Genomic DNA, 129273 nt, shown 5'->3' with positions numbered 1-129273 from the left:
GACACTCTCATGTAGCCAATTGCTAGACGACTAATCTCTCGTCTCAATGGTCAGTGCACTAAGAGGTAGAGGACTGACCAAATGATTTGATCCACTCACCATATATAGTTATGCGACACCTAATAATCATTTATAGTTTCCATAATGAACCTAGATAGATTATTTGCGCCATTATACTCTTAGTTTGATAGTACATTTTTAGTTTGACCATTTTGTACCAAATTGAAAAATGTTTTGAAGCAAAATGATTGAATTGATGGCGCAGCCTACTTTTCACGAGAGCATGCATTATTATGACGACCCACCCTTTGCTAAGCCATAATTATTTTCATTCAAATTTATTTTATTTTTTTCACAATTTCCCTTCTACTTTTTGTTGAAGCTGCTTTTTCATGTGTTCAACAATCTAGTAAAGAAAAAAGTTCGACAGACATATATATTGTTGGACCATAAATCCTTTTCACTTTTCCTTTTCCCCAATTGTCGTTTCACTATTACATTGTCGATCAAGTACTTAAGCATGAATTTTTTTGTTAATTATTATTGGTGCAACTACAATATATAATTTGGCAAAAATAAATTTCAATGTGAAATTATTTGAAGGGTGGAACTCGAAATTATTCGAATCCCAACCATAAAGCTCAAATACTTTTTTTATGTGAAAATGTGCAATTTGAGTTCTTGTTATTTCACGGAACTTGGTAAAAACCTTGAAATTTGGTGTTTTGTATAGTTTGATCATTGAGGGAATCCATTTTTAAAATTGCAACTTTCATGAGATCTTTCCTAGAAAACTAAAAAAGTTTATAAATTTTTTTGATTATTTTTATTTGTGAAATCATGAAAAGAAGTCATCGAAAAGCCAAAAGTTTGGGCCAAACATATTTTTATTATTAGCCCAATTGCTTTTTATTTGTTATGAATTAACTCGAATTGTTCCTCAAAAAATCAAAATAGTAACTTGTAAAAATATTATACTATAGTATTATAAATTCTACTACTATATTAGAAAAAATATTTGAACAAAGTTCAATTTAAAAATTAGACAGTGTTACTGTGTTACCCATCGGCCCAAAAACTAGACCGTAATTTAACTTGGGCATTAATATTTGTGAGCATATGGGCTGGGCTGTACGTCTCCTTACAAACCCATTTGATATAGCTACAACGTATAGTTCCCTTTTAGTCAATAGTGTTAATAATTTATCATAAATTTTTCATTTTTAGATCAGATTATTTTTTGTGAACACTCTAAAATAAAAAGGTAATCTATTTTTGGTGGATGGATGTAGTATACTTCCTCCGTTCCCCATTAATTGTCTACTTTGTCATTTTCTCCACCTCTCGTTAATTGTTCACTTTGTCATTTTCGTCCGTCTCCCATTAATTCTTCACTTTCACTTTTTACTAGAAATGAAAGTAGGATTCACATTCTATTAACTCATTTATATTCAATTAACTTTTTTCAACTCACTTTTTTAATAGTATTTCTTAAAACCTGTGTTGGAACTTGGAACCAAAATGAACAATTATTAGAGAACCGAAATAATTTCATTTTAATGTCAACACTTTCAAACGGCGCCGTCGTGACGGGATTCCACGGCCGCTGTGGCAAATATGTTGACTGAATCGGGCTTTACGTCAAGCCCGTTTCCGCGCTTAGCCGCAAGCCTTGTGGTGACGGCGTTTCCTCCGCCATTAAGATTTCGTTGAAGGCAAGAATCATGGCGAAAATCGATGATGAAGGATTATGGAAAATCATATAGGAAAACCTCAATTTCTAGATAATTTCTTATTTTGTTTTAAAATTTTCCTTAACAACTAACTAAGCTTCGAAAAAAGTATATACCTGCATTTTATTTTGTTATAACGGTGGATGGAATGTATTTTTGTTGAAGGGATTTTTACATTCGACTTCCAATCAATAATCAAAATCACTCAATGTATGGTCAATTGTGGTTTCGAATCAACAAGTGAAACATCTATTGAAAAAAAGATCTAATTAAGGGGTTTAGTGTTACGTGTAGAATATGTTTCGTTTTAAAAAAATATTCAAACTTTTATCTTATTAGGTTTTTATTTTATGCCAACTTATAAATGACTAAAGACTTATTTCATTCGTGCAAGTGACATTTCTATGCATCTCTAGTCTGCTTTTTTTTTTTCACACTAACTTCCCTTTTTCTATCTTTATAAGCTGCTTTTTAAAGTCTTTAACAAGTATAGCATAAAATTTTCTAGTTTCCATATCATTAATTATTTTTATCTCATTATTCACCTCTTTCGCATCTTTTTAATGTCGAAGCTTTTGGCAACACCGACATTTTAAAAAATATCTTAGTGTTGGACCCCCCAATGTTAAAATCCTGCGTCCGCCACTGCAAACAAGTGAACCATTTCTTTCTCGGCCCGAGATTTGAAGTGAGACTCTTACTCCACTTTTTGTGGTGAATCCAGAGTATAATTTTGAGGAATCCATTATGTGGAAATGGTTTGCAACTTGGATCAGAGAAGTCAAGGAGGAAGAAGGGTTATTATTAAAATTATAATTTAACAAAGTAAATTTTTAAAAAATACAAATGACGTCATTTGACATCTTGTTCAAAACAAATCTCCATGTTAGCAGTAATATTGGCATTTTCAACTGATTCTAAGGAAAAATTAGGCTCTTCTAGCGATTTGTGAGCTAGTCACCGCTCATAAATTCTCATGGCTCATATCATAATACTACTACCAACCATCTTATTAACATTTATGAAAATTTTTATTGATTAATATAGAGAAAAAATTGAAGTAAATAAAATTGAAGAATAAATTATGCATGCATGGTGAAGGTGGAGGTGAGTGGGGACTGGGGAGCAAATGCAGTGCATGGAACATAAACCCCACTAAAAATAGTTTACTATTTATGGTATAGTCTAAGGGAGAGAACTTACCACCTCTCCTAATTATATCACTTCATCTTCAAATCCACTTTTTTTTGTTCACATCCCATAGCAAACCAGCAACACACAAAATTGTGTAATTAAATTAAATATTTTTTTCCACCCAATTAATAAATGTCGAAAGTAGTATAGGACAGAGATAGGTTTATTATTACCTGGAGACATAGTTCCCCACATGTTATTTCCAAACTACCCATGACATATTATTATTAGTATTTCAATATACTTCTGTTTCTCATTTTCAAAATATTCGGACAAAAAAATAATAAGCAGCATAATAGAAGTTTAGAAACCTATAGAAAACAACTAATGCTTTATTGAAAATTAACACAGAAGAAAAGCTTCTTCTTTCAGTGCCTTGTTATTTAAAACTTGTATATGTAATTATATGTATAAAATACAAAAAGCTCAAGCCAAGAATGGCAAGCCACGAGACAACATGTAATCACAAATTCAAACAAAATTTGCCCCTGAAACAAGAAAAAAGATACACAACATATGGCTAGACAACTGCCACCGACAATAGACAACAAATAGAAGACAACATCTCGTCATAAAGGCAAGGAACCAAAAACCAAACAAAGATAGAACTAGAGGCAAACGATAACAAAATAACAACAACAATACATTCAAAGCACCTCAAGCCAATGCCGCAGTGAAAGCAAAACAACTACCCACACACAAACTAACCAACTCAATCTCTAATCTCTTACTCCACATGGATTCCAACTTCCATTCTAGCTTCCAAGATAACAATCAACACGTTGCTAGAGTATGTATTCTACACCAAATGACATTTTTAACGATAGACAACATGCCATCATTGGGCCACCGATGTGGTCAGAATTGCACCTAACTTGTGCGATTATGACTACATATATGATTCAATGACATTGAACAACTTGTTCGAAATCGCTTAAGTTTATAAGTAATTACATTAGAATCCGATTTCATTGCAACTAGTCGTCGTTTTACATGTAATTTTAGCAGAGTACACCTAAAAACTGAAACTCTAAACTAAAATTTGTTAAAAGTTCAGACCATAAACTGTAATTAACCTTATTTAAGGTGATTCATTGATCCCATTCCATTTTGTTTGTTTTCACCTTATTTGGCCTCCAGGCTATTCATCATGACTTTGACTAAAGAAAATGAGTAATAGTAGAAAAATCACTATGCCTCTTTTGGTATGATATTTAGGAAATATGCACAAGTGGAAAGATTCTCTACAACTTGTGTGTAGTGGGTATTGGTGGATATCACCATTTGTCACTAATTTGCTAAATTTCTACCTCTATTGATTAACCCTTTTCATCCTCATTTACTCGTATGAATTCTCCCTTTAATTATAGAGTGAAAAACTTAAAAACATGGGAAATATCGTTTGGCAATGCTCACTCAAAAAAAAAAACACAATCTCATCGAGCAAGGCAGCTGATTAAAGATTTACGTCACATTATACGTAATAACAATAACAATAACAATAATAATAACAACCAAAACATTGGGTGCGAAGCAATTTTCAGCCAAAAAATTGAAAGGAATGTTGAAAATGTTGGTGGCCACTAATAACATTTTCATAAGGGTCAATTATAACATCACAATTCGTTTTGATAAATCAATGTTTGATTTCTTTTAGCAATTCCTTTTCATAAATATATTAAATGTTTGCCCAAGAATAGACCGACTTCTCTTGTCAAAAGTATTTGAGGTTCTTTTCTCCCACTATTATCTTTTTACACATAATTCGATTCTTGAAAATCAAATTATTCGATCAACACACGTCGCCAAGTCGGCATCAAGCATTTTTTTACCGCATTTATGAATTACTAATTACTTACATTTGATTTAACTTAATATACTATATATATATATATATATATATATATATATATATGTGTGTGTGTGTGTGTGTGTGTGTGAATTATCACTTTATACTCTATCTGTCCAAAAAAAATAAGGACATTTAGGATGACACGAGAACTAATGTATAATTGGTAAAATAAGATAGATGATTGGAAGGAGAGTTAAAATAGCATTAGTGGATAGTGGAATTATATTATTATTAGTGTTTAATAATAGGTCATAGTGATATAAGTTGTAAATATATTGATGTACATGAATAATGAGCTTGATTGAACTTTTTTCAAATGAAAATGAGATTTTTTATGGGATGAACGAAAAGGGAAATGATTGACTTTAATTTTATGAGATTTTTATAGGAAGTATGAAATTCGTATATTTTGTACAAATATGTAAACACTTGGCAATGGTTAAGCCACGAGGCCAGGCAAAAAGGCTAGAATACAAAGATTCACTGTGAAATATCTATATATGGGCCATGTTTATTTCCCCTCTCTCTAAAAAGAACATTTATATGAAAGTGAGTTTTTTGGTGAAACTCAAGAATTATGCCAACTTCTGTTGCTAGCAAAATTTTATCATGTTCATGCAACCTAACACTCCTCTAATTTTCAATATAGTTATTTTACTAAATCAATTTATTGGACGTCTTAATGAAACAAAATTGACATGTTGCTATACTTGGATAATAATGAAGTTGGATTATATGGTGGGAGAAACATTGCTAGCGAGATTTTAATAAAGCCATGCTATTGCTATCATCTCTAATTTAGTTTACATTTATTTATGTTTTAGTTTATGATTTAATGTTTAACTATAATATGTTGTTTATCTATGTGGGTTTTCTGTTTCTTGCTTTTATTGTTATCCGATTTTCTGTGTACTTTCGTTGCTCTTTTATGTCTTTTCCGTTTGTAGTATTTTCTTTCACGTAATTTGATTGGTTGGTGGGCGCTTTGTTGTGTGTTTTGTGATTGTTGTTTGGAACTTTTCCTTCGACTTAAAGCTGTCGTGAGACCATTTTTTCTAGGTGGATGAGATTGGCGGATAGCGCGATGATATATCTTGATTCTTTATTTCTGTATTTTGTGTTTGCCCGCCATCCTCATCCATTAGAGGAATATGATAATAACAACTTAATTATATCCTTAAGTTTTGTCATAGATCGTTTTTTAGAATTTAAAGGTGTAATCCGTATATCGTTTTTTAGAATTTAAATGTGTAATAGGTTACGCTGATCGAAAAAATCCTTGCACTACAATAGAATCTTTTCTAGGATTTGAATGGGCAAAAGTGAGATTTGGTTCCTTTCTGCATCGTTATTGGCTTAGCTCAATCAAACTTCAACTTTATTCAAGGACAAATGAAAAGGAAAAAGCATCCTAATGCAATCTAAGGCCTTCTAACAAATCCAACTATTTATTTCCTTTCTAGAAATATATGTATTACCTAACACATTAATTGATCGAACTTCTTAGCAGAAAAAATGGACAACTTTTGCCCATCAATTATTTTTTTTACCGCAATTAAAATAGTAGTAATCTGATTTAACAGATACCAAAAGAAGTGGAATTTAGGACATTTACGAGTGGGGGAAATAGTTTGTCAATCACATCAGTCACACACTAGGCCAAATTGAAATCACTATTAATGTGCCTAATTCACAATTATCATCTTAAATTAAACATTGGGTTAAACAAGATTTTGACGTGTACTAATATTTTTTCTCACTTTGACCATTGCTAATGATATGATGATGTCTAATCATGATACTATAAGAGATGGAGCTGCAAGGGATTGACACTGGGAATTAGCATGTTCAACGGTATCTAACTTTTTTGAATTTTTTAAAAATAAAATTGAAGTATTTTTAGGATGAATTACACATACTGTATTGAAATAACCCCAAAAAATTCTTCTTTATTGCAATTTGAAAGAGCATCCAATTTTTTTATGTAAAAAATATTCATAACAAAAGCAAGCAACTAAATAGTATAGTACGAAAACAATTCACAACATAATCAGCAACAAAAGAATAATAAAATCAACGTATAGAATAAGAGCACAATCCAACTCTACTAAGTGTAAAATAACAATTATGAACTTACATAAGAAAAAGAAAAAAAAAGTTGTTGCTCGCGATGATCACAAATAAAAAAAACTTAAAAACTCACAAATAGCAATAAACAGAAAACATAAAGACTCTCTAATCTTGAATGACTATAATTTTAAAATAAATGGCGAAATCTTCCGTGCAAGTTGTAAAATTTTGAATTAATTACAATCAGAAAATCAACAAGACAATCATCTTTATTTATTAAAACCTAAATTATAATTATAAAATGGAAATTAGCTTCACACCCATTCATATTGACCCACTATAAAATTTTATATATAAATTATGCCTTAAATGAACTTAATTACAAGACCCAATTCCCAATCACAACAATTCAATGGAGAATATAGGAAACCCAATAAAGATATGGTGACAAAACACTTGGAAGATAAAAATAAATCATAGAAAATGAAAAAAAGTCAAATCCCATCAAACTTTATGTGAAAAGCTTGAATATAATTGAGTAGTGGTGGGATGAGTTTTCAAGAGCAAAAGTTGAAAGCATTGTTGAATATATTCTAGTGGAATGGCAATACATATCATAAACAGCAGGTCAGAAATATATTATTTTGGTCCCCCAACAAGCACTCCAAAATTATTTGGTTTATCAAAAATCTAATGTTCTTTATATGGCTAGCAACACTTTGCCACTCCCCATTTGCCATGATTACCTTACTATTTCTGCACCATAAAGCACCCACAATCCACACCAGCTTATATACTATAAAAACACAATTTAATTGGTAAGATAATTGTATTTCAATCAATAAATTGAGAGTTCTAGTTATTATAATTAGAGTAAATGAGAAATTGCACCATGTTTCGGTTTTTAACTAAACAAACTTCTTATTATTTGCTTAATTTTATCGAGTTGAAATAAACTGTTACTTCAAATTAAAAGTGAAAAGGAAATTCAAAATATAAAATGCTATGGCAACATATAATTCATAAAAAAAAGGTTTATGCATAGTATTTTTGAATAAAAGATGCTACCGTATATAAGTATATTGACTTTGGTTCTAAAAAGATATCTCAACCTTACATATTATCTTTTGAAAAATAGCTAAATTATTCCTACTTTCCAACTTTTGCCGTATCGAATATTTTTTTTTCCATACAAAATAAAAAATCTTATGATGATTCCATAAAGAAACTATTAGTTGGCTTAAAGGGAAAACGATTTATCGTAGCACTACTATGATGAAAATAAGATGAGTCACGATTTAAATGAATGCTCGGCAACATATTCATGATGTAAAATGATTTTTTAAGGAACTAAAAATTGAATTGTCAATTCTTGTTTTTTAGGGCATCCTCAACGCAACCGTTATTGCAGCGTGCGACGAGGTACATATGTTCGTGTGGGTGCGGCGGCCTAACATTTGGCCGCTCCTGCGGTGAATATTGATGGAGCAAAGACTAAGCCATTTTACTTTCTTTTTGCCTTTTATATTGAAATTTACATAATAAAAAGTATACAATGATATAATTTATTAAGATCGAATATTTATTTTTAAAAATTTTAATTATGTATTTTTTATTTTAATGAAAGCCATCTTTTTTATTATTTATAAATGAGTTAATTAATTTTCTTTCAATTATTAATTATTTACAAAATAAAGTTGTAGGAGTATCTGGATTGTTGGTGTTTGTGGCTGAATATGAGAGGATGATATCACGTGTTAATACTTCATTTGTTTCTGAAAATAGATATTATTTTCTTTTTATTCCGTTTGAAATTCTTCATTTTAGGAAATGAACTCCACAATCCACTGATATAATTCAGCTAATTTTTATCTTCCGCTCTCTTACTTATCCATTTTTTTTCTATTTCTCTCTAGTTTACCTTGTTGCATTAAGACTCATGTCATTTCTAAAGTTTCTATTTTTAGAAAATGGAAGAAGTAGTATAATCCTGAGGGAAAATTTGGTATAAAGTTGTGGATGACTGTATATAGGTTTTACTGTCTCTTGTTAATAGGTTTATTAATCATATTTATTCATGCACTTAGTTATATAACAATTTTTTCTAAAATTATAGCTCAAACTGATCTTTGAATTGATTTTTTATTAGAGTTCACGAGTATAATAAATATATTACTATCTCTCTCCTTAAAAAAATAGAAATTAATTTTAATGCATAATTGATAAAGTAAGATAAAAGAATTGGTAAAAGTAAGAGGGATGAAGGGAATATGGGTAACGCAAGAGAGAAGGAAAAAAATAGCGTAAGTAATATTAGTGGATTGTGGGATCTATTTTATAAAATAAAAAGTTTAAAAACTTCTATTTTTAAGGGACGAATGGAAATAGAAATTGTTTCTGTTTTTAAGGGACAGAGGTAAGTAAGAACTAAGTTTCGTTATTCATATACTAATATCCCAAATATAAATCGTTGACAACATATAACGAATACATGCCATAAACTAATTTAGCATGGAATAAAGAATGTTAGTAAAGCCAATGTATCTATTGAAAACAATGATAGTGTTATAAAATCAGCTTCCAACACTACAATCGATTTCAGTTGGCTAAAAAAATTGACTCAAGCCAATATATTTCTAATATTTAATTATAAATAACAAAAATCACATCAGATTGAGTTTCATACTACAATAATTTAACAATACCCAATAAATATAAGCATTAGTTAATTATCATAAAACCATTTATAAACTTAAGAACTTAATTCCTACTTCTTTTCATAGTAATAGGGTCACTTTTTTTCGACACGAAAATTAAGAAATAGATATTAAATATATTAAGTGAAGAGATAATAAAGTAGGAAATAGAGAAAAACAGAGAGAACAAAGTAAGAGAGATAATACGGTAAGCGAGGAAAAGGTGTTACTTCTTACTAAATAGAGAAATGACTATACTATGATGGAATGTCCCGAAATGGAAAAATAACTCCACTATTATGCAACGGAGAGAGTATAAGACAAACTCTACATTTTGAGCTAACTTTCACAATATTTTCACTTTTAGTAAAAAACATGTGAAAATTTTAAAGAGTGTTACATAGCAGTACAAGTGAATGTTTTTAAAGTCTTGTAGGGTTTGAACTACTATAGGTATTATTGGTGATTACAAAGTAAAGTTAGAGCATCATCCACAATGGCGCCTAGTGCACCGCCTAGTCGAGCCCCGGCGCTAGGCGGTGCGCTCGGCGAACCATTGCAACCGCCTAACAGTTTTCCCAAAAAAAAAATTGCCAAGCGCTAGGCGATATACGGGCGCTCGGCGATCCGCTCGGCGCCATTGCAGGGTCCGGATCGCCGAGCGCATCGCCCAGGGAATTTTTTTTAAAATCCAGTCGGCATCCCCCCTTGGCCAGTCCACAGAGGATCTCAAATTCTTCGCGCGTCAACAAACGCGCGCTCAGATGGTCAAGACGTTAGTCGAATGGCGGGCGGCGACGGACCCCGAGGAAAAGAGTTTTCTTCACGCATTGCTCGTGAGCATGCGTGACGATTTGGGTGGAGGCGGAGGCGACGGTGGCGGCGATGACGCCGTCGACGGCGACTACGGAGGCGACGAAGACGAGAAGTGAATTTTTTAAATTAATGTACTTTTTTTAATTAATGTACTTTTTGATTTTATTGTACTTTTTAATTAATGTACTTTTTAAATTTTTAATAGTATTATTAAATTTTCTCGCATCTGTGTCGTAAATTTAATTCTGTATGTTGTGTGATTGTTAATTATTTGTTTTATATAATTTTGAGTGATGTGGATAGGCTATGGCTGGGCTATTTGCTTGCCTTGATGATGTGGCAGGAGGATTTTTAGGGCTGATGATGTGGCATGAGGAGTTTGTGATTAAACTATGGCTGAGCTATTGCTGGGCTATTACTATTGTGTATGCTATTATTGGAAATTGTTTGACAGTATGCCCCCCCACCCAACAATATATGAATCAACAGGCTAGGAGATCCTACACCAGATCCTAGAAACAGTAACTTCACTTTCTAAAATTAAATGCTTTACAATTTCCACCTGTAATGCTAAGTGGGCTATCTACACCTAATAATTCACACACATAATATATACACGTATATAATTGATTGTTCATGATTGACAAAAGATTAAATTGGTCCCTAATTAATTGAGATTAATTTTGTTAAGGAGGAAGGTCTAACACTCGTAAGATAAAATTGATTCTACTATTTTTAGATTAATTTAGGTCTTATCTATCCGATCAAACAATATTTGTAAATTAAATCTTCTTTAATTTGTTAAATTGAACATCACCGTATATACAAACTTTTGTATGCAGTAGGGTCAATCCGGCTTAGTTTGGCTCGATTCTTTCGATCAACTATATTTTATTTAAGTAAATATCTACATTAATGAGACTTTTCAAAGTAAATGAGATTATGCATATAAAGCATAAGGTGTACTATTAATTACATAGATGAGATTTTATATAAAAGTTAATATGCTTTAAAAGCAAAAGAGTTTATATTAAAACAGAAACAAACTTTAAATATTATAAACAAAATTATGCATATAAAGCATAAATTATACTACTAATATTACATGGAGACTTTTTAAGGATGCGTTTTAGTACCATGAATTTGGAGGCTCAGTTTTGGAATTACAATCTTTGATTCTAAATTTATAATTTGGTAATATAAGGTCAGCGACAATCAAATACCTATCCAGTCTTGTCCTGCCCTCATTGAACGATGGTAGAATCGGCCGATGACCCAATGGAACCTGGATCGGACATTGTGGATGTGTTGATATAAATGTGTGCATGTTGATATTATTGGGTCCCTTCCCTTGGATTTGGTCGAAACGAGATTCATTGACTCATTATATGATTTTAATTAACACATATATGAGTTTGTTTACAAAAAAATTCACGTTGATGAAAATATTGTTATGATTATTTGCTAGCAACAAAAGATTTTATTTTTGAAGTAAGAAGAAAAGAATCTTCGCCCCCAAAGATCTTCCACTTCCAGATTCTCCTGTAGAAAGGGGCCACCACCTTTGCCCCTTTGATTATTGAGAGGCTATACACATTCGATAATGATTTTTGTTGACACACTCTATTTCCATCTTAATTTCTACTTTTAATTTTGATCTCCAACGCATTTCACATTTTATTGAGATTAATTAAGTCAAATTTGGTGGCATCTCTAAAATTGACGGTTAGAAACCGATGGTTTCTTACTTACTTAATCAGAATCGAAAATATGGGTTCATGGTTTAAAATTGGAACGTTATATTCTTTTACAGGATAATTACACTCTCTCCGTTCGTTTATAGTTGAGTCATTTTTTCATTTATAAAAATTCTTTCATAGTTGAGTCATTTCCATATATAGTAACTTTTTTCTGTTTCTTACTTTACTTTATCTTACTTTATTATCTCTACTTTATTTACTTTTTACTTTATTTTCTTTACTTTTTTTCCTCTCTTACTTTTTTATCTACTTATTTAACACACCCAACATCTCTTTCTTAAACTCTGTCCCGAAATTTTTTGTCTCAACTATGAGGGAACGGAAGGGAGTAGTTCACATGCTATTCACTAGTAATTGACTCATGGTACAATGCTATTCACTAGTAATTGACTCATGGTACAATTTATCCCCTCATTTATTACTTATTCATGCCATCCCTTCTATTATTAAGAGGTCTTACTAATTACATTCTTTTTTATTTGGTGGTGTATAGTTTACAATTGTGTATATTTATATGTCTTAATTAAATTAATGAGCGAAGTCCCTCATAAAATTGTAGATTAATATTCGCCTTTACTGGAATTTGTTAAAAGGATTTAGAAGAAATTAAGAAAAAAATGGTAGAATATCAAGGTTAAATTAGAAGGTATTTATAGGATGAGATTATATCATATTAAATTTTTTAAAAAATAGTCAACTGAATATTCGACAACGATAAAAATTAAAAGAAAATAAAAAGAAAACCCAAATTACTATCGGCCAATAATTAGATGACACGCGATTGGTCTAAAAGAGCGAATGCATTGCGCGCACACACACGCATGCAAGACAAGGGACGAAATGACTCGCATCGTGAGCCAGCTCGCGTCTGTCGCGTTGAGGGTTCCCCTAGTGGCGATGCGCTCCAATAGAATCGGAAAAAAAAATATCTTGGCATTGAAAGAAGAAATGTGGAAGGGCAAAAAAAGTGGATGAAAACGTTGGGGGGTAGAAGAGAACAAGGGAGGTGAAAACAAAGGAACACATCAAATCATACAACTTTTGGGAGCCCTCTTTCTCTTTGATTCTCTCTCTTGATTTATTAATTGAGAGGTCCACCATGAATGGGACTGAACTTCCATGCTATTCATATTCGGAGGCGATGATGTGTGGTGGTGCCTTTCCTTCAATTCGGTTGTCACATTCCACCTTTACATATTTACATATTGTGGTGCATTTCCTTCTCCTATCACATTCCACCTTTTTATCTTTTTTCCACTTATATTCCAATTTGGAGAACCCCATATTTGTTGGGTTGGGTCTCATCCCAATATATGTTTTCTTATTTCCATTTTTTTTAATTTCGTGTGACTTTTTGTTGACATGAATTCATTGAGAAGGACCCGAGTAGAGTGAGAATTAAAATAAGCTAATAGTAATAGTAGTATTCATTAATTAATACTCCGTATAAATCACACCACTACTCTTTTTTCAAAGGAAATATTAATTGTAGTCCCAAAAAAAATACTCTTTGGTTATGGACATCATACGTTTAAATATGAATTAATAAAGTAAAAAAACATAGAAAGAAAATATGGTTCAAGTGTTATTAATGGAAATGAGATTAAACACATTAGAGAGAAGAAAGCTTACTAAAAATTGATAAAGACTGATTTTGGTAAACAATCTAAAAGAGAAAAACAACATGAACGGAGAAAGTATTTGTTTTGGACACAAAATTTATGAGCATTGAATGAAGAAAATAAGTTTAAGGTGAAATAATGTTTCTACTTTATATGCTAACGAATTCTGATTGAGGGCGATATTGATTAAATGATGAAAGCAAAGCTATTTTCCATATTTTAATATTTATAATTCAATAATTAAAGATGAGAAAATACATTGCAAAATGTATACTCAACATCTATTTGACTACCCCACAATCACCATACACAAAAACTCCAAGTCTCCTCACCACCAACACTAACAGTCACACACACTACTTCCTTCTTCTCCACACCCCATTAAATAATTCAAAGCCAAAATCCCTCAACTTCTCATGCCTTAAATTCCATTTTATTTATTACTCGTAATACACACCTCTCCATATATATATCGACAGCAACACTCCCTCAGTATTATATAATATTCCATTTATTTAATAAATATTACTTCTTCCATTATTTTATTCGCTCTTTTTTCTTCTCACAAACAAACAAACAAACAAACAAACAGACACCAGCTATCCCTCCCATGCCGACGACCGTCGCCGCCGCCCGCCAATGCCTCACGCAGGAATCGACGGCCGTCCTCGACGAGGCCGTGGCCGTCGCGCGCCGCCGCGGCCACGCTCAGACGACCTCTCTCCACATGGTCTCCTCGCTCCTGTCGCTCCCGAATTCGTCTCTTCGTGAAGCCTGTGGAAGGACTCGGAGCAATGCTTACTCTACGAGAGTTCAATTCAAGGCGCTTGAGCTTTCATTGAGCGTGTCGCTGGATCGATTGCCGTCGGCGCAGGCGGGGAAGGGCGAGGAGCGGGAGCTGGAGCCGCCGGTTTCGAACTCGCTCATGGCGGCGATCAAGCGATCGCAGGCGAATCAGCGGCGGCAGCCGGAGAATTTCAGCTTCTACCAGCAGCAGCAGCAGCAGTACTCGTCGTTCTCGTCGGTTCCGGTGGTGAAGGTGGAGCTGCGGAATCTCATCGTTTCGATTCTAGACGATCCGCTTGTGAGCAGAGTGTTTGGGGAGGCGGGGTTCAGGAGCTGCGACATCAAATTGGCGACGCTGAGGCCGGGGATTGGGGGTTTCCACTCGTCGCAGGTGTATGGTTGTACCTCGAGGTACAAGCGGCCGGGTGCGCCTGTGTTTTTGTGCAATTTGAATGGTGAGGGCGATTTGGGGAATTTGAATGGGGGGAGGGGTTTTAGCTTTCCGTTTATGGGGTGTTTCGCGGGAGACGACAGCTGTAGGAGGATAGGTGAGGTTATGCTGAGAGACAGGAAGAGATGCCCGCTTTTGTTGGGGATTTCTGCAGGAGATGCTCTGGCAGGTTTTTTGGAAACCGTGCGAAGCGGCGGCGACGGCGCGTTGCCGGAGGGGATGAGTGCGCTGCGCGTGGAGCGCGTGAAGGATGAGATTTCGAGGTATTTGAGCTGCGATTGCGATGAGGAGGTGTTGGGGTTGAGGCTGAAGGAAGTGGAGAGGGCGGCGGAGGGCGGAGGGAGCGGTGGCGTGGTGGTGGATTTCGGGGATTTGGGGAATTTGGTGGGGGAGGGCGTTGGTGAGGAGAGGTTGAAGTTTGTGGTGGGGAATTTGGGGAAAATGGTGGTTGGTGGTGGGAGGATTGGGAAGGTGTGGTTGATTGGAATGGCGGCGACGTATGAGGTGTATTTCAAGATTTTGAACAGGTTTCCCTCCATTGAAGAGGATTGGGAGCTCGGTGTTTTGCCTATTACTTCCTTCAAGTTCGCCATTGGAGGCTCCTACCCTAGGTCCAGGTCACTTCTCTTTCTGCTTCTTATTCAATATCATTTTTTAATGACAAAAAAGCTGGGAATCTAATTCAAGTTCTTGGTGTCAATGGTGGGAAGAATCGTTTTCTAAACAAAATTTTTTTATCTCCTTGCAGTGGATTTTGGGTAGTGCTGATTGTTACTAGAAAATTACTACTATTATGGGTTTCGTTTCGTCTGAAACTTGGCCCTTAAATGGCGTAGGAAGATGGGAATTCTAGTATTTAGTCTTCTTCCTACTTACTCACAATGATTAAGAAAGAAAAAAATAGTGGAAAGTAGAATTTTCTTTGACGCAATTCCATCCTCGGAGAAAACTAATGGCATAGCGACAAATATAGGACTACTGTTATGTTGAGTGGCACACATCTTTCAATAGCCAATCATTCCCTATTGCACTCCTCTCTGTTAAATTCATTTGAACCTTTGCATCAAATCATAGTTCAAGAGATTCCCTTTTGAAGTCGAATCCGAATATCGAATAATCAGAAGAAATGGAAGTAGGCTCATAGTCTTGTAAGACAGGTCTAGGGATCAAAGTCCACCGTTTAGAAAAAGATGATAAAAAGAGTTTTCTTGATTAGCTTAGATAAGCTATTTGTTGAACTGGATCCAAGAAAATATGGTGATGAACTGTTATGATGATCCTTGTGTGTTTTAGCATCTTTATTTGCTAGAATTTGCAGAATATGTCTAGAGATTCTGTATAAACAGGATGAGTGGCTTTTATGAACAGTTTGATGGAGTCTTTTGTTCCGTTGGGCGGGTTCTTCTCAATGCCTCCAGAGACAAAGAGCCCCCTGAGCAACGGGTGCCAACATGTGGCCCGTTGCCAGCTATGCAACGATAAGTACGAACAAGAAGTGGCCGCATTATCAAACAGTGCCTCTCCACCTTCTGAGAACCATCAATCTAGTGGTTCCATAAAGGTATGTTGCTATGAAATACTACTACAATCTTTGAAAAAACAAAAAACTTTCACTCAACCAATGATGTGAATCAATCCCCTAATATATGTAGTAAACAAGTCATAGCAACTTGATTTTCGATATTTCCAGTGCAGGGCACAGATGATAGAGTGTTACTGAACGCCAAAATCGAGGGGCTGCAGAAGAAATGGGATGCCATATGCCAGCAACACCACATGGGACGAGGTCACGCTCACCAGTCGAGCAATCAAGTCCCGCGTGTTCTCGGATTCCAAGTTAGGAGAGGGAATGAAGGTAGCGACAACGAGTCATCAAACAGCCAAGGAAACAAGAATCAAGAATCCTCAACTCCGTCCACTCACCTACAAAAGAGCTCCTCTTTCAAAGAACTCACCTCAAAATCTGGTGAAATACCTCCTAAGTTCAAATCTCCAAATCTTGATCCTTCAACCGCCAGCGCAGACGATGATCGTACCTCTCCATCTTCAGTTACTTCAGTCACTACTGATCTAGGGTTGGCCATAGCGGATGCATTCACCCCCACCATCTCAAACTATCAATCTGATATAGTGAAAGATCCCAAGCTTCTCTACACAGCTCTCCTTGAAAGAGTTAGTCATCAAGAAGAGGCAGTTAGATCCATAGTTGAAGCTCTAACCCGAGGAACCGGTCGTGGGAATGTCTGGATCAATATGAGGGGAGCTGATGGATTGAGTAAGAAGAAGCTGGGGCTGGCGATGGCGGAGGTAATGTATAGAAGTAGAGAAAGCCTTATCTATGTGGACTTAGGTTTCCAAGAAGAGATGAGTCAAGTAGATGCTTTATTCAATGCCCAAATCAGTAACAAATATGAGCTAACAATGAGAGGTACTGTCGTGGATTACTTGGTCGAGAAGCTGAGCAAGAAGCCGGTTGTTGTCTTCCTCGACAATGTCGACAAAGCTGATCCCGTGGTCCAGAATACCTTGCTGCAGGCTGCCAAGACTGGCCGGTTCACAGACTGGTGCGGGCGAGAAGTGAGCGTCAGCAACTGCGTATTTCTCGGAGCCACGAGGGTTCTATCAGAAGGAAACACGTTCGAAGACGAGGAAGATGTGGCCAGCGTGAGGGGAAGTGCGATGCAGATAGTGGTGAGATTCGATCTGAGCGATGATCCCACCGCGAATAAAAGGAAGTTGGTCGGGCAAGAAAGGAGTAGCATCATCACCAGTAACAGCAGCTGCAGCCATGAAACGGGGGAACGTGCACACAAGGCGTTGAAGTCCTATCTAGACTTGAACCTCCCAGCCGAAGGGAGTGAGATATGCAACACGATGGGATCGGAGTCCGAATCCAGCTCTGACAACTCAAACTCGTGGCTGGAGGAGCTGGACAGGGAAGTGGACGAAACAGTGGTGTTCAAGCGGTTCGATTTCTCCACGCTCGAGAAGAAGGTGTACGAGAGTATGGCGGGGTGCCTGCGAGACGTGGTGGGGTGCGAATGCGCGGTGGAGATAGAGGGGAAGGCGATGCGGCAGATTGTGGGGGCTGCATACTTGTATGGGGGAAAGATAGTGGAGGATTGGATTGGGAGTGTTGTGAGGGAGGGATTTGTGGGAGCCATGGGGAAGTATAGCCTGAGTAGCCGGTCGATCGTTCGAGTCGACATCGTCGGGGAGGAGCAGCGGCAAGGGCTGCTGCCGGCCAGAGTTGCAGTCAAGTAGATTTAGATTGTTGATTTAAGTAGATGTGTATTTTGTAGTTGAAGATGTGGATTTGCAGGTGATTAAGCAGTTGTGGTATTCTAGCTAGGTATATATATAATATATAATTATATATAAATGTAGTATGTGTTTGTGATCCATCCCTAGCTATTGCAGGTGGATGAAATATAGCAAGTAGATATACCCAAAAATTTTCTTAGCTTTCTTTGCTTTCAAGTTATGTCTAGCCCAATAAATTCTGAATTGGGCCCAAAATATCAATTGATACAAAACCAATCAATGCAAGAGCATGGCCCAACCCAAAGCAAATAAATAAATTCGAATTTTATAAATCCAAACAGCTTCGGGATATCCAAATATCCAAAAATCATTATTTTATAAATAAGTTTTAACCCTAATACTCCATTATTATTATTATTAGGTGAGAAATATTTAGATAAAATATTTTGGATATTATACTTATTTAAATAAAGGTCACATGTACTAAATACAATTCAGATTTTTTTATTTAAACAATACGAGCCGAACCAAAAACCAGAACATTGAATAAAAAGAAATCTGATCTGAAAATTGAAAAAATCCAAATCGAATTCAATACTACAATTTACTTTTAATAGGGTAATACTTTTGTGAGACAACATCACAATTATCACATGAGATTCTGTACATAGTAGTAACATATTATTTGTTGGTCATAATAGGCTGTTTCTAGCTGAACAGATAAAAATAAATAAACATCAGAAGATAGAAAGTATTTTAAAAAGTGTGTCACTTAAAAATATTAAAAACGTGTGACAATATGAATATAGTGTGGAATGACGTGTAAGCGTGTGCAATCAATGAAGAATTATTGGGTGTGTTCCCCAATTCAAACTCCTAAGCCTACTAATTTCTTATGTTTAGGTTTGTATAAATTTAAAGTTAGATTAGGATTTATATTCATTTAAAATTTATATCATAAGATTGAAAAAAAGTACTATTTGTGTTCATTATATAATACTAAAAGATTATGGAACGTAAAATTCATTCAACTTATTGTTGCGCTTCATTTATGTGCAATGATATTTGAATTTAATAGATATTTATGAAGTTCCAACTCATTATTACAAATTATATCAGTGTACATGTCACTCTCCATAAATTGTGACTCATTCTATTATTTTTATGGACAATAGAAAATTTTAGTATATTAATCGCCACGTATGCAATGGACATAAAACCTCAATTTGACTATTTCTTCCCAATAGTTTATTAGCCAATGAAAATATTTTCTTTCATAAAATCCATAGAAATTAAAAACTTGTGGATATGTGATAATGTCTGTAGTTGACTTGACACAAGCCCTTCATAAGTCCTCGATCTATTAAATTGTTTCATGAATTTCGTCATTGTTTCACAATAAAGAAACTCACATAATTTTACAACTATTCTTTCTCAATTATTGCTATATTATTCGGTTTTCCGTTGAGACTTTCTTGTCATTTGCTTGATGTGTAGATTAATTCCATCATAAAATTGCAAAGCTATTGCAATACCATAAGTCCACAGACCACAACTGGTTGTAAATTTGATTTATTTCGTTTCTAAGTTTTAAGTGATGATTAAAATTTAATGTAAAAAGTTCCTAAGTCATTGTACTATACAAGTTATTCTAGTACTAATTCAGGTAGTAATCAGACTGAAATAAAAAAATTAATTATAAATTTATCCATGCAATTGCTATATTCTTTTTTTTTTGTTGTTTGGTTTTTCTACTTTTTTGTTCACTATTTGCGTGTTAATTCTTAAAGATTAGTTTGTACTATATCATAAGATTATTGTTTAAAATATGTTTTTGCCATTTTGAGAACTATGATTTGAGATGTGTCTATAACTGGTGGGAAAAAGAAGCCCAATAATAGAATAATTTTGAGAAATATAATTTGTGAATGAAGTATATTAATACTATCAAACTGTAAACTATAGCAACTAATAACTAACTCTGTCTAACTTATCTTAAAAGCTCACATTACCAATTTCTTCGACAAGAAAACGTGTGGAAAATGGGGCCTTTTTTACAAGAAAACAACTGCACTTCGATTTCTAAATGGATAATGCTAAGAGCATTAGCAGTGGTGCGGATGTCCCGGCGGACATCCCAAAAACACCTCTTGCCACGTCATACGGACATTCCACTGCGGATGCCACGTCATACGGATATCCCACTGCACAGTGGCGGACATCCCGACGGACTTCTCATAATAAAAAAAATTAATGCAATAATCGGGACGTTCGCCCGGACGTCCGTGGGAGTCAACGCAATAGCAGACGTCCGCACGGACGTCGCGACGGATATCCACGGAACGCCGCGGAACTCCGGTGTCCGCAGCGGATGTCCGTATCCGTGCCTCCCTTGCACAATGCAGGGGTCCCGCGCGGACTTCCGTCATTCCGGTCGGAATTTCGCCGGGACGGGCGCCATTGCTGATGCTCTAAATACTCCATTGTCCTACTTAGATTTTAGAGTTAACAACTTTCTTTTTGGATATCTTTCTTATTTAATTTTATAGACAATTAATAAATTAAAAATACGATATAAAATTTCTTGGGGAAAAAATATTTCGCTTTAAATAAAACAGAGAGGGTATAATTCTTATAAAAGTGCATTTCATGTTTTTTTTCAAGAAGATGAAAAATAATTATGCATTTATTCATGTGATCATAGTGACTCAAATCCTCATTACATTTATATAAAAAATGTCTTATTAACTAAATTATGTTTTATTATCACAATACATATGATGTTTAGACTAAAAACTACTATAAAATTTATATAAATTTGTAATTTCGTATCGCTTACTCGTTGCGAGTACAATATTACATAAATTCTTTATACATTGTTAATCAGTTTTCTGTTTACCATATTTGTGGTTAATCAAGTATTCTTAGTGGATGGGATGATGAATAATGTCAGCATATGTGATGTCCATTTGTTTTTGTTCGTTTTTGTAATAGTTTTTAATAAAAAAATTGTTTTTATATATGTTGATTTTTCTTGTTTTATTGTTGTTGATATTGTTCCAATCCAAACTCATTTCATTCACAATTATTTTTTACTTTTATCAAATAAATCAATGTAAGATAATTGATCATTGGAACTTCACTAGCAATCAGCCTTATACTCAGTATAGAAATTAAACACCCACTCAAATCACTTAACTAATAACTTGTTATACAAACTTCAAATTTATGTTCGATATCCCATTCTAGATCTAAGATACGAAAAAAATTTATGTGCATTTATCCTTTTCTCCTAAGAAATTATACACGCATTCATATTTGCTATGAATGTTTCAACAGTGTGGCAGTCTGAGAGGCAAAGTGGTTGTTCGGCATGACTTTTCATTCTTTATATATTCATAAAGTGATTTTTTTTCAATGAACTTAAAAATGCATACTCAGTTTATAAAGAACTAATTATAAATTTAATTGATTAATTATACTTTAGTCTCTTTTTATTGTTTGAGATTTTCAAAATTTACAGCTATTTTAAAGCTTTTTCCCCATTAAACGCACAGACAGATTTTTACACACAATAGGCCATCAGCTTCTAGAAAAAGTTGGGAAAAACAAATAACAATGATTAAAAAAAAGAGCGTGTAGGCAACGCGCCACAGCAGGAAATTTCAAAGCAGGTGAACCCCACACGTGAACGGAAAAAAACGCGCGCTCATGTGGGACCCATCCCGCTTTCCTTCTTTCGGCATTTGCATTTGCATTTACATTTCACCTGAATCTGCATTTGCATTTTGAACTGGTGAACCAGTAAGAGCATCTCCAATGCTGGCGGACGTCAAATAGCCGTCAAATAGCCTTCACACTGCCACATCATCAGCACTACAATTCTCCTGCCACATCAGCTTGCCACATCAACTGGACATCAAATAGCCATCAAATAGCCTTCACACTACCTATCCACATCACTAATAACAATTATATAATTTAATTTACAATTGTATCAACATACATAATTTAATTTACGAGACAAATACGGAAAATTCGAATAATAATATTAAAATTTAAAAAGTACATTACTTTTAAAAAAAAGTACAACAATTTAAAAAAATTACAAAAAGTAAAAAGTACATTAATTAAAAAAAGTAAAACAAAATCACTCATCGCCGCCGTCCTCGTCTCCGTCGTCGCCCAACGCTTCTTCACTGCCGTCGCCGCCGCCTCCGTCGCCACCTACGCCGCGGCTATTCCCGCCGGTGTCCCTCCTCATCGCCTCCAGTTCTTCACGCTGGCTCTGGAGCAATACGCGAAGAAAATCCTTCACCTCGGGGTCCACCGCCGCTTGGAAGTCGGCTAAGGTCTTCACCATTTGAGCGCGCGTTTGTTGGCGCGCGAAGAATTTGAGCTCCTCGGTAGACCTGCCGAGGGGGGATGCCGAATGGACATCCTGGGAACTCGGTGTGCCCCCCCTCGCAACCTGCTGCGCCCGCCTTTGCCCAACCGGGCGAGGTCGGCGACCGAACGACCGAGGAGTCGGGACCTCCTGGGCCGTCTCGGGGAGGTCTGACGAACCACCGCTGCTGCCGCTATAATCTCCGGTATAGTTCAGTCTCTGCCTCTTCGGCCAGCCAGCGTCGACGCCTGCCCGGAATTTCTCCGACTCGTTGAGCACAACGTAGCAGTTCCAGTAGGTGAACTCATAGTACTTCTTATCCGGATCGGGGTAGGCTCTTTCCGCAATCCTCCTGCAGTCTTCCTCTGTTTGGCCACTGGTCTGCATGCGGAGGGCGTTGGCGTACAAACCCGAAAATCGAGAGACGCCAGCCCTGATTCGGTCCCAGCACTTCCGGACCTCCTCCCCGGTGCACGGTCTCCCTTCAGGGCAAAATGCCCTGTAGGCTGCAGCTATCTTCGCCCACAAGTTGACGATCCTCTGGTTGTTTGAAACGAGAGGATCGTCGCAAACACTCACCCACGCCTTGGCAACCGCAACGTTCTCCGCGTCCGTCCACTTCCTCCGGCCCCGGATTTCGGCGCGGGGCTGCGACGACTCGCCGACCTTCTTCGCCTTGCCCTTCTTCTTACCCCGCCCTACTCCCTGGCTTTGAATGAGAGTTTCAGAAACGTCGTTAATATCAAAACCCAAGTCCGCTAAGGAGAAGGTCTCCGAATACTGTGCATCCGTTGGGGTCGATGTGTGCGAAGAACCGGTGGAAAAATCAAAAGTCGGCCGATAGGCGTTGTCCCCCCCGTGCGTCGCCTGCGACTGTGGAATCATATGTTGCGCCGGTGGCATCATCTGCTGCGCCGGTGGCTGCATGCCGGGTGCCCACCCCGGCATCATCTGCATAGGGGGCTGCATGCCGGGTGCCCACCCCGGAATCATCTGCTGCCACGGGTACACGTTGTAGTACCCGCTCATTGGAGGCCAACCACCTCCCCCAGGAGCCGGGGAAGTATGGGACCCTGCCCCGGGAGTCGGGGGCGTCTGAGACCCTACACCGGGAGCCGGGGGAGTCTGAGACCATCCCCCGGGATTAACTGGAGTACCTTCGTAGTTGTTCTCCATTGCTCGTTATTGATCTTGTACAGAAAGTAAGGTAGAGAGAGAGTACTCGTTAAAACAAGTGGTGCGAATGAAAATGAGCTTCAACGCGCGTATATATTGTGTTTTGCGAAAAAAAAAAAAAAATATATTTAAATCCGACGCCGGTTTGGCGCCGATCCGGGAGCCACAATGGCGCCCGTGAGGATCGGCGTGGGAACCGGCGTCAGCGCGGGAATCGGCATGGCGACGCCGATTTTGACGCCGATTTCGCCCACGCCGGTTCCAATGGTTCGGCGTCAAACCGGCGTGGGCGAAAAATCGGCGCTCCGGTGGTGACGCCAACCATTGGAGATGCTCTAAGACACACAGGTAGTGTGAGAGTGTGGACTTTTGACCCCTTCTTTTGAAGTTTGACTTTTTGACCAATTTTGGAAAAAATTTCCATATTTCTTTAATTATATTTCCCACACTCCCTCTCCCTCTCCCTCTCCCTCTCCCTCTCAAGAAAAGAGATGATTGAAGCAAGAAGAAAAGTCACACTTTCCTCCTCCTTTCCTTCCTTCTTGCTCAGTTCCCATGTGTGAATACTTCATCCCTATATATATAACACATAATCTCACTCTAAGTCTTCATCCTTCAACTCAATAATTCCTTCAATTTCCCCTCAAAGACTTATCCTTTCACTACTACATCAAGGTATGATTCTTTTCTTGTGCAAGACTCAATTTTTTTCCCTCTTTTAATATCCCACTCCTTATATTTTTTACTCAGAAATAGTATAAAAACCATTATTTCCTGTTATTAATGTTTGAAATTTGAATGATTGCTTCATTAATTTCTAATTTCCCTAATTTCTCTCTCAATTTAGGTTTTATTGATGTGCGGTGGTTCGAAGAGTAATCTGTACCCCTTCAATATGGCGACGAATTCAGGATTTGGAAGTGGAATTCAGCAAAAAAGTTGCTCAAAACTGCTTGAATTGGCCGCCATGGATGATTTAGCTGGTTTGATTCATGAAATTGAGGATAAAAGTGTTGATGTAAACGAAAGCAGGTTTTGGTATGGAAGAAGCTTCGGCTCGAAGAAGATGGGGTTTGAGGAGAGAACTCCGATCATGATTGCTTCACTCTATGGAAGCACAGAGATTCTCAGCTATCTAATTGAGAATTGCAAAGTCGATGTCAATAAAGCTTGCGGCTCCGACGGAGCCACCGCGCTCCACTGCGCCGCCGCGGGCGGCGCCTGGTCCTCCGTCGAGGTCGTCGAGCTCCTGATCGCCGCCTCTGCTGACATCAACGCCGTTGATGCGAAAGGGAGAAGAGCAGGCGAGTTGATCGCTCCGTGTGTGAAATCGTCGATCGGATCGAGGAGGCGGCGGCTTGAGACGCTGCTGAACGGATCCGCCGCCGAGGAGGAGCGGATCTGCGTGGAGGCGCCGGAGAAGAAGGAGTATCCGATCGATGTGCCGTTGCCGGATATAAACAACGGCGTGTACGGCAGCGACGAATTCAGGATGTATAGTTTCAAGGTGAAGCCGTGCTCGAGGGCTTACTCGCACGACTGGACCGAGTGCCCCTTCGTCCACCCGGGCGAGAACGCGCGCCGCCGCGACCCGAGGAAGCACGCCTACACGTGCGTGCCGTGCCCCGACTTCAAGAAGGGCGCGTGCGGGAAGGGCGACGCGTGCGAGTATGCGCACGGGGTGTTCGAGTCGTGGCTGCACCCCGCTCAGTACCGGACCCGCCTCTGCAAGGACGAGACCGGCTGTGCGAGGAAGGTCTGCTTCTTCGCGCACCGGCCGGACGAGCTCCGCCCGCTTTACGCGTCGACCGGCCATGCCCTCGCCGAAGTCCTTCTCCGCGGCGTCGTTGGATGTGGCGGCGATCAGCCCGCTCTCGCTCGGGTCAGCGGCGTTGACGCCGCCATCGTCCCCGATGTGGCAGAGCAAGGGGAGCCTCACGGCTCCCCTCGCTCTGCAACTCCCCAGCAGTCGGCTCAGAACTTCATCAGCTGCTGGGGATTTGAACCCTACGAATCTGGATGATCTATTCCAGATTCACTTACAAGGAATGTCTCCGTCACTGTCGTCGTCGCCGAAAATCAACAGCTTTGGCCATCTACGCGCGAGCTACCCTTCGAACAACGCGGGAGCCGCCACGTACGGGTTTGAGTCGGCGGCCGCGGCCGTGATGAATTCGAGGTCGAGCGCGTTCTCGAAGCGGAGCCAAAGCTTCGGGTTCCGCAACTCGAACTCGAGCGGACTGGCGCGGGCACCGCCTCCATCGAAGCTATCGAATTGGGGGTTGGGCGATGGGAATGTGGACTGGGGGTTCAACGGCGAGGACGCGAGCAAGCTAAGGAAGTCGGCTTCTTTCGGGATTCGCAGCGCGGGAGCAGCGAATCCAAGCCTGGAGGAGCCGGAGTGGGTGAACGCGCTGGTGAGGGATGTTCCTCAGCGGCGCGGTGGACTCGAGCCGATGCCCCATTGGATTGATCAGATGTATGTGGAGCAGGAGCAGATGGTGGCTTGAGCCTTGTGTTTTGTGTGTGAGGGAGATTCAAGTGATATTCTTTGGGGAATCTTATTATTGTTGCATTGTGTAGAGTGAAAGGTTTAACATAACATCACAATATGTTGATCTTGATTATATGTTGATCAATATGTTGATCTTGATTATATGTTGATCAAGATTTAGATGGAAAGGATTAGGATTGAGATATGTCTGTATTTTTTTATTTATTCCATACAAGTGTTCTTCACTTGTCTTCTGTAATTTCTTGCTATCCATGAGATAATTAATGAAAGGAAACCAAGAGATTTCAATTCTAAATCTAGTTATTTTGTTATGTTCATCTCTATGTATGATGAAAGATTTAGAAAAAAAAAATTCATGGGATTAGATATAGTTAAGAAGGTAGTCTAAATGAATTGCCGGTGAATATGAAAGTTAATCTCAACCTTTATGATAGGGAAGAAGTTGCTGCATCGTAGAATCGACGACAACTCTAAATGCCGAGTTTTTCTAGCGGTGGGACCCATTAAATCCACCATTTTTTGTGTGGATGAAGTGTTGCCTCTATTGATGTGTGGAAAACATTGGTAGTTCACATAGCTTGGTTGCAAACTTGCAATTAATTGTGATGAAATCTTCAAAGGAAAATTCATAGCTACTGCTTTATATTGACTCTTCTAGCAAACATATTAATTTGATTTAATATTTTATGTTTATTCTTGGAATACTAATTTTTGTAAGCATTCCTTTACCTAGATACAATAGTGGAAGTCACTCTCTCATGTCACAATTTTTTTTTCATATAACAGTGGAAGTCTCTCTCTCCTGCCACAAAATTAAGTATGCAAAAGCAATCACACACTAAACAATTAATTTAGGTGGTATTGTGGAATTAAATGGGATGTGAATCAAAGAGCTAATAAAAGTGCGCAACACCATAGATATTCATCATTCGTCACCACCAAAACCTACTTTCCTAAACTACTTTATCATAAATTCATCATAACCATGTGTTTATGCACGCCTAAAATTTTCTTTGACTAACATAGATTTTCCCTTAATGTGCTAACTTTTTTACCCCTAAAACCTACTAACAAGTTTTTAATTTAAAAAAATAGCTACTAACATGATGGCATGTCAGTCTTGTCGGATTCAAGAAGCGGAACTCGTGGGATCGTACACAGTGAAGAATGTTGTTGTCGGCGTAGAAATGTAGAGACTGTGAGATGACCACTGCAAATATTGGATGAAATATGAAAAATATAAATGAGTCTCAATACTAAAAGAATGAGAATACGCTCCTGTGCCGTGAAAATCGACGACAACTCTAAAGACTAAATTTAATGAAATTTTATAGTTCTGTGTACAATAGAATCGATTTGTGTCCCAATGTGATTAGTGAATGAAAAGGTGCTTCTCCCGACAAGATAAATATTATTATTCGCTAGATACAAAAAATCCAACCCAAAACCAACTTCTAATTAATTACTTACAATCGTTGTTTATTTGCTTTAATTTGATAGCCGCCCTATAACAACTTCATTCCCTCCTCTCCACCACTTACAAATATTAATGGATTAGTTTATCCCTTTCACCTTCATATTTACGTATCTTATGTTAAACTTTGTTTTGCGAATAGCATTCTCCTTGAATTTATATTACTGTTATTTATTTTATTTAATTATAATATCTTGAAATTTATGACCGATGTTATTCATCTTACAAGTTACTTAAAAATCAAGGATTAGTTTGTTATTTTATTCATTCATTTAGTTGAATTTATAGATAAAATAAACAAATTAGACTTTGTTTTTAATTATTTTACAGATTAATAATGTTATTAATCAAAATATTTAAATTATTAAATAATGTTATTGCGGAAAAAACGAAAAAAAATGATTAAAAATGTTGCTCAGGTAACACTTGTAACATAGTAGAAATAATAATATTAGCAAAACCTAATCTTGGTTCCAATAATAGAAACTTGACCTTTGGGTCCGCTATAATGGGCTTAATATTGGGCTTAACTTATACTAAGATTTAAGTTTTGGGCTGTTGGGCTTAACTGATTTATTCGACACTTTTTAAAATTGAATTATAAATCATTAAGTTTGAAATTTTTGCAATTATCTTTCATCTTATTTACTAAAAGAGGGAACATCATTTTAGGTCCATGAACTTTGCCAAAGTATCATTTTAGGTCCGTGAACTTTGAAAATCTTATTTTAGGTCCGTGAACTTTGAGTTAGTATCATTTTAGGTCCTTTTTACTATTTCCAAGTTTTTTTGGACGAAAATACCCTCAATACCTTAAAATATATATATTTTTAATAAATTTATCATATACTCATATTTTTTTATAAATATCTTTACAATATATTTTTGTCAAATTTTTTAAATATAATTTGACCTTAAATATTATCACTTAATTTTATGACATGCAAGTAAAATTGCTTCTTCAATTTTTTATATTAATTTTTTTAAAATTGAATAAATAACTTTTCTCTAATAATAAAAAATTGAATAAAGATCTTTTCTTGCATGTCACAAAATTAAATTATAATATTGAAGGTCAAATTATATTTAGAAAATTTGTCAAAAATATATTGTAAATATATTTATAAAAAGATCTTTATTCAATTTTTTTATTATTAAAGAAAAGTTCTTTATTCAATTTTTTAAAAAATTAATATAAAAAATTGAAGAAGCAATTTTACTTGCATGTCACAAAATTAAGTGATAATATTTAAGGTCAAATTATATTTAGAAAATTTGACAAAAATATATTGTAAAGATATTTATAAAAAAATATGAGTATATGATAAATTTATTAAAAATATATATATATTAAGGTATTGAGGGTATTTTCGTCCAAAAAAACTTGGAAATAGTAAAAAGGACCTAAAATGATACTAACTCAAAGTTCACGGACCTAAAATAAGATTTTCAAAGTTCACGGACCTAAAATGATACTTTGGCAAAGTTCATGGACCTAAAATGATGTTCCCTCTTACTAAAAATATGCAATGACCCGACTACAATTTTAAACATGTAGAAATGTTATAATTATTCAAGGAATGTTAAATTTTTATTTATGACATTTCAAAAATCAATAGGCACAGTATCACGTACTCGCCATAAAGAATACACCAAAAATTTTAAACTTCATAATTTATAATTCAATTTGATTATCTCTGCTTATTTGACATTAGTAATAAATACATCTACATTAACTTTTTTCTTTTCCATTTTTCGCATAGGCAAATTACATTAATTTTTGTAGCTAAAGAACAGAATTTTTTGTAGCATTAACACAAGGCAGTTGGACAAGAACGACGGTGAAGGAAGTATTCAGTTCATCCCGGTTTTGTAATAGTGTTCTTAACCGGCGGCAGTAATATGCTCTCAGGTCTCTCTGTTCCTCTCAATAGTAAGTGCAATTGCTAAATTGGTCTTTGTTTGATGCATATGCGTTCTGCGCACCAGGTGTTTGTGAAAATTCCTGCTAGAAGTATAAATTTTCAACCTTTTTTCTCTTATTCCCATCATATGAGACCCTTGATGTACATTGTATGACCCTGGAGTGTCTAATATGCCTAAATGTCCAGGTATTACTGCAAATCACTTGCATCAGTTAAATTGGAGATTCTATGTGTTAGTATGTTTTGAATCTGTATAAATTATGTTTTCTAATTGGGATTGGATTATTTTTCTGAATTGGAATAGGATCTCATGTGTGCCTATTTATATGGGAATGGACACATAATTCTTTGATCTAATATGTAGCCACAATCTGAAAACATTCCGAAAAACAATCTGAATGCAATCTGTTCTCCTTTCCTGCCCGTGGATGTAGCCAATTGGCGAACCACGTAAATTATGTGTCTCTTTACGTTTCTGTTTGTCTTAATTACTCAATTGGTCTATTCTGTCACAACACTATGCTTCTGTGCCCTAAACAATCCATCTTACTTGAAGAATGGATGAAGAAATAAATTATAAATTGACTTGTTGTAAGAGTTGTGCTATGGTAGTTCTTCTGATTACTGACATATGGTGCATATTTGCTGTTAAAATATGAATAGAAATTGGATAGTTTCATAATAGAGGTTGTGAGTAAATGAAAAGTCACACTCTTGATTGTATCAAAGATGATATTTCTCTTTTGGGGGTGTCCAAATTGTTTACTAACATTGTTTTTTGTTCGCCTCATACCCTCAAACGTCTTGTAAGTAATATCTACTTACTAGTAGTTTCGTATTCGATGTGCAGTAAAATTCCGCATTTTTGTTTGGTTAAGGTTGCATTGTAAAGAGGAACATTCGTAACTGATAACATGTAAGGATAGACAGTAATTGTTGTATTTTAACATTGAAACGTGAAATTGACCGATCAACCACACCGCCAATCTGCAGGTCTCTCATTCGTGGAAACACGTTTGTCCAGCATCCCAATTTTTCCTAAGATGAAGGTAACATGTGCAGTGAATCACTCGGAAAGTGGTTCTTCTGCTCAAAAGGAACATGATAACATTAAGGTGATTAAACCTTTAGTTAAAATGTGTGGAATCACATCAGCTAGAGATGCTGCTTTGGCAGCAGAAGCTGGTGCAAATCTTATTGGGATGATTATTTGGCCCAAATCAAAAAGGTCTATTTCACTCTCTGTCGCCAAGGAGATTTCGAGGGTGGCAAGGGAACATGGAGCTGAGCCAGTTGGGGTGTTCGTAGATGATGATGCAGAGACTATATTAAGAGCGTCTGATGAAGCAGAACTTGGATACGTGCAGGTTTATACATCTTTACCATCACTATCTGTTTTGTTCCCTTTCTTCTTTTGTTCATTCTGTATGCTTGTGTCCGTGCAGCTTCATGGAAAGGGTTCTAGGGATGCTTTTCAAAACGTAGTCAAACAAAACAAAGTAATATATGTTCTTCACGCGAATGAATATGGTGAACTTTTGAATTCTATTTCTCATGAAGAATGCTCTCAAGTTGATTGGGTTCTTGTCGACAGTGCTACAGGCGGCAGGTATAGAATATCTCATATAGCATTTCTTTATGTTAATAATCTTTTTGATTTTGCCGGCATGAGTCCCAATATGATTTGTTGATTTGTTTTGTGGAATTTTAAGGCAAGACTTTTGCTAAAACAAGAACAAACTGTAATTGTTTATGAATTTCTGTTTCTGTATGAGTTTAAAACTTAGAATAAAACATCCAAATGTCCCAAGGAGCATTAAAACAGATTCCATCATTTCCTTGGTCTTCGATACATAAGCAATATTGATGGAAAAAGGTAACGAAACTAGGTCTTTCGACAGTTTTCTAATCGTATTTTCATGAGATATAATCGAGTTCAAATATTGCCTAGTTGAGTTTGACCGACCTATTTCTTGAACTCTTGTTTGGAAGCTGTATGCTGACTGAAACTTTTTTTGGATGATTGCAGCGGGAAAGGCTTCGATTGGTCCAGGTTCCAATATCCATCTATTAGTAGCAAACAAGGATGGCTTTTAGCTGGAGGGATTAAGCCCGATAATGTGTTTGAAGCTCTTTCGACTCTCAAGCCGACTGGCATTGATGTTAGTAGTGGCATTTGTGGTCCGGATGGAATTCAAAAGGACAAATCGCGAATATCATCATTCATGGAGGCAGTGAATTCGGTTCAGTATTGAGTGATGGAGCTGCTGAAGCCATGAGAAATGTCTGTATTCAAACCCTCTTTCTGCAAGTACCCTCATTTTTAATCATGTTAAGCTTTTTCATTTTTCCATAAGACCACATTATTATTGTAAATTCTGAATTCAACAGTCCAAATCTCCATGTTCCATCACAAAAATGTGTGTTATTATTAAATGTATTATTGTTGCATCACAAAAATGTGGTACAGATAGTGACATAGTGTTTGTAAATTTTGGTTGGTATTCATTAATTCAGCATTCTAAACCACACACTCAAACTTGCTTATCCACAACCTTGATTTCCATGTGGACTTGCAATTAGAATCTCCCATCTATGTGATTCCAATTACATGAAACATTCAATTTCATCACCTTACATCACATGAATAACTTAATGAATCACATTTCTTGAATATGGAGTAATTATTTCATAGTAGTATTCATATGTAAAACACTAGTTTACATGGAAACATATCACTACTACAATAGCATAGCATCAACAAATCACATCCTTTTAGAGAGTCATTACATCCTTTATAGAAATACACATCAATCTTTTTTTAATCTTGTAATAACTATATAACTCTCCATCACCGGAGGGCGAAAAAATCGACTCTGCAGCTAGAAGACGACCCCTTAGAGGTTCCGAGAGCTGAATCCGAGCCCAGTAGCCACCACGTCTCATATTTATCGATTTGTTATAGATATACCGATGGACACGTTGTTGAGGTTCAATTCAGATTAGGATCGGTCTGGTAGTACACTATGTCGCCCGTGTCACTCACATAATGATCCTTTTTCATGCTCTTTGCGAGGACTCCCAACAAGTATAATGGAAGAGGGCCTGATTTCTGAGGCTCCTTATAATATTTTCCGAGCACCGGCTTTGCTGCTTCCGTCTGTGGCAAGAATCACAAATGGTCAGTGAATATTAAAATAACCTGTGAAACTGTATATCAGAAGCAAGTTTTCTTGAAGAAGATGGATGTTTACTGCTTCTATCAAATGGTAGTGTGGGATTTGGGGGAAGAGGTGATGTATAACGTGTGTCCCTATGTCGTGGTGGATGTTGTTTATCCATCCATAGTCGCGATCAAGCGTTGTGAGCCCCCCTCTCAGGTAACTCCACTCCTGCATCGCCAGCGAAATTAATCCGAGCTTGAAACAAGAACACTTCAACATTCTTGGTGGTGTTTCGTGTATTCAAGACGCTAAATTTACCTTTCCTCGGTACCAAGGGAGCTTATCCTCGTGGCCATGGTGATGCAGGTAGGTAACTAGATCAAGCCACGCCACGAATCCCTGCATCAGAAATCCATTTTTTACAAGTTATACAAGGTAAAACAATGTTGAAGAAAACGTGGAGCTATTGAGATGAGAGGAACGGAAAGAACTGACGAAGTAAGGTATGCCATAGAGTTTGAGCAGCTGAAGAGGACCCATAACGAAAGATAGCCCTGCGAGAATTGCAACCATTGCTGTCCAACAAACTGTCGAGGTAATGACATCTTTCCTCTCGTTTGGAAGGAACAAATCGCTGTCTGGATGGAAATGAGAGCCTTTCTTCCCTGGACTTCTGCTCCACTGCCATTACATGGACCATAAAGGAGCAATGGTTTCAATCAAGAGAGCCTAATACCATACATTTCACACGAAAAAATCGAATTCTCAAGAAAGTAAGCCAACCAGATAGATGGGATAAGCCAACATAGGAAAAGGCAATGTGAACCTCAACTTCTTGGTCACAAAATCCAATTGCTTGTATATCTTCTCAGATAACTGGAACAAACAACATGGCAGAAATAAACATCTCAACTTGCACTTTCTATCAACGAAAACGCAAAAATGCGACTAAATTATCTTCATAACAAAGTGGAAAAACTACATACTGGATGCCAAGATTCATCATTCTCAACATGTCCATGGTTCTGATGGTGTGTCCTGTGACTAATTCTCCTGAATCATTCACCATTACACAATTTGTTAACATCAATTTTGATTTATTACATACATATGTATATTAATGGAGTATTATACATAAAAAAAGGTTATGGTTTTAAGGCTCAAACTTACCATCCATGATAAGGAACAAGGATGGAAGAGTGAAGCAGGTGGCCAGCAACACTGTTCAACTTTGGATCATTGGAAAAGCTCCCATGTCCACTGAAACACAATTCAAGAATCATCAAAGGAATCAAACAAACACGAAACCAAAACCACCCCACAAAAAAAAGATTACAAATTTACCAGTCATGGCCAAGAACAAACAGAGCCCAAAACAATTCAAGAATCATTAAAAAAATCACACAAACACAAAAACAGAGCCCAAACATTTCAAGAATTAGAAAAACACAACCAAAACCACTCCACAAAAAAAGATTAGAAATTTACCAATCATGGCCGAGAACAAACAGAGCCCAAAACATAGTTCCCTGAGCAAACCAGTAGAGGGGCCAGACAGCCCAGTTGTTCAAATAGGCAGCAGCAGCAGCCAATCCAAAAACCACAGCAACATCTCTCACAACATAGCTCATGGACCTCCATGGATTCTTGACCCAACAATGTTTAGGAATGGCTGCCCTGATATCAGCCAGCTTGAATGGGGGTGGTGCACCAGGGTCAAACCCATCACCACCACCAAGACCATTTACCACCACACTCTCCCTCTCCTCATTCTCCTCCTCCCCCACCTCCTGAAATCTCAGTGGGGCACTCACATTCAAACCCCAATTCCTTCCTCTACCAACACTGCAGATTGAACTGGAATCACTGGAGAAATCTGCTGTTGAAATTCTCAGCTTTGAGGGATTGGGACTGGAGCCAGTTCTTGGCACAGGGTAGATTCTTGGAAGTGGCTTTAGACCACATCCTGATAGAACCCAACTGGCCATTTCAACACCCAAAATCTGAAAATGGTAAAGATTTCACCTTTATCAGTTTCTCCAACTGGGGTGAGAGAAAGAATGTGTGTGGAGCTGAGGATGAATGTAGATGTGTATGTATCAGCAGAAAATGGATGGATAATGGAAGAGATACTCACCTCAAATTCAAGAATCCCAACTGGATTTTATTGGGATTAGAATCTGAGATGAATGTGATTCATTTATATAGGCCAAATTAAGGCTCTATTTCTCCTCTTTCCTTCCCCACCATCTATGTTTCCACTTATATGGTCTACTACTGTAAATCTCTCTCCTGAGATCTGTACAAATTGGTGCTTAAAAATGAAATACTCTATCCAACAATGACTAACTTTATTTAAATAATTTATTTTTATCAATTACTTGTGTTATATAATTGTGGTAGGAAATTGTGATTATTTTTTAATGGATTTGGTATGGGGAGAGTGAATAGGACAACAAGGTTATGGTGATGTTAAAATTTAATAATCAAATTGACTTAATCCATCATCTCTATTTGTTACTCCTTATTTTATTGGGTGTTGGATTCATGTCATGATAACATTATATTTACATGAGCTGACCTTATTAACTAATGACTATACTTTCCATATTGTTTTATTTCGTCACGTGCAATAAAATTATTTGGAGATATTTATACTTCATGTAATTCAATAATCAAAATTCGAATTTGCTTATAGCCATAATAATATTTTCAACTATGATTTAGAGGTTTAATTAGAAAGGGGGTTGAGCCTAGCTACGGTTCCAGAAATAGAATTTGTGTGCGGTAAAAAAAGTTGTCATCAACATGGAAAGACAAAGATGATGCGGCGTCACTTGCAATAGCAGACGAAGAATGAAACTGAACTTCAACTCCTAAAAAAATCCAGTCAGAGTTGCAGCACTTTGGAATGTGGATCGGTATCAAATTCGAAAAGCGAATTTACTGAAGTTTTTCGACTATAAGGTGAGTAGAACCTCCGACCCACTTGATGGGGTCTCAAATTTCAAAATTTTAAATATGGAAAATTATTAAAATAAAATTTCTTAAAATTATACTACTCCATATTACACTAACAAAAGTTTGTTCAACATACGTATTTATTAACAATATGTACTAGTTGATATACTAATGTTTTGATTTTCCAAATAAATAGATGAATTCAATGCTTGCGGTCCTCTTGGAAAGGAGTGACATAGTAACTTTTCATGTGTTAAAATATAATCCTTTTTGCAATATCAAATAAATTAAAGTAGTGAATAAAATAAAACAAAAACTACATATAGTAAATGTTTATTTAATCCAGTGAATAGTATATGAACTCAAAATACAATAATCAAGAAATATGAAAACTCCATTGGAAAATTAGGATAATATAAGAATAAAATTATATTTTTTTTATTTTGTTTAATTGCCCATGATACGAGTACCGACCAAAAAAGATAGTACTACCAACTTTTATCAAAAAATATATATTTGACTCATCAATTTAATTGGTCGGTTCAGAAACCACTTACCTAACTGATGAATTAAACGTGTTGAATTAAATAGCCTTTATATTTTACAATCAGAATTATACATGCTAAACGTAGTTTACAATTAGATCAAAAATTAGGATACATTACGGGAAAATCAAATTTGATAAGAGCATCCGCAATGGCGGACTTCCGCGCGGAATTCCGTCGCGGACGTCTCCCATTAGGCGTGCCCGCCACGGATACGGAATTGGGCTGAGGACGTCGCAGGTCCGCGGCGTTAAGCGGAATTCCTCGGGGACGTCCGCCATTGCGTCGACTCCCGCGGAATTCCCCTTTATTTCGTTTTTTTTTGTAATGTCTATATATACCGCTCGATGAACTTCGTAAATTTCGTAAATTGTTTACTTCCGGAAATTGTTTAATTTGTGAATTTGTAATTTTTTTTATGTGGGAATTCCGTCGGGAATTCCGCAGGGGAATTCCGCCATTGTGCAGTGGGAAGTCCGTATGACGTGGCAGGAGGTGTTTTTGAGAATTCCACGGGAAATTCCGCCGGGACATCCGCACCACTGCAGATGCCCTAAGAGAAGCAAATGAAAGGCTTTCATAAAAATTCTGGTAGAATCAAGAATGAATTTTTCTTAATTCAACATACTAATTCCTGATAAATTAATATGGCAAACTATTTCTACGGCTGTTTGCACCGGCCAAATACAAATGTGAACACTTTTTTTAACGTCTTTGTAGAAGTGTAGATACTAGGTACATGCCTATTCACTAGCTACATGCCTATTCTCGAAGATAAATTAAATCCACTTTTGCCAGTTCTAATTTCAATTATCTTATAAAAATATTGATTTTAAGTCCTAAATCATGCCATTGGATTGATTAAAATAATAGTACTATTACTACTTTTAATTAACTCAATACATAATTTTGGGTCAGCCTAATGCGTTTTTCGTCTGGGCCCAACAGGACGGGCCTGTGTTAGACTATTAAAAAGCCCACTATTACATTTTCAAATATATCAGGATCAACTGTTTTTGGTGACAATGAGGTTATGTTTTGTCAATATCCAAATCTCCCCAAATAAGTGGAGTAGTAATTTTCAGGTGCAAGTACTTATGAATAAAAATACATGAATTTAGGATGAAATTACCTCACACTATTAATTAGGGCTGGCAAATCGTGCGGATTGGGTCATTATCGGGTCAACCTGATAACGACCCAACCCAATAAGGTCTAACCCGAACCCGACCTGTTAAGGAAACTGTAAATCCGAACACGAACCCGACCTGCTACCTTCAAATCCGAACACGACTCGCACCCGACACGAACCCGTTATCGACACGATATAATATGGGTTGACACGACACAATAACGACCCGAACCCGATATTAAACGAATAAAACATGATATTACACGATTAAACCTTATTTTTAACCTAATTTACAAGATTAAAATACGTTTTATACTATTTAAACCTAATTTACAAGAAATTAAAAATTAAATTAATATACATATTTTAAAAATAATAATAAAAAAATATTATTATTTCTTAATGGGTTATCTGCATCCGACCCGCATCCAACCCGCACCAAACCCGAAATTATCGGGTTCTTAATGGGTCAACCCGATAAGGACACAGACCCAATAAGACTTGACCCCAACCCAATAATTTCGTGCGGATTCGTGTCGGATTATCGTGTCGTGTTAAAAAATGCCAGCCCTACTATTAATACTACATTGGTAAGTTACTGTTGCTTGCTCGATATTAATATGTTGTGATATACTTTTAACCCAGTATTACTTGAGATTAATTTTGTCACAACAGATCTGATAAGTTAACCGAAAAAGGTAGCGGTTAAAGGTTCAACATGTTGATTTATTTGACCACTGATCTCGTCGAAATGTTTAAAGTTCATAAAAGTGCTTATAGTAGTACTAGTTCTTGTAGTTAAGGTGTTCCATACCTTGTTTATAGATTTTAATGACTCAAAACACTATTAGGTTCCCCTACAAAGGAATTAGCAATCCATCAATTCAATGTGCGAATCAGACCTAAATAAACATCTGTTTTAGCAATCGAACGTTCAATCTAACCGATTCGATCAGATTTTAAAAACATTATGTAAAAATAATATTCATAGGCCAAGACTAATCATACATGTCATTATAAAGATTAGTCAGAACATTAAGTAATGATCTTTATCTACTATGTTGAACACCATTTATACATACCAAATGAAGTTATTTTTCAACCTGTGTTCCGACAAAAATAATGATAAATCGTGTTCCGACAAAAATATGAAAAAAGGGAAAGCAAAATAAGTACATAATTTTTCTCTCTTCATATGATCGTTCGAGTAAAAAAATCATTAAAAATCATATGATTAAGGGGCAACATCCCTTAATCCTGGCAGCAGCCTAACTCCCACTAACAAACTGCAAGAACTTAATTAATTATCTTGGAAAAGAAATAAAAAAATATTAAAAAAATACACTGAAGTAGATATATATGAAATGCTGCCACAATTTATGACAACAGGTATGGAACAAATGGTTATGGTCTTGTTGGAAAAATATTAAATTAGGCGATAGTGCATCTCATGACATGCTTAAACTGATTCTATCAGCTTCAAAATAATTCAAATAATTAGTTACCGGTTGTGTTTGGTTACATAGAAATATTTAGTACTATTAGTGAAGATTAAAGAAATAAATTATGGGTGTGGGTATATCAAAAAAATAATAAAGAGAGAATAAAAAATTTAATGCTTAAAAGAAAGAAATAAAAGGAAATATACATATATGCAATAAAGAAGTTGATTGCTAGCATTGAAAATAGCTATTTCAAACATAGTGGCAGTAATAATTTATGTATAACTCTTATGTTCTCTCGTGATCGTTGTAACTTGAATCCTTGAATTTTTAATTAAAGAGAAAACATCTAAGTAAGTAAGTTGTGTTTGATTGTCCAAATACAAAACTAAATTCTCCATGTTCAATTTTTATGCAAATATATCGAGTCTTATCTTTAAAAAAACACACACTAGGAATATGGTATACAAAGTCGATTACTTTTCGCTATTACAAATTACAATCTTTGTGACACTGGCATACAATAGAAGCATTGGATATTTTAAGCTTCTATCTAAGTCATTCTTTTATTCATATAATATCGTCAAATATTCAATATTTTGTAAGTACATTTTGCAAAAGAAGTTATAATTAGATTCACCATGATATAACATTTAAAAACTATTATCTCAAAATTCCAAACTCATAACTTAGTGGTGTTCGGTTTCCTAAATAGAATAGTATTAAGATATAATCTAGGATTGAGTTATAAGATTATTTTAGTCATACGGGGTTAGCTATGACTAATTATCTCATGATTATCCATCTAGAATTGAGTTGTGGGATTGAATCTCATGAACCAAACACACTAAATATTTAATTTTGAGGTAGACTCTTACAAACCGAACACCCCTTAGAATACTTCATCTATTCTCAGTCAATAATCTGATTCAATAATCTGATTCTTTCTAACAAGTCAGTCACATTAACAACTAATAATTTCACTAATTACTTTTGTATTTGTATATCTTCTATTTTATTAATTGTGTACTTCTTTCGTTCCACAATAAACTTCTCAAATTCATATTTGGAATGTTTCACATGAAATGAGTGATTTCTATTTTTAGCAAGACCTAACACAGTTACTATCTTTTACTTTAATTTATCTACTTTTAACTCTCTAAACCAGTAAACCTTATATCCCAGGCTAAAAAAATGATTAAATTCATTTAATTCACATTTAAGATTAATAATATTGGTAATTGATGGTTGGGCGAATTTTCGATGGTAACAAATGCGGGTGAAAAATATAGATCACGACACAAGGAATTACGTGGTTCGATTTACTGAGGTAAATCTACGTCCACGGGAAGAAAGGAGGGCAAGATTGTATTGCTTGATCTGGTTTACAGCTTACAAATACAGACTTGCTATATGATATTTGATGTCTAGAGAGCTTTTTTTCTTCCTAGTCTATCTGATCTAAATTCTATTTATACATTGAACTAAGATCGTGGCTTGCATCACCACTAACTAGGTCGTGGCTTGCATCACCACTAACTAGGTCGTGGCTTGCATCACCACTAACTAGGTCGTGGATGTCGTGGAGGTCATGAGATCCTGCATGGGTCCACTATCTCTTTGTTTGGTCCGCTATCCTGCATGAGATCCTGCATGAGTTGACACCACTAAATAGATCGTGTAGTGGAGGTCGTGGAGGTTCTGCATGAGTCCACTATCTCTCAGTTCGGTCGAATACTGAGACCGAACTGCTGAACTATTGCCGAGCAGCTTTTGCCGATCTGAGAGTAGAGCTTGATTGGTCGGCTTTTACCGAGCTGTAGGCTGGGGCCGAACTCTTTGGTAATGCCGAACTGATACTCTTCCTTGGGCTTTGGGCTGATGGGCCGTCACTGCTATTGGGCTTGTTTAGTACGTACCCCATCACTACCCCCCCCGAAAAGCGAAGTGAATCACTTCGGCGAAGCGAGTCACTTCGGCATTCTGGATAAAGGTACGGGGGAGGCTGACGTCAGGGGACGTGCCTTGCGCGTGACTGCATTAAATGCGACAGTAAAATCCGGCCGTTGAATCCTGAAAAGGTGGGATTCGAAACGGTGCGATGATTTTGAAATCTTCTCCGAATCTGATAAATACGTCCTTTCTTCATCATTTGAACACTTTTGCTATTGCTTCTTCTGCATTCTCTCTCTTTTGCGTAAAAATTTCCTTCCGCTTTCAAGAATTTCTTCAGAATTTCTTCAGACTTTCAAAGAGTAAGAACCATGTCTTCTTCTTCTTCTTCTGAGTCAGGTAGCGGTAGGAAAGGGGGTAAGGGGTCTTCTAGCCGGAAAGAATCCGGGGAGAAGACCGTAGAGTATTTTCACAGCATCTTGAGTAAGGATACTGTGATATCCCTACACGAAAAATATTTTTTTCCTGGGGGGAAGGTTGCGATTCCCGACGACCTTCATAGGGCTGACTCGCCGCCGGAGGGTTACGCCACCGTTTATGAAGCCGGCTTGGAATGCGGGCTTCGTTTCCCTCTTCCCCCTGCTTTTGTAGAGCTGCTTGATTTTTTTCAACTCCCTTTAGGTCAGGTGACTCCGAACTCTTGGAGGCACTTATCGGCCTTTGCTACCGAACTGCGTAGGCTAGATAAGGATCTGTCTCTGAGGGCAATCCTTAATTTTTTCCAGTTTAAGAGAAAAGGATCTTGGTTTTACTTGATCCCTTTACATCCTTTTAGGGCCTTCTGCAAAACCAAGTGGCCAAAGTGGCAACATCGCTTCTTTTTTTATAATAGGACAGCGGCTCCGGGCTTTCCCTGGAGAGGGCCGAAGTCCGTGATTCCTCATCCTCGGTTAGAACCGTTGAACGAGCTCGAGGGCGAGCTCAATAAGATTTCTATGATTAGGAAGCAGTACCTGGAGTCTGAGCTCGTCAAGGGCGACTTCGTGTTCGACTCCTCGTCTTCGGACGAAGAGACTGAGGGTGAGGACTTCTTTTTTGTGCCTTACTGCTTTTGTGGCGAAAACTAACCTTGCTTTCTTGCTTTTTGGCAGTGAACTTGCTAAATAAGATTAGCCGCAAATCCTCCGAGCTTAAGGAGCCGGAGAAACAGAAGGCTACCAGCTCGGCGCCTGATGCCGAGAAGAATCCGAAGAGGCAGAAGACCTCTTCTTCGGATCCAAAAAAGCCGGAGTCCACTTCGGCAAAGGGGAAGGGGAAGACCCAGAAGCCCCCAAGAGCGCCGGAGAGAGACATCGTCTTGGCGCCCCCTTCGGAGCATGTCTGTGAGCCTTTTGCATGGCCAACGGACTTTGCCGAGGTAACTTCTCTTCTTGATTCTTTGGCTTTGCTTCTTTCCTATGTTTTTTTTGGTGGCCCCTCTGTTGACTCTTTCCTTTTTCCATTTTCAGAGGAATAGCATGCTCAGCAAGCTCGTCGCAGTCGAACTCTCTAAAGCGTCCAGCGACTATGCTGAGATGCAGAGGAAGTTGGCGGCTGCTCGTCACCAGGCCGAACAGGCTAAGGCAGACTTTGAGAAGGCCAGAGCTGCTAGGATCTCGGCCCAGGATGAAGCCCAGTTTGCCAAAAACCAGCTCGTCATCCAGCGAGAGCAGACGAAACGGAGGGATGCTGCCGCCGTGGTTGCCCAAGGGGAGGTTCTCCGTGCTTTCGCGGAGAAACTCTTTCTGAGCAATCAATTTTCGGCCTTTGTCGGTGATCTGCTGAAACTGACGACCGATAATGCCGAGCAGGGGCCCGAAGTCGTCCTGCCGCTGTACGGCCGAGAGATAGCAGCTCGTCTCCAGAGTCTGCCGCTCCTTGAGGAGCTTGCTTCGTCCTCGGTCCTGCTTTCTGCTGACCGAGTTCGTAGTTGCCGAGCTGACCGGGACGAGAATATGGAGGCTATCTTTGCCTCCTTAGGGCCAGTTTCACCCGCTCCAATTTTCCACGGAGAGGGTGAGACCGAGCAGCCTGATCAGCAGACCGGAGACAGGCAGGCCGAGCAAGAGGTGCTGCTGATCGGTGATGGGGGCACCGAGCAGGCTGTGGGGAGCAGGGAGGCTGAGGCTGAAGCTGAGGCAGACAAGGAGAAGGAAGCTGAACCTCACCGAGGAGCCGGAGACGAAGCTGGCGGAGTATGATTTCGTCTCCCTTCTCTTAGTTTAGTTTCTTCCTTCTTGTAAAATGGCCTTGAAGCCCTCCTTGTGTAAAAATTTTTTTCTTATGAATGAAAAAATTCTTCTTTCTACACTTGTGTCTTCGTATAGCTTTTCGTACTCTCTTTTACTCCTGTTGTGGTTTACTACTTGCTCAGTAAAATGAAATGCCGAACTGACATAGCTGCTTTGTATTCTTAACTCTTAAGGAGCTGGAGGTACTTCACTGGAAGCGGCTGTACTCTTCCGCTTTAGACGAAGCTGAGAAAAAAGCCATAGCTGACCAGATGAAGAATGACGAACTCTTGGCTTGTTTAGTGAAGCTGGAGGCCGACAATAAGGACTTAGAGTCCGAAAAGAAAGATCTGGAGGCCGAGCTGAACACTGCCGTCGCTGAGAGGACTGCGTATGAGGATTTCATCTGCAGGCGCGGGGGAATGACCATCTCTGAAGTTCAGGAACGAGTTGACGAACTGTGGGAGGAATATCATGTACTCCGGAGGAACAATGCGCTGGAGAGCTCGGCTTGCCAACAAGTCGTGAAATCATTGCGGCGCTGGGCTTCTCGGTACGACATCGTTCTTTCCCGGCGTCCCTCAATTGAGAGATTCCTCAGGCATTTCCCGCCAACAGATGGTCGCACTCCAGCTCAAACCTCTGATTCACTTGCTCAAAACCCTACTCCAAGTCAGCAACGAACTCAGGAACAGCCGGAGACGTCAAGACGAGGACGGACTGAAGTTCGCAGAGGAGTGGTGACTATGAGTGAGCAAGATCGGCAAATGATTCGTGAAGAGACTCTTCGCCGCCGAGGTGCTAGAGCTTCCCGGGCTCAGGGAAGAGGCGGTAGGTCGATTAGAGCATCTCGTCGACCTGCTTATTCTTCAGCTGCCCGGAATGGCCGAACTCGGCTTCACGAGGATTTTGTGAATAGATGGCTCAACTTTAGCAACCATGGACAGTAGAATAGTCCTTTGTAATGGCGTAACGCCTTCTCGTAGGGCAGCAGAATTATATGCCGAACAAGATTTAATAAATGAAATTTTCATTTCGCTTCTATCACTGCGTATTTACAGCTCAGCGAAAAAATTTCATCGTGCTCGTCCTCGGTCTTATGAAGTAAACTTCTTTGACCGGACTCGTCCTCGGTCTTATGAAGTAAGCTTCTTTGACCGGACTCGTCTTTGGTCTTATGAAGTAAACTTCTTTGACCGGACTTGGTCCTCGGTCTTATGAAATAAACTTCTTTGACCGGACTCGTCTTTGGTCTTATGAAGTAAACTTCTTTGACCAGACTCGTCTTTGGTCTTATGAAGTAAATTTCTTTGACCGGACTAAGCTTGTGTCCTAATTTGGCGAGTTTTATCGCTCGGATCGGACTTTCCATTGTCCTAATTTGGGGATCGGACTTTCCCTTGTCCTAATTCGGCGAGTTTTATCGCGTGGATCGGACTTTCCCTTGTCCTAATTCGGCGAGTTTTATCGCGTGGATCGGACTTTCCCTTGTCCTAATTCGGCGAGTTTTATCGCGTGGATCGGACTTTCCCTTTGTTGCAGTTCGTTTCAGACGAACTGCTTGTTTCTTAAGCTGAATTGTGGTCTTGTATCCTCCTTAGAAGCTTGGACTCACAATCGTTGGCTTATATATGTTCTAAAAAGGGGATCAGCCTTCGAAGAACAAGATACCTCAGTAACATTTGTAAGAGACGACACGCACATAGACAGACAAAACGCACATAGACAAATAAAAAAGGACGAACAAGATTTTAAACTTTTATAAAACAAGCACAAAGAACAAGTAAAAAACAAAGAAAGCACATACCTCTAGGACCGAACTAGACACAAGACTGACTGACCGGACTGTCTCTTACAAATGGAACTTCTTGAGGTTGGAAATGTGCCATGTTCGGGGTACTTGTTCTCCTGACACGTGAGTCAATTTGTAAGACCCTTTGCCGAGGACTTCTGACACCCGATATGGACCTTCCCATGTGGGTTCGAGTTTGCCCAGCTTTTCTGCTCGGCTTACTTCGTTGTTTCTCAAGACGAGATCTCCCACTTGAAATTGCAGCTTTTTCACCCTTTGGTTATAATACCGGGCTACTTGCTCCTTGTACTTGGCTGCTTTTATGCAGGCCAATTCTCTTCTTTCTTCGGCCAGATCTAGTTCGGCTCTCAGTCCGTCATCATTCATTTCTGAGGAGAAATTTAGAGTTCGGGGACTGGGTACGCCGATCTCAACCGGAATCACGGCTTCAGTGCCGTACACCAGACTGTACGGAGTTTCACCGTTGGAGGTTTTGGGTGTAGTTCGGTAGGACCATAGGACTTGAGGGAGATTTTCTACCCATTGTCCTTTGGCTTGTTCTAACCGAGCTTTTAACCCTTTCACCAAGATACGGTTTGTTACCTCCGTTTGTCCGTTTGCTTGTGGGTGGGAGACCGAAGTGAACCGCTGTTGAATATTCAGCTCTTGGCACCAATTCTTGAATGTCTTGTCGGTGAACTGAGTCCCATTATCCGAAATGAGGATGTGGGGTATGCCAAATCGGCACACTATGTTCTTCCAGACGAAATCCAATGCCTTCGAGCTCGTTATCGTAGCTAATGGTTCAGCCTCCACCCACTTCGTGAAGTAATCCACGGCAACGATAAGGAATTTCATTTGCCGAGGAGCTTGTGGTAGTGGTCCTACTATGTCTATGCCCCATTGCATAAAAGGCCAAGGGCTTTGCATAGCACATAGATCGGTCTGCGGCATCCTTGGGATATTTGCATGGATTTGGCACTTCGTACATGTCTTGACGAGCTGCACTGCTTCTTGTACCAAAGTTGGCCAATAATATCCCCATCTCAGAACTTTTTTAGCTAAAGCTCTAGCTCCGATGTGGCTACCGCAAGATCCTTCATGAACTTCTCTAAGGATGTAGTCCGTCTCTTCTGGTCCTACACATCGTAATAACGGTTGAAGGTAGGACTTTCTGTATAGGACTCCTTCATGAAGTTCATACCGAAGTGCTCGGCATGTGATTTTCCGAGCTTCTCTCTTATCCTCGGGCAGTTGTCCTTGATCTAGATACTGTAAGATCGGCGTCATCCAGTTCGGCGAGCTGGTTACTGAATGTACCTCAGCTTCATCAATGCTTCGGTGTAGTAATTCCTCCACCTTTGAGCTCGGATATGAGGCCAACTTACTTAAAGTATCTGCTCGGCTGTTTTCCGCTCTGGGAATGCGGATTATCCGAAAATAAGAGAAACTTCGGCTAATGCTTTGCGCTTTGTCCAAGTATTTTTTCATCCTCTCATCTCGGGCTTCACTTGTACCCAGCATGTGATTCACTATGACTTGTGAATCACAATGGATTTTGAGAGATTTGACAAATAGACTTTGCGCTAATTGAAGTCCGGCAAGGAGGGCTTCGTATTCGGCTTCGTTATTAGTAGTTGGGAATAAGAACCGAAGTGAATAAGTTACCTCGTGTCCGTCGGGAGCGATAAGTAGAATACCAGCTCCACTTCCCGTCTTATTCGAAGCTCCATCTACGAATCCACTCCAGCAGTCCGGCGGTTCTACTTCGGATTCCTGGGGCTGTGTTAGTTCGTCATTGGCAGGATTTTTCTGTTCGGCAATAACATGGATTGCTTGATCGAACTTTGCCTCTGCAAGAAAATCTGCCAAGGCTTGTCCCTTGATGGCTTTCCGAGGTAGATATTCTATTGAGTGTTCTCCCAACTCTATGGCCCATTTGGCGATTCTGCCTGATGCTTCTGGCTTGGTCAAAACTTGCCGAAGTGGCAGATCGGTTAAGACGCATACCTTGTGAGCATAGAAGTATGGCCGCAGTCTCCTTGCTGCATTTACTAACGCCAGAGCAATTTTTTTCCAGAGGTTGATACCTTGTTTCTGGACCTCTTAATGCTCGGCTTGTAAAGTAGATGGGAAGCTGCTTTAGGCCTTCTTCTCGTACAAGCACCGCGCTAATGGTTTGATCTGATGCCGCTAAGTATAAGAATATCACTTCGGCATCTGTTGGAGCAGAGAGAATTGGAAGCTTGGCTAAATAACTTTTGAGCTCGTCAAAAGCCTTTTTCTGCTCGGCTCCCCACTCAAACTTTGGTGCCTTTTTCAACACTTTGAAGAACGGCAGTTGCTTTTCGGCTGCTTGGGAAAGGAATCTATTCAGTACGGCTAGACATCCAGTTAGCCTTTGCACATCATGTATGGACTTCGGCATCGCCATGTTCTGAACAACTTGAACTTTTGAGGGATTTGCCTTGAGTCCGTCCTTTGAAACCCAACAACCCAGAAACTTTCCCGAATCTACCAAAAAGGTACATTTTTGGGGATTGAGTTTGAGGTTGGCTTTTTTGAGCACGTCGAGGGTGGATTTGAGGTTGTCTTCGTACTCCGAAGTGCTTCTGCTTTTGACGACTATGTCGTCAACATACACTTCAACCTCTTTTCCGATCAAATGCCGAAAAAGCTTATCTATCATCCTTTGATATGTGGCTCCGGCATTCTTTAAACCGAATGGCATCTTTTTATAAGCAAAGATGCCGAAGTCAGTAATGAAAGCCGTTTTTGAAGCATCATTCTCATCCATTAAAACTTGGTGGTAGCCTTTGTATAAATCAAGAAAACAGAAAATTTCGAAGGGAGTTCGGGTGATATCGTCCGAGAACGGAGTCTTCAATGCTCCGTACATGGCGAACCCGACATCTCTTCGGTATGGAGGAGATGGAGTTCTCCTGTGATTCCGGTACCGAGGAGGAACAGGAACATGTCGGGGTTGAGGATTCTTCTTCCTGGAAGACACGACACTACTGCGGTAGTGACTTTCATGTCTGGATGAGGAGGGAGAATCTACCGTTTTCGTCTCCGGCTTTTGGCCCTTTTGCAGGAAAATTAAGAACTCTTCCTGCTTCTCGGCAAAAAACAACTTGACAGCCTCGTTCAAATCGGGCTGCTGGGAAGACTCGGTGCGATGAGTCTTTGAGCGGCTTGTTCCTTCTCCGTGAGAACTGGAAGTAGATTTCTCCCGAGGCTGTTTTCCAGACCTGCGAGCTGGACTAGCTTCCTCATGGTTATCACGAACGGTATTATGGGTGTTACGTGATCTGGTATGCATTTTTTTTTTTTTTTTTTGGGTGGAAAAAGGGTCAAAAATTCGCTTTATCACAAATTTGGTTCTCTGTTTCCCACAGACGGCGCCAGTGATGGTTGGGCGAATTTTCGATGGTAACAAATGCGGGTGAAAAATATAGATCACGACACAAGGAATTACGTGGTTCGATTTACTGAGGTAAATCTACGTCCACGGGGAAGAAAGGAGGGCAAGATTGTATTGCTTGATCTGGTTTACAGCTTACAAATACAGACTTGCTATATGATATTTGATGTCTAGAGAGCTTTTTTTCTTCCTAGTCTATCTGATCTAAGTTCTATTTATACATTGAACTAAGATCGTGGCTTGCATCACCACTAACTAGGTCGTGGCTTACATCATCACTAACTAGGTCGTGGCTTGCATCACCACTAACTAGGTCGTGGATGTCGTGGAGGTCATGAGATCCTGCATGGGTCCACTATCTCTTTGTTTGGTCCGCTATCCTGCATGAGATCCTGCATGAGTTGACACCACTAAATAGATCGTGTAGTGGAGGTCGTGGAGGTTCTGCATGAGTCCACTATCTCTCAGTTCGGTCGAATACTGAGACCGAACTGCTGAACTATTGCCGAGCAGCTTTTGCCGATCTGAGAGTAGAGCTTGATTGGTCGGCTTTTACCGAGCTGTAGGCTGGGGCCGAACTCTTTGGTAATGCCGAACTGATACTCTTCCTTGGGCTTTGGGCTGATGGGCCGTCACTGCTATTGGGCTTGTTTAGTACGTACCCCATCAGTAATAAACATTTTATTTTTTCTCTTTATCATGGCTCGTGCAGGTGGGAGAAATCCTATATAAAAAAAAACAAACGATTGCTTCAATCATTCACACTAAAAATGGCATCATCATCATCATCTCACCACCACCCTCTCCCACCTTCCTTCTCCTCCACCGCCGCGCCCCTCCCACCCCCTCCTCCTCCTCCGACCTCCCCTCCTCCACCTCCTCCGACCTCCTCTCCAATCTCCTCCACCGCCTCCCCCCCTCCCTCTCCCTCCCCACCACCCGCCGCCCCTCCCCACTCCCCACCACCACCACCCCTCCCTCCATCCCCCTCTCCGCCCTCACCCCCTCCAATCTCCTCCACGCCTCCACCGAATTCGGCTTCTTCCACCTCACCCACCACCCCATCCCCTCGGATCTCCCCCTCTCCGCCGAATCAACCGCCCTCTCCCTCCTCTCCCTCCCCCGCCCCCAAAAGCAGCTCCTCTTCCCCTCCAATTGGCCGTTCGGCCACGAAATCGACGACGACGAGGACGGCGAAGAATCTCTCTGCCTCGACCCCTCCCTCTCCGACTTCCGCGACTTCGCCGCGGAAATGGAGAGGCTGGGACTGAAGGTTCTCGAAGAGCTGGCTTCCGCGGTCGGGTTCGATAACCCGACCCGGAATCAGCTCTCCTTGCTCCTATGGATATCCGATGCAGCGAGGAAACCGGGTCGGGTTTACCCGTATGCGGTCGGGCTGCATTACCAGATTAGGACCCGGAAACAGACTCTGCTGACGGATTCGGGTCGGGTCACGGTTTCCGGGCTGGCGGATTCTGTTTTAGTCACTGTTGGTGACATTGCTCAGGTCAGTATTTAATTTACATTTGTTAGCACTTTGATTAATAATTAATTGAATGCTTGAATGAAACGAAAATAGCAGTAGTAGTTTTGATTACATACACATTATTATAGAAAATAATAGTAATACTTTTCGAAAAGAGCATCCAATTCTAGTAGGTGTGTTGTCACTATTTATATTATTGATTTCCTTTTCTTAAAAATCTTTAAGTTGTTAGCTGTGAATCACTTAATTTACTATTATATAATGTGATCAGACATAAGTTAAGATTTTAATTCCTATACGTTGTTTTAAAATAAAATCAAATGCATTCACTTAGTTCAATACATTGTCTAATTTGTTAAAAAAATTAATGACCAAACATAGCAAATATTATATTCGAAAATAATTGGAATAATAAAGATAGCTATACACGTTTAGATTGATATCATCTATTTTTCAAAAATATGCTACGGTTTCCATGTTTATCCAAAAGATTAGCTAGGATCATATATGATTCTTTAATAAAGATATGTGCACGTGTAATTTAATTATATTTAGCTTGTAAATGTCAAAGTAAGGCTAAATAATACAATTAGCTGGATTTCTTGACTAATAAGGTTAGTTGATTTTCAACAAATTCATCAATGGCCGGCCAAGTATTTGAACGCCTAATTACTTGATTAACTGTTAGCTTGTTTTCTACGATTGAGATTTAGTATTTAAATTCAGTTGAAATTTGAGTTTACGAATTGTAATAATTTATACTTGCATATACTTGTATGTTAACAACTATTTTCATAGAAGATATGCCTATCCTATGTTTATGGTTTTGGATTCGAAATTTAGTCCGTTTCGTTTCAATCATCAGAATGAAGTGAGTGTATTATTAATTTCACAATATCCTACATAATGTTATATGACAATTGAATATTGGAATAGGTTTGGAGCAATGGAAAGCTAAAGAAAGTGAGAGGAAGGCCTTTCCCTTGTTCATTTGATGATTTTGATCCGTGCATAAACATGTCTTTGCTTATCACCCTTCCCGCAGAGAGTGTTGTTCGCCCCCTCCTTCCCAACTTGATCAGTGACGACGATGACAACAATGAAGGTGATGCCAATAACAAGAAGGAAGGAGAGAAAAGATTGTTCAACTCATTTAGTTTGGAAGATTATGCATGGAGAATTTATCACCAGCCTCTCCTATTCAAAGACCCCCTTCTTAGATATCGCACTCGATCCTCATCGAGGGTCTTTTGAGCTTGCCTCTAGTTCGATTTTGCAAATGATATACTCCTATCACTTTAATCTCGTGGGTTATTTTTCTCGATTTTGAAATTGGTAAGACTTTTAAAATTTTATTCTTTGAATTTTGATGTACAAATCGTTTGAATGCAAGTTTTTACAAAAAATAGATGTCTCCTATTCATATCTCTGGCGCTTCGATCCATGTCGAATGCACCTTTGGGCCGTGATTACACGTCTCATTTTAGTATCTCTGCTACTTTTCTCATGTCTCTTATTCCAATTTTACTATATATGGTAAGTAATCTCTATATTTTGTTAACTTTATTTCATTTACAAGAATGCTATTTTAGTTTTAAAAAATTCAATTTAATGTAAATCGATTACATTTTAATTATACTTTATGTTTGTTCTCTAAATATATGTAAATCTAGTTTATATTGAGTAAATCAAATTTAATCGGATAATATCATGATTTAATAATGTAAATTAGGTTATTATCATGTAAATTGATTTTTTTATCATGTAAATCAAGTTTAATCGTGTAATTACTAGTTTAGTATTGTTGTATTAGGTTCAGGTCATTATCTTTTGTTTTCTTGTCGTGTGAATCCATATTATATCTTATCGTTAACAAAGTCTTAGTTAGCTCATAAGTACATTTTTTGGCTCTCTTTTTACAATCATGTATGTTTACCATTTGGAAAATGGAACCATTTTTCTTGCTAACTCATAATTCATGTATTTTCCATGTCTCAACACCCTTGTAACCGTGTTGCAGTTGAGATGGATGCCAATCGTATCAACCCTGAAACGAAGAGAAATGAGGCGAGCACCCAAATGCGCCCACGAGAACCTGAAACTGGTAGAGATTGGTGGGTACTATGGTCGTACAAGTGATGCTGAAGTCGCCATCTACTTCGTTGAAAACACTGTTGCTCTGCAGAAGATCGTGATTGATCCTCGTAACCAAGTTCAAAATAGATTTCCTCTAGGGGATGCTCAGATCAAGCACCACGAATCTGCCCGAAAACATGCCAGGGAGCATCTCAAATCGAAAATACCTCCACAACTCGAATTAGTAATCCTTTGATCTCGGCCTTGGCCTCGGTGAACCGCGGGTGTGAGCTTTAAAACCCCATTTTTGTGCACATTAATTATTAGTACATGATATGTATAATTTAGCACTATCGTAAAATGGTTGGGGGTTCCATGGTCCTCATGACCCTCTTTAGGTCCGCCACTGAACGTGACAGCAAAAGTATAGGCGAAAATCGAAAAGTATAGGCAAAATTGTGATGCATCTCATTATTCATTTACAAAACAACACATTTGATAACCTATGCAGATGCTAAATAAAATGGTAAAATAAAGCTAAAAATTAAGTAAATCGTCACTTGTAAAAGGGAATGGATATGGCAAGCATACAAGCAGTCCCAACACCAAAACCACAACTCCCAGGGCTTTGTACTTGTCCTCGGGATCCGTAATCTCCTCTGAAAGCGGAGCAATCGGCCCTCGTTGCAGGAAGAATATCAGCACTACCCAGTAGAATGCCACGTCGCTGAACAATGACGACAGTCCAAGAAGCACAATGGACGCTGCAGTGAAGCGCGATGAAGCCTGCCAAAAAAAATCCAAGATTGTTAAGCTAAGATCAGTAATAGGCACATCAACTGCTAGATTCGTACGTACCTTTCTCCCCCAAAGAGAAAATGCAATCCGTCCTCCATCAAGCTCTCCAGCAGGAATGCTGTTAATGGCGTTGATCAGAAGTCCTGCCCAAGCCCATAGCACAACTGGATTGACTGATAGAGGGGTGCCTTCTTTGAGAACTCCTCCGAGGATAAGCTTAGCTACGACGTTTCAATCAAGATAGTATCAAAATGATTGATGTATGAAAGTGGTTTTTAATTCGACAAAGCAAAGCAAGTTTACCTATTCCACCAACTAGGAGTGATTCATGAAATACCGATGGATCCACGACTATACCTAGCTGATCAGTGGGAGGTAAAATGAATCCTAAAAGCAGAAGAACAAAGCCTAAAGCAAAGCCAGCTAAAGGACCGGCTGCTGCAACTTTCAAGAGATCTTCACGCTTGCGTACGATATTCAGTATCCTCGTTATAGAACCATAGGAGCCTATCTGCCATTTGAAGCTCGTTAGTTATTTGAAACGTGAATTGTTTTTCTGATGAAGTTTCCAGTTGTAATTATTCATCTTGTACAGTTTATTGTTTGTTAAATAAGCATAGTCCCTCACCTGCCAACTCGGGACAAAATATGGCACACCTAGCTTAATCCCAGCTTCTTTTGCAACTATAATATGACCGATTTCATGCGTTCCTAGAATAAGTGCTGTAACAAGGGCTCCCGGAAGGCCATCCTTCAACAACTCGGCGTTTTCAAGTACTGAACTGGAGAAGAGCGATATACTTATGTTAATGGCCAGATGAAAATTAATTTGCAAAACTGAGAGATCAAACTAGACATTCATCCACATTGAAAAAGGAAATTTCCAAGCTAAATCGAGGTGAGGACAATGTAGAATGTTGCACAGTTATTTTCATTTTGAAATATTGGAATTTTCATGGGAATTATTCATAATGAAATGCATTCATTTGCATTGCAGATGGGATAACAGAAAAACTCACAATACATTAGTCTGTAATGCAGGAACATTTCTCAAAAGTAAGGTGAACACCGTGACCAATCCAAAAGCCCCGGCAGCAAACCACTCAGGAACAGCTGCATATAGAAACCATGTTGCATAAGCATTCTTGAGATTATCTTTTACCATTTTAAAAGAGAAGATTACGAAAAATATCCAACACAAGGAGAGTTAACAATTCACCAGTGGTATCTGGTTGAAGAGTCTTCCTAGGTACCACAACCGCAACAGGTTTATCATCCTCGGGATTAATTAGAAGGAACAGTTTATATAGATCTCCAAATTTGTCCTGTACATGATATGCGAAGTCACGTAAGAAATAATATGACCGTGTTCAAGAATGTACTTAAACACGCATGGTGGACGCTGAATCACCAACTTCCATTCTCGTTGCTATTTTTTCGTAACTTTTGGCAGCTTGTCCTCGTAGGTTTCCCTTGAATAACACACCACCCTATAGCAAAGAGTGCACAAATCAGGGGGTCTGGATTGCATCATTGTTACAGCCAGATAATCAAAAGAACTTACTTCATAGGGTTCCTGGCTGGTTATGAAGAAGGTGTCGAAACCAAAAACCTGATCCTTCAAAATGTCAATTGTCTCCTTCGAAATTCTTATTGATTCATCGAACTCTTGCTGCTGTTCATGCAAAAAGGAAGTAGAATGCGGTCAGAGAAAGAGGAGAAAGTCATAAACATAACTGATAACTACATTGTAATCACCTTCAGACCTGGAAGAGGCGAACCACTCGTAATTTGAACATCTTTATCATCCTATAAAATCATCAAATCAGCAAACAAATGAGAAATTATGTGGAAAAAAAACCTACGACAAAATTGGACAACCGTTCAAGAAAATGCTGTAATTGATCAACTAGATGATTCGAAGAGCACCTCACTCTTGACTTGGGCCTCACTGGTTCCATCACTTCCATCGTTTACAAGCTCTTTCGACTCACCCGATGGATTGTTATCCTAGAAAAAGCAACTACCTCATCAACAAACCTTATAACAGTAAACCATACATCAAAACCCAGAGCAGTTCCTTTTTTCAGAAATTAAACTGATCACTAACCACATTCTGAGAATCCTCATTCGCGAGAGACGAATCACTCGACACGAATCCATCTTCACCATGAGAGTTACTTTCCTTCAAAAACCACTTCTCATTTCAACCAAAACTAACCATCCAAAACACTGATATATACAGAACAAAAACCACAAACAATTACCTCATCGTTATTACTCTCAGGCTCCGTCTTTGCCTCGCTACTTCTCCTAATTACCTTCTTCCTATATCAAAAATCCCCAAATTATAACCTAAACTTCAGAAAATCAAATCAAAGCTATTAAACACTAATTCAAAAGAACCTCAACAAGCACCGAGAGCTCAATCTCCATCCCACTGTCCCTGGAGACGAAAAGCAAAGCCGACTGCAAGAATCGCAGCGAGAAACGGGAAGAATGAGACTCCCGCCAAAACTCGCCGATAAGTTCATTGCTGCAGAATTATTTTAGAAAAAACGATGGAATTTAGCATTCAATTGAACAGTGCAGCCATCGGAATAGAGCAATTAGGGTTTGATTAAGTGAAAATCGAAATAAAATTGAAGCTTTCAGCTGGGAAAGGGTTGAAGATAGTGAGTTTTGGAGAGGGAAATTCTGCACTTGAGCTGGAAATAAGATATCTTATCGACACAAGTGAGTCAGAACCGACAAATGATATTTTATAATATATTTTTATTTTATTCCTGATTATGGGTTCGTTATTTCGGTTAGCAAATCTAATCTGCATTCCTTCAACTAATGGTATCCAGACACGTGTCCTTGCTGGTAACCTTATCACTCTTTCTCGAGTTTGAGAACGGATATTATCTTCCAATTTTCATCTATCATTAATATCTCCTATTTACTTTTCCGTTCAATGCCACATTTTAATTGCATTATTTTTAAATATACCTCATATTTTACAAACTTATTTTTATTATAAATTAGTAATATAAAAACATGAATATATTCTAGTATTTTCTTTTCGTCTATTGTATTTATTAAAATTTGTGCCAAACAAAATAGGATACTACAACCGTCCGCAGTTAAGATTCACACTTTTCCATTTCGATCCATCCTCAATTAAGAGTCACACTTCATTTTTATTATAAATGGTAAGTAGGTCTCACATTTCACTAACTCACTTCAGTTCCATTTTATTATAAAACTAATATAAAAAGTGGGTCTCACGTTCCACTAATTTTTTCAACAAACTTTTCTTTACATTTCTTAAAACTTGTGTCCGGTCAAAGTGTGACTCTTAATCGGAGACTGAGGAGTATTTAATAACAGACAAAAAGAATTAGCAGCTAAAATCAGGAAATTAAAAGATTATTAAAAAAAATTGATGTTATTGTCAATTTCCAAGATTGCCCTCCGGGGCTTGAGACCCATGTGCTCCCGCAAATCCAAACGGCAGCATCGCGTCAACTGTCACGTCCATCGGCGTCAACAACGAAGAAGAAGAAGAGGAGGAGAAAAATCTCTACCAATAGTCATTGCAAGAGCACACCCCTCCTTTAAAATGATGAAACCGATTCGAATCTCTAAGAACAATATGCCGGCGATAAACCAGAGACGCGAACCTCATCGCAGAATGGCAGTCACCGCAGACCCGGACGTTCTTGTAAATCCGAACAGGCGCGCCATCGGTCAGCTTGAGGAGGCAGAACGCCAGTGCCAGCTTCTCGCTGTGGTAGGCGAGGCCGTGTGTCTTTCCCTCCTCGTTGATGTCGTGAAGTGCAAAGCTCATGTCGGGAATATAGCCAGCTGCCATGATCGACATCAACACCTCATCGACCTTCGAGTAGATCGCACCTGCTTCTAGATGGTTCCGGTCATCGGAGGTGAAGGTGTGCACCCTGCCATTCATCTCCACCCAGCTCCGGCCAGGTTCTTTCACCACGCCCTTCACTTTCATCGAGCTACGGGTCGAAGCAGCTTCTTCCCATTTCCCAGCTGCAGAATACATGTTTGAAAGCAACACATAGGCCACAGGATCTTGAGGTTCTAATTCAATCAGAGCTGCTGCCGCTCTCTTTGCAAGATCAAGATTTCCATGTTTTCTGCAGGCAGAAAGCAGAGATTTCCACATAGTTGAATCGGGCTCCAATTTCATTTCACTTAGCAGCTTCTCTGCTTCGTCGAATCTCCCTGATCTTCCCAGAAGATCGATCATGCAAGCATAGTGATCGTGGCCAGGCCTTATCCCGTGATCCTTAACCATGGACTCGAAGTGGCGTTGGCCCTGTTCAGCCAGACCCGCGTGGCTGCACGCAAACAGCAACCCTATGAAAGTGATGTAGTCAGGCTCGACGCCAGCAGCCCTCATTTCGTCGTAGAGCTGGAGGGACTTGATCCCTTCGCCATTTTGCGCATAGCCAACAATCAATGCAGTCCAAGAAACTACATTCCGTGTTCTCATTGAGTCGGACACCCTCTTTGCATCTTCCGAACACCCACAGTGAGCATAAAATGAGACGAGAGAGTTGTCAACTGAAGGCGAATCATCAAGCCCAGATTTCACCCAATTTGCATGAGCTTGCTGCCCTAAATCTAGCAAAGCCAACTCAGCACAAGAACTCGTGACAGTGGAAGCAAGAACGCGATCAGAGGCCATCCCATCTCTACGCATTCGACAAAACAACTTAAGGGAATCTTCGTATAGACCGTTATGAGCACAGCCAGTGATGAGGGAAGTCCATGAGATCACATCCTTCTCCACCAATTCATCAAACAGTCTTAATGCAGGATCGAAGTTGTTCTGTTTAGCATACATATCAATGAGCGCGTTGCTCACAAGCTTAGAACCTTCAAAACCAGATTTCACAACCAAAGAATGAACAATCTTCCCAGTATTCACATCCTTCATCAAGGCAACAGAGTTTAACACAGAGGGATAGGTAAACTCATCAAGTTTCATGCTTTTTTGATGCATCATCTGAAACAAGGCCAAAGCTTGCTCGGGACAACCCTGTCTCACGCATCCAACAATCATGGCGTTACAAGAAATCAAATCATCAACCTCCATCGCCTCCACCACCCTCCAAGCACTACTCAGATCCCCACATTTCGTGTACATATCAATCAAGGCGCTCTGCACAAACACATTAGCCTCAAAACCACCACGAACAACGCAAGAATGCACCTGCACCCCGTATCTAATATCAGAAACGGCTGCACACGCCACTAACACTCCCGGGAATGTGTACTGGTTAGCCTCAACCCCCTCTGCCCTCATTCCCCTAAAACACCGCATTGCTCCATCAGCATCACCATTCTGAGAATACCCCGTGATCATCGCAGTCCAAGTGACGTGATTTCTATCTCCAGGCATGCTCTCGAAGAGATCCTCGGCCTCCACAATGCACAAACACTTCGCATAAACATCAATCAGGCCGGTGACAACAAAATGATCCATATCCAATCGAGTCTTCACCGCATAACCATGAATCTGCTTGCCCCTTGAGATGAGACCTTTTATAGAACACATCCTCAGCACACCTCCTAGAGTAAAATGACGAGGCTTGAATCCATCGATCTGCATTTCGTATATCAACTTAAAACTCTCGACCTCACAACCCATTTTGCAATAACCCGAAACAAGTGATGACCACGTGATTGCACCGCGTCTGGGAGCTTCATCAAACAGTTTCCGTGCATCAGCGAGCCTCCCTGAATTCCCGTAGCCAGCTATCATCGCGTTCCACGTGACCTCATCTCTATGAGGCATTTCACCGAACAGTTTCCTCGCATCATCAATTCGACCCGATTTCAGCAGCTCAGTTAAATACTTATTCGACTCAATGAGTAAATCTTTCCCGCTAGAGAAAGTCCTGCACCTACGGGGTGAAAGGAATCTGTTCATAACCCGATTCCTTTCGCTTCTACATCAAAAACCTTTTCTTTCACTCATTTGTACAACACCTTCATTTATAAAGATAGAAAGATGGTAGGGCTTAATAATTACTGCGGCATTTTCAGCCGGCTTTTTCTCCCAATCTTCACAAGCTTTGGAATGTATAGTTGTGTCTTGGCATTTCCAGATAAATCGCTGCTAATTTTTATGAGATGCATGCTTCGCTCCAGATGAAGAAGTAGTATTAATTTAAACAAGCAACTCAATTTAATCAAACCAGGCAATAAAAAAATTGATCTTTCGACTAGTGTAAAAATGCTTATAGTCCTAAGTTATTTTTTCTTCCATTTTTTAAAAGAAAATTAATAATGGTTCTTTAACTTATTGGATAAAGAAAAAATATTTTACCAAAAGTAGTGTTTTATCGTCAATATTCATATTCATAGATATGCTGAAGAGCAAAAGAGCAACAATAATAGTTCATCTATTTCTTTCAACAAAGATATATGTGTGCAATTGATATCCAACAGGCTGAGAATAGTGTGGTGAATTTGGTTGATTAAGATAAAATGCTAAGTGATAACAACTGACTAGCTAAATCGAACATCATCAAGCATATATGGTGACTATATAGTGCATTAGACAGAACAAACTTATTGAAATGAAAAAAACAAAATAAAATTTGTTTTGTTCATGTGCAAGCAATTATCTTCTTGAGAGCTATTGGAATATAAATTAAATTGATTTCTGAACCCATTGTAAAAGCAAAGGCACTTAAAGTCAGTTAATTTAACTCCTTTTTACTAGCATACTGCCATTGCATGACTTGTTAAGGCCCAACTCATTTCTTGAATCCCAAAGAAGCTAATGAACTACCACATCTCCAAAACCTAATCTCCAAAGAAGCTAATGAACTACCACTCGATACAACTTAACTCCCAATTTCAATGTTAGTAAAACGATCCAAATATTCCAGGTTTCACTCACACCAAGTGAAAATGGACCTAATGCATTAGAGTACATTGTGAAATAAGAGGCAAAACTAAAAGACAAATGAATCTTCATGGATCTCTAATAAAACCTTCAATGGTGTAGATGCTATTCCACAAACTCAGTTTCTGCATAAACAAATTGTGAGTGCAGATCATGGTTTGGAAAAAATGAGTGTTAGTTATTGCAGGACACAATCAAATAGAAAACAGATCAACACCAGAATAGAATAAATGACTTAAAGCTGCTATAGAAAAACATGACAAAAAGACTGGTCCAATAGTTGGTCATACCTCCGACTGTCCATTCTGCGCATCTTTCTCTAGAAGTTGGATTTGCTCGCCATTATTCATATTTTCAAGAATGGACTCAATAAGTACTGAATATGCCGATTCTTCAATGAATGGCCATCCTTCATCTCCACCATATTCCTATATAAGAGAAATATTGAGCAATCACATACCCGGTTAGTAATAAACATGTCAGACCTTTCTGCTTACATGCACGCATCTGTTCTGCTCAATTCCGCTATAATCTACACAAGTATGTTTATTGTCTTACGCGCATAAAAGACAGATGGAAGTTAAGTTAAGTGCAAAGAAATAATGGATTATGGAAGAACCTTTAAATAATAAACAAGGAAAAGTTTGTAGAAAAGATTTGTCTCTTAGATCTTATACATTCTTCAGTTCAACTTAACCTAAAACAAAACCATTGAAAACAGGATGCTCTGCTTTCACTTACAGCCTCAACTAACAAAGCTTACACATGGATTTTGGTCATGAACATCTCAGCAAGCCTAATAAATCTCTGATATTTACTGAAAAAGATCATTTGTCAGGCTCCAGCTAGCTAAAGACCCTTCAACCCCTTTCGATTTACAAATGTAGTGCCGAACAATGAGGAAATCATTTACACTCATCGCAAACTACTTATGACAACAGGATAACATGTTACTAGAAACCAAATTTCGAAGCATTGCCCTTTCTAGCACAAATATGGAATAGTTTAAGGGTGTTCTATAAATAGGAAAACAGTTTGAAGCTTGGCAAATTAGAAGGCTAAGTAGACTATGCTATGGTTTTACATTCACTAGCGCTGCGATAAAAAGCTCTAGATCAACATATCCCTCCCAACTCATGCCCCTTTTCACTGGCAACTTGAGCTTAGAAAGACGATATTCGATTCATCCAAATCAATGTAGCTGAATCAACATGTCATTCGATCATTTATCTCTATCCAAGAGTTGAATGAACTGGCTGTGGAACATAAAACCTTCATGCTGGTAAAAAGGGGCAAAAAGCATAAAAGTGATAAAGTGCAATTTTTTAGGTTTCAAATAGCAACACTTATTCTATGATTATTTTCCAACATATCTCAACAAATTATCAGCTAATATGTAAACTAACTTCAAACAATACGACTACTACAACCAAATCAGAACTAACTAACAGCTCAAAATCAGAGAGAAATGGTGAAAATCACAACTAAAATAGTCCAATATAACTCCAACTCTACCTTCAGCAGCTTCTTCACGCGTGCCTTCACCATTGCTTCGGAAAATCCAAGCGGCAGCATCGCGTCAACCGCCGCGTCCATCCGCGTCAGCCGCGGCTGAAATCCGAAACCCTAGAACTGTTAGTACACGAAAGCAGCCCCAAAAAACGCGGTGCAGAAATAAAAAACCGAGAAAAATGTGTGTATACGCACGATTCGCTTCGGTCTCCCCCTTGGCCTCCCCATCTTGACTGCGATGGACTACACGCACAGCACGCAGCGAATCGAGAGGAAAACTGAAATTTTGAATTTTTTTGAGGTGCAAATGGGAAGAAGAAGCAGAGGTTATTTGCTAAGAAAAGACATGCATGCTTTTACTGTGAACATACATGAAACCATATCTGTTTTTGGGTAATTATTCTTTTAAACCATAGTTTATTTCTCTCAACCAACCATTACTTTGCAGGTTTTGAATTTTGATGTATACTTTTATATCAATGAATATTAAATCCTTTTTTATTCAAATTAAAAGCAAATTTTTTGTTAATGTGAAATAAAAGTACTTATAAACAATGGGTATATTCAGATCTCCATAATATATAGTATAATATAAATAGAGTGAACTACAAAAAATGACCATATAAAATTAAAATTTTATTAGTATAGATAGATCTTGGAAATAGGGGATAATCATATTTTTTCTCCTTCATACTATTATTGTGTTTTTATGTCTTTGTTTACCTTTTAGACTGTGAAGTTATTTTAGTCCATCTTTTCTCTATCCAGTAATATTTCTCTTCTGATAAAGTTGTTTCTATGTATAATAACTTTTCAAAAGTTGCCCTTAGATGAATTAATGCCATTTGATTTGATAGGATTTTACATTTAAAATTGTATCCTCTGACATGTATGACCAATACACACTCAATGACAACTCAAAGATAGTTGCTCTGTAATAAATATTGATTCATGACATGGAAAAGCTCATAATGGTCTATATGAAGGATCCCTTTAAATTGTTTTGTCGAATGCGGAGAGACGACTCGTTCTATGCTCACTGTGGGTGTTTGGAAGATGCGAAGAAGGTGTTCAACTCAATGAGAACACGAAATGTGGTTTCTTGGACTGCATTGATTGTTGGCTACGCGCAAAATGGCTGTTTGCGTAGGTCTGGCTGAACAGGGCTAAGGCCGCTTGAGTTCATGGTTAGGGATCGCGGGATAAGGCCCGGCCACTATCACACTATGCTTGCAATGTTTCAGTGTTATAGAAAAAGTTGGCATTCCTTATGTGATGTTATGACTGTTGATAACATTTGTTTATGGCACTATTTAGTTCTCTACTAGTTGCATTTGTTTCTTGAGGGTTGTTACATCACACTGATTGAGGAGGCCTTGTATAGAGCATAGACATCCTTTACATTCTTAACTATTTTGACTTTTTAGAAAAACATTGTAATGAATATGGATAGCTATAGGCTGGAAAATGTTAATTAATGTTGTAGCTAGCTGTTACTTGCTTGGGAATAACAAGCTCTTTGCTAACTGACAAGAGGTTTGACATATGCATCAAGAGGTTTAACAGTATGTTCATTAATAATTTTGGTACAACTGATAAAAGGTTTCAAGTTTTATCAATTTCAATTCAGGTTCTCAAAGCAGGAGAGGTAAAGATTTTTCCTTGTGATGCGAATCAAATATACCTCTTTTATCCCATCAAACTTCAGTAATTTTACGCGTGTTTGGACTCATTTAAGCATGCTATTCAATGTCGTGCGTGAACTAAAGCGAAAAGGAGCTCGTTCGTGCGAAAACAAACAAGTTTATGACATTATTGTGGATTTTCAAATATGTAAGAAAATTTTGAAAATATCTTATCTTTTACATTATCCATCATGTATGAAAGTACTGACATAATTTTACCAAGTCATTTGGTCCGAATGCTGTATGAAGAACATAAGTATCCAAATTAATTAGATCTAGTCAATCTTTGTAACATCTAGGTTCATTTCAACTTAAACCATTACTCATTACTAATTGAGATATAGAAGTCGCTTTGATTTATTTTACTTTTACAAATTTGTATAAACACGATTTAAACTCAACCCACCCCACTTATGAAGTGGCCAAGAATTGGGCCTAGAAATGTACAAAAAAGTTCCAGCTCAGTTCAGTCCAATCAATGTACTATTGTTTATATTATACTCGTAATCAAGTTATTTAAACATTTAATTAACAAATTACTTTTAATATTACGTTAATTACTTAATTAGTTAATTAATTTGATTGATTAATATAAAATCAAATTAAAGCAATTGATTTTAATATTTTCAAATACACAATAAATAATCTATTAAAAATCACGAAATATAAATCTGAGTCTTGCGGTTCAATGTAAAACACTAACTCAGCCCAAATATAAAGCCCATTTCCATAACATAGGAGCAGCCGTTAGATCATCGTGTAACTATACACCTAATCTCGACCGTCAATTTTAGGTCATCCAGTTCGCTCACTATAAAATCATCACACTCCTTCCGAAACACTCACCAGCATTTTAGGGTTTTAGTCTTCCTCTCCACTCAAAACTCCCCAAATCTGAATCGAAGAGGTTAAAGTGACGGCGCCACCGTCCGCCTTGACCTAGCCTCCGTCGCTCCGTCTAGGCCCTCATTTTTGTACCTCCTCCGTTCAAATTCTAGGGTTTTGTAAATTACACTGTTTGTTGTAGTTTGAGAAGAAATGGCGCCTAAATTGTCAAAGAGCGACAAGAAGCTTGCCTACGATTCGAAACTCTGCCAGTTCATCGATGAGTACACCCAGATTCTGGTCGTGTTTGCCGACAACGTCGGTTCAAAGCAGCTCCAGAACATCAGGAAAGGTCTGAGGGGCGACTCCGTCGTTCTCATGGGAAAGAACACTATGATGAAGAGATCTGTTCGCATCCACGCTGAGAAGACCGGGAACCAGGCCATTCTTAACCTGATTCCTCTCCTTGTTGTAAGTTTTATTTTCCATTTTTTGTGAAGGTATATGTTTGATGGCTTGATTTGATTTATGTATTTATGAATTTGATCCATTTGTGGTACTGTTTGGATAGGGAAACGTTGGATTGATCTTCACCAAGGGTGACTTGAAGGAAGTCAGTGAGGAGGTTGCCAAATACAAGGTGAGCTGATTTGATTTATTGATTTTTTTATTTGTATTGCTTTTGATGGTTTATTTATACTTGTACTGTTATTGCTAGTTTAGTTAAACACATTTGTATATATGTAGCTTAATTTTTGAAACTTTTTATTAATTGCGTGTGTTACCTATAATTCATCTTTCACAGATACGTCGATTATTTGATTTAAAAGTGCAATTCTTCCTCTCGAATACAAATAGTGTAGTGCTTGTTATTGAAATATTCTATTTTGTATGATGATGAAATAAGTTCCGTAATGTAAAATTTGTTCTTGAATGAATGGTTTTATTAGTCTACCTATTTTTGTTGTATGATAATTTACAACTCTGCCAATGCTTAATTTTCGATTCAATATGGTTTGCTTGCAATAATTGTTGTTTTATTGAATATTTTTAACTTTTTACCAAGTAAACTATTTAAAGCATCTATATTTGTGATTGGATGAATAGATGAGTAGATAAGAGGTATTCCTCTAGTATTCAATTTGCTGGATTGCTAAATTTTAACTTGTTTACACTGTTTAATACTATGATTTACTTTGTTGCAATGGCTTTACAGTTTCATACCCTTGATACTTTGTTTATTGTTGTGAAATATATGATTTTGTGTTAATGTCTTGTACTATTTGGTTTTGGCTCAGTTGATCTATTTGTTTTTCTAATGTAGTGATTTACATATATTCTCACCTACAGGTTGGTGCTCCTGCTCGTGTTGGTTTGGTTGCACCAATTGATGTGGTTGTCCCACCTGGCAACACTGGTCTCGACCCATCCCAAACCTCTTTCTTCCAGGTATTCTAAATTAAATTTTTCCAGTTACATTCCATGTTTTCCTTATCGTAGAGTTCTAATGTGTGTTAATATATGCCTCCAGGTGCTTAACATTCCCACCAAGATTAACAAGGGTACTGTTGAGATCATCACCCCTGTTGAGCTCATCAAGAAGGGTGACAAAGTGGGCTCCTCTGAAGCTGCATTGCTCGCCAAGCTTGGCATCCGTCCCTTCTCATATGGTCTTATCGTCACCTCTGTGTATGACAACGGAACTGTTTTCAGCCCTGAGGTGCTCGACATGACTGAAGAGGACCTCATTGAGAAGTTCGCCCTTGGTGTTTCCATGGTCACTTCCCTGTCCATGGCCATCTCATACCCAACTCTTGCTGCTGCACCACACATGTTCATCAATGCCTACAAGAATGCCTTGGCCATTGCGGTCGAGACTGACTATTCATTCCCTCAAGCTGACAAGGTTAAGGAGTTCCTTGCTGATCCCAGCAAGTTCCTTGTAGCAGCTGCCCCTGCTGCTGCAGCTGGTGGTGATGCTCCTGCTGCGGCTGCCAAGGAAGAGGTGAAGAAGGAAGAGCCTGAAGAGGAGTCTGATGAGGACATGGGTCTCGGTCTGTTCGATTAAAGCTGCTAGTCTGCTGCTCTTTAATTATATTATCTCTCGTTTTATGAACTTCATGCTTTGTTTTTCCCCGTTGCTGGAACTAGTTTCGTTTGATACTTGGATGGAGTTTTTTGTTGAACTTGTTTGTTCTTTTTTATGTTATTGGTATGTTTATTAGCATTTCTCCCATATATTTATGTCTTAATAATACATAGGCGAAATGGTAGGCATCCTCTTTATCCACTACTATAATAAACGTTTTGTATACTATCATCATTCCAAAAAATAAATGCTGAGTTGGTTATTGAAATAATATAAAATTAGTTATATTTTTCTTGGCCTTTTAAACCCTGCATCAGATGATGAAATTTTAGCAGCATGTGCATTACAAGCTGCAATTTTAGAGAAAATTGGATTATATGCTTCCAAATTAAACTTAATTAAGTAAATACTCGTAGTTAGGGAAGATGCGTATGTAATTGCTACCATTTGAGTAAAGCGATGCCTTTTAATTCTCTTTATGGGTATTCTATTCTTTATCACAATTTGAGAAAAGAGATGCTTTTTTATACACTCAACCCATCTAACCAAAAATTAATACTATGCCGGTCTGAAAGAAAAGCCTATGCAGCCTTAGGGTGTTGTCCTAAAATCTAACATTATTCACAATTATTGTAATTAATTAATTAATTAAAAAGTTAATAAGTGGAATTCTTTTTCCATTTAACATAATATACTAAGTATCTAACTATAATGACAGATTCAAGTTGGATTTTATGGGTTGATCGACCCCATAACTTGTCTATAAGGCCAAAATACTCCATTAACTTGGTGCTTTGTTCGTTATTAATTGTGAGTGATAACCGGTACACCTTCTCTACTTTCTGGTATCTGCAACAATTAATGGGTGTACCGAGCTCACAACTTGCTCATGATGGGCCAAAAAACTCCACCAACTTTATTCTTTGTTCGTCAATCATTGTCAGTGATAACTGTCACGCCGTCTTTACTTTCCGGCATTGACGAAGATTTTGGGGTTCTATGAACCTCACGGGTTGCTCATGATGGCTTGGAAAACTCCACTAATCCCGATCTTGTTTACTATCCATTTTCAATGACAATCGCCACATATGCTTTCTGACGCTGACGAGATCCTTATCAAATTTGTGAGTTACGTTTATAAAATTTGTCATTAGTCACATAACACCAAGATATGCAAATATTTTATGGGAGAGAGTATTCTATTTTTACAAAAAAAAAGTAGTGTGTTTTATAGTTTTTGGTACCCATATCCCCATTAATTAGGCATTGACAACTTGCGTGGGCAGTGAAACTTTTCATGATTGGAGAAATTCATATATTAGGCATTTATGCATTAAATATAACTCTATACCTCTCAACGCCACTTAGAATTGAGAACATCACCAACCCATATGCTATCCATCCATTTGTATCCTATCAAGATTCCCATTCATTGTATCGGAATTAAAAATATCATGAAAATTATATCCTTATAAGACCCATTATTATCCAACTCAAAATAGTAACAAAATGAATAAAGTAGTAAGCGCCGAGTGATTCTCACCCCACTTTATACTTCAATATGAATTGACACTTGCTTCTAAAATTAGAGAGCATAGATTTTTTTTATGTATATATTATTGGATTTTAGTTAATTAAAAATGCTATAATATATTGCATATTTATCCGTGCATTATATATTTCCACATTTAGGAAAAGTATACGAATTCACGAAGATATACGTTTAAATATGAATTCATGAATATTTTGGTGCAATTGATGTAAAGATTTGCTTAACAATTTTGGACTTTATCTCTATATTAGAATTGTCTAAGAATTTTTTATTATACCTTTTAAAGTATAATTTGATGCAATATAGTAAGAAAATTATAATTAATAAAAATGATTTAAATAAAGTTGATCAAGTTGAAATCAAAATTTAGAAATATTATGTACTTACAATTCATGTATTTAGATATTTATTTATTTATTTTTGAGACAAAATTGTGGGGCTTTAATGAATGATATTCATTCCATACTCAAGATTGTTATAGCCAAGTGGGCTTATAGAAGCACTACAAGTTACCTCTTAAAGAGGATTAGGGCAAACTTTTTGGATTTTATAATTATTCCTAGTTACTAGTATTTGTTTGAAGCACTACAAGTTACCTCTTAAAGAGGATTAGGGCAAACTTTTTGGATTTTATAATTATTCCTAGTTATTTGTTTGGCTTTTAAGTTGGATGCAGTAAACTCGAGAAGTATAAATTTTTGTGATATAAAAAATCTTTGATAAGACCTCGATGAGTTTAGAATTTAGAAAACTTCCCTTTATTCTCATAAATAGAATTGACACACATAAAAATACAAAGATAAAATCAGTACATATGAGAAAAAAAACAAAAAAGATTGAGATAAAATAAAGTGCATGATATCCATTGGCCTCGATTACTTTCTAATTTAAAGAACTTCCCTTTGTTCTCATAAATAGAATTGATACACATCAAAAACATCAAAATAATTGGTAGAACTTTAAAATCAGTACATAATTGAGAAAAAAAACATATAAGATTGAGGTAGAAAAGTGCATGATATCCCTTGGCCTCTAAATAATTTGAAATTTTAGTTATTATGTGTTAAAGTTGGAGTAGGGTGTTAATTTGAAATTCCAAAGTCACAACGAACAAGAATTCTTTTACAAGTAGCTTTATATACTTGTAGATAACATATTCCTTCCTACAAGAAATCAAGAATTGTTGAAAAATAGGGAAAAAATTAGTTGGAGATGTGTTTGTATTACAAACACATAGAAATGGAGGCCAAAAAAGTATATAAAACCAAGCAAGAAAAGAATCAAGATAAGTAAAGTTTGAAGAAACTCATTGGATAATGTTCTCAAGCTATCTTTATATCATTTTGTCCCAAACGATGACTATGTCTATGTGGTAACGTTTAGTGTTTGATAGGTGAATTGGCTTTTACTTTACTAAATTATTTCATTCAAACATTTTTTTCGTATTTGTGTTTTTCGGTTACATTCAGAGTTGAGATTTAGACGTCGGTGAGGCCTATTGTTTGGAGCCTATTGATATGTAACACGAGAAGACAATCTAGGTAATAGCTAGACTTCAAAAACCCTCATTTAATTTTTGAGTATATTTAAATCTCAATTCCATTCTTGTGCAATGAAAATTGATATGTCTAAATGGCAAAGAATGTTAAAGTTGAGACTTTATTGTTATGTCTGAAAGATTATGTCCATAAGTTTGACTACTTACTATTAATATTTACATAAAATAACCCTTTTTACATTAAAAATATAAATGGCAAGCGACACTAATGCAGAATTCAAGATCATGGTTTATTAAGATACACTATTTCAGTTGATACATAGTCAATACCAATCTAAATAGTATCTTTGATTTAGAAAACAGCAAAGAGATTTTTGAATTATTCAAAAATCAACATTTGAATTTTTAATTTCAATAATTGCGGCTTAATAGTTGAATAACATTTGACATGTTGTGTCTAGCCTAGGCAAGAGAAAAATGGTGAACCTAAAAAGAATTGTCGAGAAAAAGAAGGGTATAATCGGGACAACACATGGTATGGTTGCAATCTAGGAAACCAAACACGTAAATCTAACTTTGACTTGTCTTCAAAGTCAACCACCTATGGCATTCCAATTTCCAACCCAATCCTATGTTTGTGAAATGAAATTATCTACTTATCAACACATATCCATTCAAATACGTGGAGGATTTGATTAGTGAGGATTAATTTATTCTCAAATTGTTCTAGATTGAATTGAATTCAGAATTACCCATATTAAATTTGTTACCGTAAAAGGAATAAATTCATAAGTAAAATTAATTTTGCGTCAAGTTGTCTTTAGGAAGAATTCAATTAACCGAATAATATTTATAGTATTCAATTTTGACTTATCCATCTAATTAAATGATAAGTATTTTTTTCAGCCCATATACTAAAATCTAAAATTATCCTTTGCAAAAAAAAAAAATACTAAAATTATACACTTTTTGAACTCTAACTTTGACATAGTGCCTTAATTTGAACTTTGAAGAAACATAAAGAAAAATTGGTGAAAAATTTTAATATAATGTGGGTATCATTATTTGAAGAAACATAAAGAAAAATTGGTGAAAAATTTTAATATAATGTGGGTATCATTATAGTGGTCTAATAGTTGAATGTGAGTGGACATTCTGATTTGATGAAATTGAGATTTTATTCGGTGAAAAAAAAAGTAATAGTTAGTGTATAAAATTATACTGAACAAAAAGGTAATAGTTAGTGTATAAATTATAAAAGGTGATAAAGAAGGATAAATTGGAGAGGATGGTACAATTTTATTCTCAAAATTAGGAATGAAGCACTTATTTGGGAATGGAGAAAATCTTACACAATTGAGAAAAATCAAAATCCAAATAGATGCATAAAAGTATCTACAAAAACAATTTAATTTATTTATACATTGCGAGAACAATTGTATTCAATAATTTACAAATCACATCGAGAGAAATAAGTGAAAATTGGATTATTTGTAATCTCAATTTCTAACATCGAGAGAAATAAGTGAAAATTGGATTATTTGTAATCTCAATTTCTAATATAAGGAGACGAGGAGTATGGAACGTAACCAAATGCAAACTCTAAATACTTTATAAACTTCAAACTATAATATGGAACGTAAAAAAATGTCAACAGATGATAAAATAATAGTAACAAAAAATGTCAACACAATTTCAACGGTTGATGCTGTGTTGAAATCGTGTTGATATTATGTTGGCATTGTGTTGACATCAAAATCTTGAAATTTTACACTGTATTGACATTGTGTTGACACTATATTGAAAAGTTTGGAGTTTATACAGTATACGAGTTTGCATTTTATTACCGCCGGGGGAGTATGTTAGTAAGTATAAAACCAAAAATTAGATAGAGCTTTTCATCAACATTACAACTGTTTTTGAAGGCATTTCACGCGACTCCTGTCTCTATCTGAGCTTGCAAGCCAAATAACCCCTTGAAAAAGGGGCAAAATCTATGCCGATTATTTCTGACATTGATTGTTTGTTCACCGGTGACCCAACCATCTTCCGCCACGACACTGGGCCCACGTCACCAATAAATCCACGTGGCCCTTCCATGTCTGTCACGTGATCTGCCACGTAATCTGTTAGAGTGTTGGTAGTTGTGGACGGTATCAAAAATATAGGTGTAATAAAGATGTTAATATTAATACAAGTTGGTAATGTGTAGCGTGAGTGAAAAAATAACTTAATTTTATTATTAACATATATTATGGTGAAATATGGAGTTAAATTACATAAAGTATATATAGAGGTTATTTAGAAAAAATATAATATTCTTCCCGTCACAAAGTAGTTGAGTCATATTCTTTTTTGTGTTATTTAATGGTAATTGAGTCATTTTCATTTTTTGTAAAAAAATCTATTTTTCCTCATACTTTACCCTCTCTTCATTATTCTTATCTCGTCATTTTTCTTATTGTGTCTCTTCTCTTACTTTATTGATCAACTTTAACCTTTATCACATCAATTTCTTTTATGCCCAAAAGAAATGTCTCAACTATCTTGGAACGTAGGGAGTACTATTTTCTAAATGAAAACTTATCGATAAAATTTGATCAAATTCTGGTCCGTTTTGTAATTTTAAAATTCAGCATGAAAAAATCATTAAATTTTTATATGTTTTAAATTATTCTATGACGAAAAATTCAGGTGAAATTCCGTTTGATATGAAAATTGAGAAATCATACGTAAACGTTAGTCAATGAGTTAATTTACTGTCTATTTATAAATAAAACAACGTTGCTTAACTGAAAAATATCATATGAATTTTTTTTACATAGGCGACCATATTATTTTTTCTTGGGTAAATAGAAAAAATCAAAATTTAAATTTGACCAAAATATATTTTTTTCAATTCGCCCATTTCTTAAATAATGTAAAATAATAAAATGTGCAATGTTTTTGGGGAATGATGAGGTATGTTTAGAGTGGTTGGGAACTTTACACTAAATGCAAATGGGATATTCATATAACAATTATGGAATGGAAGAAAGGGTGATATACATAATGGGCTGTCATCCTTTTCCTAGTGTGAAACATAATGGGAGAAAATGCATATAAACAAGAGTTGTGTTCCCCAAAAAATACGAATAATAAAGGAAAGTTATTTTAATTTGTTCTACTAAATAGTTATCTTCGTGAAAATAGCGTTTCTATTGAGCGACTGCTGGTCAAATTTAGTCAATGGCTATAGCCTCTTATCAATTATCTTCAATGCGTTTTAAATTTTTTTACACTTCACTTTATTAATGTGTAATACTTAAAATTTAAATAAACGGAAATTGAAGAGATTTTAGATTTTGGTGGAGGTAAAAGCAAGATCAATGTTCAATTAACTTAATAAGCATAGTAATTAAATAGACATATATGATATACTAAGCTTTTTTTTTGTTTGACTAAAAGTGTACCGAACCCGCCTTCGGCAGAATCCGCTTAATCCTGCTCGATCGGGTTTGTGGATTAAGACCGAAAGTCTCTCGGCAGGTGACTGAGTTTAAACTTGTGACATCAAGATCACTACAGTTCCGCGATGCCAATTGCGCTTTGACCTGTTGGTACACTAAGCTTTTATTCAATTGAATAAATTCAACAGTTGTATAATAGTAGTATTATTTGTTAACGTTCATTATTTACCTAGAGGATACATCGCGCGAGTATATTGTTTTGCTTTATAGGCTGTCGATGATGAAATTTTAGACAATTCTAGACAATAGACAAGGTTGTTAATACCACTTAGTCAAAAGATTAATTATGTTAGGGACTAGATATTACATTAATTAGTTAATTAGATATATTTATGTGCTATTATGCATACAATTTATCGTTACTTGAACCAATCCAAAATATGTACGTAAAATAAAAATAATGTTAGGTTACAAATATATAAAGCCCCGCAGTCCGTTAGCAGTTAGCACCATAAAATGTTGTTAAAGCTATTCAAGATTATCATATAATATTATTACAATTTACAACCTATGCTTTTTAGTGAAAAAGATATTCTGTATTAATGCATATCCTAAACAATATTCTCTAATTAAGAAGAATATTAAATTATTTAGTCCAAATGAAATATTAAAGCTATATATTGCAACGCATGAGGTCGGACCATACCGCATCGACAATTTTGCAGTCCGAGCCCATTTGTGGCATGAGTTACCAATGACCTCAGGATCAAATCGTCAACGTCTTCAGCGCCCATCACATGTTTTTAATGAGTGTAAAAATTGGCGAAGAAATCCAACAAAATTAATAACAATAAAAAATAAAAACGTAAACAAAACATATCAATAGAACAATGGCTAACAAACAACTAACAAACAACAAAAGCACACGATAATAATATATCCGAATATTTACTTTAATAAATATACTAATCTGACAACACATAATATATTCAAACAATGCCAATAAAGAAGAAAATCGAAGAAGACCTCATAATAAAAAAAAAGGAAGCAAGTATTAAATAAAAAGTATTTTAGGACCAGGTTGCATTATGTATATTAGAATCTCAAAATAAAAAAGGAAGCAAAACATAAATAAAAAGTAATTTAGGACCAGGTTGCATTATCTATAATTTGTGTGGATATGTATACAGACCAGAGTCAAATTAAGGCACAATTATTCAGCAGCGTTAAACGCGGAAACGAATTGTGAAGACCGTTTTACATACAATTGTTTCGGCCGCCAAACTTGGAAACCATGCGTGTTTTTGGTCTAATCTTATCCCAATCTAATTAACGGAAACATTTCCACTATTAGAAATTTAGAATTAGAAGTTTGAACCATGCGTAATGACGCTTCTGCCCCTCGATTAAATTTCATATACATACTCTAATTAGTTCCATTTCCATTAACTTTTATTTCACAGACTTTATTGCAAATGAATTAATGAGTCAACTTAATCGTGATAGTTTTTTTAGTGCAAATGCTCCAGCCACAAAATGGTGAGAGTCAGACTCGAATAAGTAGTTCATTTAGTTCCTTATAGAAATATAAAAATTTAAAATAATACTCCATCCAAATAAGAAATTTGGGACGACATTAGAATTAAACCATAATAAATAAAGTAAGAAAAGAGTAAAATGGTACTCACCCCGTCCATGAAAAATAGTCTCATTTTGCCATTTTGGAATGTCCACAAAAGATAGTCGCATTTCTAAAAATGGAAATTTTCTCTCATATTTTACCCACTTTTTCTCTTTTCTCTCACACTTTACCTAATTTTTCTCTCTTATTTTATCAATTTCTCATTAAAACTCGCGTCGTCCACAATTATGACTATTTTTTATGGACGAATGAAGTAGTTAAAATAATATTAATGAATAGTGAGACCTACAATTTTTATTAGTGTTTAATAGTAGGTCTAGTGGTATAATTTATAAATGAATTGATGTATATGAAAAATAAGCTTGAGATAAATGAACTATTTTTATGGGACGGAGGTGTATAACATGTTAGCGAAACTAAAACATTACATCCGCAATCATTACGTAAGTAAGTCTCTAGTTGTGTTAGGAAATAAAATAGGACAAACGTATAAATTGTTTATCTTTTTAATACCATGTGTATCTACGTATGGTGGTGACGATATCAAACCAAAGATTTCATATTAGTATTATTCACTCTCAAACTATTAAGCTTATTTACTCCCTTTCAGGATCCAAACTCCAACAAGGTATATATCAAGTTAAAACTAGACACCTTCTCATCAAAAGTGTAGCTCCATCAATTAAACATTATTGTTTGCTTCTACCAAACAATTGGTATAGAAATTAATATACCACCAACGAATTGCCTTGTAACATTAGTTTGCTTATAAATTATGCATTTCATTGATTAAACTTTGTTGATCCTTGTAACACAACTAATGTGGAAAGAATATCCTTCCCTAACAAGCCCAAAACTAAATACAAGAGAGAAAGCATTTATATAGTTCCAAAGGGGAAAGAATAAAAATGAAGATATATTAAATTTGGCCACATTGATTACGTTATTATAACAACAATTAGGATGATGGGATACGAACTAAACAACTAAACAATAATTGCGAGCCCAATAGCAGTGACGGCCCATCAGCCCAAAACCCAAGGAAGAGTATCAGTTCGGCACAACCAAAGAGTTCGGTCACAGCCTATAGCTCGGTAAAAGCCAAGAAAGAGTATCAGTTCGGCACAACCAAAGAGTTCGGTCACAGCCTATAGCTCGGTAAAAGCCGACCAATCGAGCTCAACTCTCAGATCGGCAAAAGCTGATCGGCAAAGTTCAGCAGTTCGGTCTCAGTATTCGACCGAACAAGGAGATAGTGGACCCATGCAGGATCTCCACGACCTCCATTACACCCACGATCTATTTAGTGGTATTAAGCAGTTATCAACCCCCCTACCAGGGCTGCAAACCACGATCTTAGTTCGAATGTATAAATAGAACTTAGATCAGATAGACCAGGGTTAAGTTCTCTAGATCCTGAATCTCATATAGCAAATCAGTATTGTATTCTGTAAGCTAGATCAAGCAATACAAATTTGCCCTCTATTCTTCCCGTGGACGTAGATTTACCTCAGTAAATCGAACCACGTAATTTTCAGTGTTGTGATCTTCATTTATTGCTTGCATTTATTCCCATCAAAAATTCGCTAAATCATCATAGGACAAAAAGTTATTCGTAATACAACATTTAGGACAAAAATCTTTTTTTTTGTAAGAGCATATCCTATTTTATTCCACCACTTAATTACACAAATCTTCGTCTCATCATCTACCTCTTTATTTAAAAATTTCGAAGCATATTCTCTTTATACTCATTAAGTGCTGCTGGCCAATCAGATTAGGAATTCATTAAATATTCATATTGTCTGACTTGTTAATTTTGTAATCCATCACACTTCTCCATTTATCCCTCCAATTAACTTCAATTACTCATTCAATATTATTTATATTTTCATTAAAGTCTTCAAATCGATTCTAATTAATAAAAAATTAAAAGAAACATGCCTAACCATTCGGATAAGTTTGGGATCAAACTTATATTCCTACATTTTACAAAAAATTATCAAATTATATTAATTTGACAAAAGTTTTAATATAATGATTGTAGTATGTAACTGAAATAAAAGTCATGTTTTAAATATGTTATATGTAGAGTAAGTTACTATATAAGTTATAGTAGTAGTATAGATATTATTACTTATACAAAAAAAATATAATTTTCTTAAAATAAATTGAAAAAAATGCGTGAAATTTTTTATGAATGGATACAAAAAGTTCCAGTTTCAACCTTTTTTTTCTTGTTATTTTTATCTATTTATTATATGAATATTACAATTTTTCATATCATCTCAATCTCTTTCGCGTATTCAAAAGTTTCATTATATTAAATTCAACATATATTTCCATTATAAAAGTAATATAATTGCCAAATAAATATATAATGGAAATATATCCAGAATTAATTTATCATCTCAGATTCTCAATCTCTTTCGTGTATTTAATTAATTTTATTATTAAATTCTGGATATATTTCTAGAATTTAATATAATGGAAATACATACAGAATTTAATATAATGGAAATATATCGTCTCAATCTCTTTCGTGTATTTCAATAATTTCATTATACTAAATTCTGGATATATTTCCATTATAAATGTAATATTATTACCAAATAAATATTCCTTAAACATATCCATTTAATATCCTTGATGAAAATGACACAGATTAGATCAACAAATGAAGGATCCTATGACTAGACTAGGAGAGAAGCATTTAGGGAATAATCTTAGTATGCAAATTGGACCAGTTCTTTAATTAAAACATTTTAGCATTTAATTTTTCTTACCAGAATTTTAATGTATATTAGTACTATTAATATAATATAGAAATTTTGAATACTTATATAGTTATCTTAATATAACACAAGTCTATATAAATGGTCTTACAGATAATAATACATAATTTAATATAGTAAAATAAGAAAATAGAGAGAAAAGGTAGTTGAAACTTGATAAAAATAGATAAACACAGATTTTAGTGGATGGCAAAAATAGAAACATAAAACTATTTTTCATGAACCGAAACAATCTTAAACATTTTACAATAAAATTATAAAATAAAATCGAACATTTAACAATCAAAATTACTCTCTCCATTTTATATTATTTAAGTTTTTTAGTATATAAAAATTAAGAAAATTATAGTAGTGTTTAATAAGTTAAATGATGAGAATACATAAAATATGAAAGAAAATAAAAAAGAAGTTAAAAAAATATAATAGAAAAGAATATAATAATATGTTCTTGTTTTTATTAAGGAAAATGAGATAATAAAAAAGGAAAATGGTAGTAATAATTTGGAAGATTGTAGTAGTAACTCTCAAACACGCGGCGGTAAGATATTGGTTGGAATACCAGCGACGCGTAGTAGTTTAATAATCACCCAAAACCACTGCGTTAGGTATATCTGTATATGGATAAGGTTTTTCTTTTTTTATTTTAAATAAAAATAATTTTCATTTTAAAATAATTAATTAAAACCGCCGCGCCTTTTACAATTTCTTCCCTCTCCTCTCCCCTTCCACACGCCTTTCCCCTGTTCTTGTCCCTCATATCCCGACTCCGCTATATATACTCCTTCCTCCCTCACTTCCCTCAATTCAAATGCAAAAATCAAAATTGAAGAGATAATTCACATGTAAAATGGTGGATTTCGATTGGCAAACAAAGATGATCGGCGCTGAGATCTCCAACAAATCGCCGAGATTATCCAACAAGCTGCATATCACGATTCCTCCACCGAAGCTCCGAAACGCTGAGCTGGCGGCGGCGTCGGAGTCGTCGTGCTCGGCGTATGAGCAGTATCTCCGCCTACCGGAGCTGAGGAAGCTATGGGATGCAACCGAGTTTCCTGAATGGAGAAGTGAATCGGTGTTTAAACCGGCTTTTACTGGCCTCGAGATCACCTTCCGGTTCATTTCCACGGTTTTGTCCGACGCGCGGCCGTACGTGAACCGGCGGGAGTGGCGGAGGAGGATCGAAGCTCTCGCGATGAGGCAGATCGAGATCATCGCGCAGTTGTGCGAGGACGATGAGGACGATTGCGAGACGCGAGCTACTATTCCGATCGTGGATCTGTCCAGCGAATCCGGCTCCCTAGCGCCGACGAACAGCTCGGCGGAGGTGTGGAAGATGGCGGACGACACGGTGGTGGTGAGCCACGTCAGCGAGGAGAGCCTCCTGCCGCGGGTCGCCTCGTGGCAGAAATACGAAGACGTCGCGCGGAGGATTCAGTACTCGATCGAGTGCCAGATGCAGGGGCTGCCGTACACGCTAGGTTTGGGAGAGCCGAACCTGAGCGGGAAGCCGAGCCTCAATTACGACCTCATCTGCAAGCCGGCAGCGGTGCACGCGCTGAAGAGGTGCTTAAACGACGACGTCGAGTCGAAGAATTTTGAAAATCGGACGGTTTACTCGACGCATCAGGTTCTGGAGTCGTGGATCCGAGTCGCGAGGGAGCTAATCGCGAGGATCGGAGAGGAAATCGACTCGCGGCGGTATGAGAGAGCGGCGAGGTATTGCTGGTTGCTGGAGAAGGTGTGGTCGATTGTGAATCAGATAGAAGATCTGCATCTGTTAATGGATCCGGATGATTTCCTGCAGCTGAAAAATCAGCTGATGATCAAGGCGAGTTCCGATTCGGAGCTGTTCTGCTTCAGATCGCGCGAGCTCGTCGAGATCACGAAATCGTCAAAGGATCTGAAGCACACGGTGCCGGCGGTGTTGGAGGTGGAGGTGGACCCGACCGGCGGACCGAGGATTCAGAACGCGGCGATGGAGCTGTACCGGAGGAAGGACGATGCCTCGAAAATCCACCTGCTGCAGGCGATGCAGGCGGTGGAGGCGGCGGTGAAGAGGTTTTACTTCGGCTACAAGCAGTTGCTGGCGGTGGTGATGGGGAGCTTGGAAGCGAAGGGGAATGTTGAATCCGGCGATCTGTTGAGCCAGATATTTATGGAGCCGACGTATTTCCCGAGCTTGGACGCGGCGAAGACGTTTCTGGGGGAGCGGTGGAGCCATGAGGTGACGGGAAGGTGTAGTCCGGAGCGGCGGCGGAGTGTTTAGTCAAATAGGAGATGGATTTATTTTACAGATAAAAAAAATTATTCATGTTTGCAGTCTGGCTATGATTTATTTTTTCTTTAGTCAATTTTTGGTATATGAAAAATTAATTATTTTATGAATTTCAAATATAATACTAGTACTATGATTCGTAGCAATACTACTATACTAGTTACTCATCCGATTTAGATTGCATGCACATAAGCAACAATCCAATATTTTATTTTAAAGTGTTAATATTCGATAGTTATATTTGAATAATATGTTGTCGTTAACTTATAGAGTTACAACTTATTAGAATAGCGTCAAGTTAATTTTAATTTCTAGTACTTTCCTTGTTACAATAAAAATGTTTCGAATCACAAAATAGTAACCTAGTTATTATGTAGTTATATCAAAAAATCACTCAACCTCATACATTCATACTATATAATATCAACTCACAAGCCAAAGGCATACTATATAATATCAACTCACATCTTATTTGTACATTTGTAGTAGTATATGTTTATAATGTTAATATATTAGTCCATCAAGTGAATTTATACTATCGATTGTCTCAAAGTCATAGAGTAATACACTTTGAATACTTGAATCAGTTTGAATCTATAAAAAAAGTTATTACAATGGTTGACTATTTAGATATAGAAACTGAAACATACAATAGGTGTAGAAATGATAAATGCAAAGAATAATGGAGTACAATATTTAAACACTGAGCTAATTTCACTTGGGCAAATTAAAGATGTGAAGACTGTTGTAAACTTGGATTAGATATTCAGCCCATTTTAACTGGAGTATAAAAATAATAAAGATCAAAGTTTTAGGCCCGTTATTAGACTAGGACAGTGAGTCGGCCCACGAGTTTAATAATTTTAAGCCCATTCATAAGTTTTGATTTAAAACATTTTTTATTGAATACACCATTCTGGAAATCATTTTGTCATATTGAGACAAAGCCACTCCTAGGTCCTAACACTAGCATCCATACAGTTTTTGCTTATGAAATGCAAAATTATTTGAAATGTGATTATCGTTTTATGCCTTTTTTTTGACAAATATTTTGTGTGTATATAAAAGACCAAGGATGATTTAAAAATCTACATTTCGAATAAACAATATACAGTGCACTTATTTATTTTAAATTGATCGATTTTGAATGAACGAGTACACATATAGATTGTGGTTGACAAATAAAGTACTAGTAAACATATTGGAAAAATTGATCCATTACTTATGTGCAAGCTATAAATGAGCAATCTTTTGTTTTAGAACAAGATACCACTCCACACCACAAAATAAGAGCTCACAAAAGTGAAGTGAGGATTGTGGTGTTGATAAGGACACCTAATCCTTAGGTTGAAAAATGAGACCTATTTCAAGATTCATTAAACCTACTACACTATAACCCAAAATGTCTTCCCTATTGAATGCGATTTTCACTTTATTAGATTAGCGGCATGTCCATGGGTTGGACACTACGAAGAAAGGTCATCCCCGGCATCAAAGGAAACACGATTGACGGTTATCACTGACAATGAATGGCACACGAAGAACAGAAGTGAACCCTAACTCCAGAGGGTTGGGGCGGAGCTGCCACACTGCAAGATTAGGGAAAACTCCAAAAGTTGAATTTAATGAAGTTTTTCAGGTCTCGTGAACCAATAATGAAGTCAGACAACTCTCGACTGTTCCTGATCCTGCCGGTTAAACTAAGTTAAGATGGCATTGTCACATTGAGATAGTGCACTTAAACTTGTTTGATTTCTATTAAGATTATGAAACTTAGCATAAGAGAATGAGAAAAGGAAACTTAGAAATTAGAAGAGAAAATTACATACTAATATAATTAATATAATATTAGATTTCCAGTTCATACTAAAATATAAACATCGCCGCAATTAACTATGTTATTTTTTGGCTGGCTCGGATTTTTCTCCACCACAAAATATTGTACAGTTATTATGTGGTATCCCCATAGTCTACCACGTCAATAATTAATTAAACTGAACTAGACCGACCAATTATGCAATATGATTAATGGAAATAATAATAATTATAATCGAAGTGCTTAAATAATAGCTTATATTAAAAAGGCTGCCAGAGTGGAATAACTTGCAAAATTTGGACCAATCAATGGCAAAGATTAGGTTAATGCTGTCACCATTAACAACCCTCCTTCACTAGTTATTTGAATATACTATTAACATTAATTAGAATTGACAACGACTTCCAATTATTATGTTTTTAATAAAATAATTTATATGTGTGTAAATATAATACTACTATATATATGCTGTATGAGTGTTTGAGATCATATTTAAATAGTCAGAAAAGGCTAGTATATTTTTTCTTGCACTCCTAAACCACATTCTATATGAGTATAGTTGTTTATATCATCATATGGTATCGTTACTAAAGCATTACTAATACAATAGTAATGCACCCGCTAAAATATGATAATGTTGTCAAATTATTAAGCTGGCCAGTTTATATTGGGTTAAATTTAGTTTATGGCTGGGATTTAGGAATATTTTAAAAAAAATTTATGGACTTTCGCTTATTTTGAAAACCCTAAAACATGCATAATAGCGCAATTTTAGCTAGCAACAATAATCTATTATCGGAAAGCTAAATCAGCGCAATTTCTGAAGTATTTGAGATTTTTAAAAGAATAAATAAATATTCAAGCTATTTTATAAAAAAAGACTCAAACTTTGGATTATAAAGCTAAAATTTGAGAATCTCCATAATGGTGTCCAAGGCAAAGTTGGTTAAAATGAAAAGGAATGCTGGAATTGATTGTGTGTCACAACCTCGTATAAAATTGAATTCGATTTTTTTTGATTCAAAGAAAATGTTTAGGGCCAAAAGAGAATGACGAACTAGAAAGGATTTGAAGCAAAAACCAAACAGAGAAGCAAAAAATGACGTTCCATTAGAATATTAAATGATATAGACCACAATTTGGAACCTTATCCTTTACATTAAACCGCAACGGTTTACAACTATGTCTCCAACAACTATAGTTCTATGACAACTCATTTATTTGGATTTTCCTATATTTGACAACGATTTTTCGTATTATTCCAACGGTCATTTAAATATTGATGTCATTTTCGTAGAGAAAAAATGTAATTTGTTTTAAACAATGTAACGTTATAATAATAATTAATAACGGTCATTTTATTGGGGCACACATGTATTGCATGGTTATAAACAAATTAAAATAGACAATTATAGAAAATTAATTAATTATGAAGGTTATTATATGTGATCATTAATATTTTTTGAAAGACCAATTTTACTTCCATGTTTGAATTATGACTCCTCCCACTTTATTATGCATTTCTTATTTGAGTTTTGAAAAGATGAGTGGTGCAATTCAGCCATAGTAATAATAACTTGCCATGATTTCGGTCTAATAAACAAGTCCATTTTCTAGTTATTTAGTAAATATTTAATTTAGCTAAAAAGTAGGAGTATAACTTTTATCATGCGAGTATATCCTTCATTGTAATAAAATCATATCTCTAAATAAGTAGAAAGCATAATAATGTAAAAATATTTTAATTCTTTTTACAAATTAGTAATAAGATTTATTAAAATTTCTTTTAATAATATTTGAATTCGGCGACCGCCCCGCTCTGTTTTGTCGTGCTTTATTCAATGTTTCAAATTTAAAACGCCAAACCTCTATATCACATTCACTTGTCAATTCTCTTTACCTAACACATTTAGTTACCTTAGATATTTTGCTTGGTGTTAAAGTGTTTCTATTTACTGAAAGTGCATATTCTTTGGGGACGAATGAAGTATTGTTTTGTGTGTTAAGTAAAGAGATAAAATATTGACATGAGATTTTAGGAGATGTTGTTTTATATGTTAAGTAAAGAGAGAAAATATTATATTTATATTAATGTGTGAGAGCCTGACAACCGGCTATTGCCAATGGAGAAACTTAAGCTCCTACCGAGGCTATATTTTGTGTAAAATGTCGTGCGAAGGCCCTGTCATTATAATAAAATATAAAAAACATTTTCTTATAAGATCCAAAAGATGAATTAAATTTATAATATATAGTCTATCGAAATAAATTTCTGTATCCGTCTTTAATCCGTCACTAATGGGGTATGAGTAATGACTAATAGTATGACATGTATGACAGTCTATCATGATATTTTGTGTGTATATTAAGATTGTTGTCTAAATATATTATTTCTGTGTTTATTAAGAAACACAATTATTTATGTGTATTAAAATTTTCATGTTGTAACGTAAACTCGTATCGAAGTTGATTGCACAGCTAGGATTGATCCGCTGTTCCTTTTGATTTCAGAATCTTTTGCCGTTTTAATTGCCAATTTGTTATGTTCAATGATAAGATAAAATTTTGAAACAACAATACAATTGCTTTTTTACTCTTAAGTTATTTTATTGACCTAACAGCTTTTTTTACAAGAATAAAAACAATTAATCCTCTTATCTTTTCATCCAATTTGAGCTTAAATTTATAACTATAAGGCTAAAATTGTTAGAAAAATATAGTTTTTTTTAATCATATGCTTTTAAAATGACACACATGGAAAAATATCATCTTGCTCCTGCCTATAATAATATCAATATGAATTGTGATGACAACAAAGAAATGGGGTTGCTCGAATTCCTCTTCCATACTGCTCCAAATAACTAGAATCTACCCTATAAACAATGGTTGATCCAGATGAAGTTGAAGAGTTGATCGACCCTACCGGCTCTAAAGATAAGAAATCTCCCAATAAAATTTAGTATTTGCAGTTGTTATCTACCACAATATACGATGGCAACACCACTTAAATTCTTCGGGATTGAGGTCCACTTAAGTTCTCCACAGCTATCCCAAGACTTGAGCCTTGGCTTTGTTTATTTTAAACTAACATGCTCATATCGTAGATAAATACTCTCTCCATCCCATATAATTTGACCCAGTTTTCCATTTTGAGTCGTCCCACATAATTTGACTCATTTCACTTTTACCATTTTTGATAGTGGACCCCACATTCCACTAACCCATTCCTACTCACATTTAATTATAAACTAATATATAAAAGTAGGACCCACATTCCACTAACTTTTTCAACTCACTTCTCATTACATTTCTTAAAACCCGTGTCCGGTCAAAGTGTCCCAAATTATGTGGGACGGAGGGAGTAATTCACTCCAAGTTGATTTACTATAGAGTAGAGAGTAGTGATACTATTCATTTGTCAAATTAAACCTAGCTAGAGTGTGGTGTGCGTCATTATCAATTATCATCAAACAATCATGCATAAATTTGAGGACCTCAATTCGCCAGACTTCCCAAATTTCTCGCCGACAAAACACACAGCGTCGTTTTCTCCTATCCAATAAGATAATTTTAATAAAACAAAATAAAAATAAACACCACACAATTATTCAGAAGTCGGCTCTATCATATTGAAAAATGAACTCATCCATATGCAGGCCAGGCCACAAACCATCAAATCATATTCCCAAATTCTACGTTTTCTTATCGTTATTCCATTACTAATTCCATTTTCACACACTCCAACATTTAAATAACATGTCATATACTATATCAATCACCTCAAACAACCAATATGGATATACTATAAATTTATAATAAAATTATTAATTTTGAAGAAAATTAACTATCTTTGCCCATAAAAAAAGACTTTATAACACTATACTACTCTTATTAAATATATGGGCTGCAATTTTTACATCAAAATCTTACTTTTCCTAGATAACCGCGTTAAATAAGATCTTACTCTTTTTATGTAGTTGTGTCGATTAAAATAAGCCCAAGTTCTTATATCGATAAAAATTGCTAATGAATTACTCTGCATCCCATTTCATTTCAAGGGATAAATTTATATTTCATATGTGCAATAATTTATTATTGAGTCGTAGCGCAGTTACCAGCATGAAATTGTGAGAGACTTTTGTCTTTAATCCGTAAACCCCGATCAAGCAGGATTAGTCAAATTCTACCACAAATTTAGTACACCTATAATTGAACCCAAAAAAAAAAAACTAAATTTAATGGGACAGAGAGAGTACTAAAAATAACACGAACATTTGGGGTTCTCAAATGCCAACCCAATCCAACTCCCTTATCACATTCCATCCCTATAAATAATCCCCTCACATTACCCCATCACTCAAACACAACCAAAATCCCACAAAAACATTCAATCTTTCTCTAATTTGCATCAATGGAGAACAAAGAAGAGGACGTCCGAGTCGGAGCCAACAAATTCCACGAGCACCAGCCGATCGGCACGGCGGCGCAGAGCCAGGACAAGGACTACAAGGAGCCCCCTCCGGCCCCCTTCATCGACGCCGCTGAATTCGCCTCGTGGTCGTTCTACCGTGCCGGCATCGCCGAGTTCATCGCCACCTTCCTCTTCCTCTACATCACCGTCCTCACCGTCATGGGCGTCAGCAAATCCGACTCCAAATGCGCCACCGTCGGCATCCAGGGCATCGCCTGGGCCTTCGGCGGAATGATCTTCGCCCTCGTCTACTGCACCGCCGGGATCTCCGGCGGCCACATCAACCCGGCCGTGACCTTCGGGCTCTTCCTCGCGAGGAAGCTGTCGCTCAACCGGGCGGTGTTCTACATGGTGATGCAGTGCCTCGGCGCCATCTGCGGCGCCGGGGTCGTGAAGGGGTTCGGGAAGAGCCTCTACATGGCCAAGGGCGGCGGCGCGAATGTCGTCGCGCACGGCTACACCAAGGGGAGCGGCCTTGGCGCGGAGATTGTTGGCACTTTCGTGCTTGTCTACACCGTCTTCTCTGCCACTGACGCCAAGCGCAGCGCCAGAGACTCTCATGTCCCAGTAAGATAAATGAGAAATCATTATTAATTTTTTATTAAAAAAGTATATTTGAAGCACGACTTAATTAATAAGATATTTAAGTTTATGAATTATTAATTGACTAATGAAATGTTTTTTCCTTTCTAGATATTGGCTCCGTTGCCAATTGGGTTCGCGGTGTTCTTGGTGCACTTGGCCACGATCCCGATCACCGGGACCGGTATCAACCCGGCCAGGAGTCTCGGGGCGGCAATCATCTACAACAAGAGCCACGCGTGGGACGACCACGTAAGCTTCCTAATCTCATTAAAGATTTCGTTTTGAAAAAATAATATTTAACTAGATTTGTCTTTCGTGCGATGCAGTGGGTGTTCTGGGTCGGACCATTCATCGGGGCAGCACTTGCGGCTCTCTACCATCAAGTGGTGATCAGAGCAATTCCGTTCAAGTCCAAGTGAAGACTCTGATTGCTTTTTTCAATTTGTGTAATCTCATAATATTTAGGGCTTATTTTTTTTCTCCAATGTTTTTGGTATTTGATTTGAGTTTGCTTTGCCCAGTTGTATTGTAAAGTGTATCATTTAAGTAATAATCTTATAATGGGTTTGGAATTATTTGAATGAGAGCCTATCGGAGGGATTGTCTATTGTTTCATGTTCACTTTTCTTCTGTTTTGCTTTTGTTTGATTTATCCATCCATTAGGCAATCCACAATAGGAATAGCCCAGCAATAGCCTAGCCACTGCCGCATCATCAACACTAAAAATCCTCCTGCCACATCATCAAAACAAGCAAATAGCCCAACAATAGCCCAGTCATAGTCTAGCCACATACTATCCACATCACTATTAACAAATATATACAAAATGAAATAATTAACAATCACACAATATACGGAATTAAATTTACGACACAAAAACGAGAAAATTCACTAATATTAATAAAATTTAAAAAGTAAATTAATTTAAAAAAATACATAATTAAAAAAAACTAACGGCGGTCAATCCTTCGCGCTCATAACTCTTCAATTAAATCCTTTTGGAGTCGAATATGAGCCGCCGTTTGGCGCATGTCGGTATGTGCTTGTAGGAGGCCGGCTTCATCGTGAGGTACCCCACTCCGTACGTTGGGGGCGGCCACGCCGTGGCTTGGACCGGCTTCATTATCGTCGTTGACCCAATTGGTCAGTTCGCCACCTTCATCTTCGACAATCATGTTGTGCATGATAATACAGGCGTACATTATATCAGCAATGCATTGGACATTCCACAAACGCGTTGGACCCTTAATTAGCGCCCATCGAGACTGGAGCACACCAAATGCAAGCTCCACGTCCTTGCGCGCCGACTCCTGCCGTGCCGCAAAGTAGGCCTTCTTCTCATCTCCTGGGCATCAGATCGTCTTCACAAAGATGGGCCACCTAGGGTATATCCCATCCGCCAAGTAGTAGCCCATATCATGTTGGTTACCGTTGGTGACAAAACTGATGGCTGGACCGACGCCCTGACACTGCTCGTTGAAAAGTGGCGACGAGTTGAGGACGTTGAGGTCTTTGTTCGAACCAGCTATCCCAAAATACGCATGCCAAATCCAAAGTCGGTAATCAGCTATGGCCTCCAGGATCATCGTGGGATTCTTTCCCTTGTAGCCGGACGTGTAGAACCCCTTCCAGCTGCGGGATAGTTCTTCCACTCCCAATGCATACAATCTATGCTGCCTAACATACTCGGAAACCCATGCTGACTCCCGTGCATCCGCAACAGATCTTGGCAGTCTTCGGGGGGTAGGCGTTCGGAGATACTGATCACCGAATACTTCTATCACTCTCAGACAGAAATTCTTAAGACATTGCAGGGCAGTCGTCTCACCGATGTGGAGATACTCGTCCCACATGTCTGCCGCGCCTCCGTAGGCCAATTGCTGGATTGCCGTAGTGCACTTTTGAATAGGTGTGTGGCCGGGCCTGCCAGACGCATCGTGTCTGAAGCGGAAATACAGATATCGAGACTCCAAAGCGTTGACAATACGCATAAACAGGTCCCTGGTCATCCTAAAACGACGCCTGAAAAGGTTGGCGTTGAACCGAGGCTCCTGTGCGAAGTAGTCTTCGTATAGACGCTGATGTGCAGCTACGTGATCCCGATCAATCACACTGCGGCGGTGGACCACTGGGGGAGGTCGAGGTATCGCCGGCTGCAAGGCCCTTTCCATCCATTGGTTTATCGCGTTGGTCGTATAGGCGTCCAACGCTTCGGCCATTCGACGTTCGTACTCCTCAGCATCCCCTCCGCTACCACCACTACCACCACCAGCGTTACTCATTTTGCGTTGTTGCTCTTGTACATAAATTAAGATAGAGAGAGTACTCGTTAAAACAAGTGGTGCGAATGAAAATGACGAGCAAAGCGCGTATATATAGTGTTTCGAAAAAAAAAAAATTCGCGCTAGGCGGTGCGCTGGGCGATCCGGGCGCTGCAATAGCGCCGAGCGGATCGCCCAGCGCACCGCCCAGTGCCACGAAACCGCCCAGCGCTGCGCGGTTTCTCTCTCCATTCGTCCGCTGAGCGACTGCAATAGACCGCCCAGCGAACCGCCCAGCGCCGACGCTCGGCTGGGCGGTCCGCTGGGCGCTATTGTGGATGGTCTTAGCAATATTTTAGTCAAATGCCATTTTTGACAATATAGTAGTCATTCCATCTTATAAAAGATATTTCATTTTCCATTTTAGCTTATCCCATAAAAAATGTCACATACTTATTTGGAAAAAGTTTCCTCTCACGTCATTATATAAAAATATATTTTCTCTCTCCACTCAATACTCAAAACAAAACTTCTCCAAATCTTGTGTCATCCCACGTGTGTAACATTTTTTTGGAACGGAGGGACTTTAAATATTCCATCTGCAGCCGTCAAACTAAGCTTGGCCACAACTTTTTACTCACATTCGTATGTCTGTGAATGAAATTAGTAACAACCATGAATTGGAGTGACCAACTCATGTTTTGCCTTTCTACCTAGGAAAATAAAGAATTGTAGATTATGATTTTATAAAATTTCTATGTTATGCCATTTAACAAAATTATACGAATCCAACTCGACAACAAAGAAAAGATTTCAATTTTCAAGCATCAAGAGCCGTGTAAAGCAGTCCTTCTAGGTCTAACGTACAACCCGTTATTTTTCGATGTAAGAAACATAGTCACCCAAGCTATAAATTGACAAGCTAGAATGTCCAAATCTAACACCAAAGAAGAAGCAATAACCATCAAAGAGAAATTACAAATCAAACACAAAAAATACCTCCAATCAAAATAACAAGACACTTAAAGCTAGTAAATCAAAACAAAATTAGGAACACTAAATCACTATTCTCCATGTCATATTCTAATGTGCAACACATGGCTCATTGAGTTGCACCGTTTCAATCTTACCCCCATAATATTTTTAGGAACTCATCATTTTTATAAGCTCTATTCTATAACATTCTTTTTTATTCATGTCACCTCCTATTCTCAATGTTAAATTCCTGTGCTTTTCTACAATTATTTTTTTTACAGATTTATTACGATGTAACAAAAGATAAAAAAGGGATGTGTTTACTGTTGGTATCACAAACTAATTATCCACACAACACATGTTGAATACGAACAATACGAAAATTAGAATGTATTTGTTTCATACTGTCAAATCTGAAATAGAGTTGATCGTCTTCCAATTGGGAAAACAAAAATTAGATTGTCGTTTGTTACATTCAGAATGTAATACCATCAACATATTTATATGTTTCACTTAAGAATCTCTTAGTAAAGAACAAGTCACTAATTTTATTTTATAACTTCAATTTTTGAATGATATACGTGAACAATAAGTCTCTACACTTTTATAGGTGGATCGAACGACCCCTGATTGATTTATTTATAATAATAACTTAGTAAATCACTTCATTAGATTAATCGATAAATGGTTATGAATATATATAACACTAAGTCAAACTATATTATAATCTTCCCATATTAATTGTATTTTCAAGAAATATATTTTGAGCCACTCAGTAATCATTATATACTAGAGGGTGGTGGGCGGTGCATGGTTCCAATTTCTTTGTAGAAAATGAATCATTTCTTCACAAAATTTGAACCCCACTAGCCAGAATGGCTGCCGACCAAATACAACGTCGTTTTCCCCATTCCAACGAATTATACTTGCGCAAAATTTTTTTAAAAAAACCCACAAAAAATTAAACCCCACAAATTATTATTGGTCGGCTATATCATACTCTAAAAATACCTCATCATTGGCCCACTTCCACCACAATTTCTCCATATAAATTCTCCCAACATTACCCCATCACTTCACCTCTAATTCAACACAACCATCTCCACTCAAATTTAGTACTATTTCGCTTTGGTTTTAGAAAAAAAATGGAGAACAAGGAGGAGGATGTGAGGGTGGGAGCCAACAAGTTCCCCGAGCACCAGCCGATCGGCACGGCGGCTCAGAGCCAGGACAAGGACTACAAGGAGCCCCCGCCCGCCCCCCTCATCGATGCTGCTGAGTTTGCCTCGTGGTCTTTCTATAGGGCCGGGATAGCCGAGTTCATTGCCACTTTCCTTTTCCTATACATCACCGTCCTCACGGTGATGGGAGTCAGCAAATCTGACTCCAAATGTTCAACTGTCGGCATTCAGGGCATCGCCTGGGCCTTTGGTGGCATGATCTTCGCCCTCGTCTATTGCACCGCTGGAATCTCAGGTTTGACCCTTTTACTTGTTGGGAGACGCTATTTTGAGTGATATCATTCTGCTATAAAAATAGTCATTTTTCTTTTTCATCTGTCTACCAAAATTAATCTCATACTAAAATTAAAGTCACTTCCAATTTATTAATCAAACCTTTTCCCTCCTTTTATCCTTATTTTCTCTTTCTATGTCTCTTATAATTTATCAATTTTTACAAAGAGTGAAACACAAGCGATTGGTGTTTGCAGGTGGACACATTAATCCGGCGGTGACGTTGGGGCTGTTCTTGGCGAGGAAGCTGTCGCTGAACCGTGCGGTTTTCTACATGGTGATGCAGTGCTTGGGAGCCATTTGCGGCGCTGGCGTCGTGAAGGGGTTCGGGAAGAGCCTCTACATGACCAAGGGCGGCGGTGCCAACGTGGTCGCACATGGCTACACTAAGGGCAGCGGCCTCGGTGCTGAGATCATCGGCACTTTCGTGCTTGTTTACACCGTCTTCTCTGCCACTGACGCCAAGCGCAGCGCCAGAGACTCCCATGTCCCCGTTAGTATATACTTTTATTATAATTACAAAAATTATATAACTCGTATTATTTGTTAAGACGTTTCCCTTTAATTAATGGAAAATTCATGAGTCAACAAACAAACTTATTGACAATGTTGTGGTTTTAGATATTGGCCCCATTGCCTATTGGGTTCGCCGTGTTCTTGGTGCACTTGGCAACAATTCCCGTCACCGGAACAGGTATCAACCCTGCCCGGAGTCTCGGAGCTGCCATCATCTACAACAAGAGCCACGCCTGGGATGATCATGTATGCTCCTCCTCCCTTTTAAGCATCGTTCATTATAACTGGTTCATTACTTTAGGTCATAAAAAATCAAGAAATTTGTGTTTTGCATTTAAACTAGTACGCACTCCACACACTTTGTTGCACTTAAAAAAGTTTTTTTAATGAGCTAGTAATAGCGAAACAGTTGATAATATGAGTCACTTATAATATATCGTAAAATTGTTACATATGAGTCACTTATAATATATCGTAAAATTGTTGCATGTGTAGTGGATATTCTGGGTCGGACCTTTCATCGGAGCGGCGTTGGCAGCTCTCTACCATCAAGTGGTGATAAGGGCCATTCCATTCAAGAAGTGATGGAAACCATCCAATTTTTAGAATAATTGGATTTTCTCAAATTATTTTCTCTTTTTCTTTTTGTTATTTTGTACCATTTGGTTTGCCAGCTTATTGTATTGTAAATTATATGGTTTGTCATGAGAGGCCAGTGTGTAGGCCAAGGCAATAAGTTGCCAACCTATGTGATTTGGAAAGGGATTTTTAATTATTTTAATGAAAATTCCTTCACGAGATTTGGTGATTTTGTTGTCTTTTCTGTATTATTATTTTTATGTCGTGGTTATTAAGTGGGTACTATTAATTAAGTAAGCATATGGTGAGATCATGTTAAGCTAAATATTATATATACTAAGTTCTTTTCTTGTAAAGTTGGTGGTTTTGTGAAGAAAAAACTTAAACTAATGACATTTTTAATGAAAATTGAACGTTTGAGACACAAAATAGGATCAATTTATTAAAAATATAGAGTTTTTATTTTATTAACTTGTCGATGTCCTAGCATCTATTTTTCGGAGTTTTATAAACAATTAATTGATTTAATGTGCCATGCTCATGGTACAATTAATAATATCGAGTATAAATTAACATAATAGTTACCGTTTCAACAGAAAATAAAAGGTTGGATGATATTACATTTATTATTTCCCTATAAAGCAAAAAATATTTGAAAGTTTTTGAAACAAATATGGTCAAAGATCAATTGTTCTGGCAAAAAGGCTTATGTAAAAGTTGGATAAATTTTATATCATCAACCAAACTTCATGCACGATCTATAATCAATACTTCAAATTGTAGTATTATAATGAAAATTGATAAAAGAGTCCACTCCCATGGTGAGATTTAAACATATAGTTTTAATGTTTTTTACGTCAAATTATAAGTATTATCAAGATTTCTAATTTGAGGTGCATATTTCATAAATCACATTTGTCAACTTTTAGTTGTAAAAAGGAGAAGAAATAAAGAAAATTCAGTGGCAAAAACGAATAAAATAAGTTTACAACTATGTGTAAATGGGAAAAATAGCAAATATTTCGAATTCCAAAAGAAAACATAATCTAAATGATGATTAATTAAAAAATAAAACTATTTATTACATCCGAATTTATGGTGCTTTTGGGCCTCTGAAAACGAAACAGGCTTAAACGAGGCCCATATTATTGGCCCGCTTCGGGCCCGTTTAATCCATCCCCAATTTCGCCTAATGCTGAGTTATTTCTCTCAATTTTAGCTCAACCCTAAAACCCTAGAATCCCTCTTCTCTGTCTCTACAATCATCCAGTTGCACCGCACCGTCGCAACGATGGGATCTAGCGGACAAACGGTCCTGCAGTATGTACCATCACCGGCAAGCGTGTCGGCGAAGGTTCATCCGCTGGTTATATTCAACATCTGCGACTGTTACGTGAGGCGGCCGGACCAAGCCGAGCGCGTCATCGGCACGCTTCTCGGCTCCGTTTTGCCCGACGGCACCGTCGACATTCGCAATTCCTACGCCGTTCCTCACAATGAGTCCTCCGATCAGGTGATTCAACATTTCTACTTTTCACCTTTTCACCAATATTTGAGATTAATTGAAGGTTATTCTAATTATGCTCTATTATGAATTGCGTTTGTTTTTGTATAACTTTTTTTAAACTGAGAGAGTGTTTTGCGAAGCCTTCTGGCGCGATTTATCGGGAAACGAGTTATGTGATTCGTTTAGCTCAAATTGGAGCTTCTTTTCCTCTGTTTACTATGTTTGTATGTATTGATGAGTTTGTCTGTGTGATTTTAGGTTGCGCTTGATATTGATTATCATCAGAATATGTTGACTTCCCACCAGAAGGTGAATCCAAAGGAAGCTATTGTTGGATGGTAATTTCTTGGTTATAATTCGAGTTCACTAGCTTTTTTTACTCTTAACTGTTGTGATAAGACATTAGAGCCATACTTGTTTGAGTGGTGATGTCTTCTTGATTTCTTTATATGCTTAGTAGGACTTAGTATTTTGTTATTAATGTCATCTTGTGACTTAAAGGTTGTATCTTTGGTAGGCATCTTCACTTAAGAGTCGTAGCTTTATCAGAAAGAATTACCTAAACAATGTGAAAGAGAAAGATAGATGGAAATATGTCCCCTGGAGTATTCAACTCTTGGTTTATATTTTTATGAATTTTGACCAACGGAAGGAGAATAATAAGATTTCATTTTTTCAATTTTCATGATAATAGTATTGATAGGTGTTGATTTTATTTTGGTTAATATTCATTTCAGTGTTTACGTCAACTAAGTAACAACGTGATTAATGAGATTGGATGGATCGCTTGATGACTTGATCTCAGTTTTACAATTTAATTTCTTAGTTTTGGAAACTGATTAAGAAATTTTGTTACATTCTTGTCTGGATAGGTTTTCAACTGGTGGAGTAATTGGTGGCAGTGCATTGATCCACGAGTTCTACTCTAGAGAAGTTAACAACCCTATCCATTTGACCGTTGATACTGAATTTAGAACTGGAAATGCTTCAATTAAGGCTTTTGTCTCCGTGGGACTGTCTCTTGGAGACCAACAACTTGCTGCACAATTTCAAGAAATTCCACTCGATCTACGCATGGTTGAGGCAGAGCAGATTGGGTGTAAGAATCAACCTTAATCCATGGGTTTAATTAAATGTGCTGTTTAAGGGTCTTTTCGTTTACTAACGGAACTATTAGTCCATCATTCAAATATTTCACTGAGTGTGTGCTTTACATGATATCAGTGGCTATGTAGGGACAAATGGTTTTATCAATGCATTTAAACCTTCTAACTAGCAAATAACATTTTATTTGGAAAAAGTTGACATTATGGTTTTAATCTTGGGCACAGGGGGGGAAGGGTAGGCTCAACAGTAACTGTCAACTTTGTATTTTAAGCATGATGTTTGATATGTTTAATTTATTTATCTAATTGCATCTTGTCTTTCATGTTCTTTCTATCTGATTTGAGGTCTAAGCCACTCTTCAGGACTGGGCTGTTTCTGTACCTTCAGGACTTCTTTTCCAATGAACTTTCATTAGCTAGCACCTGTTAAATGGATCCTGTTCATTTTTACTTCTTTTTAATGACATGTAGTTAGCTTTTTAGTACCTATGTCAGAAGGATCGTTGTTTTTTTACCTGTCAACAGTGTCCCTATTAAATACGTATCACTTAAGAGCAATGTTATCAATCTCGTATGGCGGCTGATGGCGGTTCGCCTAAAAACCGCCACAGGGATATGGCGTATTAGTATGGCGGTAAATAATTAAATAAATAAAATAATACTTATATATTTACATATAATTCAGAAATTAGAAAATAATTAAAATATAACATCTAAAACACTTTAAACAATTAATAAAGTTTAATATACAACTCTAACCTCCATGTTTCTTGCACAATGCCCCATTCCTAAATACAATACACACGCAATGTTGTCAAATGTCGGATATGGTGGTGCTATGGCGTTTCCACCACTGAACGCCATGTCATAGCGCCATGGCGCCGCCATATCCGCTATTTGATAACATTGCTTAAGAGAAAATCAGTTTTTCACATATTTTACCTTTCTAATATCTTATTTGGATTTACTTGCGCAGTTGATGTCCTTAAGCCAACAATTGCTGACAAGCTTCCAAATGATCTTGAGGGAATGGAAGCCACCATGGAACGATTGCTTGCCCTAATCGATGATGTGTACAAATATGTTGATGATGTCGTGGTGAGAAAGCTGTTTCTGCGCTTTCGGATATCTTGTTTGCTTCCTTGCTTGTGATTTTGACACCAAATTTTTTACTGTTTCAGGAAGGACGCACTGCCCCTGACAATAAAATTGGAAGATTTTTATCTGATACCATAGCAGCTCTTCCCAAACTATCTCCAAAAGCTTTTGACAAGCTAGTGAACGACAGTCTGCAGGTATGACCCCCACTGAATGATGGTTGTTTGAACTAACCAACAATTATAATTAGCATATTCAAGACATGAACAAATATACTGCTGAAGGTCATGAGCTATAGAAATTCTTTATCATTAAACAAACCATTTGTTATGCTCCAAGGTGTTTAGTAAATTCTGCAGTTTCCGCTACGTTTAATGCCTTTGCAGTCATAGTAAGTGTTTGAGGCGTTCTTTTGTTGCCGAATTAATCCTCAACCATGTCTTTTTCTTCTTGCAGGACCAACTTCTGTTGCTTTATTTGTCTAGCATTACGAGAACACAACTTAGCTTAGCCGAAAAGCTCAATACTGCTGCCCAGATCCTTTGATGGATCACCATTCTAGTTTCTCGGTACACCATGATAGTATCTGTCATGTAGTTTTTTTCTTTTCGAGATGTACGACCTTTCCTTTTCATTTATGATTTGCTTTGTTGAGAATCTCTTTTTTTTGGCCAGAACAAACTAGCTATTTGCTTCACCTTTGTTTGTCCCTGGTAAAAATTATTATGGAACAGCAATCTATATTGATATACTTTAGTGACTAGTTTATTAGGCATATTTTATTGCATTGAGCTTTTCTGTGCACTTTTGTTTTCCGCCAAGTTTTTACTATAATTCAAATGTCCGAGTTGGTGATTGTCTAATTTTATCACTTAGTGCTTTTTCCTCTTGTGAGTGTAGGATTTTGGTTGAAATATATGATGTGATTCTGCATTAATGTTTCAAAATATGGTTGATTGGAAATAAGCTTAGGAAATTTTCTGATCTAGTTCTGTGTCATGTCTGTTTTATCTGCCCTTGAAAATGTATAGAAAAGAAAAGAGAAGTTGATTGAATTTGAGTATTATGATCATTAAATCTGTATGAATAAACTGTTGTAATGTGGGAAGGGAAAGAAAGAACATGGAAATGAGTATTGGAAATGAGAGATAAAAGAAAAGAGTTGCAACTTTGCCAATAGAGAGAGAACCATCCCATTGCTTGAATAAATAATTTTCATCAACACATCAAAAACAATACCTGGTACAACATTCAAATGGGGGAACCATCAACACAATGGTTGGGATTGTTAATTCTCTGAAATTAGGAGTAGATGATTTAGGGAGAGTCAATTAGCATTGGTAGATTCTATAGGCTCCTTAACCCTATCAATCAGAGTATATTTTGTTGGATGAGTAAATGAATTTAAATTTAAAGACAGCTCTACGGAGGACTCGGAATCTGATACCTTTGGGCAAATTTTTTAAGTGACTGATTCAACTGCACCGCGAATCCATACTCCAGTTAACCCCCCTCCGACCTAGCCCTACGGGTTGATACCGCTTGGCCCTACGCGTATGGAGGATTTTTTGGAAGAATTCAGTACCACTATGTTGATAAGAGGGCTTGAACATGCGACCCCAACCAACAATGTCTAAGTCATTTACCGGTCAGGGTATCTTGATTGTGGGGGCGGACGACTCTAGTATTTGGACGCCGAGAACGCGAAAACGGCTGAAAACGTTCCGAGTCGGAATGACTTGAAATTTGCACTTTGTTTGCAAATCCAACTTAAAAATTCCACCAGCTCTCCACTTTCAGTTTCTAGCTTACCACGGATTCCTTGATATTTTCTTACTTGGCCACTTTGATTCCCAACCGACTCCATCTTTTATAGACAACTCCTCCAGGGAATTAAGGGTGTCCAAGCGTTCGGGTTATTCTCTTAACACCAGGCACTCACGAATCCATAATTTTTAGAGACTCTAATTGTTATAGAATAAATGGGCAGACATTATTTCAATTCTAATCCAGATATTACGAGAGTCCTTGAATTATTGACGGAGGAATTTATGAATTCCACCCTCGTCAATCCCAACAATTAAAGAGTTTACGGATTAGGCAAGTCCTCTAGCCTTGGGACTTCCTACATTTTGAGTATTGGAATACACTCTCATTATTTCTTTCATTCACATCATCCCCTTCACCGATAATATCAAAATCCCCGTCCCAGCAAAACACCAATTTAGATAAGTTTGACTTCTACACCATCTTAATTCTTAATAAAATGACACATATGGTTTTTGGTACGAGATTTTATGTAGTGTTGTTTTGTGAGTTAATGAAGAGAGGGTAAAGCAAGAGAGAGAGAAAAGTAGAGAGAGAGTTGTTTCCATTTTAGGAAACGTTTCATTTTTAATAGGACAACTTAAAAAGTAAAACGTTTCATTTTTAATGGGAGAGAGTGAGTATTTGCGTTCATAGCCTCTTCCTTGTCACGCACCCTTTCAAGATGGTAAATCTTTAGTGTACCTTTTAGATATTTCAAACTTCTGAGCTTTTCAATTTGGTAGTCTTTCTCTTTGCCTACTTTAAAGTGTTGAAGTGTTTCGACTAGTTAATCTCTCCATCTTTGTAGGCAACTTGCTTTCAAAATTAGACAAAGATGCCTTAAATTAAAAGTACTTCAACGTATTTGGTAGTTTATTCAGATACCATATTTATGATCTTAATGTTTGGAAGTGATGGAGTTCACCAATCCACTCTGGAATATTTGCAATTGATGTCTGGGAAATACTGAGATTTCTCAAATATATCAAATCCCTAATTTAACTATGCAACTCTTTATGATTATATAGACATTTGGAGTAAGAGAATATGCTACCAGAAGTTCCACCTCCCAAGAGTAATGTGTGTAAATTCCTCAACACTTTTCTTAAATATGCCTTAATTCCTTTTTGTGAAACATGTATCGAACTAGGATTCTGCCATCTGTATTATTAGATAAAACAGAAGATGCAAGATCATGCACAAGATCATGCATCACAGAATATTCTCTTCCAACATAATATGCCTATGCAATTTAAAATAGAGTAATGTAGAAGCACATTAAAAACATGTGGGAACTCCATATCATCTCTTCGGCTGGGTTGAAGAAACCATAAGGCCATCAAGTTTCTATCAACTTCTCCTTCATGATTTCTCAACCTTGATAAGAGCTTAATTTCAATAGTTTTGAGAAACCCATTTGGTTGGAGAAACCCTTCTACCATCCAAAGTTCGATCAAGTTATAATCAAGAGTTCCAAAATTAATGTTTACAATTAAGCATGATAGCAACTTAGCCATGGCCTTGGGTATCTTCATTTTCTTCACTTTTTTTTGGAGAACTGACTCCAGCAGTAGATGCCAAAGACACGGAAAATGGGTTGCAAGCGTTCTGTGTTAGAATGAATGACTTGAAAATCGCACGTTGCTTGCGAATTGAGCTTAGAAAATTTACTTGAAATTCGCACTGTACTAGAAATTCGCACCGTCCTTGAAATTCGTTCTTATGATTTTATGATTTTATATTAAATTTTATGATTTTATAGGCAATTAGTTCTTATAAAAACTATGAAAATGCATAAATAATTTTTTTGCAAACACTAATCAAAAGAATGAAACAATTCATATTTACACAATCATTTTCTTATTCTCAAATTTTCTAAAAAGTGATGTAAAAACAATTTTTGCACAATTGAATTAAAACTGAAAAGAAAAGAAAGAATTGGAAAATTAAATATTAACAATAAAAATCAGCGCCTAAAATTGCGAAATATGGTCAAATTCTGAATTTGGGATTAATTCCCACAATTGATGTTTGTAAGGAAATTGAAGATGACATTTATCTAATCAAATCTAATAACAGAAGAGGACTAATAAACATGGGCACTAAACAGTGAACTCTAAACATGTCTAAGAAAAAGAAATATAAGAAAGAAAAAGATTATTTGGGTCGAGATGTATTTCTCTATATGCTTGCGAGGACCTGTTATGTATTTTGCGATTGATGTCGTCTTGTCAACTTGAAGACTGCCAAAAAAACACCTCTTTTCCTCATTTAAATTTGAATTTCATGAATCTGCTAAAACGGGTGATGTTGCACAATGTCCACACGTGCATTTAATTTGGAATGTTGTGTTGAATCCCACATTTCACATGGAATGTCTCTCCACTTTGCTTTTCAGTTCCCGACTCTATTTTCAGTCTTCCTACCAAGGAAAAATAACACATTTGTAAGTTCAAAAACATATATACATGTATGAATAATGAGAGTTGAGAGAGTGAAGCCCTCCCATCCCATTGCTTCAATAAACTATTTTCCTCAACACAATATCAAATATGATACTTACTTGCTACAACATTCCAATATCGATGCCATCAACCTCGATGTCGAGATAGGGATGGTTGCGCCAGTCTGATTCAATACATAGTTCTGGACAATCTTTAATACGCAAATCAGTGAGGCGCTTCAATGCATCCATAGAGGGTAGACGTCTCAACTCCTTACAACCAAATAGATTTAACGACGACATAGATGAGAGGTTTCCCAACCATTGTGGCAATTCTTGTATCCCTATATTCTCTAACTCCAACCAAGAAAGATCAGTGAGGTGTTGAATTGATTGGGGCAATTCTTGTATCCCTATATTCTCTAACTCCAACCAAGAAAGAGCAGTGAAGTGTTGAATTAATTGGTGCAATTCTTGTACCCCTATATTCTCTAAATTCAACCAAGAAAGAGCAGTGAGGTGTTGAATTGATTGGGGCATCCACTCCCAGTTTTCCACCCCCTTCAAATGTAACCTATTAAGTGCGTTGCCACATCCTTGCAGCATGCCTTCCACAGTCTCTCCAATGGCAACACTATTCTCCCTTGACCACTCCACACTCACATCTATCTCTAATTTCCACAACCGGCCTAAATCCCAACTCTCAATAAAACCACTAGCCATGAATTTAGGAACACCTCTGATTCTCAATTCTTCGAGATGATTCAGCGAGGCAGTCGATTAGCATCGGTAGATTCTTTAGGCTCCTTAATTCTTCCAATTCGAGTTTCTTGACTGTGGGTGCTGACGACTCCTAAATACCACTAAATATTGTAACTGAAATCATAAATAAAATGGAACAAAAGTTTGATCACTACAACGGTAAGTTTCACTATTTTTCAACACAACCTTCCAATATCGAAGCCATCAATGATGTCAAGATTGGGATGGTTGCGCCACTCTGAATCAATACATAGTTCTGGACAATCAATAATTTGTAACCGACGAAAATCAGTGAGGTGCTTCAATGCATCCACAGAGGGCAGACACTTCAACTTCTTACAACCAACTAGAGTTAAGTCATACATATTTGAGAAGTTTCCCAACCATTGTGGCAATTCTTGTACCCCTATATTCTCTAACATCAACGAAGAAAGAGCAGTGAGGTGTTGAAATGATTGGGGCATCCACTCCCAGTTTTCCACCCCCTTCAAAGAGAAGTAAAAAAGTGAGTTGCCACATCCTTGCAGCATGCCTTCCACAGTCTCTCCAATGCCAACACTATTCTCCCTTGACCACTCCAAACTCACATCTATCTTTAATTTCTTCAACCTGCCTAAATCCCAACTCTCAATAAAACCACTAGCCATGAAATTAGGAACACCTCTGATTGTCAATTCTTCAAGGCACGGAGATGATTTGGCGAGGCAGTCAATTAGCATAGGTAGATTCTTTAAGCTCTTCAACCCTTTCAATACGAGTGTCTCGATTGTGGGTGCAGACGACTCCAAAACTTGACGTGGAAATTCCACTAGCTTCTCGCACCCTTCAATTCTCAGCTTGCGGAGGATTCCTTGATATTTTTTTGCTCCACGACTTGGAGTCTCGATCCACTTCAGATTTGGACAGTCCCTGATGGTCAATTCTTCTAGAGAATTGAGGGTGTCCAGCCCATCTGGTAATTCACTCAACACAGGGCACTTCTCAATCTCTAAATTTGAGAGACTTTGATTATTATAGAAAAACGATTCTGGCAGACATTGTAATCTCTCTAATCCGTATATTTCGAGAGATTTCAAATTTTTGAATGAGAACTTTATGGACCTCACCTTCTTCAAATTAATCAAAGAAAGAGATTTGAGATTAGGCAATGAGTGATCCAGCATTGGGATTTCCTCACACTCTGAGCAATTCCAAAGTGATATCTCAATCAAGTTATCAAGTGGTACCCAAGAGCCTCGAGGCCCATCCCGCACTGCCATCTTCTTACACCATATCGGAAATGTTTTGCCTTTGTATCCTTCAATCCTCAACACCTTCAGATTTGCATGCGGTTGAAGGCCCTCCAACACATTCTCATCATTTCTGTCGGCGCTACTATCCCTCTCACCCCATTCAAACACCAATTCAGACAAGTTTAACTTCTGCAACATATTTGCTTTCATAGCCTCTTCCTTGTCACGCACCCTTTCGAGATTCCGAATCTCTAGTGATCCTTTGAGATTCTTCAAACTTCCAAGCTCTTCAATTTGGTAACTCTTCTCTTTGCCCACTGAAAAGTACCCAATTGTTTGAAGACTAGTTAATTTACCAATCTCCGCAGGTAACTTCGTATCCGACCGTATATGAAGATGCCTTAAGTTAATCAAGTACTTCAATGTACTTGGCAGTTTCAGTAATCCAATTATTTCTGCTCTAAATGTTTGCAAATGGTGGAGTTCACCAATCCACTCCGGAATGTTGTGAATTGATGTGTGGGAAATATTGAGATTTCTCAAATGTATCAACTCCTTAATTGAAATGGACAACTCTTTAAATTCGTGACCATAAAGAGTTAGATTATGCAAACATTTGAAGTCAGAGAATATGGAAGTTCCATCTCCCAAGAGTAATGTACGCAAATTCCTTGACACTTCTTCTGGAATACGACTTAGTTCTTTTTCGTGAAACATGTATCGAACTAGAGTGCTGCCATCTGCATTATTAGATAAAACAGAAGATGCAAGATCATGCACAAGATCGTGCATCAGACACCATTCCCTTCCACGATAATCTTCCTCTGCAATTTGCAACAATGAGTTCTGTAAAAGCACATTGAAAAACATGTTGCCCACGGACTCCATATCATCTCTTCGGCTAGGTTGAAGAAACCCTTCTGCCATCCATAGTTCAATAAGCTCATCCTTCTTGATTTTCAGACCTTTGGGGAAAATCGAACAAAAAGCGAAGCACTTCTTGAGTGATGGCAAAGACAGATGATCATAGCTCAATTTCAATATTTTTGAGATATTCTCACCTCCTTCACCATCCGAAAGCCAATTTTCTTTGATGGAACGCCAATCTTGTACGGATTTACAGCGACGAAGCACACCCCCAACCACATTGGCAGCCAAGGGCAAACCCTGACATCTCTTTGCAATCTCTTTCCCAATCGTCTCAAATCCTGATGGAACTTCAACATTTTCATCAAAAGATCTTGCTTTGATTATGGACCAGCATTGTTCATCTGATAAGCCTTTCACTTGATGAATATAGAATGGGTCAACAATTGAAGCAACATTTGCCATCCTGGTAGTGATGATAATACCATTTCCCTTGGTAGAAGAAACTCCCTTCATGTTATTTATAAAACCTTCCCATTTTAGAATATCTTCATTCCAAACATCGTCAAGAACAAGAAGATAAGTTTTAGACCTGAGAACTTCTCGAAGCTTGTTAAGGATAGCTTCCTCATGCTCAACTCGCTCAACTCTATCACCGTTAGTTGAAGCCAATGTTGAATGGATTTTGTTGTAAAGACTGATTGGATCAAAAGTTTGAGAAACATGAACCCAAATATGTGATCCAAATGTCTTTAGCCTTTCATGATTGAAGACATTCCGAGTCAACGTGGTCTTCCCCATACCCCCCATTCCGACAAGAGCAACGATTGAAATGATCTGATCTTGGGGGATATGGGTCAGAACGTCAACTACTTCAGACACATCATCATCTCTTCCGAAAAAGATTGGATCGCACGTGATTGAATTAGTCTCAATAGGAGTATGAGCAGCAACAGGTGCATTCAGAAGTATGCTTTGAAGGCCAAGGCCTGTTGCCCTTTTGTTCATAGACTCAAACTCCGCATTGATATTCTTGATTGTGTGAGCCATATTATGCCGACGCGAAATGCTTTTGCAGGATGAGAAGCATGATAGAACCATATCCTTGGCCTTGGGACTAGGATTGGGTGTCTTCATTTTCTCCACTTTTTTGTGGAGAAGTTGATAGCTGAGTTCGTCTAACACATTATCAGCATTGAAAGCCACAACTTCAAGCTCCCTCAACCATGCTTGGACAGCCTTTTCAGTGATGGATTTATTCTCAGCATCATTCAAGTAGGCTTGAATCATGTCCAAAGTCCTCTGCAGCTGTTGGGCAGCTCCATCGAGACCTCGAATCAAAGAGTACTCATCCTTCAAAGTGTTGATCAGGTTTTGAACAAGAACTTCGATGGCAGCACCTCCATCCATGGTTTCACACAGAGAGATCTAAAGTCAGAGAGAAAATGCTTTTAAATATGCTGGTAATTGTAAACTTGTGAATGATTATTCAAATACTCACTCAACATATTATACAAATTGTAGCACTAATACCAACATATATTATCATATTTCCAACACTTCATCTCTCTATCTCTCGAAAAAGCATATAAAAAGTTTCAAAGATTCAATTTTTATGTATTTTTCTTATCCGTAAAAACAACTAAGCTCCTTCTTTGAATTATTTATGACTTCTGAAAAAAAAAGAGGAACAATTAACTACTCCCACAAATAAATCTTAGTCAAAAAATTTTGAAATCAATATGTATGAAACTATGTAATAAAATAAAATACACAATACATAAGATAGGACAATCCATGTTACTCAAAGTAGCAGCAAGATGGAAATACAAGTTGTTTTGATATAAAAATTCACTCAACAAAAAATGAAAATGAAAATGAAAACTTACTTGTTACAAGAGTCAGTCGCAAATGGTGAGAGAGATCTAGAGAGAGAATGCTTGCAAGTTTATCTTCGAAGATGGAAAATATCAGTAAACTTGTGGTGGTAACGCAAGGACTACACTGTCTCCTTTTTGACTACTTTTTGATACAATCAATTATGTCTCTTTTTCTTGAATCAAATAATACAATCAACGTTCACATGTATATATACTGTTTGATTCTGTGATCACATGTTACCATATACTTTTCGGTGTTGCAATTACATTATAAATATAATTATTCGTAAAAATTTTAAAGTTCAACTATCAGACTCCACTCTCTAAGAGCACCCACAATGGGCGGACGATGGCACGCCCGATGGCGCGCATCGTCCGCGCCATGCATCGTCCGCCTCCACTGTGGGGGTGTGGCATAGGCCGCGGACGATAGTCGCGGCCGCGGCCTATGCTTTGGGCGCGACTTAAACCGCGGACGATGGCCATCGTCCGCTGCATTGCGGCCTTCGCGGACGATGGTTGCGGACGATGGCCATCGTCCGCGACATCGTCCGCCCCATTGTGAAGGCCGCGGACGATGGCACGCGGTTTTGAATTTCTATATAAATCTCGTTTCTCATTCAGTTGTGTATACGAACATATCGACTATCTCTCAACATATTCTCTCTCAACATCCAACGACAATGAATCCCGGCGAAGACACCAACAATTCTAGTTCGTCTGATTCCGAGGGTTCGATTGACGAAGCCTTAGATGCAACCATTGAAGAAGCCATGTCGGTATGCTTAGCGCAAATGCAACGCGCGAAGGAGGCCCGAGCAGCGGCGGCTGAGCAAGTCCATCGTCCTATTCAACATAGGACGTATGTCCGACGCAACCACGAGGAAGCTCACTGGCGTCTGCTTGAAGACTATTTTGCTGATCAACCATGTTGGGGCCCGACTGTTTTCCGCCGCCGGTTTCGAATGTCGAGGTACCTATTTCTCAGCATTGTTCGTACATTATCTTCACGTGAAGAATACTTCACGTTACGGGAGGACGGCTTGGGAAAACCCGGCCTTACACCATTGCAAAAGTGCACGACTGCTATTCGTCAGTTGGCATACGGCACCACGGCGGACCTTTTTGACGAGTACCTCCACTATGGGGAGACTACAGGCCGCGAGTGTCTGAAGTACTTTTGTCGGGGGATAGTAGAGGCCTATGACGACACATACTTGCGCAAGCCGACTGCGCAAGATTGCCAGGGCCTGATGCAGATGCACGAGATGGTGCACGGGTTTCCTGGGATGCTCGGGAGCATCGACTGTATGCACTGGCAGTGGAAGAACTGTCCGACGGCGTGGAGAGGCCAATTCACAAGTGGATACAAGGGCAGCCACCCGACGATGATACTCGAAGCCGTCGCTGACCATCGGCTTTGGATCTGGCATGCTTACTTCGGCGTAGCCGGGTCGAACAACGACCTCAACGTCCTCAACTCGTCCACCCTCTTCACCGACCAATGTAACGGCAATGGCCCGGCCATAGAGTTCACCGCCAACAGACGCCAATACCATATGGGGTACTACTTGGCCGACGGCATCTACCCACGGTGGCCAGTTTTCCTAAAGACGGTCAGCTGTCCGATTGGTGAGAAGAGGGTTTTATTTGTGCAAAAGCAAGAGGCGGCGCGGAAGGATGTCGAGCGGGCATTTGGGGTGCTCCAATCACGGTGGGAAATTGTGAAAGGGCAGGCTCGTTTCTGGTACAAGGAAGTCATCGTCGATGTCATATATGCGTGCATAATCATGCACAATATGATAGTCGAGAGTGAAGGCAGAAGCATCACCGATTGGAATTACGGCGACCGTGCATCTAGCTCTGCCGGCACATCGACCGAGACACCCGATAATGGGTTACCGGTAGGTTTCGATTAGGTTTTATATAGGCAGGCCTCAATGCGCAACCAACATGAGCATGCGCAGCTCATGTTGTGGCGCGTCATAGGGTGCGCCTTAGGGCGGGCCTTAGGGCGCCCACTGCAGGTGAGGATGGAGGAGGATAAAAATGCTGACGTGGCGCGCCTTAGGGCGCCCCACTGCTGATGCTCTAACAAAATCTTCAAAAGTATAACATTTACAAGAAATAAGTAAATCATTGAGCATGTTGACGTCGTTGTTCGATCCGCGGACCCCGAAGTACGCATGCCAAATCCATAGCCGGTAGTCGGCAACGACCTCGAGTATAATGGTGGGGTGGGTGCCTTTGTGGCCGCTCGTGTATGACCCCCTCCACGCCACAGGGTAATTCTTTCATTCCCAATGCATGCAATCGACGTTGCCAAGCATCCAAGGGAATCCGTGCACTTCTTCGTGAAGGTGGAGCAGAAACTGACAATCTGTCGTGCTTGGCTTCCGGAGAAATTCGTCGGTGAAGGCTGCCCGGACGCCTTTGCAGAATTGCATCAAGCACATTCTCCCAGTGCTTTCTCCAAAGTGGAGGTATTCGTCGAACAAATCCGCCGTTTGTCCAGTCGCAAGCTGACGGCTTGCTGCAATACATTTCTGCAGCGTCGCGTGGCTGTATCTTTTCCATATCTTTATTCTCTTGTTCACCAAGTTAGGTTATTCATAGAAGTATTATAAATAGGACCTATTGTTATTCTTATTATTCAATCAATGAAATCATAATTATTTTCTTTTATGTTTATTTAGTTTTTCCGTTTAGAATTTCCGATTGTCGACAGAGCACGGTTTCTCTGCGACTTTCTTTATCTTTTTCGCTTGATAAGGGTCTTTCCCTTATCAACTGGTGCTTTCATTGAGAGCTCACCATGACTTCCAACGATGAAATCTATGTATCTTACCTATGTGACCAGATAATGGCAGCCTGCAACAGAATACACAAGAAGTTGGACGAGATTGATGAACAGCAGCACGCATACCACGAACAATCCTCCGATTGGCCGGTTGCATCTGCTGTCCCACAACCACCATACGACCACCAGCCATTAGTCGACGCAGGGTTTCACCCACCGCACACTCAACCGCCCGACCCCCCGGATTGGCAGCAGCCATACCAGCCTTACAATTGGGGCGCAATTGATCAGACTTTCTGGAATCCCCGCCCACAACAGCAACCAAATCCTGATCCACCAGATTGACATTGTCACTCACCAACCAACAATCAGCCCACATATCCGGCGCCACCATACGACCAATCGTCGTTAGTTGATGCGGGATTTCACCCACCGCTCACTAAACCGCCTGACCGGAGGATGGAGGTGTTTGTCGAGATGGAGTCTCATCTTGCTGTCACCGACCGTCGCGTGGACAGCCTCCATCCGCCTAATTTTCCTGGGCCGGAACCAACGAATGCTCACCCAGATTGGCAGCAGCCCACCTCAGGACTGTTGTCGGGGTTCAACCTACCGCCACAGGGCCAACCGATTTACCCTCCGGTTGTTGCCCCGCCGCCACTACAAGCCACGATGATTTTTCCGTGCAGCCCCGAAGACCAACGAGTTTCATCTTGTGAAGTAATCTCTCCACCGAGTCGACAACGCTCACCGACGGCGCCGCTGCCTGCCGCTGAGGCCCCGCCTAACGCTGACGACACCTAACACCCATCGCGTCTACATCTCTCGTGTTCAATGAAAAAGGAATGGGGAAGGGGATCGCATGAACGTGATAGTGAATGAAGATTTTTCTGAAGAGACATTGTAATGAGAAAGATGAGAAGTTGGTCGAGCAGAAAGAGAGTGTCTGTGAAGTTGAACAGAAGAGGATTGTGTTGTTTTCTTTAAACCTAGAGAACAAAGAAGATAAAAAGGAATTTGATGTAAAATTCAAGGGGGTAAAGGAAGCATACAAGGCCTTGAAATTGGAGGTGAGGTATCTAACCTCACTTAGACGAGCAAGGTTAGTGTATGAATTGACTAATGCTTCAAAACCCGGCTTGACTCGCATCCAACATGGTCCTTCCTTAGTAATTTTTGCTGGAAATGGTGAATGGAGGTGTTCAACTATTCGGTGTATGTTTGACCCAGGAGGATTCCTCGATGCTCATCGTTGCTTCATGGTTTCCACCTTGAGGACAAGGTGAATTTCAACCGTGGGGTAGTTGATACGATTATTATTATTAATATTATTTAGTTAGTTAATTATGGATTTGCATATCTTTTTCATATCTTTTGTCTTGCTCATTAACTTAGTATCTACTATTATAAATAGTGGACATTGTTCTTTAGTTCGATCATTCAAGAAATAAAAAACCTTTTTATGCAATTTATCGCTTTTCTCTCGTGCACAAAGCACGAACCCTAGAATTCGACGCCGGATTGATCGACGGGAAAAAGCTCCCGCGACGTTCGACGCAAAATCAACGAGTTAAGGAACTTCTTCCTTAACAATTGGTGCTTTCATCGTGATCTCTTCCTCCGAATCGCTGTCTACATATCGTACAACTACACCGGATATCAACTCCGACAGGCGGATTACCACCCATGGCAGCCCGTAACTCAACCCCTGCTCCATCTGATCAGAGCGTTAGATCAACAACCATCATATCCATATCCACAGGATGGGAGACTCCACCCACAACACCATCCCTACCAAGCCCGTCAACCCACTTCCTGGGACCAGCCATGGCTGCGCCAGGAAACTGCGTATCAACAACCATCATCCTACGAGCCAGATTTGTACTCGCCACCACCACCCTCTTGTTGGGACCCGCTGAGGTTGTGCACGCAGCAGGGATACTCTCAGCTTATCAACCGCCTCAGCAGCCACACCACACCGCGCTCAGACAACCCACTAGCTGGGACCCACCTGCCTACTGGGAGACACCGGGACAACGCCCCTTCCACGAGATCTCGGCATACGATCATCCGCTGCCCCCCAACCATAACTCAGGATGGAATCAACCCGCGCCACAGTCACCTTGTCCAGCCACCACCACGGCACATCCGACTCTCGCACAACTTCAACAATTGTTGGAAGCGTGCTACAGGATGGGGTCTCGTCTTGTTGCAGCTGACCGACGAATCGACAACATGCTTCCTCCCGAGCTGCCTGAACCTGCGCAGCCCTACGGCTCCCAAATTTTCGGGTTTGGGAACCTCGTTCAGCACCTTCCTCCATCAGGAAATAGCAAGGCTTCGCCGGGGCCGTCGGGTTTAGTCCCCTAAGACTCATTGGCTCCGCCGCAGCAGTCGAGTACAACACCACCACCCGTTGCGCTGCTTCCCGATACCGCCCTCGATCAACCGCCGCCACCGTCGGTTGATTCCTGATTGTGATCGAGTTGAGGAAGGCTTTGCTGATTCTGCCAAGAAGATTCCTGTTTCTTCTGTTGTTTTTGGTGGAGTTGAAAATGTTGAGAAGATAGAGAAGTCCAGTCTGGATTCCGCATGTAAAGAGAAACCGGTTCACGGTTGCATCGAGATTCAGTGCGCGCGACAATTGAATGCTTCTCGATTCAAGATTCCCCAAGTCCAGATTGGTTTGGGTAGTTCCATTGTGGACAACGCATCGCTGAAATTATTGAGTGATTCATCTCATGTCAGGGTTGTCGCAGGTATGAATCATCGATCAACATCGCTCGACGGCGATGCCCGGTTGATTCCTCTGCAAAATGACACTCTATGCTTGAGCATTCATGGACGCATTGATGCAGGGAGACACTCAACTATTCAATGTATGTTTGACCTAGGAGGATTCCTCGACACTTATTGTTGCTTCATGGTGCCCACCTTAAGGAAAATGTGGATTTCAACCGTGGGAGAGTTGATACGATTATTATTATTATTATTATTTAGTTAGTTTTGCTTATCTTTTTCATATCTTTTGTCTTGCTCATTAAGTTAGTATCCACTATTATAAATAGTGGACATTGTTCTTTAGTTCGATCATTCAAGAAATAAAATACCTTTTTACGCAATTTATCGTTTTTCTCTCGTGCACAAAGCACAAACCATAGAATTGGACGCCGGATTGATCGACGGGCAAAGCTCCCGCGACGTTCGACGCGAATTTCCTATCGTTGAGGAACTATATCCTTAACAGACGGCCAACGGCGTCGAACCCTTCTTGGAAGAACTCTTCCCGGGCTGCCAATGTATTTGCGATGTGGAGAAATAGCGGTCGCCGCATGCGGAAACGGCGACGGAAGTAGGTATCTCCCCATACCGGGTTATCACAGAAGTAGTCGCGTACTAACCTTGTGGCGGCTTTCTTCCGGTTACGATGGATGTAAGTCCAGGATCGTCTTTGGGGCGGGGTGGCTTCCTCCGCCTCCCTACATCGATCTTCTTCAAGTGATTCTTCCATTATTCGAAGCATTTGCTCAAATGGATCCATGAATAGATTAACTTTGGTAGAAGACTAAAAGAGATGATTTGAGATGAAAATTGGAGAGGAAAGAGAGAAGACTTGAGAAGAATAGATGTGTGTTTGTGTGTGTGAAAGATGAGTATTTATAGAATAAAAAAAGAAAAAATAATATTTTTTTTAAATTACCGTTGAACGGTCATATGACCGTTTTTTTATTTTTTATATTAAATTTGAATTTTTTTAAAAAATGATTTATTGCGTCAGCGTGACGAATCCCACTCGCGGGCCGGCGAGTGGGCGTCACGCATGGCGCTGGAGCCCGCCACGTCGCGCGAGAGCGTGGCGAGACAGCTCGGGTGCCGTCTCGGCGGGCTGGGGACGAAACGGGACGCTGCAACGCGTCCCGCGGCCGTCTCGTCTCGGAGGGACGAGATAAGGGACACCCGCGAGACGCGTTGCGGGTGCCCTTAACATTTCCAAGAAATAAGTAAATCTTTGTTAATTTCTTGGTAATAATAATTACTTTGTTATTTCTTAGATACAATTCACGTTCACTTTCTTGTTTATTTAACGTGTTCTTGATTTCTTTATATGCTTGTGAGGACATGTTATGTATTTTGTGATTGATGTCAGCTTATAGATTGTATTTGTGAAATAAAAAATATAAATAAATTAATTACTTACTAATAGATTAACTATGGATAGTGAACAAATGAATTAATCTAGTTTGAAAAATTCTAGTAATGTGATAAATAAAAACACATTTAATATTATTAAAAGCAAGTGAAACTCAATATACCTATAACTTCAGCCAACTCCATTACATATTTGTCGATTTCAGTGAGAATATTAAATATATATCCCCCTGTCTTTAATTACGTGTTTTAATTTATTTTGGTTCGTCCCTTATTAATTATTCCACTTTATGTTTACTAGTTTTAATAATGAATTTTACATTCGACTAACTCATTTCTTCCTTACATTATATTATAGAACTAATTTATAAAAACATAATATACATATCACTATTTTAACTTGTTTTTCTTTATAACTTTTGAAATATGTGCTAGGTCAAAGTGGGAGCTTGGCGGAGGAGGGAGTATATCTCTAATGGTTCCATGCACTAATGTGCATTGCCCAGCGCAGATTACTATATTCTGTTACGTGCACCAAATTAATGAATATATTGGCAATTGACAAGTTGAAACTATTGACTGTGTGCCATAATTTCCAGCTGCCATTAGCAATATAATTAATTAGTGGCTCAATTGCTATTTACGTTGGAAGTTTTTTATTACAGTTATTCCTACCTAACATGATGCGAATAATAAGAACAATGAAAAAAGTGTACAATTTTGGATTCTATTAGATCTAAATATATTGTACATGCACAAAACCAAAGGGTTAAAGATGAAAATGATACTACTTGCTAGCAAGTACTACATGCACAAAACCAAAGGGTTAACTACCAAGGAACATTGAGATTTCGAATTAATCACTCCCAATTTTCCACTACAATCACATCCTTGTGAAGCACAATAAAAACTAGATTAATTTCTCAAAATCGACAACTGAGAAGTACATATATATATATATATACGTTTCTCTATGAACATAATAAAATGTGCAAATTCCAAGTAAAAGTGATATGTGCAAATTCCAAGTAAAAGCCAATTGTAAGTTCAGGTGCGTGAAAAATCTGTCGGACCTAGTCACAATGAGTCCTATGATCAGGTGATTCAACATTTCTACTTTTCACCAAAATTTGAGATTAATCGAAGGTTATTCTAATTACGCTCTATTATGAATTGCGTTTGTTTTTGTATAACTTTTTTTTTTAATTGAGAGAGTGTTTTGCGAAGCCTTCTGGCACTATTTATCGGGAAACGAGTTATGTGATTCGTTTAGCTCAAATCGGAGCTTCTTTTCCTCTGTTTACTACGTTTGTATGTATTGATGAGTTTATGTATGTGTGATTTTAGGTTGCGCTTGATATTGATTATCATCAGAATATGTTGACTTCCCACCAGAAGGTGAATCCAAAGGAAGCCATTGTTGGATGGTAATTTCTTGGTTATAATTCGAGTTCACTAGCTTTTTTTACTCTAACTGTTCTGATAAGACATTAGAGCCATACTTGTTTGAATGGTGATGTCTTCTTGATTTCTTTATATGCTTAGTAGGACTTAGTATTTTGTTATTAATGTCATCTTGTCGACTTAAAGGTTGTATCTTTGGTAGGAATCTTCACTTAATAGTCGTAGCTTTATCAGAAAGAATTACCTAAACAATGTGAAAGAGAAAGATAGATGGAAATATGTCCCCTGGAGTATTCAACTCTTGGTTTATATTTTTATGAATTTTGACCAACGGAAGGAGAATAATAAGATTTCATTTTTTCAATTTTCATGATAATAGTATTGATAGGTGTTGATTTTATTTTGGTTAATATTCATTTCAGTGTTTACGTCAACTAAGTAACAACATGATTAATGAGATTGGATGGATTGCTTGATGACTTGATCTCAGTTTTACAATTTAATTTCTTAGTTTTGGAAACTGATTAAGAAATTTTGTTACATTCTTGTCAGGATAGGTTTTCAACTGGTGGAGTAATTGGTGGCAGTGCATTGATCCACGAGTTCTAATATTTCACTGGGTGTGTGCTTTACATGATATCAATGCATTTAAACCTTCTAACTAGCAAATAACATTTTATTGGGAAACAGTTGATATTATGGTTTTAATCTTGGGCACAGGAGGGAGAAGGGTAGGCTCAACAGCAACTTTCTGCATTGTCAAGTTTGAATTTTAAGCATGATGTTTGATATGTTTAATTTATTTATCTAATTACCTCTTGTCTTTCATGTTCTTTCTATCTGATTTGAGGTCTAAGCCACTCTTCAGGACTGGGCAGCCATTTGTTATGCTCCAAGGTGTTTAGTAAATTCTGCAGTTTCCGCTAGGTTTAATGCCTTTGCAGTCATAGTAAGTGTTTGAGGCCTTCTTTTGTTGCCGAATTAATCCTCAACCATGTCCTTTTCTTCTTGCAGGACCAACTTCTGTTGCTTTATTTGTCTAGCATTACGAGAACACAACTTAGCTTAGCCGAAAAGCTCAATACTGCTGCCCAGATCCTTTGATGGATCACCATTCTAGTTTCTCGGTACACCATGATAGTATCTGTCATGTAGTTTTTTTCTTTTCGAGATGTACCAGTACGACCTTTCTTTTCATTTATGATTTGCTTTGTTGAGAATCTCTTTTTTTGGCCAGAACAAACTAGCTATTTGCTTCACCTTTGTTTGTCCCTGGTAAAAATTATTATGGAACAGCAATCTATATTGATACACTTTAGTGACTAGTGTATTAGCCATGTTTTATTGCATTGAGCTTTTCTGTGCACTTTTGTTTTCCATTTCAATAAATTGATGCTTTTACAAATTAAAGCTACAGAGTGTAACCATTAGTACCACTTTATACTGGGTTATTGCTCTATGAGAACTGTGTTTTTTTCCACCAAGTTTTTATTATAATTCAAATGTCCGAGTTGGTGATTGTCTAATTTTATCACTTAGTGCTTTTCCTCTTGTGAGTGTGTGTAGGATTTTGGTTGAAATATATGATTTGATTCTGCATTAATGTTTCAAAATATGGTTGATTGGAAATAAGCTTAAGAAATTTTCTGATCTAGTTCTGTGTCATGTCTGTTTTATCTGCCCTTGAAAATGTATAGAAAAGAAAAGAGAAGTTGATTGAATTTGAGTATTATGATCATCAAATCTGTATGAATAAAGTGTTGTAATGTGTGAAGGGAAAGAAAGAACATGGAAATGAGTATTAGAAATGAGAGATAAAAGAAAAGAGTTGCAACTTTGCAAATAGAGAGAGCCATCCCATTGCTTGAATAAATAATTTTCATCAACACAACATCAAAAACAATACCTGCTACAACATTCAAATGGGGGAACCATCAACACAATGGTAATTCTCTGAAATTAGGAGTAGATGATTTAGGGAGACAGTCAATTAGCATTGGTAGATTCTTTAGGCTCCTTAACCCTATCAATCAGAGTATATTTTGTTGGATGAGTAAATGAATTTAAATTTAAAGGCCGCTCCACGTAGGACTCGGAATCTGATACCTTTGGGCCCCTCCGGACCACTTGGCCCTGTTATTTGGGTCGGGATTTATTTCTTTATATGCTTGCGAGGACCTGTTATGTATTTTGCGATTGATGTCGTCTTGTCAACTTGAAGATTGTATCTGTGGAAGGCATCTTGTCTTAATCTAGTTTTGTGAGGAGTTGGTTACCCAAATTGTGAAAGAGCAAGATAGATGAAAATTATGTCCCCTGAAATAATGTTCTGTTGGTTCCTATCTTTATGAATTTATGTAAGTATCAACCTAAATTTATGGTTTAAGTTAGATGTGATGTTATTTGATCTTTCATCATTAATGAACTAGACTATTAGTCCATGGTTCAAGTATTTCCCTTGTTGTGTGCTTTACATGATATGAGTGGCTATGTAGATACAAATGGGTATATTGGTGAACAAGTGAAACTAACCTTCTATCTGCCAATAACATTGGATTGGGTTGGGAAAAGATTGACCATTATTGTTTGTTTGTTTAACCCCCTTTGTTGAATATTGGGTTGGGAAATTTAGATGTGGAATATAAGTTGCGATTCTATCATAAATTTCTCAAATTGATATAAAAAAGGTAATTTAACTTCAAAGAATCTTTGACACCTAAGTCCACATATATATTAATTGCTCCACGAACAAGATAAAACGTGCAAGTTCCTCATCTATGATATCATCCAATTTCCAAGTAAAAGTGATAATCCATCCCTTTCATGTTAATTGAGTTATATTTTTTTTTTTCTGTTTTGGAAAGTTTTATGAAGTGAGTCATTTCTATTTATTGGCAATAAGTAACCTCCCTCTTACTTTATTCTCCCTCTATCTCTCTTATTTTATTCGCCATCCATTTAACACACTATTCTTAATTTTCGTGCCGAAAAAAAGTACATCTATTAACAAGAAACGGAGGGAGGAGTATTAAAAAGAGGCATATATATAAAAATACAGTACTATCTCAAATACATCATAACTATAGATGAAAACCAAAGCAACGGTTTAAATATGGATTTCACCAAATTATTATAGCATTCAATCCCACTAATGGTAGGAGCAACAATGAAGAAGTAGCCACACATGCTAAGTATTGAAACCAAACCGTAGAGTCCATGATATTCACCAGTTGTCGGTGGTGGTTTGTCTCTGAAATGATATGGAGTTTAAATGCTTCATCATCTTCTCCCTTTTCTACCTTTTTTTTTTATTTTTCTCTGTATTTTGTGGAGCATTATGGAATGCCAAAAAAACACTTCTTTTCCTCATTTAAATTTGAATTTCATGAATCTGCTAAAACGGCTGATGTTCTGGACAGAGCACAATGTCCACGCGTGCATTTAATTTGGAATGTTGTGATGAATCCCACACTTCACATGCAATGACTCTATTTTTACCTCTGCAATCTTCCTACGAAGGAAAAATAACACATTTGTAAGTTCAAAAACATATATACATGTATGAATAATGAGAGTTGAGAGAGTGAAGCCCTCCCATCCCATTGCTTCAATAAACTATTTTCCTCAACAAAATATCAAAAATGATACTTACTTGCTACAACATTCAAATATCGATGCCATCAACCTGGATGTCGAGATTGGGATGGTTGCGCCACTCTGAATCAATACATAGTTCTAGACAATCTTTAATACGTAAATGAGCGAGGCGCTTCAATGCATCCACAGAGGGCAGACACCTCAACTTCTTACAACCAACTATAATTAAAATTTCCATAGATGAGAGGTTTCCCAACCATTGTGGCAATTCTTGTATCCCTATATTCTCTAATACCAACAGAAAAAGAGTAGTGATGTGCTGAATAGATTGGGGCAGTTCTTGTACCCCTATATTCTCTAACATCAACGAAGAAAGAGCAGTGAGGTGTTGAAATGATTGGGGCATCCACTCCCAGTTATCCACCCCCTTCAATACTAAGATACGAAGTGAGTTGGCACATCCTTGCAGCATGCCTTCCACTGTCTCTCCAATGGCAACACTATTCTCCCTTGACCACTCCACACTCACATCTATCTTTAATTCCTTCAACCTGCCTAAATCCCAACTCTCAATAAAACCACTAGCCATGAAATTAGGAACACCTCTGATTGTCAATTCTTCAAGGCACGGAGATGATTTGGCGAGGCAGTCAATTAGCATCGGTAGATTCTTTAGGCTCCTTAATTCTTCCAATTCCAGAATTTTGATTTTGGGTGCGGACGACTCCAGAACTTGATGTGGAAATTCCACTAGCTTCTCGCACCCTTCAATTCTCAGCTTGCGGAGGATTCCTTGATATTGATATTTTTTTGCTCCACGACTTGGATTCTTGATCCACTTCAGATTTGGACAGTCCCTGATGGTCAATTCTTCTAGAGACTTGAGGGTGTCCAGCCCATCTGGTAATTCACTCAACACAGGGCACTCTCCAATCCACAAATTTGAGAGACTTTGATTGTTACAGAAAATCGATTCTGGCAGACATTGTAATCTCTCTAATCCGTTTATATAAAGAGATTTTAAATTTTTGAATGAGAAATTTATGGACCTCACCTTCTTCAAATTATCCAAAGAAAGAGATTTGAGATTAGGTAATGAGTGATCCAGCATTGGGATTTCCTCACACTCTGAGCAATACCAAAGTGATATCTCAATCAAGTTATGAAGTGGTACCCAAGACCCTTGAGAACCATTCCGTACTGCCATCTTCTTACACCATGTTGGAAATGTTTTGCCTTTGTATCCTCGAATCTCCAACACCTTCAGATTTGCATGCGGTTGAAGGCCCTCCAACACACTCTCATCATTTCTGTCGGCGTCACTATCCTCATTCCATACAAACGTCAATCCAGACAAGTTTGTCTTCTGCAACATATTTGCTTTCATAGCCTCTTCCTTGTCACGCACCCTTTCGAGATTCTGAATACATAGTGATCCTTTGAGATTCTTCAAACTTCCAAGCTCTTCAATTTGGTAACCCTTTTCTTTGCCCACTGAAAAGTACCCAAGTGTTTGAAGACTAGTTAATTTACCAATCTCCGCAGGTAACTCTGTTGTCGACCATAAATGAAGATGCCTTAAATTAATCAAGTACTTCAATGTACTTGGCAGTTTCTTCAATTCCAATATTTCTGCTCTAAATGTTTGCAAGTGGTGGAGTTCACCAATCCACTCCGGAATGTTGTCAATTGATGTGTCAGAAATATTGAGATTTCTCAAATGTATCAACTCCTTAATTGAAATGGACAACTCTTTATAATTACGACCATAAAGAGTTAGATTATGCAGACATTTGAAGTCAGAAAATATGGTAACAGAAGTTCCATATCCCAAGCATAATGTACGCAAATTCCTGGATACTTCTTCTGGAATATGACTTGATTCTTTTTCATGAAACGTGTATCGAACTAGAGCGCTGCCATCTGCATTATTATTAGAAGATGCAAGATCATGCACAAGATCGTGCATCACATAGTTTTTTTCCCTTCCACGATAAACTCCCTCTGCAGCTTGCAACAAAGAGTTCTGTAGAAGCACATTAAAAAACATGTATCCCACAGATTCCATATCATCTCTTCGGCTAGGTTGAAGAAACCCTTCTGCCATCCATAGTTCAATAAGCTCATCCTTCTTGATTATCCAACCTTTGGGGAAAATCGAACAGAAAGCGAAGCACTTCTTGAGTGATGGCGAAGACAGATGATCATAGCTCAATTTCAATATTTTTGAGATATCCTCACCTCCTTCACCATCCGAAAGCCAATTTTCTTTGATGGAGCGCCAATATTGTATGGATTTACAGCGACGAAGCACACCCCCAACCACATTGGCAGCCAAGGGCAAACCCTGACATCTCTTTGCAATCTCTTTCCCAATCGTCTCAAATCCTGATGGAACTTCTACATTTTCATCAAAAGATCTTGTTTTGATTATGGACCAGCATTGTTCATCTGATAAGCCATTCACTCGATGAATACGAAATGGGTCAACAATTGAATCAACATTTACCATCCTGGTAGTGATGATAATACCATTTCCCTTGGTAGAAGAAACTCCCTTCATGTTATTTATAAAACCTTCCCATTTCGGAATATCTTCATTCCAAACATCGTCAAGAACAAGAAGATAAGTTTTAGACCTGAGATCTTCTTGAAGCTTGTTCATGATAGCTTCCTCATGCTCAACTCGCTCAACTCTATCACCGTTAGTTGAAGCCAATGTTGAATGGATTTTGTTGTAAAGACTGATTGGATCAAAAGTTTGAGAAACATGAACCCAAATACGTGATCCAAATGTCTTTAGCCTTTCATGATTGAAGACATTCCGAGTCAACGTGGTCTTCCCCATACCCCCCATTCCGACAAGAGCAACGATGGAAATGATCTGATCTTGGGGGATATGGGTCAGCACGTCAACTACTTCAGACACATCATCATCTCTTCCGACAAAGATTGGATCACACGTGATTGAATTAGTATCAATAGAAGTAGGAGCAGCAACAGGTGCATTCAGAAGTATGCTTTGAAGGCCAAGGCATGTTGCCCTTTTGTTCATAGACTCAAAATCCGCATTGATATTCTTGATTGTGTGAGCCATATTACGCCGGTGTAACATGTCAGTAAAGGCTGAGAAGCATGATAGCAGCAACTTAACCAATGCCTTGGAACTGGGATTGGGTGCCTTCATTTCATTCACTTTTTTTTGGAGAAGAGTATAGCTGAGTTTGTCCAAGACATTATCAGCATTGAAAGCCACATCTTCAAGCTTAGTCAACCATACTTGGACAGCCTTTTCAGTGATGGATTTATTCGCAGCGTCATCCACGTATGCTTGAATCAATCTTAAAGTCGTCTGAAGTTGTTGGGCATCTCCATCAAGACCTTCCACTAGAAAGTAGTCTTCCTTCATAACGTTGAACATGTTTTGCACAAGAACATTGATGGCAGCAGCCATGGTTTCACACAGAGAGATCTAAAGTGAGAGAAAAAATGGTTTTAGATATGCTTGTAATTGTGAACTTGTGAATGATTATTCAAATACATATTATTGAACTTGTAGCACTAACTGCAACAAACATTATATATAACTCCAAAAGATTCAATTTTTATGTAGTAGTTTTCTTATCCACAAAAACAACAAGCTCTTCTTGAATTCTTCAAGACTTTTCAATAATTAAAGAAACAATTAAGTACTCCCACAAATAAATATTTATCACAAAATTATGAAACTATGAAAAAAATGCACAACACGTGTATAAATCATAATATAGGACAATCCATGTTACTGAAAGTAGCAGCAAGATGAAAATATACAAGTTGTTTTGGTATAAAAATTCCTTCAACAGAAAATGAAAAATGGACTTACTTGTTGCAAGATTCAGTCGCAGATGGTGAGAGAGATCTAGAGAAGGGAAATGCTTGCAAGTATTTCTTCGAAGGTGAAGTATATCTTTAAACTTGTGGTAGTTATGCATGGACTCTCCTCATCCATAGTTTGATAATCATATCCAACTACTTTTTGGTACAACAATTAATTATGTCTATTTTTTCTTGACTAAATAAGAAAATATACTCACCAATCAATTATATGGATAATCTAAGAGATTTATGTATTAAAAATAAATACGATTTTTGGCTTTTTATGTATCTGAATTGGTCCGAATTAAAAATTTGCTAAAAACTTAAATCAAACTGAATCGAACAAAAACATATCAAACTCGAAAACTAGTCAATCGACTCAATCCATCAATATAAATTGTGGTTAACTTGAAAGATTTTTATCGATCTTATTATGTCACTCAAAGTGAATGCTCCTATAACAAGGTGTAATCCAACCCATGGAGAAATTAATTTTCAAACATAAAAAATCAACGTGTACATCTATTTGTTCTACGCTATATTTGTTCTATATTCTATTTCATATAGTATCATTTTTCTACTTAACATTCAAAAATCAATTTCTAAAATCTTGATCGATTCATTAGTTCCTTTTTAGTTGAAGTGTTTCTGTTGTGCATAAACAGTAGGAATAGGTTAGATAAGTTAAAGTAATTGAGAATAAAGAAAAAAGAAAAGAAAATCAGAGATAAAAATAAAAACAAATTTATAAAGAGAGTAAAATATAAGAATAAAAGAAAATATGAACGGTGTTATTTGTTAAGAAATGACTCAATCATAGTAAGAGTGTCCACAATAATATGGCACAGCCACGGAGGCGCCTAAGGCACAGCCACAAAAACTCTTCCACAACAACAAAAAATTGTTCACAGCCACAAAAACTTGTCCAAACCAATAGTGGACAAACCACAACCGCAAATCACATTATTTTATAGGAATAAAACCAAAAATTCAAAAAAAAAACGTTTTCGGCGGCTAGCGGCGTGGCGCCGGTCCCACCGCCGTTGCCTCGCCACGAACTCGGCACATGACCGTCCACCCCCCCAGCCACGCATGCCCGCGTCCACAGCAATAGGGAGCTGCGGCGCCGCCGAGGACGCAACGGCCGTCGCAGCCTCCCTGTTGTGGACACTCTAAATACTAATACTATCTCCGTCCATCAAAATTAGACTAATTTCTAAATATGAAAAGTTTTAAACATTTAAATACTAGCACTAAATTGTGAAGCTCACAATCCACTAACTCAACTTCTCTCTTACTTTTCCCACTCTCTTATTTACCAATTGACTCAACTTATTTTAACTCAACTTCCCCATGTTGCATGATCAGAGAGCATATATTCTTTACCTTATACACTTTGAGAGTGAGTGATAAACACATTCTAAACACTTGTGAGCGCATGTACTTCAAGGTGATCAACGAGCTAGTAATGAAAGTGCACTAATAAGCTTTGCTTGATTTGATATGTATTCTTGTCAAACTCTTTATTTTTATTGTAATTTTTGAGGCAACTATGAAGTCTAGTTCTTAACATCCGTGTTTCTTTATATCATTTTTCTCTTGTTTTGTTTGAGGACAAGGGGAGTTGACAAACACGGATTTTGCATGTTTTTAATAACTAGATTTGGTTCATTTTAAATGTTAATCATGCAAATTATGTTCTTAAATTGCATATATTATACATTTGGTATTTTTGATGTATTTGTTGATAAATGATAGAAAAAGAAAGAAAAAACGTGCAAAAAGGCTAAGGTGCAGCCGCCTCTGTTCGAGCCCATTCTGGAAGCGATTTTGAAGTCCAATCAGTGCCTACTAGATACCAGTCTCTTAGTCTTCGAAAGACCTTCGCGTGGATACCTTAAACATCTAAATCGGAGTTCTGTGGAGAAAGTTATGACCATTTTACAAACATCGCGCACTGCAGTCAAAATCTGGCGGAAATTAGGCGGAAATTCATGGATGGAAACAAAATACCATATTTTCTATTTCTTGTAGGACACGAAATTTATCAAAAATATACCTTTTCCAGCCTATAAATACCTCTGAACCTAATTCATAATCTTCATCTTGGAGTCTCCAATCTTCCTCCCTCTCTACACCTTCCTCCATTCCATCTTCCTCACATAATTCATCCATCTTCCATTGGAGCGGAGCTCTACAGATCCAGGCAAGAGAAGACTGAAGATTGAAGATTCAACCTTGGGTTTTATCAATTTCTTTCATGTCTCGTGCTTTTATTGTTTTTACTACTTGTCTATGATTAGTTAAACATCATTTGTAGTTTTTTTTGGTGAAAACTATTATGAACATGTTTTGATTTATTGAATTGAACTTTTTCCTAGCTCTTGTGATTGTTTTGCATGTTCTTGTGCTTTTACTGTTCTTTTGTCTGGCCAACTTGAGAACTATGTCCGTTTAACTAGATTAATCGAGAGATAGCTAGTTTTACGTGGTTAAAGGAATGAGTACAACACATAGGTTTATCTGCACTCGAGAGAGGCGACCCTTTGTGAGGGCTTGAGTCTTAGGAACTTAAGGAGTTAGTATCTAATCTATTGAAGGAGACTTTGATAGTTAGAGTCTAATCTACTGGATATGTGCACTCAAGAGAGGCTTGTCCTAGAATCGCGACTTTCCTAATAATCCTATAGACATATAAAGGTAGGGGTTCTATGAGACTAATCATCACTAGGTTGAAGTAGTTGGATCCTGAATCTCTACTTTCATTCGCCTGCTTTGTATTATTTGGTTTTTATACTTTCTTTTATTTGTTTATATTTTTGTTCAGTTTAATTAATCAACCCAAAAATCACGTGTCTCTAGATAGTATATGACGCTTAGTATATGGTAGTCAGTTGTAATCTTATTGCCTGTGTTCGATATTCGGTACTGACCTTTAGTTATACTAGCCATTGACTAACCCTTAATATTGAAGTCTTCTTCTAATATATTTTGATTAACTCCAAGAAACAAAAGACTCAAGCCCTTACTAAGGTATCCCCTCTTTCGAGTGCAGATAATCTAAATATTGTACGTACATTCTTTTATCACCCCTAGTTAGCTAGGTATATCCCGATTATACTATCTAGATAAACAAACTCAATTGGTAGCTAAGCAATTAAATTAATTAAGGGCAAGAACAAACAAATAAACCACAAGAGCTAAGCAATCAAAAGGAGTTATTGAATATGTATTTCTATGCTAATCTAAATTGCCAGTTGGGTGAAATGACTTTTATGCCCTTTTGGGCGGGAAATGGGTAGATGACTGTATATTTTTTTTTATTTCATTAAAAATTGAGCCAAAAAACCTAATAGTTTTTTAATAAATACCGACCACCGTTTCTTGGTTTCCAAGTTAATTTCAGTCTCATCTCCACCAATTTTTCTACTGTCTTTGTCACTCCCATCTTACTTGATTTTGTGTTTATATCTGTTTTAGCTATTTTTGAATTTATTCTACTATTTGCTGTTATCTTTGTCAGAGAGTTGAGATCTTTCCTGATTGGAGAATTGCACATTCAAGAAGCCTAAAGCAGGCACGATGAATTATTTCAGACAACAAAAAGTATAAGCAAAGAGAAAGCTGATGAAGAAGTCATTCTTGATATCAATGTGAAAGCCGAAAAGAATATACATACAACATCTTCAGACTTGAACATTTGCATAAAGGCAGACAATAGACGATAAAGAAGTTGATTTTGTAAAGCTCAGTACAATGCCAATCCCTATATCTTGAGTACACGATTAAGACATGACAAGGAAATTGCCAAATTCAAGCTTGAACCCATAAAATAGAGAAGAAACTGAAAAAGGATAAAATTTACATTTTGGTAGAAATTTGTAGTCAAGATAAAAAAAATCTTGCCGCCAAGGAATGAGACTCCTAATAGCGATCGGAGGAGACAATGGAGTAAATTTTGTTAGATGTTTATGTAGCGTGTTTTGTCACTTTGTGTGTATTTATGCAATTTGTATATGCATTTTATTTTTCATGTGTACTAATATAATACTAGTTGGGTGGAAGATATAGACTGATACGAGTATATCTTCGGAAATATCTCCCATATCTTTATTATTATATTATCATATCTTTTCCATATATTTGTTATCTTATTCACCAAGTTAGGTTATTCGTAGGAGTATTATAAATAGGACCTATTGTTATTTTCATTAATCAATCAATGAAATCATAATTATTGTCTTTTATCTTTATTTAGTTTTCCGTTTAGAATTTCCGATTGTCGACAGAGCACGGTTTCTCTGCGACTTTCTTTATCTTTTTCACTTGATAAGGGTTTTTCCCTTATCAACTGGTGCTTTCACCTCGTTCTCATCCTCCCATCTTCATTCATGGACGAAGTCTATCTCGGAATGGGGAGAATGAAGTCCCTGATCCGGCCGTGCACCACAATAGCGACGCAAGCCCCGGAGAATTCAACAGCCGCAATGCTGGAGAATATTCTCGCTAGATTCTACCGAATCGAGACCCGATTGATTGAGCATGAGCATAGGGTAGCAGCCACGCTCCCTCCGTTGCGCCCAGAACCTGACCCACCCGACGGGCCCCCGCTGTACTTCGCCGCACACCAGCCTTACCAGCCCTACACTTGGCAGCAGCCACCGAGCTCTGACCTTAATACGCACTGGTATTCTCATCCGCCACCGCCTCCAAGCACCCACCAGCGGCCTCCTCCATACACCCACCAGCAGCCCCCTCGCCCAGATACTAACTCTTGTTGGTATCCACCGAACCCGTCAAGCCCTTCTTGTTGGTACCCGCCAACACCTACATGGAGTCATACGCGCCGCTGCGAATTCCCTACGCCGGAGACCATCGAGAGCAGCCTGACTACCAGCCCCCGCGGCTGCCATATACGGACTCAGAATCACACGTGCAGCAGAGAAATGGCCTCTTTGGATATCATCCGTGGCAGCCGGAATATTTCCCGTCACAGCAGCTGCCCTTCCCTGACCTTCCGCTGCACTCACCGTCGCCGCCAACGCTGAGACCATATTCTTGTTGGAACCCACCAGGATAGCGCACAACGCAAGATGCCGATTCCCAATGCCTTTCACATATTGTTGAGGCGGATGTTTCTGGTGGAAAAAGAATCACTTGGCCTGGTATTAGGCCAAATTTGACATCATATGGGGAGAAGAGTGTTGATATGGAAGTGGTTCTACAAGGACCGCCCAACATCACATGCTCAGAGAATGATCTCGTTGATAATATCTGGTCTAGAGATGATATATCAGGTCAATCTTCAATAGAGCTCCAGAAAGAGTGTCGTGTGCAAACCGTTGTCCCGCCTTCCATGGGAGATAGTTCTCCAAGTGATGATGGTGTTATTGTTGTCGCTGATCGCCAAGAGGGTAAATGGAAGGGAGACGATGATGACTTTATGGCAACAATAAAGGAGCAAGTAGATGAGAAGGATAGAGCTAATTTCTCTAGAAAGAATCATGGAGCTGTCGATCCAGTGAAATTTACTTCTGAACCCGAACACCAATGGGAAGAGTTACCTAGGCTACCGCCAATGAGACTTAGGAGAGAGGTCAAGGTTTTCAATATTCATTGGGAGGGGAAATATGAATGTGATGCACTAGAGATCTTGGATACTGACAATGCTTTTCTTCTTGGGTCGTTTCTGGAGGTACCTATTAGACAAGAAACCAGCACTACGGGAAATATGCTAGGAGGAGAAATGAGAGGCCAATTTTCTCTCCAGTATGTTTACGAGTATGCGATAGTGGGTTATTGGGGTACAAAACAGCGATCTTTTGCATTTGATCCAGGAGGGAATAGCCCGCCAAAGCTTATGTTTGCGATGATTTTCATTGTGTCGTGGTTCCCACCTTGAGGACAAGGTGGATTTTAACCGTGGGGGAGTTGATACGAGTATATCTTCGGAAATATCTCCCATATCTTTATTAGTATATTATCATATATTTTCCATATATTTGTTATCTTATTCACCAAGTTAGGTTATTCGTAGGAGTATTATAAATAGGACCTATTGTTATTTTCATTAATCAATCAATGAAATCATAATTATTGTCTTTTATCTTTATTTAGTTTTCCGTTTAGAATTTCCGATTGTCGACAGAGCACGGTTTCTCTGCGACTTTCTTTATCTTTTTCACTTGATAAGGGTTTTTCCCTTATCATAGACATACTATATTTATTAGATATCTTTTTCACTTGATAAGGGTTTTTCCCTTTATCTTTATTAGATATCTTCCATTATTAAACACACGATAAATATATATAAAGCGATTATATAGCTTTATGATAATATATTATAAATTTATAATTTACTCGATTCAAAATCAACTTATGACACCACAGTTTTAATTAACACGTTTTTTGAAATGGAAACATAATTATTTCTAATTTATTGTATGTCTTACATTATTTCTTATCCACTCAACTCACAAAATAAAAACGTATAAAATCTTGTGCCGAATATAAATTGATTCATTTAGTGAGAAGACATTTTTTTAAAGTGCACATAATGATATCAGTTTTTATTTCTGTTGAATTGTCTAGAATTCGTATTCATTAAGTGAAAAACATATGACACGTGGATAACATGGGTGTTAATACTAGTTAATCACAAACATGCATTGTAGTCTTCACCAAAACTCCACAATAAATTTAGCTACTCACGTTCTTCATGAAAACCAAGTCTAAAACAAAGGATTCAATCAAATACATAAATAAAAGCAAACTAGATACTCCTGTGGAATGCTTCTATGGAATGGAAACTTCAATCTTCCGATTTGTTGTCTTCAATCTTCAAATCTCTCTCCAAAGGTGTTCTTTGGGATGTGTAAGAGTGTGGTAGGCGGATATTGTAGAATGATGAAACCTAGACCCATTTTCCTTCTTATTTTCCCGTTTCTGCGAAATTCGCGTCATAACGCATGTTTTTCACCCGACCAGGTGTTATAAGCCACAAACACACCCAATCGGGCGAAATGCCTCTGGAATTCTACTTCATTAACTTTATCGCTCGGCCGGGTGGGAGCTCCTGGGAATCACATTTCACCTGTTTTTGCCTATTTTCTCTACATAACTCAACAAAAAAATCAAACTCCAAAATAACAAATAATTGGCTGGAAATACCTAGATCAAACTATAAAACTCGATTATATTCACATCAGCAGACCAATTAAACCGATAAAAATATGAGTTTGTCACCAACTGCACATAAAAACCCCTATCATACACAACTATATTTATTTTTGATGGACGGAGGTAGTTGTTTTTTAGAAATTGACTCAACCAGAACTATCAAATTATTGAAGTACTAATATTTTTGGTGACATAATATATACTCTCTATACCTGAAAATTGGTCACTTATTTCCATTTTAGTCCATTTCTAAAAATTTATCACCTTTCACTTTTACCATTTTCAATAGTTGTACCACTAACTCATTCTTTTTCACATTTGATTATAAAACTAATATATGAATGTAGGACACATATGTCACTAACCTTTTCAACTCACTTAATATTAATATTAATATTAATATCAATATTAATAGTGACAAATTGTTAGGGACGGAGGGTGTAAATCGCATGTGAATCCGAAAATTAGTAAAATTAGAGCATCCGCAGCGGTGGCGAAAGACGCCACCGCCGTCCGCGCCGTTGGCAAGGCGCAGGACCGCCGCCGCTGCAGCCGCGCCGCTGGCACGGCGCTGCTCGATGTATCGAGCACGTCCGTGCCAGCGGACGCACACGTGGCGCGCTCCCATTCGTCAACGGCATAGCCGTTGTGTTTAAACTTTTTTTTATTTTTATTTTTTAAAAATCGGTATTTAATTATAAATAATGCTAAAAAATAAAAAAAAAATATTTTCCAAATCCCAAAAATATGGCCGTTTTTTTCCCGTTTTTTCTGAATTTTTTTGATTTTTTTTTTATTTTTTTTTTCCCCAAAATCATCTATAAATACACACATTCATCATCCATTTATCACATCAAATCATCTCTCATTCATCTCTCATTCATAATTCTCATACAAACTATCAACACATTTATCCCCCACTCAAAATCTCAAATGGATTTCACCCATATTATGGCGGAAGCGGAACGCGAAGAACAAGAATACTACGAACAACATCGTGCTGCTTACGAAGCATATGTCGCGGCGAATACCCCTGCTCCTCCTCCTCAACGAACCAGATCAAATCGACGGTACATCCATCGTGACCGGGAGGGAGCCCACGAAAGGCTCGTTGCCGACTACTTTGCCGACCAGCCGCGGTTTCCGGCAGATTACTTCAGGCGCCGTTTTCGCATGTCAAAGCGCTTGTTCATGCGAATTGTCAACACATTGTCCGCACGTGTTGAATACTTTCAAACAGGTGTAGATGCAGCCGGCCGGCAAAGTATCACGGCGTTGCAGAAGTGTACGTGTGCCATCCGACAACTCGCTACTGGGCAAACGGCCGACATGTTCGACGAGTATTTGCATATCGGTGAGTCCACTGGAATCCTATGTTTAAAGAATTTTTGCGAGGGCGTTCGTTCTGCTTTTGGGGATGAATTCCTTCGAGCACCCACCACTGATGATTGCCAACGGTTGTTTCGTCTTCATGAATCAGTCCATGGCTTTCCCGGAATGCTTGGCAGCATTGACTGCATGCATTGGAGGTGGAAGAATTGTCCGACTGCTTGGAGGGGGCAACACTTGAGCGGTCACAAAGGCGGCGGCCCAACGCTTATCCTTGAGGCGGTCGCCGACTACCGCCTATGGATTTGGCATGCATATTTCGGCGTTGCTGGATCCAACAACGACTTGAATGTGCTATATTCGTCACCACTCTTCAATGATGTGATGAATGGTGTAGCACCGGCGATCGACTTCACCATCAACGGAAATATATACCGCATGGGTTACTATCTCGCCGATGGTATCTACCCAAGGTGGTCGACGTTCGTGAAGACGCTCCACAACCCGCACGACCCGAGACGGGTTCTTTTTGCGCAGCGTCAAGAGTCAGCGCGGAAAGATGTCGAAAGAGC

General features: G+C 37.9%; 15 protein-coding genes, 1 long non-coding RNA gene and 1 pseudogene across 23 annotated transcripts; 11 read left to right on the top strand and 6 right to left on the bottom strand.

Moving 5' to 3' along the window:
• Positions 1-14052: 14052 nt before the first annotated feature.
• Positions 14053-18443, top strand: LOC121777175 (protein SMAX1-LIKE 6-like). 2 transcript variants are annotated; one of them, XM_042174340.1, is made up of 3 exons: positions 14053-15591; positions 16349-16541; positions 16676-18443. In XM_042174340.1, the coding sequence occupies exons 1-3, from the start codon at positions 14354-14356 to the stop codon at positions 18242-18244; spliced, it is 3000 nt and encodes a 999-aa protein (XP_042030274.1). In that variant the 5' UTR covers positions 14053-14353; the 3' UTR covers positions 18245-18443. The 2 variants fall into 2 exon arrangements, with proteins under 2 accessions (XP_042030274.1, XP_042030273.1); XM_042174339.1 differs by having other exon boundaries at positions 14054-15597.
• A 5829-nt stretch (positions 18444-24272) lies between these two features.
• LOC121777682 lies at positions 24273-26617 on the top strand (annotated as a pseudogene).
• Positions 26618-29426: 2809 nt separating this feature from the next.
• Positions 29427-32181, top strand: LOC121777348 (N-(5'-phosphoribosyl)anthranilate isomerase 1, chloroplastic-like). 3 transcript variants are annotated; one of them, XM_042174580.1, is made up of 4 exons: positions 29427-29708; positions 30715-31088; positions 31167-31330; positions 31751-32181. In XM_042174580.1, the coding sequence occupies exons 1-4, from the start codon at positions 29699-29701 to the stop codon at positions 31974-31976; spliced, it is 774 nt and encodes a 257-aa protein (XP_042030514.1). In that variant the 5' UTR covers positions 29427-29698; the 3' UTR covers positions 31977-32181. The 3 variants fall into 3 exon arrangements, with proteins under 3 accessions (XP_042030514.1, XP_042030513.1, XP_042030515.1); XM_042174579.1 differs by having other exon boundaries at positions 29428-29729; XM_042174581.1 differs by lacking the exon at positions 29427-29708 and adding an exon at positions 30620-30637.
• A 205-nt stretch (positions 32182-32386) lies between these two features.
• LOC121777347 (omega-3 fatty acid desaturase, chloroplastic-like) lies at positions 32387-35175 on the bottom strand. 2 transcript variants are annotated; one of them, XM_042174578.1, is made up of 9 exons: positions 35023-35175; positions 34374-34888; positions 34056-34145; positions 33872-33938; positions 33669-33761; positions 33381-33566; positions 33204-33284; positions 32976-33113; positions 32387-32881 (listed from the first exon to the last, which is right to left on the bottom strand). In XM_042174578.1, exons 2-9 carry the CDS (start codon positions 34871-34873, stop codon positions 32714-32716), a joined length of 1323 nt encoding a protein of 440 aa, XP_042030512.1. In that variant the 5' UTR covers positions 34874-34888; positions 35023-35175; the 3' UTR covers positions 32387-32713. The 2 variants fall into 2 exon arrangements, with proteins under 2 accessions (XP_042030512.1, XP_042030511.1); XM_042174577.1 differs by having other exon boundaries at positions 34374-35135.
• A 13184-nt stretch (positions 35176-48359) lies between these two features.
• On the top strand, positions 48360-51222 carry LOC121776964. Its single transcript, XM_042174100.1, has 3 exons — positions 48360-48365; positions 49057-49851; positions 50767-51222. The coding sequence occupies exons 1-3, from the start codon at positions 48360-48362 to the stop codon at positions 51082-51084; spliced, it is 1119 nt and encodes a 372-aa protein (XP_042030034.1). The 3' UTR covers positions 51085-51222.
• Positions 51217-52338, top strand: LOC121777602. Its single transcript, XM_042174909.1, has 2 exons — positions 51217-51366; positions 51851-52338. Exons 1-2 carry the CDS (start codon positions 51217-51219, stop codon positions 52160-52162), a joined length of 462 nt encoding a protein of 153 aa, XP_042030843.1. The 3' UTR covers positions 52163-52338.
• Positions 52339-52415: 77 nt separating this feature from the next.
• Positions 52416-55439, bottom strand: LOC121777601 (probable zinc metalloprotease EGY2, chloroplastic). 3 transcript variants are annotated; one of them, XM_042174906.1, is made up of 13 exons: positions 55111-55439; positions 54972-55032; positions 54815-54889; positions 54634-54714; positions 54463-54513; positions 54269-54379; positions 54120-54194; positions 53924-54029; positions 53724-53817; positions 53333-53486; positions 53008-53215; positions 52765-52925; positions 52416-52692 (listed from the first exon to the last, which is right to left on the bottom strand). In XM_042174906.1, exons 1-13 carry the CDS (start codon positions 55236-55238, stop codon positions 52444-52446), a joined length of 1554 nt encoding a protein of 517 aa, XP_042030840.1. In that variant the 5' UTR covers positions 55239-55439; the 3' UTR covers positions 52416-52443. The 3 variants fall into 3 exon arrangements, with proteins under 3 accessions (XP_042030840.1, XP_042030841.1, XP_042030842.1); XM_042174907.1 differs by having other exon boundaries at positions 54269-54376; XM_042174908.1 differs by lacking the exon at positions 55111-55439 and having other exon boundaries at positions 54815-54884.
• Positions 55440-55973: 534 nt separating this feature from the next.
• On the bottom strand, positions 55974-58890 carry LOC121775887 (pentatricopeptide repeat-containing protein At2g01510, mitochondrial-like). Its single transcript, XM_042172968.1, has one exon. It carries the CDS (start codon positions 58652-58654, stop codon positions 56273-56275), a length of 2382 nt encoding a protein of 793 aa, XP_042028902.1. The 5' UTR covers positions 58655-58890; the 3' UTR covers positions 55974-56272.
• Positions 58891-59161: 271 nt separating this feature from the next.
• Positions 59162-61560, bottom strand: LOC121776386. The gene is made up of 4 exons (XM_042173559.1): positions 61346-61560; positions 61154-61264; positions 59929-60066; positions 59162-59763 (listed from the first exon to the last, which is right to left on the bottom strand). Exons 1-4 carry the CDS (start codon positions 61376-61378, stop codon positions 59707-59709), a joined length of 339 nt encoding a protein of 112 aa, XP_042029493.1. The 5' UTR covers positions 61379-61560; the 3' UTR covers positions 59162-59706.
• Positions 61561-63663: 2103 nt separating this feature from the next.
• On the top strand, positions 63664-65863 carry LOC121776018 (60S acidic ribosomal protein P0). Its single transcript, XM_042173136.1, has 4 exons — positions 63664-64131; positions 64232-64300; positions 65011-65109; positions 65192-65863. Exons 1-4 carry the CDS (start codon positions 63874-63876, stop codon positions 65726-65728), a joined length of 963 nt encoding a protein of 320 aa, XP_042029070.1. The 5' UTR covers positions 63664-63873; the 3' UTR covers positions 65729-65863.
• Positions 65864-77429: 11566 nt separating this feature from the next.
• LOC121776381 (nematode resistance protein-like HSPRO2) lies at positions 77430-79080 on the top strand. The gene has a single exon (XM_042173552.1). The coding sequence runs from the start codon at positions 77533-77535 to the stop codon at positions 78952-78954; it is 1422 nt and encodes a 473-aa protein (XP_042029486.1). The 5' UTR covers positions 77430-77532; the 3' UTR covers positions 78955-79080.
• Positions 79081-85087: 6007 nt separating this feature from the next.
• On the top strand, positions 85088-86410 carry LOC121776382 (probable aquaporin PIP1-5). The gene is made up of 3 exons (XM_042173553.1): positions 85088-85817; positions 85944-86084; positions 86162-86410. Exons 1-3 carry the CDS (start codon positions 85191-85193, stop codon positions 86252-86254), a joined length of 861 nt encoding a protein of 286 aa, XP_042029487.1. The 5' UTR covers positions 85088-85190; the 3' UTR covers positions 86255-86410.
• A 3731-nt stretch (positions 86411-90141) lies between these two features.
• On the top strand, positions 90142-91910 carry LOC121776442 (probable aquaporin PIP1-4). Its single transcript, XM_042173616.1, has 4 exons — positions 90142-90548; positions 90784-91079; positions 91208-91348; positions 91598-91910. Exons 1-4 carry the CDS (start codon positions 90218-90220, stop codon positions 91685-91687), a joined length of 858 nt encoding a protein of 285 aa, XP_042029550.1. The 5' UTR covers positions 90142-90217; the 3' UTR covers positions 91688-91910.
• A 980-nt stretch (positions 91911-92890) lies between these two features.
• On the top strand, positions 92891-96167 carry LOC121776443 (eukaryotic translation initiation factor 3 subunit F-like). The gene is made up of 6 exons (XM_042173617.1): positions 92891-93194; positions 93447-93526; positions 94061-94287; positions 95271-95392; positions 95476-95589; positions 95849-96167. The coding sequence occupies exons 1-6, from the start codon at positions 92973-92975 to the stop codon at positions 95936-95938; spliced, it is 855 nt and encodes a 284-aa protein (XP_042029551.1). The 5' UTR covers positions 92891-92972; the 3' UTR covers positions 95939-96167.
• Positions 96168-100549: 4382 nt separating this feature from the next.
• On the bottom strand, positions 100550-104539 carry LOC121777344 (putative disease resistance protein RGA3). Of its 2 annotated transcripts, XM_042174575.1 has the most exons (3): positions 104395-104539; positions 102700-103933; positions 100550-102603 (listed from the first exon to the last, which is right to left on the bottom strand). In XM_042174575.1, exons 2-3 carry the CDS (start codon positions 103913-103915, stop codon positions 100583-100585), a joined length of 3237 nt encoding a protein of 1078 aa, XP_042030509.1. In that variant the 5' UTR covers positions 103916-103933; positions 104395-104539; the 3' UTR covers positions 100550-100582. The 2 variants fall into 2 exon arrangements, with proteins under 2 accessions (XP_042030509.1, XP_042030508.1); XM_042174574.1 differs by having other exon boundaries at positions 100550-103933.
• A 7793-nt stretch (positions 104540-112332) lies between these two features.
• Positions 112333-114049, top strand: LOC121777345. The gene is made up of 3 exons (XR_006045465.1): positions 112333-112433; positions 112682-112761; positions 113291-114049. It is a non-coding gene; the product is annotated as an uncharacterized LOC121777345 (long non-coding RNA).
• Positions 114050-115764: 1715 nt separating this feature from the next.
• LOC121777343 (putative disease resistance protein RGA1) lies at positions 115765-120339 on the bottom strand. The gene is made up of 3 exons (XM_042174573.1): positions 120201-120339; positions 116391-119807; positions 115765-116249 (listed from the first exon to the last, which is right to left on the bottom strand). Exon 2 carries the CDS (start codon positions 119787-119789, stop codon positions 116403-116405), a length of 3387 nt encoding a protein of 1128 aa, XP_042030507.1. The 5' UTR covers positions 119790-119807; positions 120201-120339; the 3' UTR covers positions 115765-116249; positions 116391-116402.
• Positions 120340-129273: the final 8934 nt, after the last annotated feature.

This window comes from Salvia splendens, chromosome 18, assembly GCF_004379255.2.
Source record: "Salvia splendens isolate huo1 chromosome 18, SspV2, whole genome shotgun sequence".
Taxonomy (NCBI): domain Eukaryota; kingdom Viridiplantae; phylum Streptophyta; class Magnoliopsida; order Lamiales; family Lamiaceae; genus Salvia; species Salvia splendens.
Note: the sequence above shows the minus strand (reverse complement) of the source record. Positions and strands in the feature narration are given on the sequence as shown.

Bases quoted from the DNA above. Each gene is read 5' to 3' on its own strand.
- LOC121777175 (XM_042174339.1), top strand. From the start codon at position 14,354: ATGCCGACGACCGTCGCCGCCGCCCGCCAATGCCTCACGCAGGAATCG. The intron at 15,598-16,348 runs GTCACTTCTCTT...TTTTATGAACAG, and splicing joins GGCTCCTACCCTAGGTCCAG to TTTGATGGAGTCTTTTGTTC. The intron at 16,542-16,675 runs GTATGTTGCTAT...TTTCCAGTGCAG, and splicing joins AATCTAGTGGTTCCATAAAG to GGCACAGATGATAGAGTGTT.
- LOC121777348 (XM_042174579.1), top strand. From the start codon at position 29,699: ATGCTCTCAGGTCTCTCTGTTCCTCTCAATA. The intron at 29,730-30,714 runs GTAAGTGCAATT...GCCAATCTGCAG, and splicing joins TCTCTCTGTTCCTCTCAATA to GTCTCTCATTCGTGGAAACA. The intron at 31,089-31,166 runs GTTTATACATCT...GTGTCCGTGCAG, and splicing joins CAGAACTTGGATACGTGCAG to CTTCATGGAAAGGGTTCTAG.
- LOC121777347 (XM_042174578.1), bottom strand. From the start codon at position 34,873: ATGGCCAGTTGGGTTCTATCAGGATGTGGTCTAAAGCCACTTCCAAGA. The intron at 34,146-34,373 runs GTAAATTTCTAA...ATTGTGTTTCAG, and splicing joins TTTGTTCTCGGCCATGATTG to TGGACATGGGAGCTTTTCCA. The intron at 32,882-32,975 runs GTAAACATCCAT...TTCTTGCCACAG, and splicing joins ACTACCATTTGATAGAAGCA to ACGGAAGCAGCAAAGCCGGT.
- LOC121776964 (XM_042174100.1), top strand. The intron at 49,852-50,766 runs GTCAGTATTTAA...ATATTGGAATAG, and splicing joins CTGTTGGTGACATTGCTCAG to GTTTGGAGCAATGGAAAGCT.
- LOC121777602 (XM_042174909.1), top strand. From the start codon at position 51,217: ATGCAAGTTTTTACAAAAAATAGATGTCTCCTATTCATATCTCTGGCG. The intron at 51,367-51,850 runs GTAAGTAATCTC...ACCGTGTTGCAG, and splicing joins TTCCAATTTTACTATATATG to TTGAGATGGATGCCAATCGT.
- LOC121777601 (XM_042174906.1), bottom strand. From the start codon at position 55,238: ATGAACTTATCGGCGAGTTTTGGCGGGAGTCTCATTCTTCCCGTTTCT. The intron at 54,195-54,268 runs GTAAGTTCTTTT...TCTTTGCTATAG, and splicing joins CCAGCCAGGAACCCTATGAA to GGTGGTGTGTTATTCAAGGG. The intron at 53,487-53,723 runs GTGAGTTTTTCT...GCTCTTCTCCAG, and splicing joins GCATTACAGACTAATGTATT to TTCAGTACTTGAAAACGCCG.
- LOC121775887 (XM_042172968.1), bottom strand. From the start codon at position 58,654: ATGAACAGATTCCTTTCACCCCGTAGGTGCAGGACTTTCTCTAGCGGG.
- LOC121776386 (XM_042173559.1), bottom strand. From the start codon at position 61,378: ATGGGGAGGCCAAGGGGGAGACCGAAGCGAATC. The intron at 60,067-61,153 runs GTAGAGTTGGAG...TCTCTTATATAG, and splicing joins GCGTGAAGAAGCTGCTGAAG to GAATATGGTGGAGATGAAGG. The intron at 59,764-59,928 runs GTATGACCAACT...TTGTTTATGCAG, and splicing joins CGCAGAATGGACAGTCGGAG to AAACTGAGTTTGTGGAATAG.
- LOC121776018 (XM_042173136.1), top strand. From the start codon at position 63,874: ATGGCGCCTAAATTGTCAAAGAGCGACAAGAAGCTTGCCTACGATTCG. The intron at 64,301-65,010 runs GTGAGCTGATTT...TCTCACCTACAG, and splicing joins AGGAGGTTGCCAAATACAAG to GTTGGTGCTCCTGCTCGTGT. The intron at 65,110-65,191 runs GTATTCTAAATT...ATATGCCTCCAG, and splicing joins CCCAAACCTCTTTCTTCCAG to GTGCTTAACATTCCCACCAA.
- LOC121776381 (XM_042173552.1), top strand. From the start codon at position 77,533: ATGGTGGATTTCGATTGGCAAACAAAGATGATCGGCGCTGAGATCTCC.
- LOC121776382 (XM_042173553.1), top strand. From the start codon at position 85,191: ATGGAGAACAAAGAAGAGGACGTCCGAGTCGGAGCCAACAAATTCCAC. The intron at 85,818-85,943 runs GTAAGATAAATG...TTTCCTTTCTAG, and splicing joins CCAGAGACTCTCATGTCCCA to ATATTGGCTCCGTTGCCAAT. The intron at 86,085-86,161 runs GTAAGCTTCCTA...CGTGCGATGCAG, and splicing joins GCCACGCGTGGGACGACCAC to TGGGTGTTCTGGGTCGGACC.
- LOC121776442 (XM_042173616.1), top strand. From the start codon at position 90,218: ATGGAGAACAAGGAGGAGGATGTGAGGGTGGGAGCCAACAAGTTCCCC. The intron at 90,549-90,783 runs GTTTGACCCTTT...TGGTGTTTGCAG, and splicing joins TTGCACCGCTGGAATCTCAG to GTGGACACATTAATCCGGCG. The intron at 91,349-91,597 runs GTATGCTCCTCC...TTGCATGTGTAG, and splicing joins GCCACGCCTGGGATGATCAT to TGGATATTCTGGGTCGGACC.
- LOC121776443 (XM_042173617.1), top strand. From the start codon at position 92,973: ATGGGATCTAGCGGACAAACGGTCCTGCAGTATGTACCATCACCGGCA. The intron at 93,195-93,446 runs GTGATTCAACAT...GTGTGATTTTAG, and splicing joins ACAATGAGTCCTCCGATCAG to GTTGCGCTTGATATTGATTA. The intron at 95,393-95,475 runs GTGAGAAAGCTG...TTACTGTTTCAG, and splicing joins AATATGTTGATGATGTCGTG to GAAGGACGCACTGCCCCTGA.
- LOC121777344 (XM_042174574.1), bottom strand. From the start codon at position 103,915: ATGGATGGAGGTGCTGCCATCGAAGTTCTTGTTCAAAACCTGATCAAC.
- LOC121777343 (XM_042174573.1), bottom strand. From the start codon at position 119,789: ATGGCTGCTGCCATCAATGTTCTTGTGCAAAACATGTTCAACGTTATG.